Source organism: Fringilla coelebs (assembly GCF_963513975.1).
Source record: "Fringilla coelebs genome assembly, chromosome: 13".
In the NCBI taxonomy this organism is placed as follows: Eukaryota; Metazoa; Chordata; class Aves; order Passeriformes; family Fringillidae; genus Fringilla; species Fringilla coelebs.
The window spans coordinates 11682494-11825305 of record NC_140039.1 but is presented as its reverse complement, the minus strand read 5'-3'; the positions used below and the strand labels follow the sequence as shown (position 1 = coordinate 11825305).

The following is a 142812-nucleotide window of genomic DNA, read 5'->3' as shown; positions in this document are numbered from 1 at the left end:
GTAGGGATGGGAAGCTCTAGAAATTACACATCACCTAGAAAAATGACCAGAAGAAATGGGAGTCTCTGTGCAAGCTGGCTCATGGGGAAAAGTGAGTCCATCACTCTTGCTTCCTTACACTCACCATATTCAAAATCACTGATGTGGTGAACTGACCCTGATAGATGTCAGGTGCCCACCAAAGCTGCTCTACCACTCCCCTTCTCAGCTGGTGAGGGGAGAGAAAATATAATGAAGACCCAAGGGTCAAGATAAGGACAGGGAGATATCACTCACAACTCCTGTCATGGGCAAAATAGACTCATATTGGGGAAATTAATTTAATTTAATCATTTAAACCTTGGGATCCTGTGCTCAATAATTTACTCTCACCTTGAAAGGGAGCTTGTGAGTCAGACCAGTAGGCCCTAAAGCTAAGGAGCCAGTATTCTTTTAAGTCACTTTTCTGATCCAACAAAGAAAGAAGAAATGGCTATAGAACAGAGGATACGGAGAGCCTTGTTTTGGGCAAGATGAAACAGGAAAGCCTTATGAATATGATTGCCTGGCAAAAGATTTTGAGAATATGGAAACTATAAGTGAGATTGAAATGAAAGCAAGCTTTGAGATACCTTAGTTACTGAACAACAGGAAAACAATGGTGTGGCTGGCTGAAGGTAATCCCCTTTGATGAAACGACACCCTCTGCTTGCAGACAGGTCCAAGGGTCAGAGCAGACCCTACTGGCTTGGCAGAAGGGGTCCAAAGAGTAGTTTTAAGGGTTTAAAATGTAACACAGTGTGGTGATGTAATGATTCTTATAGGCTGTATGTAAATGCTGTAGGATTTGTATCTTGGACTAGATTGGTTAGTGAGAATTAGAATATTCAGCACAGAAGAAGATTTATTGTAATGGGAACCTCTCTCTCTTATCCTCTTTTACTCTTTACCTCTTTTACTCTCTCATCCTCTTTACCAGGCTCTTGCCTTCTCTCTCTTTTTCCCACTCTCTTTCCCTCTCTCAGGCCTGCTCCAGCTGTGGCTGGCAGATCCCAGCAGGGCCCTGTGCAATAAACCCCAAGTTCCATGACCTGGCTTCAGAGATCTCTCGTCTCCGTCCTACCCCCAATGCTCCTACGGCCTTGCCTTTCTCTGGCTCATCTGAATGATTAGAAAGTGCTGCAAAACATCTCTGCAAAGGCGAGAGGAATCCAGCCTGCCCTCAGCCTGTAGGGAGATCAGTCCAGCCTGCACGCCGCAGCCCGGCCGTGGCTGGGTTAATGTGACAATCCATTTCTGACAGCGTGTCAATACAGAGCAATTTAGGAGTGCATGACAAATGGACCTGAGGTAAGAGGCAATTTCTGCGCTCTGCTGGGCACACGAACAGGGACAGCGAGGCCACAGTCCCAGAGCACACCAAGCTGAGCCTGCTGTGCTGGCACCTCAGCATCCCTCACCAGAGAGGAGGGTGGCACAGGGCAGCAGCGGGACACCTGCTGAGGGACACTGCCTTGAGACAGCAGCAAAGAGCTGAGGGTAGCATCCCATAATGGTTTTGTTAACTGGGGAGTATTTGAGTGTGCAAAGTAACAAACTGGCTGAAACAGAGCAGATAGACTTAAACATCCAGATAATGATAAGGCAGAAGCTCAGCCTCGGTCCGTGCCACCCTGCATGGTGGAAACCATGGACAGGGAACCACTGGCTGAGCCTCGCCAAGCTGGAGAGGGGCAAGCAGGGGGTGCAGACAACCCAAAAACCTGATTCCAAAAAGTCATTTCTTCTCTTAAGCCAGACTCTGAGCATGCCCCGATGGGAACCCAAGCACTAACACCATGCTGCTGCCCTTCTACCATGTCCTCAAGGAGCACACTTCACACTGGTGCATCTCCCCATGCAGGGGCTAAGAGAGGCCATGGGAACTATCAGGGAGGTGCAGAGGGTGCTGTGGGACAGGAATTTGAAGGCATTGGCATCTCTAAAGGCTGACCTGCCCTCCTTCCCTCTCTGCCACAGCACAGCTTGCAGGGAGGACACTCATTTGCCTCTTGCCCACATGGTGGCCACCAGCAGCCATCTCGGAGTGCTGCCTCCCTGCCGTGAAAGCACATTGGCACAAACAGCAGGGCTGGCTTGGAAAAGCAGAGGGTGAGCCCAATCCAAGCAAATCTGTTTGCAAATGCAGAGTGCAGCAGCAACGTGCTGGCAGTGCTTATCCAGCATGATGGGCTGAGGGACACTCCCACCACACTAAAAGCATCTCAGTCTGTCATTATTAAAGCAGAAAACACAACAGATGCAGCCTGTGCCTCCAAGTCCAAGCTTTTGCTCCCTTAAAACCCAGGATGTTGCCCTCTGAAGAGTTGATCCAGATCACTCACTCACCTAGAGAGGCCAGAAGCGCTGCCTCCTCTGAAAGAGTCAGGAGAAATCACACTTGCTGCCTATTTTTTGGATGGAACAACTTTAAACCAGGCTGAGCTTCCCACCCATGCCACACACAAACTCTGGAGGGTGCCAAGAATGGTAATGCAGAAGTCAAAAAAAGGAAGAGCAGATAGAGAGGGGAAATATAACATTGTTGTAACTCTGCCAGAGCAACATGCTGGTTTAAACCTATCCTTGGACATATTTTTATGTGGGCATCATGGGATACAGCCAGGGAGGCAGGGTTTGAGGTTGGATCCTTTTTGTGTGGTTGCATTAAGACTAAGATTCCCACTTTATTCTGATTTAATAAGCTAGTTAAAGCATGTTAACAAAATTAAAAACCATTATTAAAGGCAGATGTACTGGTGTACAAATAGCTAAGCATCAGCTCTGACTTTAGATGATCCACAGCTTCAGTGTATGCTTCTAATAACCAGCTGTCACTTACCAGAGATGTGGTAACTCTTATTAAATCCTAAATGGGCATATGAATGTTACATTTAAAGTAGTATTTTCCCCTCCTCACTTCTATCTTTTCCCACAGGCAACTGAGCCAGCTCACAAATTTCCTGCATCATTTTTTCCCTTCATTAATGGGATGCATGTTGAGATCGGAAGGGCCAAATGGTGACCTGTCTTTTTGTTTTTACATGCATTTGGAAAATCCATATGACACTCTGTGTGTCAAAAGAGTCCTAACACATCCCAGATGCCTCAGCACTAATTGCACTTTTTCTGCTTGAAGCCACCAATGTCCCCTGAGAAGCCATTCAGCCACAAGCCCAGCCTGTCCAGCACTGCCATTTTCCTGAACAGCTTTGCAGTAACAGGCTGGTGTGCCCAGCTCTTGGAGGAGCCACCACCACCAGCCCAGCACAAACACCTCCTTCAAGCCAAACTGCATGCTCAGGGGATCTGGAAACCAGGGCACTGTTGGGCTTGTGAGAAGCAAAATCTGTTTCTAGGGTGGGAGTAGGGGAGAAGGGTTAAGAGAGAAAAACAATCTCACTTGCAAGGTTCCAATAGGACTACAGTAGAACTGCCAACAAATTGACAGGGCTTGAAATCAGGACAACACTTTTACCATCCACTGGTTTTTACATCTTTTGCTTTTTAACTGAGAAAAATGCAATCAAGAGTGCAGGAGTCAGTGCCTTCCAGCGCTGTGGTCTCTACAGGATGCCATCCTCTGCCCAGGGGTCAGACACATGCCCCAGGCAGGAGGTGATGCCAGAGGGCTCCACCACACTGGAAAGCTTTGCCTTGGCCCTTTTGGCATGAGAAGGATCTGGCACTCTCCTTTGACTCTGTTTTTTCTGACACCAGCAGAGGAAGGCAAGGCTTTGGACACACCACCAAAGACCATCTATGAATATGTCTCTGTAACAGAAACAGACTTTCCTTGCCCCCCACAGACTGCCTGCCCCTGGCAATGGTCACTGCTGCCCTGGGAAGCAGAGGAGTGCATCAGGGCAATCTCTCTCCTCCAGGTGCTGCTATCAGCCATAAACACAGGATGTTTGTGGTCTAAACCTTTCCATCCTTATATCTGAAGGTCCTGTACATTGTGCTATCAATCATTCAGAGAAATATTAAACTGCTGGAGAGCTGACGATATCATTTGCTATGTTCATTCCCCCGAGGATCAAGTGTCTCAGCCAGAGCAGGAGCAGAGTCCAAATGTGGAGCCTCCTCTATCCCTGATCTCATTACAGCCCTGCTGCTTCCACAAACCCCTTTTCCCTTCAGGTCTCTCTTCCCACAGCATTGACCACAGCTCATAAATTAATAAGTGCATGCATTTTTTAAAATCAGGTTTGTGGCGAGCAGATGTTGAAGATGAAGTGGAGGGGAGAAGGGGGAAGAAAACAAAAACCAACACATGCAAACAATTCAAACACTGTGAAATGTTTAACAACATGTAAGTCCTTCAAAGCCACAAACCCCTTGGTCCCTATCCCTGGCTGGATTCACTAATAGATTTGCTGCAGTGCCAGTGTGGAAGGCAGGGGTGCACAAGGACCCAGAACCCTGTTTTTTGCCTCCAATTATGTGCCAAGTTAAAACTCAGGGAAAAAAATAAAAACAACCAACCTAATCCACAGTCATTCTTTAATCCTGTGCAGCTTATTAAAAGCAAGAAGACAAGATAATCCACCCAGACTGGTAAATTGGAGGCTGCTCATTCCCTCTCCAGTAGAAGTCAGCTCATTTTTTTTCCTGAGGATCCCAAGAGGCTCAAGTCCAGAGACACTGACAATACGCTACAGAAAGGAAAAAAAAAATTAAAGAGGGAGGTAATTATGGAAAAGGTTCAGAGGAAAACATTTCTGTAGTGCTGCTGAGGCTGAGCAGGAGCTGTCCATGCAGCAGGAGATGCTGGCTCCCCATTCCTGGTCATCAGAGCATCCCACAGGAAAGGCAGAGCTGTGAGCAGAGCTGTTCAAGGGATGGGCAGCTCCAGGGATTGGGCACCAACAGCCTGAGCTACAAGAAAGGCTGAAGGAGACAAAAGAGACTGCCTCTCCTGCTCTGCAGCCAAAGAGGTCAAGGCTGGCCAGGTCACACAGAGGGAAAGACTAAGGGGAGACCTTGATGTGGGGCCCTCACTCAGCACTTACACTGTCATCTCTCTCTCTGTCAGGTTCCTTTAGGCCAAGGATGGGGGCAGTTCAGAGGGACAAACACACTCAGTGGGACACGGCAGACCTGCAGGGCATGACCCTGGTGCTGGAGAGGTGGCAAAAACCAGGAGGAGCAACAAACCTCGTGGAGCAAAAGTACCAGTGTGGCTGTTTCCCTCAGGAAAGGGGGGAAAGAGGAGGTGTAAAGTCAGCACTGCCTTCACAAATGTGATGGATGAAGATGTATGACAGGATGGAAGAAGATCATTTTGGGCCACCACCGCATTAGACAAAAAAATAGAAGTACCTCCATTGGAAGAGTGCTGAAAGTTTGAATGGACAATGAGATTTCTGTTAACATTATTAATAAAAACAGATAAACTATGAAAAATGCCCTTTCTAGGAGACTAACTACCAGAATCAACCTAAAAATGCAACAGTAAAAGTTTGCACATCCTAGCTGCAACAGTTCAAGACTTGAACACCAACTGTAGATGCATCACCAAGACATGAATGTGATTTAGACTCAGTATTGGTGAATGATAAAAACAGAGTGGAAGAGATGGAACTGGAAAATAGCCTTGGACAGACTGATTTATTTAAAACTCATGTCTCATTTTGACTTATTCTAAACAGAACAGACAGAAAAGAGCAGAGCACTGCCTAAAGGTTCCTGGTTTCAAAAGGGCAAACCTAGCCTTGCCTATAAAAGGTAGGCTCAAATGTCTTTGAAGCAAAGGCAAAATTCCCTGGGGACTTCACCCCAAACCCCAAAAAATAGTGAAGGAGTAAATCCTGTGTGGCTCCTAACTTGCTGGAATGAGTAGAGCAGTGCAGATAAAAGGAATAAAAAGAGAGCAAAAAAAAGGGAAATGATTCATCAGCAAAGAGAAAAATTTAGGGGCTGAAAATAGAAGAGATGGAGTGGGAAATGCCAAATGTCAAAGGAGTTAGACCTGAGGAAGGATATTAAATAGTGAAAGGTTCTCTGGTCATACAAACACAAAGGTAATAAAGACAGAACAAGCAGTGCTGTGATTCAGTCTGTGGGAAGAGAGTTCACAGGAAATCCAGGTGAGGTCCCAAGACTAAGTGAATTCTGCTCAGTATCTCTGGACAGTGACAATAATTACAAGCATATGAACTTAGCTGGGTGACTGATACAGAAAATGTACTTACCACAGCTGAGAGAGAAGTGAATATCTAAGATCTTCCTGTGATCAAGCCACAAGGCCAGGTGTCTCACAACCCAAATTCCTGGAGGAACTATTCCATGAAACAGACGGATTTGGAGCAAGGGCTTCAATAAATTCATCAGTAAGGAGGTGAGGAACATAAAATGAAATACCTGTAAGTAAAAAGGATGAAAAAGCAATCTGAGCATTGTCACCCATGGCCATGTGCAAGGGAGGGAGCAAAAACTGGGCAGGGCAAAAACATGGGGGATGCCAGGCTATCCCATTTGGGATGGTTTTTATTTTTATCTCACTTTTTTGTGTTACTAACTGACCTTCCAGATAAAGGAAAATACACATTTTAGAGAACCATTTAATGCAGGACCATGATGGGAAGTGATTTGTTGTGATAAAGAGGAAGAGGTTTATCCCAGGCAGAGTAGGATTTGATGGAGGCATAGCTGGGGACAAGGAGGGAAGAGTACAGCTTGCATGGAGTTTGACAGTGGAGCTCCCTGCAGAGTGGTCTCAGGACTTGCCCTGGTCAACAATATCCCTAATGAGTCCTTCTTAATTAAACTAGCCTATGAGAAGCAGGAGAAACCAGGGAAGACAATATGGATATCACACTGGAAGCACAGCTTGAGCATAGCTCAATCCCTGAAGCAAACCATGTAGTTTTCAGGAATTTCTGCTGCAAATGGGGAATTCATAAGTTGAAAATGACTGAAGAGAAAAGGACTTTGGTTGAAAGAGTCAGTTACAGGCTGATTAGTGGGATAAAGCCACCAAGCAAGTCAATTTGATCCTAACATGTACGCAGGGGAAGATTTCCAGCAGAGGAGGGCATCTCCCAATTCACAAATTAAACTGGTCAGCCACACTCAAAAGCAGCAACAGCCTCCAAGAAATGCTGTCAGGATAACCAGTGGATGGAAAAATGGCCCAAGAAGACTGGGGACATGAATTTTTTATTTATCGGGCTGAAGGAGATGTGATTTCTGTCTCCATCCTAACTGTAGTCAGTAAACACGGGAAAAAGCAGTGGTGGTAGAAGGATGACGAGTACTAAAAATATGTCAGCTAGAAACATGTCTAAGCTCAAAATTATGCCTCACTAGAGCAGGGAGGCAGCTGGGGCAAACAATGAAAAAAACAAGGAGGAAGTTTTTTTAAGATGGCTCCGGCTAGGAGTATGAAAGGGATTTTATGAGGTGGTTCCCAGCTGGGAATTTAGCCAAGGTACTGGGGTTAACACACCCACTACTCTGAAAAGTACCAAGGGATTTTCAGCAACCCAAAATTGCCAAGACCTTGGTTTTAAATCTCCACTGCTGAAAAGCAACTATTTATTCAGCACAGTTCCACTTGAGCAACTATGTGAAATGCTGCTCTAAGACTCTCAAAAGTCTCCCAGGGAGCAGGCAAAAAAAATAGATATATTCTGTCTGGAGCTGATTCTGTTTCCACACTTCTGTCCCTCTCATCCTGCTTCACCACTAACAGGATTTGCATCAGAGCAGCCCAGCTCTCAGAGCCAGGCAGCTCCCAGCCCCTCTCCCCGAGCCTGTCACACTGTGGAGACATCACCTTTGGACGCCTGAGCATGAGAAGGCAGGGTCCAGGGCAGCCAGGGGGGACACTGGCCACACAACAAACACCTCTGTGCCCCTCCTGGCAAGCACAGAATGAGTTCAGGCATCACAGGGTATTGTACAGTTTAGACATGTCCAAGCAATTCCAGCTAGGAGCAGATGCTTTCAGAGCCATGCAAGACTTTCTTAATAACACAGGCTTACCTGGCTGAAAGAAAACTGACCCATCTCCAGCCTAAGCCAAATGAGAAGATACCGGCAGTCTCCATGGTTCCCAGGCAGCAAAGAGCTCATTTTTACAGGCACCATGTCTTCATGCAGAGAGGAACAGCCCCTGTTTGGGACATCCAGGTGTTCCAATGCCTGCATATAATTTTTTATTAGCTCAGTGCACTGTGTTTTCTTGCAACAACCACCAGACTCTGCAAAAAATGACTGTTCAGTCAGTGCTCCCTGGTTTTGGGGGAGTAATTTTGGGTTTTAAAACCTTGTCTCTTCCTTTACTCCCTATTATTTATGCTGAATGATACAGGTGACAGACTCCACATCACAGCCCAGACATGACCCAGGGAGCACCACAAGTCCTGCCCTGCCAGCAGTGACCAGCACGCACAGCCCGGTGTGGAAATGCCAAAGCACCACAAAAGAGCAAACCTGAGCAGACTAAATCCTCCTCCAGCTGCTTGTTGTTCATCCCTTGCTGCTCAGTTTGGCAGCAGGGCTGAGCCAAGAGGGAAGCCCAGATGCTGGGGATGGGGCAGCAGGCAGAAGGGTGCTCTGCAGTGGGCTCTTCTCCCCACAGGTGCTCCCGAGCAGAGAGGTGGATGGAAGCAGATGGAGTGGTTGACACACAGAGGTTTAGCATTGAAACCTCCCACTCCTCTGAGCCTGTAGCTTGGTACAAGAGTGGCAGGGCAGTCCCCAGCACTGTGACTTCTAAGGTTGCCAACAAGATGAGGTACAGTTGACACTTACCTGTCCTGCACCTTGTCCCAAGGAAGGGATAGGTAAGTATCAACTTTCACCCTCCTCAGCCTTGGGAGGCTGTCTGAAGCCTAAATCACAACAGAGAAGGGCCAAGCAAACTGCATGGGATGCTGGGAGAGACGTGCCCAGTGCTGATCTGTCCCACCCCACAGCCAGCCCTGCCTTTGCACTTCACACTGGTGAAACCAGGCTGCCACTGCCACACCACACACCCCACACACCCCAGACACTGCCTGGCACCTGTCCCCCCCTCGGAGAAGGGCCAGGAGGGGCCCAGGCTGCCCAGTCCCCAGTGGTCCCTCTCTGGCTGCCCCCTGCACAGGCACACTCCCCTCTTCCCCTGCCCTTCCCCGCTTGTTGCACGAAGGGCGCGTTTGACCTCAATCTGTCTGCTCGGATTAGAGTCCAGAGCTGTTCCCCTCTGCTGAGCACAGAGCCCCAGCAGGGCTGGGAGGCCACATCTGCCACGGTGGGTTATTCCAGAGGGGCTCAGCCAGGGCTGCCACCGTCACAGGGGGTGGGGACCCGGGGTGAGAAGGGGCAGTGCTGGCTGCACCCTGCCACAGCCCCAGCTCCAGCTGCTCTGGGGACAGGCACCACCCCACCGAGCTCAGCTCACCCTGAGATGTGGAGGAGAAGCAGAAAGGGTTAAGTGGTGAAGGAGAAGTGGGGAATTCTTGTTATCATGGAGTGGAGATGGTTGCATAAGCTGAGCTCCAGCTGTAGGGATATGGATCCTTTGGGTTTGCAGTGTTTCTTTGGAGTACTCCAGAGATGCTCACAAATAAAAGCAAATAAAGGTGAGTATAGAAAATGCAGCAGGGCACAGTCTTTGGCCCAAGGCAAGTGACTCAGCAGGACTCAAAACAGCTGCACTCTACAACCTGTTCCCAAAAGCAGAGTGACCTCACTCAAACTCCTCTCTGGGAGGTGTTGCTGCCCATGACATCCCAAAAAAGTGCCTGGTCAGGAGACAGGCTCCCCCAGGAAGCCCCTTTAACTTCACTGCATCCTGTCTCATGCCACAAGCACCTCCTGCTCTGGCTGAAATCCAGTTCCACACCAAAGACGTATCCAAAGGAAGGACTGGAGAGAGGCAGCAAAGTGCAGAAAGGACCAGAGGGAGGAAGGAAGGTGCCTTCCACCACCAAATGGACAAAAAGGACAGAGATATTTGCACAAGAAGGTGACTGGTCAGTCTGGGAAGAAGCAGGAGGGTGACAGCAACTGTAACAGTCCTCATGTGCACACAGCCCAGTAAACTGGTCAGGAGGGAAGGGCAGCAAGCCCTGGAGGCTTCCTCTGTGTTGGTTGAGGATGACAGGCCAAGTCTGACAGCTCTATGTGCTGTCACCATCTATTGTGTTGCGTTCCCTGAAGGACAGCAGGGCCAGCACAGTGCTCAGAGCCCTAGCAAGGGCTCTTCCAGACAGCCTGGCACAGCCACAAACTGTCCCCAGCTGCACACACCTCTTCAGATCACGCCTCTCTCCTCTCTTTCTCTTAGGAACACCAACAGACATGTTTCCCCCTGTTCAGAGGATGGGGTCTGTGGCAGCTCCCAACCCATCACAGCCATTTCTGACCTCCTCAAAACCAGCCCTTCAGGAGGGACCATCATGTCCAGTGCCAGAGTGGTCAATGCCCTGGGGACACGAAGTTTCACTGCAGAGTGGAGGTTGCAGCCCATTGTAGTGCACCCGTGTGCTGCACCACAGCAGCTGGTTACACAGTGCTGGGACTGAACAGCAGTCTCACACCCCTGACCATGCCAGAACCGCTGGCAGTGGGGTTCATTCTACTTACTCTGCAGAGCAGGGTCAGCTGAGAAATGTAGATTTAGCTTGTGAAATGTCTCAAAACCTCAGATACTCAAGTTAGACACTTCCAGCCCAGTTCTCCCCAAAGGGCAGAAGAGGTATCAGTGCTGCAGGAGAAGCTCTGCTAAGTCTTAGTTGTTTTGTCCATGCCCAGAACTTCCAAGATTTTGTCCCATCCAGTGGCAAGGACATATCACAAACCCACAAGCTGTGGCTAGGATGCACTTATCGCACAGAGGGTGCCTTCCTGCATTCCTCCTTCATTTTATCTTGCTCTGTCATCGCCCTGTTTGGAGTCACTGCCCATCAGACACGTTGCTGATAGAGCCGAGGTGAAAATCCAAAGGAAACCCCAGCTGAAGAAATGATGGGTCCAAAAGGGTTGGGACAATCCACACTCCACCCATTCTCTGCTCACCTCCAAGGGGAGAAGCCACCAAATGCTCTGGAGTTACAGTTCTGCAGGCAGAAAGTGCCACCCTGGGAGTGCACAGCTCCGCTGCTGCCTGGCCTGTCTGCTCTGTCCCTGCAGCCTCTGAAGCTCAGCCAGCAGCTGGGGCGCGTGGTGACACGATGGTGACATGACAGAGCCCTGGCTGCAGCTTCCTGCTGGAGGCCAGCCTGGCTGCTGTGTCCTGGGGCATCAGCAGCGAGGAGACTGGCACGTCCCTGCAGCTGCCCTGATGGCTGGCCTGGCTGTGCTTTCCTTCCTCTGCTCCCTTGACCCTGCCCAGCCCACAACCCACGAGCCAAAAGGTTCCCCTTATTTCAGCCCAGTGACACAGAAAAACAGCCGTCAGGATGGGGGGAAGGAGTCAGATGCCAGCATGGAGAAATCCTCCAAGTCAGACGCACAAACAAACCCAAATCACCGCTTCTCATGGATGTCACAATAAGTAGCACAAACTGTAGCTGCAGGAAAAAAATCCAATAGACACCAATTAAATGCATGACTTGACTGCCTCTGCCATGGCAGCCAGTGGTGGCTTGCTGGTGGCAGCAAAGTATCACTGGTCACTGCTGACACTGCTGAGCTGCTGCCTCTCCCAAGGGATGCCAAGGACGGTCAGTCTCACCGGTGTGACACATCCCTGTGTACCAGCTGGCTTATTGCCAACTAAACCATGAAGTCACTTATGTCCTGCCTTAAAAACAGGGGACTGTCACTCTGCCATGACCCCAAATGTCCCTGGAGTATTAGCAGTGGATGAACCCAATGGCAAAAGAAAAATCTCTTTTGGATTGTCCAGAATCTGGGGTAGAACATATGAGGGCATGCCTGCTGTTACTCAGCAGGATGCTACAGACAGGGCCAGCCCAGCAAAGGTCCTGCCACACTCCTTGGCTTGACAGAGAAGGGGATCATGACAGAGCTATCTGGAGCAGCTGCTGGGTTGCAATGCGGGACAGCCAAGAGAAAAGCCACAGCCCATCCGTGAGTCACAGCTTTTCCCTGCCTACCCACAGTGATGCTGCCATCTGCTTTAGACATCCCAAAGACAACTCTGGTGTGATAGCCACAACAGCACAGTGCTGTGCCAGGCAGCCTGGCCACAGCATTCCCAGCCACAGGCACTTCCAAAAACCAGCCCTCCTGGTGCTGGCAATCAGGCATCGGGCATCACTGCAGCTACCCTGGGCATCTGCACCACTCTGCACCTGGTGCTCTTCTTAGGGGTCCCTGGGCCCCATGGCACGGGTGTCTTCTCCCCTGCAACCTCTGCTTGCCCTCCACACTGCACCCCTGGACAGGAGCATTCGATAAATCAGAGCCACATCTGCAAGGAACACACATCCCTCCCTTATTTAATCTGCAGCCACTAGAGGGTAATCCAGTCCTCCAAGTTAGATCAGCTCTTGCTTTGATACTCTGGGCTGCAGGTAAGTGCCTGAACCCCAGCAACTAATTACCAGGTGCCTTTCAACAGCTCCTGCCTCAATTAGCATCCGTGCCTCCATGGCCAGTCAGAGAGGCCTTCTGGCTACCCTGAGCCCCACAGTCTGGAGGAGGCACCCTGAGCCAGTGCCACACACTCAGGTGCAGTTGAGGCTTTCCTCCAGCTGGCTGCTGCCCCTCCTCCAAGCTGATTAAGAAGAGTACAAGATAATAACACAAATAAAGAAATAGCATTTTAAAAACCCACCATAACCCTGAAATCTTCATTAATTATGAATTTTGCATGGCAACTGTTACTAAGAGAGTCTCCTCTGAAACTGATGTTCAAAGAACTTCATATCAAATCTTCAAACAGTTGAGAAGGTTCAAGCTACAAAGTCGAAACATCTGTTGCTTTCCATGCATTTTTCAATGGGGAGATCAGAGAGGAGGAAAAAAGTGTACAAAATAATCCTGGTTCTGCTCTATTATTTAAATACAATGACGGTCTATGATATACACTCTGTGCAGAGAGAGAGAAATAAAAAATGAAGTCAGAGTGTTATATAGTTCTACCTACTGGAGCCAAAAATATAATATACTTCAATTTGCTTTAAATTTAGCCCTTCTGGGAAATGCTGTATTAACAGCCCTTGGGGATGAAGACTAAAATAAGAAAAGAAGGGCAACTTCTCCAGCAGAAACAATGAACTGACAGCCCCATCCCTCCTCCCTGTGCCATGCAAAGCCTGGCTGTAATGAGAAAGTTTGGAGTCAAGACTATGGGATGCACCTCCCAATGACATAAATGCCACCTCTCTTCATCCCTGCAGCCAGCAGGGAACAAGCAGAAAGGATTGTCCTCCCTGCCTGTGGGAAGCACCAAACAGGCAGGACCATCTCCTGAATCAGCCTGCAAAACATACTCCCTGCACTCAGCCTTTTGCCCTAAGGGCAGGCAGAAATCAAGAAACTGCTGCCTCTTCACACCTGATCAGTTCCATCTAGTGAGGTCTTCACTAGACCCAGCTGTGGCATTTTTCAAACTTTTCAGTTGAGAAAAAAATAGCATCATTTTAGCCCAAACCAAACCTTTCAAGCAACAAAAAAATAAGCAGCTTTCCCAATTTTTTTCCAAGACTTTGCAAAATATTTGGTGTCACACAGGATCGATGTTGCTTTCAGTATAACATTGACATTTTTTGGTTGAACAGTGAGAGGAAATTTCTAACAACATTTGGATTGAAGACCTCAATCCAACACTCAGCACAGCAGCCTCTCACCACGGTACCCTCGGGAACCTGACCCAGAGGTCCCTGCACTTGTGGTGTTTCCACAGCCTTCCCTGGAGCCCTGAGCATTGCTGCATCATAGGACTGATCCCTGAGGAGAGAGCCTTTCTTTAAATGGAAAAACTGATGTCAGTTTTCAGACCATGTGCTTTTGGGGAATGCTGCTCCCCTGAGAGTTAAGGCTGGAAGAAACCTGGTCTGCCACAGGTAGGTTCATCCAATGCCAAGAATCAGGATCAATTAACAAACTTCAAGTGAAGAGCTGGACATCAAGGATATCTGTAAGATGAGGCTGGGAACAGCTTCCTGGCCCACTGCACCAGGTCCCTGTTGTCACAGACACCGTGATATATTATCCTCTAATAAACATAAAGCTCAAAGCTTTGGTTCAAATCCTCCAAAAATGAAGGTGGAATGGGGCGTGAGAGAGAAACTGAGTGGCTCCCAGAAGCCTTGTGAAGCAGATATTCATGTCCAAACCCTCCTCCTGCCTCAGACCCACCAAAACTTTCCTCAAGACAGTCTTCTACTACCGCGGCAAAGGTGAGAGCTTCTCACACTCATCCCTTCCAGTAGAAAGGTGTCAAACCCCTCCAAAGAGGCTTTTTCAGCCCCCAGAACCTTCTTTCAGCCTCTGATCATTTGGAGGCAGCTGAGAAATTTATCTGCTGCGTGTTCCATGTGGGCAGGGATGAATTCTCAAATGCTGCTCCTGAAGGCATGTAAAATGTCCTAGTGGCAGCCACACTGAGCTCCTGGCCATCCTTTGCTTTCTGTGTAATTTGTCATTTCAATTTGGGCCCCAACAGTTCAACAGCCCTTGAGGCTTGGATGGGTCAGAAAGATCAGAACAAGAGGAAGAATGTGGAATTAACATTTTCAAAGAGCTCTGTTCCAGCAGCTTTCCCAGCTCCATCTCATCCAGACCCACCTGGGCCCCCAGGCAGCTCCTGCCCTGTGAATCCCATCAGGTTTTGCTGGGTCCTGCCTGTGCAGCCAGCCAGGAGCAGTCAGAAGTGAAGGCTGAAGCCAGTGCAGAAATTCCCTCCTCCCCAGGCAGTGCATTTCAATTACCACAGCACGGGCTTCCAAGGATTTATCAAACTGGGCCTATGAAGAAAGGACAGTGACAAAGTAATAAAGATGGAGAGTGAAGGGAAGGAGTGAGGAGATCGACCAGCTCCTGGTGCATGTGTTGTAAGCAAACCCCTGGCTCTAAGGTGCCCCTCCATCATGGGAGGCCTCAGGGCACATCCAGCTGTGAGACTGCATGATCTGGATGGAAAGCTGATAACTCTGAGGTACAAAGGTGCTTGATCACCCATTTTGTCCAAGGCTATTTCCCTCACTGCTGAAACTTCAGGCATCTCAAAAAACTAAAGAGTGCAGGGGGAAGTTGGAGATAACTGAGTCCTGGATTCAGATGTCCTTCCAAATACAGCATCTGTGAACAATCTGGTCTCCACCTCTCTGCTGAGCAGGACCAGTAGAAAAGGGATTATACTGCAACAAGGAAGGAAAAGAAAGCCTACTGAGTAAAGGAAGTGCTGTTGCACATTGCTGCTGATGAGTGCAAACATTCCATTGTTCCTGAAAAAGGAGTTAGGGGAATATCACACCACAGTTTAGGATGAGGAGAACACTGATGCATTAGGCAGGTTCAGCATGAGGTCTTGCCTGATACTAAATCACATGAAAATTGGGATGCCAGGCAACATGAAACACACCAACACCTGGCTCTTTGGGAGTTCTTCTGCTCTACCCAGTTCTTCACACCAAAGATCCTTCTTTTTAACTCCATCCCTGACTGTAACACTAACTCCCAACTAGGGCTGTCTTCCCATACATCCTGATATTAAAAATGACCACAGGTTCCTCCCCACAACGGTGTCCTGTCCTTCTCTCTTTCTTTCAAAGGGACCTCACAAATCTTGGCCACTGTAACAACATAGTACTGGGATTAACTACAAACACCTCCTCCCTCTGGCAGAAAAAAACATCTTTACCCTGACAGTGCTATTTTCCTTGTTCGGTAGGAAAACTGGTAGGAACAGTGCTCCAAGTTTTGTTTTCTCAGTTCAGGCCCTGCCCTTCATCCATCCCTTGCAAACTACACTGCCTCTGGAAACAGACAACCTGCAGTGATCACCCAGACAGGATCTGTAACCCCAAATGAGCACCAAACTACAGAAAGGGCTGAACTTGTTGGCTCTGCCTCCATCCTACCTCTCCAACACTTACGTGATCCAGGAGCATTAATCCAAGAAATGTATCCATAAATCCTTCTCTCTGTCTCCTCCCTAACACAAACACCTCTCTACATCATGTATTTCCAGCTGGTAATTCTGGAGTAGCATGCTCAGATGCCCAAACCAGTAACACATGTTGAGCCAGCCCATGGCACGTGCAGTCCTTCCACTCCAGCCCCATTCTGGCCTGAAGTCCTGTCCCTCGACAGGACACCAGCTGAGGGCCACCTTTCCACCAGGTGGGACACGTGCCCAACCTTCCAGTTCACAGCATGGGGAGTTTCCCCTGCTAAATCAGCACCCTGATCTGGGAGATGGTGCAGGGTGGTAAAAATCATACAACCAGCCCTTCAGAAAATTAAAAATAATTATCCAGCCTATTAATTTACCCCTGTGATTTCCCATCACAGTTAAACCCCTCTGGCCATCGTCTGGAGCTCGAGAAGACATCAGACCCCTCTTCCTTGCCTATTATTTACTCTCCACTCGCTGCTTTTCTTCTGCCCCAGTGACTCCACTGTTCACACATCCCTGCTCTGCCTTTAACCCCGTTTTCATTTAGGGTCTGATTAACTCTTGCTGCTGAAGGTTTTCACCATCAAAAGGCTTTGTTTCCATGGTAACTCCTGGGGGGGATTATTCAAACCAATGGGTCCAGCTAGCACAGGGTCAGCAGGATGGAGGAAGCCCCAGGGATGCTCAAGTCCTGCTCCCCAGTGGTGACAGTGCCTCCTCCCACCACCAATTACTGCAGAGGAGAGCTGAAATCCCGCTGCCCCCTTTAACTCTCTCTGTGTTAGCACTGGCTCACGGACATTTTTTTCCTTCCTTTTTTTTTGTGCCATGTGTCACTAATTTTACTCATTTTCTGAGTTTGTCTAGAATAGTAAAAGATTTGATTAGAGTGTTCCCGGTTTTAATTGTAATTAGGACAGTCATTGTACGAGCTATAAAAGGAAATTGGGCTACTGCTGAGTGGAAGAGCCCCTGAGAGAATAGGAGCTGCGAAGGAAGAATTTCGTTCATAAAAAAGGAAAAAAAAAACTGTTTGAGGAAGAAATAAAACTCCAGCTCAGGATAGTGTGACAGCCAAAGTGGCCCAGGCATCTGGGACCATAATCAAAGCACATGTCCTGGGGATTTCAGTGCTGCTTGTGAGTGGTTCCTTCCCCACTGCAACTTTCTGTACGACCTTGGGCCAAGCAGCTCTGCCCTCATGCCTCAGTTTCCCCACAGGGACTCATCTGCGTGGTCTGTGAGCTATTGACTTATTTTACAGTGTGCATTGTGATCCCCTGTGAAATGGAAGAGGCAACCATTGAAATAACCCATCCAGCTCCCCTCCCTTACCAGCAGACACCTTGCTGGAGGTGCTGAGGGACAGCACCTGGAGCAAGGGGACAGGAGATGCCCCTGGCTGTCATCCAGGTCCCAAGGATGGACACTGGACATATCTGCTTTTTTCCAGCAGAGGGAGAAAAAGGCCCATTGAAGCCCATTGGAACGGGGTTACTGCTGGGAAGAGCCCCCAGGAACAGCACATGCAGTGTCACATCAGTCCCCACTGAAAAGCACCCAGGGAAGTGTAACTCCCCCACACACAGAGAGCATCACCCCAGGGTTTGCCAGCCCGGGGTGACCTTGCAGGCCACCTGTGCCAGAAACGGGGTGGTGAACCACCAAAGCATCGAGGAGCAGAGAAACAGGCAAGGTGCCCGCGGCGATGTTTCTCAGCTGATTTCACTCTATGGAAAAATTGTTCCTGACAGTCACGGCCAAGATTCCCAGCGGTCATGGTCTCCAGAGTGGTCACTGCACCCCACTGCCACCCCCTCTAAAGGGGGACCCTCTGGAAAAGGGGCAGCTGGCAGTGCCCAGAGCCATGTCACCTGCCCTCTGTCCCATGGCTCTGCAGGGGGGCAGATTGCTGAGCCTGAGCTGTCAATCTGGTGCAAAAAAACTTGAGACAAATCAATTTTCCCCCTTCCCCCTGTTCTAATTCCACCAGGGGAGACAGTCTTTTTCCTGAAGCAATAATTTGCCTCAGTTAAAAAAAACCCCACACAGTGGTGCTCTGCTCATGGCACATTAATGTGTATCAGCCATCGCCTGCCACCTCCTAATGATCCCACCTCCGATCCGTGCCCAAAACTGTGGGCTTTTTACCATTACATTTAAAGCAAAGAACAAACATAAACCAGTTGCCTCCCAGCATGGCTGTGATTTTCATTAGTCCAGGCAGGGAGAGAAAGGGGTTGCTGCTCTGCTCAGCCCTTACTGCCTTCAAAATTTATGGATTTTCTTTTTTTTTTTTTTTTTCTCTTCCTAGCAGCTCAGAAGAAACTTAATCATCACCTCTGAGGGGGAAGAAACCCCCCGTTGTATCGTTCAACTTGCAGGGTCACATGATGCTGCTCTGGCCTTTCCTATGCAATGTCTGAAGACAGCACATGGCCTGGCACTTGCAGCCTATGTTAATGCTCCAGCTGGGTTTTAATTTATATTCTATTCTGTTCTATTAATATACATAGTTATCAAATTTATATATACATTTAGATTACAGACTATGGATTACATATATATATATCTCGTGTGTGAGAAATAAAGCTTCTCTCCCATGGAAAGTGGCTGCTTGAGGACCTGGCAGATCCCTTTCCTGCAGGATTACAGAGCTCAGGGGACAGTGAGGGACAGCCAATTAGCCCAGCTAACTGCTGCCTTCATTTGTGGGTCTCTGGGCCATGGGGCAGCAGCATAAGGACCAGGACTGCTCTGGGTGATGGTGCAGAAGAGGAAGGGCAGGTGCAGGTAGCCACTGCTGGAATTTGGGTTTGGTGGGCAAGGCAGCTGTTCCTACTGACCTTTAGGCTAAACCTGAAGAAGAGGATGAATCTATAGTAATTTGTAACGACTCTGGGTTTCTGAGCACAGCAGCAGTGACACCAGAAGCAAACACACACTGAGGGACATCAGTGACGGGTCAAAGAGGTGTTGAACCTGCAAGCCAAGCACTCATTTCTTTTTGGAGCAAAGCTCATGAAAGGCAGGAGGAGCTTTACTGACTGGCACTGGCCACAGCTGTGCCTAGGGAGATGAGCGTGTCCCTGTGCTGCACACTGCAGGTCCCCATGTCCCACCACCACAGCTGAGGTGACACGTGGCAGTGAACACGCAGCTCTGCAGGAGCAGAGCCACCATCTGCATGTCCTGGGCCCTCACTGCATGTGTAAGGATTATACAGGGACCCAAAGGTAGCACAGCATCACCTCCCAGGGCAGGAGGACAAGGAGGTGCCCAGGGAAAGCACAAAACCCCGGTGCTGGTGAGGGGATGGAGGTTTTTGTACAAAGAGCCTGAGATGCGACCTTCAGACCCCACCCAGGTGCCCTGGGATGTGCCACTCACCTGGCGGCCAAGTTTGGACGAGATGATGGTGAGGAGGTTTCCAAGAGCCCCAGGTCAGCCAGGGAGGCCAGGGGAGGGCTGCCTCCACCTCCAAAGCCCAGGCAGCTCCAGACACAGGAGGCTGCTGCAGATTTGCTGGATTAGCACCGTCCCAGGCGGCAGCGGTGGATGTTATTGCTGGAAGGTTCACATCTTATCATTTAATCAAATAAAGTGCATTTGTGGATTACACCATCATTTGCAGGCCATGATAATCTTTTTCTGGTTAGCTCTGCTCTAGGACTGAGGAGGCAAACAAAGACATTTGTAGCTGTTGTTGGAGGCCCTGGCTTCCTGCCAGAAGCTCTTACTCCTTGGGAAAACTGGTGCAATTTGTATTGAAGAACACCCTGGTGATGGTGAAATACTAGATATTTATTTATTTACTTACTTATTTATTAGGTCAACCAGGAGGTTTTAAAGTTTTTAAAATAATAGAACAATTTTTAAAATAAAAATCCTGCTTGCAAAGGGCTCAGAGTAAAGCACCAAGGTGCAGCAACGTCTCTTCAGGGAGAGACCCTCATCTCAATGGCTTGAAAAAAGCAATGAAAGCCCCACTATATGTTGGACTGACACCTTATTTAAACACAGTTTCTGTACCCTCCACAGTGCTCACCTGTTTGATGCTCAACTGCCACTTGGCTCCCACGTGGCCATGAGGATGGTGTTTGGTGCAGCACAAAACAGGGGAAGAGGAAGGTCTTCTTCCCACTGCCCTCAATTAAATCCTCCCAGAAACCTGATCAAAATTTGGTTAAAATGTGGCTTTCTTAAGTATTTGACAGGCTGGTAAAAGAAAACTTTATTTTTTTAAGATAGGAAAACAAGATCAAAACAATCTTTGTTTTATTGACGCTATGGCAAAAATAGTGGATGTTTAATACCTGCCGATGCTGTTCTTGCTGGAGAGAAGGAAAGCTGCAAGAGAAAACATGAAAAACATCCAGTTTATACACACACTAAATGCAGAAAAATATGTGTTCAGCATCCAGGATACAATCAGCCCTGCCAGCCAATGCCTCAGAAGACTGGCCCCAGGGTAGGAAGAGGCTAAGGAAACAATAAAAAACCAAAAAAGCAGCCTAATTTGTGTGACTTTGGTCTGTGTGTTGGGCTCCTGCTGAGGAGTCTTGGCCCTGACCCAACACCCCAGGGATTCACCCCCTCCTCTCTAGGAATGTCTTGCCACCCCTGCCAGCCACCGACCTCGCTGAGGAAGGTCCCCATGTGAGGAGGTGACCAGCTGCTGCCCTGGGTTTCCTCTCCTGGTGCTTCACTTTGGGACCCTGCAGAGAGTACAATGCAGTTTGGAGGTACTCAGAGTTACAGGGTGACACAGCTTTAAAGACGAGGATCAGGAGCTAGAAAAGATGAGGAGCTGGAAAAAAAGATGTCCCTGCAGCGTGCAGAGCCTGCAGGGACACGACTGCAGCATCACCTCAACACCACGTACTGCCTCCCAAGCACTTGTGCTGTCACTCCATTATGGCCCATGGGAGGAAGGGCCAGGATGTCCAAGGGGTAGAAGTGAAGCTGCCCCAGCCCTGGTTGGTTCCCATGGACCTCAGTGAGTGGCAGAGGAGTCAGGCAGGTATCTACCTCTCTGTGCTTGCAGCGTGGCAGGCTCAGCTCCTCTGCGTCTGATCAGCAGCTTTGAGCAGTTTGAAAGGTGATGAGTAAAATCAAACTGTTTAAAGCAATTTAACATGAGCCACTCAGGAAAGGGGCTGATGGGGAAGCCACGCTGTGAGGGTCTGGAGCTCCTTTGGTGAGTATTAATAACCACACCTCAGGACCCCCACACCCATACATGCACTGCATTGCTGGCACATCATGATGCTATTTTGCATCACATCCTCCTGGCACAGCCATGAATTTGCCCACTGCTCCCACAGCTGCCTGCTCCATGCACCCACATCACCCCCAAAAACACAGGCAAAACACCAGCTTTAGCAAAAATGTTTAATCTCTCCTTGATGCATGTGTTTATTTACAAGTACTAAATCTGAAGAACATTAAAATAGGAAATAGCAGGATATTTACACGATCAAAGGGCGCTTGACCAGCCACGCTGGCCTGTTGCTTCAAGTCTGAAACAATCACAGAAAGGGAATCAGGACTCCGGAGTGTGATTCTTTTTATTCCCCATTTAATTTTCTAACTCTATGAGAATTCTCTGCCTCTCGCCAGGTCCAACTTGGGTTTCCCCCTGCTTCCTTAAAGGACAGCTTGTTGTGCACTTTGGTCAGGAGCGGGTGAGCCAGTGGGGTCCCCCACCTGTCCCCCTGCTCCCCATCCCCAGGCTGGGCCAGGGACAGCTCTGGGTGGGACATGGGGCTCCTGCTAGGGGGGACACTGCCAGGCTGCACTGCACATTTTTTAACCCCAAACTGAAGCGAAAGGCAACGAGAGCAGGGAGGGACCCCCTTGCTCGCAGTGGTGGGGGTTCAACCTGCATGGCCCAGCTGCCTCTGGTGGGGGCCAGAGCAGGAGTGCCCAGAAATGCAGGCTCACAACAGGGGGTGCTTCTCCATCCCACCCCATTCTGGGGCACGGGCTGCACCAGCAGGAAGAGGAGTCTTGTGGATGCTTCCCAGCTTCTCCACACCTTTTCCCCTTCCGAGGCAGGGTCTGACAGGGCCAGTTCTGACCCCACCGGGCCGGTCAAGGGGGGTGGGCAGCTGCCTGGCACAATTAAGGACGCTGGGCATCATGCGAAAGGCAAAGGTAGCACCAAGAAGCGCCAGAGGCTGCGGGCAGCACTGCAGGGCCCACCTCACTGACCAGCACCCTCCCTGTTAGGGGCAGCAAGGGCACCCCCGAGCAGTGGGGAGCTGCAGGGGAATCCTTCAGTGGAGCAAACCACAGACACCCCAAAGCTCTCCAGGAGGAAGCCAACGGGAACTCATCCCAAGGATCACACTACGGGCAGTCAGCATCACCAGGGGGCTGGAAGAGCCAGGTGAGAGCACAAGGGGAGCCCAGAAAGCAGAGCCACACCATAGCACTGCCAGCCTGCCCAGCATGACCTGCCCAGGAGCCTCTCTGCTGCCCAAATCCATCTCAGACACAGCATGGCCACAAAACTCATCTGTCCCTCCAGGCTGTCTGAGGGAGCACCCACAGCATTGGTGCTGGGAAAGCTACAGGTTAATGGACCTCAGCAACTAACAGTGCTTCCAGCCCTCCGTGTCAAAAGGGAAATTTTCAGGGAGGTGTCCTTAGAAATACATCTCCATCCCCTCCACAAAACCCATTTGCTTGGCTGCCCCAACAGCAACCAAAGCTCCCCAGGACACTCTTACCAGTGCAACAGGCAGAACCCACAGCAGTCCTGGACAGAGACCCCACAGCCATCGCTCCCCTTCCATCGCACCGCAGCGATCACCGACGCATTGCCACCATCCTCCAGGGCACTTCCAGGACCTCCACCAGCACCACGTGGCCAGCAATGCCACAAGGAAGAAGTTTTGCACCAAAGGGAGCTGCAGGCACCCCTCTACCCCATCAGAGCAGCAGTGAATCCTACAAAGGGACCCCCGGAGGGTTCTGTCCCACCAGAGCACCCAGAGAGATGCTGGCAGCCAGCAGTGGCCCCAGCACAGGGCACACAGCTGTCCTTTAAGGCTCTCCAAGTACCACATTTGAGATGTGAACCCTAAAGTCTTTCTTTTTGCTGTTTCTTTTTTTGTTTTTTCTTTTGGACGAGAAAGTGGCAAAATCATTTCAAATTAAAAAAAAAATAGGTAACAGGTCTAAACAAACCTCTAATATTCAATACTCGCAGTTTCTTTGTTTTATGGGTTTTTTTCTTCTGTTTCTTAAAAAGATCAACTCAGACTAAAATCTAGCACAGTCATGCAACAGCCCACAGCTCTCAGAAATCCAGCGACAGCTCAGGGTTCGTAGGTTTGGGAAACAATTATAAATTCTTTTTCAAACAGTTTTGCTGTTGTGGTTGGATTCTTTTGTCATCTTTTTTTTTTTCTTTTCTTTTTTTTTTAATCAGCATCTTCTCTCCTTTCCCTCCTTATTAAAACAAAACAAAACCGAACAAAATTACAACATAATGAGAGATGTGCAGGCTTCAAACGGTTGTTCTGCATGGTGGGAAAGGCTTGGAAGTTCCTTCCACACCATTTGGTATCCTTTTTAAATTTTATTTCTTTTTTTGCAGTGGTTGTTTGTTTTGTTTTAACTGGCTGTGTAAATTCATCTCATTTTTATATTGGTTCAATTCTCCTTCAGTTAACTATACAGCACCCCACTGGGGCACGAGAATTAGATTGTAACCACATATATATATATACACACTTTTATTTTTTTTTTTTAATTAAAAACTTCATTATTTCTCCCTCTCCCCCCCTTAACTTGCAATTTAAGGGAATGGACAGAAATCAGCTGGGCTTCTCTCCACTTGGATTTCGACAGCCATCCGCTCCTGGCAGAGTGTGGCCCCACGTGCTGTGGCCTGGGCAGTGACAGGAGCTCTCAGTACAGAAAAGGAAAGGGTTTTGCTCTGTTTTTTTGGAAGTTTTTGGTCACCTGCTGCCATTCAGGGCAGCATTCAGCACCTTTTCATCTCTGGAAAGCACAAACCCATAAGGAACTGACATTTCCAAGGGGGAAGCTGAGGGAGAGACCTCAGGTCTCCAGCGAAGCCCCGTCAGGGCAGAGGCAGCGGAGGGGAGACGGGGTGACAGCAAGGAGAGAAAGGGGGAGAAAGAAGGAAAAGACAGAGAAAGAAAGGTCAGCCTTGGGTGGAAGGTCCTGCACACATTTGGGCTCCCCAGGAAGAGCAGGAGACAGCCCCATGGCAGCCAGAATCCCAGTCCCTGCATGGGCTGGGAACCCAGTGGGGTTTGCCAGGGGGATCCCAGTCAGGAGTGCAGAGGAGCTGCCTCTCCTTTCACTGGGGATCTGGTCTCTTCCCCTGCATCAGCACAAAAACGTGATGGGCAAAAATAAACGTAAAGGGGCTTTGTTAAGGCGGCTCCAGTGCCAAAGAATCTGACACAAAAAGCCAGGCTGGCTCTCCATCAACCCTCCTGACAGCCCCAAAGGCCCCACAGCCATCCTCCACCCCGCAGCATCCCAGGACAGGCAGGAGCAGGCAGCACTGCCCAGACCACCCCACGGCCACCGAACCGGGAAAACAAGGACAAGCTCAACAAAACACCAACCATCCCTCAGCAATCACCCAGGAAAAGAAAAACCAGCCTTGGGATCTCCCTTCCTCTCTGATTTTGACCTCCAGAACCACTCAGCAGCATTAAAATAACAGCATCTATCCAGCTAACAAAACTCCCAACTTTTTTTTCTTCAATTTTTTTTTTTTCGCACTAAACAACATTCAAATAAAACATGGCACAGGACATATTTTAGAAATATCAAAGCTCCCTTTCCTGCCCACCCCTAAAGCCCCAACCCCAAATCTCCCCAGCATCAGTCCTTTAGCTTATCTCTTAAAATCGTTTTTGTTAGTTTGTTGCAAAAAATTCAGAATATTTTTTCCCCTCCCATTTTTTTGTTATAATTTTTTTCCCTTTAAATTAAAAATTTTGTTTGTCTCGTGTAAATTGTGCAAATATAGCAGTTAACACTAGTGGCAGAAGGCCAGAGAGAGAGAGAGAGAAGGGGGCACAGACAGAAAAAGAGAGAGGAGGAGGAGGAGAGGGGGTGGACAGCTGGGGGGAAGGAAGGGAGAGAAAGTCAAGTACAGTAAAAATAGGAGCCCACCCACCCTCCCTTCACCAAAGTAACAACAACATCCAAACGCCTTCCTAGGAAGCCCCGCGGTCCCGACCCTCCTCCCGTGCGGGCTCGGGGGCTCTGCCCAGGCGAGGGGCGCCCAGCAGGTCCGTGGGGCAGGCCAGCCCCCTCTCCTCCGCCCGCATGGCCTCTCTGCAAGGTCCCTGCTGCCTCCCGCCGGGGCTGGGGCGTTCTCTGGGGGTCAGGGAGTTGCATGGACGCTGCTGCTGCTGCTGCTGCCGCCGTCGGGTTCGTGGTTCGTTCCGCTAAGCGCGAGGTTTCTCCGTGTGTCCGTGGGGAGCGTGCGGAGGCGCGGCCGGTCCCAGCCCCAAAGTCTTGTGCCCACGGCTGCCGCTGGCCGGTCCTTCCTCCCTCCCTCCCTCTGTCCATCCGTCCATCTGTCCGTCCGTCCGTCCTGCCGCCCGCTGCCGGACGTTGGCACCGCCGCCGCCTTCTCAGCTGCTTAAGGCCATTGTGTCGATCGCCTGCTCCAGCTTACTCCGCAGTCGCTGCCTCCGGGCCTGCTCGTCCTTCTCCAACGCAGCTAAAATCTGGGGAGAGAGGGGAGAAGAGAAGTGAGGAGGTGCCCTCCTGGCCAAAGCGGCTTGTTGTGGCCCACTGGCTCTTTGAGGGCGTCAGGACACGGGGATGTGGCGCCATGGGAAGTGTTCTTGTGCCCCAACAGGGCCAAAGGAAGTGCAAGGTGAAAGACAGCACTGTGAGTGGTGCCATCCATAAAGCGAGCCCACCAGAGCCCCAAAGGGTCTGCAGTGACACCAGGCACCTGCCTGACACTAACGAGGAGCCAACTTGCACATGGGAAATGAAGAAAACACAGTCAAATGGAGGGTGAACCCCAAATCCAAGCCAACAACACCTTCCCACCACGACCACGCCTGTGACTTCAACAGTCCTGTAACGCCTTAGGGAAGCAGGGGCTGTGTTTCAGAGACCACAATCAAACCATGAACTGCTTCCACATGCACAAAAACACCAAATTCACAAGGCTTCAGCTGCTACCAGTTTTAAAACCTGTCTCATTTCATCCCAACTGGGGTGCAATGGGGTGTTGGAACTGGACATCAGACAGGTGCATCAGCAAAGCCTGGGAGCCCCCAGTCCTGTTGAAGGGGTGCACCCACAGACACCTGAGAATGACTTTCCTCCCTTGAAATCCTTCTCTAAACAAGCTGCTAATAAGAATGACAGACTGCAGGCTGGAGCGACAGTCCCCTGCCCTGGGCTACATGTGACCGTGCCCCCAGGGCTGGGGAAGGACTAGCAGCAGCAGGAACATAGAGGATGAGACTCAGAGAAGGGAAAAGGGAGTAACAAAGTGTAAAACAAAGGGGCAGTTGCCCTCCCAGCAGCCAGGAGTCTCGTCTCAGTAACATCATGCCAGCAGAGCAGAAAACCTGATTTAAAGAAACAAACCTGACAGAAATCTCATCTCCTCGGGTGAGCTAGTTGAGAGAGCAAATTTTTTGCAATTATATATCAAGGCATCCGTCAAAGGGGACTTGATTAACCATTTCATTGGCTGCATAATTGGAAACCAACTGTTGTATAATTAATAGACTTACTAGGAGGCAGGCAAAGTCCATCAGGAGCCCTACAGGTAACTTCTTAATGGGGAATCAGCTCCCTTTGATTAAGAGCTGCTGCAGTGCTGGCAAGTTGTTGAGAGGCAGGCAGAGCATGCTGAGGAGCATCCACCACACTGCCACAACCAGCCTCTGGCCATCAGGAGACTGGGTCTCCCCCCAGGCTGTTTTGGGGCAGGACCAGGCTGGCCCCTGTCTCCTGGGGCAGCAAGAGATGCCTGATGGGGAGTCTCCCCCCAAAAGAGAAGGGAAAGCTACACCTGGGCACTGGTGTCAGCTCCCGAGGAGGGGGAACATCCCCAGCATCAGCTGGCATATCTGATTTACCTCCCCTGGCAGCAACATCCCTGGGCAGCAGCTGGACTGGGAAGAACTCATAGATTCTGCCACAAACCTGCTACCGGGAACACTCCCCCCCATCCATCTCCACAGATGCTCTCAGCCCTCATTATACACACAGAGTGAAATACCTGTAGTGACACACAGAAATCAAAACCACACATGCCTGAAAGGTGCCTGAGCTGGAACCAAATGAGATTGGCCAGAGAAGTGAAGGGAAGCCTATTCCCCCTAGCTGCCTCCTCTGCCTCTCCCAACCAGACAGAGGTACATCCTGGAATGCTGAGGTGCCAAATGATTCCCAAACTGTCCATGCATTTATTTACTCCTCTCTTATCTCAGCCTTATGGAAACAATGCAGTCAAAGGAAACCTGTGCTGAGTGTAGAGACACCCAGGTTTGTCACCTGCTATAAGGAGCCAGGACCACTGATTACCAAGATGCAAGTACCCAAATGAAAATTAATTATGATTTTCATTCACAGCCAATGACAGCATATTATTGCACTGAACAACAGGAAAAATTATTCTCTCCCATTTTGCATCAAAGAGGGTGCAATCGGGCTGCATATAATTGTGCTTAATGATGAAAACAAACAAAGGGAACAGCTGTGATTTATTAATCCCATTACAAATAATAAAAGAAGTTCCTGAGAGCTGTGAACACACTTGTGATGCTCAGAGAGCAGGCAACAGCAAGACACTCAACAGATGTCAGGCTGCTGTCAGCAGGCAAGAAGAGGACCTGTGCCCCTAAAGAGCAGCTCATTAGTGCCATGGGTTCATCTCACATGGTCCCCTCCATCTCTTGCCCAGGACTTGGAGGATTTATTTAAGGATTGTGGGAATTTTAGCCTGGAGGAAATGAGCACTGGGTGATGGCTCAGGCATGATAGCTGGACCACAGCAAATCTAGATCTTCCAGACTGCTCCACTTTCACTCTCATGGTTGTCACACAGCTGTGTGCAAACTGTAAAACCCCAGAACCCCTTCATGGCCAACCCATGACCCAGAGCAACAGGGATCTCTGGAATGTGCCATCCAAAACTATCTAAGGACTGGCATAGAGGTCCCACCAGCATGGTCATCAGCACATGGCCATCAGCTGCATGGTGAGCACCACACAGCATCTTCCCAAGAACCAGGAAAGCCAGGATCTCCTCTTCCCTCCTGTAAAGCACTGAGTTCCATAGGATATTGGCCACCATGGTCCCAGTGCTGACCTTAAACCCAGGAGCCAGGTCTGCCACAACTTGCCCATGGACCCCCTAAATTCACCCCTCAAAGTGGCACTGGGAGAAGTCTCTTTGGATTGCTGCATGGAACAACAGGCATTCCATTTCCTCTCCTGGCTCTGAGTGGGAAGATGTTCTGGCACTCTGTCACTTAAATTAGCCACCATTCAAATATAGTCATCAACCCCTTTATTGGGACAATAAAACCTGTACTATCATGCTATGTGTATAGACCTATATTTTACTGTAGTTACATATTTTATTGCTTTAATAAGATGTAAGCTGTGGATTTGAGCAGAGTTTTGAGAAATTAATTTGTATAAATTACAACAGAGGAGTTCTTAACCGTCTTTACTGACATTCACAAAACAAGCACTGGAGAGAGCACCACATCCTCTAAGATCCCTGGGGAGAGGAGCCAAACACCACCTGTACAGTCCCACAGCATTGGTACCACCATGGTGCAGGATTAGTGGCAGTGCATAGGAGAAGCACGCTGAGATAGTGCTGGGAACTCTGCAGCCTCGTGGAGCTCATGTGCCAAATATGTAGAAAAATAGGTGTTTCCCACATTACTCACTGCAAAAAAATATGAGGAATGAGCACTGCCCACTCCAGCTCCTGGCTTCATGCCTCCCAAACCTTTCCTTCTCCAGCAGCTCAAGGACAGACATGGAATATGTTACTATTCCACATTTCACAGTGTGTTTTTCTACAGGAAAAAGCAGGGGACTGCAGAAACAAGGACAAAAGGACTCAAGTGGCAGCTCAGGCCTGGCTCTGCCTCACCACACCTTACCTCATCCTTGTACTTGGTGATGTAGGAGTAGATCTCGTGCAGGGCACTCATGCTGTTGAACTGGCTGAGGTGTAACCGTGACTGCTCCGCCAGGTACGCGCTCATGTCCTGGTCACTGATCGCTGGCATTTTAGCTATATCTGCATAATATCTGCCAGGGAGGAACAGAGGAGCGGGTCAGAAACAGGGACAGGCAGGAAGGGATGGGTCCCCGCCACAATGATCACAGAGAGCAGCCACTGGAAAGGCAAGTGAAGAGCATCTTTCCTCCAAGCAGTGACATACAATCACCCATCTAAACACTGCTCACTAAGAGGTCTCTGAGCACCCCACGGAGCAGTCAGCACTGTTAAGAATGTGGTCCTGATGGAGCAGCACCCAGCTGCTCCAATTCTGCTCACCATGCTGGGAAGACAAGCAATCTTGCTCTAAGGGATTTTCTGCCCTCTCCTAAACTACACATTTTTTTGTCCTTCCCATCCCATTGGCATGTTTTTCCACCAAACTACGTGCACCAGGGCCCTCCACACCTGCAGTAGCACACAAGGTTTTGCTACTACTCTCCTAAGGTCATCATGTCCCTAAAGCCAACAATGCCCCTTTGCATTCAATTAAATACTTGGGTTGTGAACACACGACAAGGTGACATCCTGCCCCTGCAGCAATACACGTGCTGTGGTAGTGGAAAAACAGAATATCCAACAGGATGTTGATCACAACCTTGAGAGGACAAAGCTGCAGTATCCCATTACAGCAGGAGAGTTACACCAAGCAGACACACCAGTGGACTGGCTGCTGAAGATTTTTGAAAACCAGGGTTGTGTCCACAGGCCTCGTTTTGAAAGAAACCCCACACACAGCAAACAAGCTCTGGCTGCTCCCAGGGAGCATTTCCACCTGGAAATTACCAGCATCTCCACCTGGAAATACAGAGTGCCAGCCTCTCTCAGGTTTGCTCTGCTCCTCATGACTCCCCACTCGGTAAAGTTTCTGGTACAGTGATTAGCATCACTTAGCTGAACGCCCAGATAGAACACTGCTGAAGCACTTGGATGGGAGCAGATGGCAGTAAGACCACTTGAGCAGATGAATATGAGGATCCTCTCCATCCCACTGCACTGAACTCAACTAGTGATAAACTACTTGGGCAGTTTTTACAAAGAGGCTCATTCATACCCAGAAAAAGATGCAAGAGAATTTCTGGAGGCTGCCAGGAGAGCAGTGGTCTGAGGTGAGGGCCTCTGACTAAGCCAGGCATCTCCTACACCCCTAGAAAGATCTCACACCCCAGAGTGACATCTCCTAAAGCAGCAGTTTCTTGCTCCAGGTGTTATCATGACATACAGGATGGGAAGGAACCATCATTTTTCAATACAAGTGTGCATGGCTCACATGGACAAGATTCCAGTCGCACCATCCCTTTCCAGAGGACACCTGTGACCCTAGCAGCAGACCCCTTGGGTTTCTCCAGTTTTCCCTCTTCCTAAGCCCTTCCCTATGCTATTCCTGCCTCAGATTGGCAGGATGCCCTTTTTTCAGCTGGTGCCTGAGCCACAGCAGCAGACAGACCTGCTGTTGGGACTGGCAGTCCCACTCAGCCACCCCCACACCACTCCCATCCCTCCTCTGCAAAGCTTTGTGACTATAACTGTGCCAAAGCCAGAAATGCTGATTATGCCATAAATCCCTGCAGCAGAGGAACAGTAGTAGACATAGTCACCCCCTGCTCAGGACATCTCTGCCCCCTGCTCATCTGCCTCTGGGACCATGCTGGAGGTAAGCAATGGCAGGAACATCTGTCATCACTGAGATCTCCCACCTCCTCCCCAGGGATGCAGAATGTCTAGACCAATGTTTAACTCTGAAATGGTTTTATACCTTTTTTCTTCCAGGCACATACACAGAGGTGAATATTTCTGTCATAGAGATGGCAAGGTCAGAGAAATTCACCTTATGAAGCTTGTGATGTTCCTATGGGACCCCACTCCAAAGCCCCATCCAGCCCCATGCAAAGAACTTCCTCCTATTACAATGCAGCTCATCTCTCAGCTCAGGCATCATATTTCAGGGGCACCTTTCCTTCTGATCCAAGCCCTACCTTCCTCAAGGGAAGACACTTGTCTTTGTACTTGCCTGCAAAACAGCAAGCATGCCAATGGTGCAACAAAAATATCTGTGTACAAACGAGTACCCGAGGATGATTTAGGCTACAAAGTTCTACCCTTACAAACAAGAGAATATGACATTTACTGTTGTCTGGACATCCTTCATTTAGTTCATTCTGTATTTGGCCAAGATGCTGAAAAAGGGCCCTCAGTTAAGAAAAAAGCATCATGTTTAGCCCAGCACATCATCACCAAGGAAAAGTTGCAACATCAACCTGAAATCTGCCATTTTTAAAGTTTCATGAAGTTGCACTTTACAAGACGGCAACATTTTAACCGTAGCTCTATTAGGAGGGCTTCGAAGGACATCTCCTAGGTTTCTCTCCCAAAGGGATAAAGCTAAACACAGCATTATGCCTGAGTGCATCAATTTGCAATCAGTCTCATTCAAACCCTGAACCTTTAACACTACATTAATTCAGCAGGACAGAGGGACATCTCTCCTCAGCTAACAGGGAAGGTGGAAGGTGTTGGAAGGTGTCAGGGGACCTGCTCTGCTCCCTGCTCCTCAGCATGGAGACTGCAGCCTGGGCACTGGGAAATGATAATTTTCAAGCATTTCAGCAAAACCTGCATGTATTGTTGTGATACAAAAAAAAGCACTTCTCTACTCTAAGGCTGAGTTCTCCCTGCTCTTCAAAAGCAATCAAGCGAGGTGTTAGTAATTCCCTAGTACAGACCAAGTTTTTACAACAGAAAACATCAGACAACCTAATAGTGAAGGTTGCTTTTAGCACCCCCTAAGCGAGTCATAAACAGCTCTTTAAAACAGTCATTGCAAACTCATTCTAGGAGACAATCATGAGAAAGCATCACCCCCCAAACAAGAGGACCACCTTCTTCGAGCGTTAGTGCAGTCCTGCTTCAGTCACCTACCAAGAGGAGCCCTCCCAGCAACCCACATCCCCACATCCATGAGCATCCACTGCAAGTCCCCCAGGAGAAGCAAGGAGCTATTGCCAAGTCTACTCACCTTTCTACCCAGCTCTTGTAGTTGGGGATGTCCTTGGCATACAGTAGTTTGTTGGAGGGAGAGTCCTTTCCTAGCTTGTGCTCAGAAGTTGAGCAGGAGTCCATGAATGTCTGAGCCACCACAGATAGGCAGGCATCAGTAATACTGTTCTTGTGAATGTCGAACACAAACTGGGGGTTCTTAATCACATTCACCCAAAAACGTAGAGGTAGACTGAGGGACAAAGGAAACAGGAGTCAGCACCTGAACCCCACCCTGCAGGGCAGCTGGCATATACATGCATCTCCAGTTGTGGAGAAGGAGCTTCCCATGACCCAGAATTGGCAGGTTGCTTTTTCCAGCATTCCAGGGATGCAAAAACCCTGGGTAAATGGCCACTCCCCCCTGCCCACCCCAAAAAGGCAGCAGTTATCCATGAAGAGATTCCTCAGCACTGCCAACATCCCCAAAGGCAAACCAGGGCAGTGCAGATCTGTGGTTTCTCCAAGGATCCACTCTCCCTGAAAAGTCCTTGCTGAGCCCGTGGGTCAAACAGATATGGTCCCTTTCTCTGACATTAATAATGCCTTCGAAGGTGCTGCGTGGCATTTCACACATCCCCCGTGGCAGAGGAGGGAGATAGCTGGACTCCTCAAGGGGCTCATTAGTGCATTTAACAGCAGAGGAAAATTTAGGTGGCCTCAGATGCTGGAAATAAAGCTCTCAGCTGTAGAGACAGCAGGTCTCCTGGCGAGCCACCGACTGTTTGTTTGCTGCATACTGACACACACATGCCACCCTCCATGGCTCCGCTTCCCACTCCTGCTGCCCTTCTCCTCTCCCAGGAGCACCTCAGAGCCTCCCCCTTCAGAAATCCTCCTCAGTCTGTCATCCCCCAGCACCTACATTCGGTGAATGCTTTTATCTTAAAGAAAACACACTTTGTTCCCCAGGACTTTCCTAATGAGGGTACTGGGTGCATGTACATATTTCATTTGTGAAGGGAATGGCCTGGAGAAATTAGCTCCACATGTCGAATTAGCGCCCAGAGATAAGCACAGGCATTAGTATGCAAGAGCCTGCATGCCCAGCCCCTGAAGAGTGGGGCTTTTTTCCTCCTTTGCCTTTCACTCCTTCTTTTAATATAGGAAGCTGAGTTATAAATCAGTTCCAAGCACTTCCACGCTCTCACATCTCCATTTAAAAATGTTTCTTTTCCTGCCCTGCTAATTGCAAACAGTTACTGAACTACACAAAAGCGATTTGGCTGCCATTTAACAAATGCCAGACACGGGGAACATACGTACCCGTCTCCAGTCACAGTAAAATCAGAGAGATGAAATCAGTGAGGCAGCAGAAATGAAAAATGCCAAAGGGGGCTGAGGAGCAGCACCTGCCGGAGCCCCAGCACAGCGCCCAGCAGTGCCACAGGCTGCCCCACCCCAGCGGTTAGCAGAGCAGGGCTGGCTCTGCCGGCAAGGGCGGGGAGGATGTGCACACAACTGACTTTGGGCACGGCTGAGCGACTGCAGGGAGTGTGGAAACACCTTCAGGACAGCAGAGATGAGAATTGGGGCTGGCATCCCTGGAGGAGCCCGGAGGATGGAGAGGCCAAGGTGAGATGGGAACAGAGAGCTCAGCGACTGCAGCCATCAGGGGGAGCGTGGTGCTTGGGATCTGGGGAAGGGCTGAGGGAGCACTGCATTCCTGGGATTTTTTCTGCTAAGGAAGGCATGCAAGGGATTTACCCACACCCGAAATACAGAGATATGGGCCTCTCTCGTCCTGGATCATTTCCAGGTTCGTATTTCTGCTCCCTGCGGGAGGGCTTGGAAGCTGTGATGTTGTTAGCCCACCCCCCAGCCCACTGTCCTTCTCCATTACCAGTTACTCTTCCAGGTGTGCCTGACATCATAATCATTGATCTGATGCTTATCAGCTTGTTCATCCAGGAAATCAAACATGTATTTGATAGCGAGGGGCAGTGCACTCCCACGGTGAGCTGTGCTAAAGATGGTCTCAAACAGGTCATCCACAAATTTCTGCAGGGTGCCCTGGGGAGGAGAAAGAGAAAAGGGCTGCTCAGCAACACCCTGGGCCAGCAGAGAGGTGGGTCTTTAACTAACAGTCAGCCTCTAACCAATTTCACTTCTGTTCCTACACCTGAAAGAGCAGCACAGTACAGTCTGTGTAACCCTGCTGGTTCTCAGTGGTTTATACTGGGAAACAGACACTGCAGTAATGAGGTATCTCCTTCACTGTATGATCTGGCATGCTAAAAGCATACTAAGAAAAACACCATACAAAACAAAAAAGTGTTGGTATATGCTGAGGGAAGTGGAACATGCTGCAGTGCCAAATGCCTGGGGTAATCACCCTTCCCACATCACCTGTTCTGCAGTTTTATCCCAAACACCAAAGAGGCACCTATCCCAGGGCATCTCTGCTTTGCAGACCAGCAGCTGCTCAAGGATACAGGGAATAGTAAAAACACCAAAAGGTGCAAAGAGCAAACAGGAAAATCCACTCAGGGGATATTCGCCGTAGTTTCAACACACAAACCCTTCACCTCCAGCTCAGAAAAGAGACCAGGTGAGGACCTCTTCCTGTGCTAGCGCAGGAGGCTAACAGAAGAGCAGTGCTTACCACTTTTGGACAACCCAAATCACTACCCATCCCCACCCAGAATTCCAAAGCCAGGCACCAGCTCTGTGTCTCTGGGCCATACCTTGGTGGCCAGCAGACGGGTCAGGTAGATCTCAGAGACCATCTTGCTGCCGCGGTCGCCCTCGCGCTGGTCCATGTGGTCGTGGTTTTTCACCAGGTGCCAGAGCTTTGTGCCGCTCTCCAGGTCGGGGGTGATCATGGGGGTCCGCGAGCGCAGGCTGTCGGGGCTGCTGGCTGTCCTCAGCATGCTCTCTGCAAGCACAGGGGATGCTCCTGTCCTGCCACCTCTGCCTCACCACCAGCCCCAACATCCCCCTTCCCTCCACAGGAGCTTTGGGACTCAGCCTCTGCAGCCACCATGAGCTGGGAGCTCTGCTGTGACCATCCTCACAGCCTGCTGGGCCACATGCAAGCCTGGCTGATGTGCAGGGGCCAGGACAACCATGGAAGGAACTCTGCAAATCCTGTCCTGCTCCCAGCACACAAGTGCCAGGATCACAGATGCTTCCTGTGCCACACTGAGCTGATCACACTATTCCCTTCCAAACCAAGGCTGAAGTACACCTGCCAGTACATTCGTGGGAGTCTTCAACTCTGCTCTTTTAAGTGCTAAGTGCCTCTGTGCTTATTTTAATTAGATTTCAGGGGAATAAAAGGGAAAGGATCCCTTAACAGCAGCCATCTAACATTTGCCTTTTTCCCCTGAGTCCAACACTCTGCAAAGAAAGATGGCTCTGAGGGCACCTGCTCCCTCTCCAACACTAGAATAAGTAGCATCGTGCAGGAGAGCTGGGAGTTTGGAGGACTTTGTCCACATGCGTTACAGTTCTAGTAACTTGCCCTGTGCTTTGGTCCACATGCCCAGCCCAGTGCCACCTCCCCAGCCAGCCCAGAGGAGGATGCCCATGTGCACTCACCATATCTGCTGAGGGACTTGGTGAAGGTGGAGGAGTTGGAGATGTTGTATGCTGAGTTCTGCTTGGGCACCAGGGCCACCGAGGAGCCGTCCGTCACCTGCGGGCAGAAATGGGCTGAGCAGGCTGCCACACCAGAGAGGCACAGGGGGAACAGCCCCAGCTGTTCACAGGGGAGAAACCAGCCCCAGAGGGATGCAGTGGCACTGCCACCACCCCAGGGACATCATCTCCAGCAAAGGAGCCTGACATATCTCTGTGACAGCTGGGGGAAGGGGAAGAACAGGAACACACCAGAAAGTTCAGCATGAAAATGGCAGAGTAAGGTCAGAATGGAAAACAGCCTCTATGAACCCTGGAAATATCCCATTTGAAAGGACCACAAACATGAGATGCAGGCAGGAGAGTGAGTGCAGACCTCCTGGCCATGGCCCTGGAGAGCTGAGCCCAGGCCCTGACCAAGCTGAGGAGGGAGAAAAGATGCTCAAGCTCAAAGCAGCTGGTGACTGCTCCATGCTCTCCATCATGGACAGCCTTACCTGGTAGTGGGCCAGGGTGTTCAGCCTCTTCCAGTCATTGTCAATCTTTGTGGTGACATCTTCATCCTGCAGTATGATGCGGGCCATCCTGCCCTGCCGCCACTCTGCCCCCAAGAGGGAGAAGGACTCGTGGTTAGTGGATAATGGGAGCACAAAGATAAGGCAAGGGTAGAGCAGCCCCAAGGCATCAAGTTAAGAGGCCTCCCCCCCATCTCTGAGCCCCAGGGCTGATGGCTATCAGTGTGCTGGACAAATCCAAGTACTCAGGGAAAGACAGCATCAGTTTGACCCTGGTGACTGTTACCTTTGCTTCTCTCCATTCCCCTGTCCACCCTTTAAGAACAGGACTATTAACACTGCTCTCAACTATTGCTGGCCTCCTTGGATCTCAAGACACCTCAAGCCTGCAATTCAGACCCCAGAAGATCAAAGGGGGCTCTCCTCCCCACCTCCTCCTCTGGCAGGATCCACACACTGGTGTCAGGGCTCCCCACACACAGTCAGAGCCACCAGCATGGCAAAGGACTGAACAAGCACAAATGTGCTTCTGTAGCATCTGTTGATTTTCCTGCCCTGCTCAGATTTATTGGCACTTCTGCTCATAGCCACATCCCTGCTCCCCACAGGGAAGTGCTTGGCCTCTCTCTTACCCAGGTCCATGTCTCCAGCTTTGGGTCGCTGGGAATAGGGCACGCCCTTGTAGACAGCGTCCAGCAGCTTCTCCTTCACCTGCGTGATGGTGTCGCAGTTCAGCACCTTGACAGGGATCTCTGGGGCATTCTCATTCTCGGGGTTCACACAGTTGAGGGTCTGCATAGGGTCAGAAAGGGTCAAGTGAGAGGCTGTGACACACTGGCTGCAAAGGCAGGTCCAAGGACACAAGGCTACAGCTGTCTACAGGCCGTGTCTTCTCACCTCCTGAGCAGCTGTGGAGTTGTAGCCACATGGCACATTCTTGCTCCCCCTTCCCCACCTCTCCCTGCCATTCTCAAATCTCCAATTCCCAGCAGGGAAGCACAGAGTCAGTGAAGGAATCCTGGGACACCAAACTATGCCCAGTGCACCAAAGGCTGTTGATAACAAGCAATGCCCAGGCACACTCCAATCCCCTCCCAAACCATCCCTGTGGAGCTGCAGGTGAAGAACCAGCTGCAGGCTCAGCCAGGGAAAGGGTCTGGCTTATCATTTAGCTGGACAGAGGACATGGCTCAGAAGAAAGAGGAGAAGTGTCTCTCCATCTCCTGCAGTAACCTCAAAGCTCTAACTTTGATCCCCACCAAACATGAGCTCCATATAGCACAAGCTCAACAGCATCTCTCACCCAAACCTGCCATTGCCAGGAGTTTGCTTGGAAAGATATGGAACAGGATTCAGTTCATGTTTGGCTTCCTTGGGCCCATGGCAAGAGAAAACCTTACCAAGGAAAGGCCCTGTTTCTAACCTTGTCTGAGATGGGCCCCACTCAGACAGGGTGAGAGGCACTCCAGGAATGCTGAAGAGAACAACAGACAAAATTCTCTCTAAAAGTATTTTGTGTGCCTCCAAGATCTTGCAAATAGCTGGACCTGGCAGCCCTGGACAGCAGCAGTACCACTGAGGCTTCTGCTTGCACTAACCAGCATTTTGTAGTCAATCTGCTGCCGGATGAGCTTGTCCTCACTGAGGGAGTAGCGAGCCTCTCCTGTGATGGCATCAATGGGTCCCTTCTCCATCTGCTGCTTGATGGCACAGTAGAGCATGAAGAGTGGTTCCCCAGCACATTCCTGTGTGACAGGGGGACAGAGGAGAGGAGAGAGAGGAGTTAGAAGGTGCCAGGCACCAGCTTTGCCTTTCAAGAACCACCACCATGTCAGAAGTCTCCTGTGGGCCTGCAGCATCAATTCCCACATATGGCACTATAAAAAGTCTTCATCCCTTGCTCAAGACTGCAAGGAGCAAGGTCCATGGTAAAATTCATCTTGTGAAGGAGCTCACTCTCTCCTTCCAAAGCCACTGGAAGTTGTTTGTCTATCAACCTCAGATACCCAGGGCTTCCAGACACTTCTGGGTGAATTCTGCTCATTCTGCAAACCAAAGATGAGCTAAAAATGGTAAATTCAGGTCTACTAAAGAGCAGCTTGAATCTGGGGACCTTGAGTATGGGATACAGCCTGTCTTTTGAGCTGCTCCAGACAAGAGAAGCACCTGAGGACTGGAAAAGTCACACTGCAGTGGGACAGCCTGGGGGCTCTTGGCCAGATATCACAATGCAGTTCTGGCACCTGCCAGGACCCCAGTCTCACATGAGAGAAGGTCAAAGGAGGTTTCTCCAAATGACAGCTGGGTACAGCCTGCCAGACCCACTGGAAAGGAAAAGCAAGGGAGCAACCCACAGACAACCCTACCCTGAGTCTCCAGGTGATGGAGGGGACCAGGCAATGAGGTTTCCTTTAGTTAAACCATTTGCCACTTATGCATCTCCACTGCCAGAGCCAGCTTTAGCTACCAGACAGAGCCACACCAGCATCTATCTTAGACATGTGAGGAGGGAACTGGAGCAGGCACTTCCCTCTAAAACATGCTGGATGCTGGATTCAGAAACACTAAAGGACCTGCCAGGGATGGAATCACCAACCAGCCTGGAGCCAGGATTTGGCATAGCGAGACTGGGAGTGGACACCCGTTCATAACCCAGGGCCCAAACACGTCCCCTGAGCTGCATCCCAATGAGCCCTTGCAGATACAGGCATTAGCCCTAAGGGAGAAAAAAGGGAACAGAGAGGATGCAGAGAAGTCCCAGCAGATTTTACCCCACTAGCCCTCATCCCTCCCTCCCGGCCGCCTCACAAATAAATTGTACTTTGGTGCAAAGTGCGGCTGCTCTCCCTGTCACCATATGCTGTTAGCATCTCGTTAGCATCTGCGGTAATTAAAGAGACAGCTGCTAACGAGCAGGAACAGGCATACATCATCCCCAGACCTTCCGACAACATGCCTGTCTTTGAAATTATGTTTCATTTGCAAACTTGGCTTCATTAAGTCAGCTTGGAAAAGTGAGAGACCCAAGTGGGTGCTAGGCTGCACATCACCGGCTGCCTGCAAGGCGAGGGTGGCTGCAGAGCGGTGAGAGCCCAGGGGTCCCAGGGCATCCCAAGCCTACCCCTCTGCTTCTGGTGGAAGGACTTAAATTCCCCTTTTTAGGTTCCTTGCAAAAACTCCTTGTGAAAATTCCATGTCTGTGGAAGTGGTATGGATGGAGGATGGCTTGGAGCTTCCATCTGCCATGGTTGCTACAGTCTCAGCCCACAGCTTTCACCTCTCCAGTAAGGCATGGCTGCTGCCCCCACATCTGCAGCTCTGCACCCACCTTAGGGGTTCACACCGAGAGAGGTGGGCTCAGTCTTTCCTACACTGGCTTCTCTGTCTGTTCCTAGTGTGGATGCTACCCTTAAAATGGAGCACCACACTCCCAGCCTCACTGTCCCCACTGGCTTTTGAAGACCAGGGCCAAGGTGCTGCTGTGGGTCACAGCTCACTGGGACAATGCAGATGAGGATGGTTTAGGGATCGTCTTTGACAGAGACCAACAAAATGAACAGGGTGCTGGGCAGTTCGCCTGAGATGAACTCCATCAGGTGAAATACAGAAGGAGACCACTGAGATGTGGGCAGGGGATTGCTCAGGTTAATGAAGGGCAGCCTGCTCCCCAAATGTGACTGTGCCCACCCTGCCAGCCCTCATGCAGTTTGCCCACTGCTGGGGACCTGACTGAGGGGAGCTCTGGGGGCTCTCCATGTGAGCCGAGCTGGAGGAGGGCAGCTGCAGGCACCCTGTGCATGCCCGTGTTGATATGTTGGGAGCAGGCTGAGACAAGCCAGCTAATTCCCAAACTGTATTACTGACTAGATCTAGCTCATCAGGCACCTAATATTGTGCATTTTTCAGCACTTGTCTCGATTTATCCATCTCCCTTTCCCTGAGGTGTCTCATTAAGAGTCTGATAAATGCTACTGCAGGGTCCTCCCGAAAGCACCAGCCCTCGCTGGCTCCCCACGCTGCTGGCCCTGGGCATGAGGGGCTGTCCTGTGCCTGTCCCCATCCCTCACCCCAGTGTATCTTGCTCTGCTCAGGGCAGGTTTGCTGAGAGCTGATCCAGTAGCTGGGCACGTGGCTGTCTGCCTCATTTACATGCACAATTACAGCAGTTTGGGGCACTTTCCCTGCTGGCAAGCTGTCTGTTGTGATACTCTCCATCTACTCCACAGCCTTCTCCTGCTGTTGCTGCCACCTGTGATCCTCACTGTCCAGAAACAGGTGAGAACAGCCTCATGGGTCTCCTCTGGTGGGACCAACCTAGAAGAGGGCATGAGCACCTCCTCAAGTCTCTTCCAGTTTAACTCAAGTGACTCAAGAAGAGGAGTTTCAACCACTTCCCGAGGAGATGAATCCCAGCATAACAAATTTCACAGCCAGCAAGTTCATCCAGGCCCTCTGTGTATGTTTCTCTTGTCATGGTGCCCCTAGATCAGACCTTTCTCCTGCTGCTACCACTCAGACACTGGAGGTGTTTTCCCATCTCTAAGTCATGGTGTAGCCAAGGACTTTTTTATAAAGAGGCATTGCCCTAGTTCCACCATCCCCACACCTCTCACCTGCTACTCCTTATCCTCAGACCTCCTTATCCTCCACAACTGGTAATGTGCCCACAAACCTCTCTGAAGGGGGTCAAGGACAGATGCAGAACATTGCTGGTGCATGAGCTAATTCAAAGTAGCTTCTGAACGTGGCCCAGTCCAGCCAGGGACAGGTCAAGGATGTCAGGTCACACACACAAATACAATGTCCCCAAACCCTGCGCTGCACTTAGCTCAGTCAAAGCATAATCCTGTTCACTTCAAGGAGCCTTGGAGGAGTTTATCCACAAGGAGAGCTACTCCTGCCTGTTCCACCAAGTTCACAGAGCCCAAAGAGCCTTCTGCCAGTGTTCCACTCAATCCCACTGGGCACTGCTGATGCAAAAGGGCCCTGCTGGACAACGCCCTGGCACAAAGGGACAGTGGGAGGTTTGACATCTCCCTATGACCAGCACAGCTCTTCACCTCTCCCCCCCGACAAGCAATCTCCAGCATGCTAGATAGATTTTTATAGATATGGGCTATTCCTCAACAGAGGCAAAAAGCCAAGTGCATGTAAGTGATATTATAAATCACCTCTCGTTGCTGATCACTTGAGTTCTGCTGAGACTCCTGCTCGCTCTCATCTCTTGGCTGGAAATAGTTCAAACCCTCTTTATCTTAATGAGGGATGAAATCCCACAAAAACAGCAGTGTGCCACCCAGTCTCACTGCACCAACACCAGGCAGGATCCCAAGAAACAGCCCTGCTGCCTGATAAACCAGCAGCAGGATCGCAGGGATCGTTCACCCATCAGAGTCACCCCAAAGCTGCAGCAGGACTGAGCCTGGGGTCCATGCACTGGAGCTGCTGCTGTGTAATCTGCATGGAAACTGGTGCAGCTGTAGCAGGTGGAAGCACTGGTGCTGATGGAATAAATGTTCTCCGTATGGGTAGATGCACCAGTGGTAAAAACAGAACTTACACTGTGGTGTCCTCTACTCCTACCCCAATGAAATTGGAAACAGGTGAATAAAAGCTAAAAGGCTCTGCAGCCTCATGCAGGTGCAGTTCAGAGCTCTGTCCCTGGCTGTCAACAAGCCCTTCAAGGCATCCATCCCCACCAGGGCACCTTTGTCAGGGGAAGCAGCAGCAGAACTGGAGATGCCTGCAGGATTCCCCTACCACAGAACCTCAGTGTTGGAGAAATGAAGGAAAAGCAGCAGCATTACAGGAAGAGTGCAACTCATCAAACTACAACTCAAAGAGGCAGAAACAGCCCCAATCACAGCCATGCCTACAGAAGAATCAGCTCTCAGGGCTTTTTCCTCCTGAGTTACACAAGCAAAGGCAAGAAGAGAGGAATGGGGACCACTCCAAGACTCAACTGAGTTGCTTCAGATTTATCTTTCCTCAGGGCACCATTGTTAAAATCTCAAACCCACTATGCATTAAGCAATCCCGATCTGGATTTCATTTTCCAATCTCAGCTATTTCCCAAAAAAGGAGACCAGAATCACATCTCAGAAAACCAGGATGAAAACAGAGATCTGGGAAGCAATCTCTGCTCTGGGAGGGAGCAGCAATGCTCAGGACCATGTCAGCCTGGGCTTTGGGTAGCATGCTGCTTGGCCCAGTGAGGCAGGAACCACCCCCCTGTCCACATGGGATTGCCATCCCTTCCCAAACTCACCTTCAGAAACTTGTACAGCAGAAAGGTGAACCAATTTGTCAGCATCTTCTCTGCCACTGACTCCGTTCTGTAGGGAAGGTAGAGAGCAAAGCCATCAGCAGAGAATATTAAAGGTCTCTGATCTCACCCATTGCCACCTCACCCTTAGACTATAGCTAAATGATTTTTGGCTCTAAAAGGCTTCGTCTGGAAAGGAGGCTCAAAGCAAGGTGCACAAGCAGGCAGCACAAGCTCTGCTGGAAAGCCTGCCCATCAGCTGCCCCCCAGGAGAGCAAAGCAAATTGGTCTCCAGCGTATTTGGAGAACTGCAACAAGCTCAACCTCATCCCACTGGGAGTCTCACCAGGGGATGAGAAGCTTTCTGCTTCTCCCTGGTACCTTCTACTTCAATGAACTTTGTTTCTTCTATGATGTCCCATCGGAAGCAGGCAGCTCTCTCCACAGGAGGACTGGATGAGGCACCTAAGCCAAGTACAATATCCCCAAACGTACCTCAAGCTCCCCAGATAAAGCACAACCTGAAAGAAGGGCTGAGGCTGCAGGCAAAGACAGATCTAGCTGGAAGCCCCCTTCCCCACCTGGGAGCTGCTGTTGCCTGCTGGTCCTGCAGTGCACTCAGCCCTGATGCAGGCCACCAGTACTGGTGATGTGGGACTCCCCTGCAACCCCTGAAGCAGCCCTTGATCTCTAAAGCATCAAAGTCCCATAGTAGAGCAAGAGGACAATGACCACCACCAGTCCAGTAGTACCTGGCCTTGGTTAAAGCCACAATCAGATTTAGGTCTGGAAACCTTGACCCAAATATGTTTTTGATCAAATTTATCCTCACTACTAATTCAGCTGAAAACAAGGGTATTAAAGAAGGAGGGAGTAAGAGCAGCAGTTGGAAACTTAACCTGTTTTCCATGTACTTTTGGAGCACAGACACTGTGCCAGGTTTGGAATTTAACCCCTCCCTGCCTGCATGGTGAAGTTTAGGGTTGCTGTGTGTCTCCTTGGAGTGGGGTGGTAATGTAGGAGTTTGCAAGTGTACACTGCTGCACCCACTTGCTCCAAAAGAAATTTAAAAATGGAGCTGTGCCTCTCAGCTTTTGGATATAGAATTAAAGGAGGCAGCCAAAGCTGCCTTGAGAAAACCTATATATTGCCTCTAGTTTCCTAAAGCACATTTCCAATCCAGATTCCAAAGCAGCATAACAGGGAAGGTCCAGGGAGTTGCCTGTGTCTGCTGGAGACCATGCACAAAAGGGAGAGCAGGCTCCTTCAGCATGGGTGTGAAACGTGTGAATAGAAAGAGGGACCTCATGGAGCAGGTACTGCAGCCAGGATGGGCCACACCAGCAGAGAGAGGGACATGGAGGCTTGGAGGGAGCTGAGGGTGACCAGACCCCGGTGGACCCTGCAGCCGTACAGGTGCAGCTAACATGCCTGTCTCTGCCCCACACCTTATCTCTCTGCCCTAAGATTAAAACTCCCCTTAACATGTCCATTATTTTTAACACGGTCTTCACTCCTAAAATCTTCAGCTTATCCACCCATTAATTATCAGATCAGCCACTTGCAAATGCAGATGGTCCTGAAAGCACAAGCAATACTAATAACCTCAGGGACATGGCTGCATTCCTCTTGCCCCAGGGAAACAAATACAAATGGTTGACTCAAGAAACAAAATCCAGAAAGAACCAAAATGTTAGAGCCACCAGAAGGAGTCCCACTGCCCAAATCCATGCACTGCCCAACTGCAATGCCATGCTCAGCAGATGGGCCAGGAGCAGTTCCCAAAGACCAGATGGCTGGGGCAGAAAATCCACTTTCCCAGAGTTTATTCAAGCTGACTCAGTGTCATATGGTCCCTCCCAAGGTTTTCTCTTGTGCTAATGGGGCTTAGCCCTTTTTGTCCTCCCTGGAATCGCACAGCCTTCCTTAAACCATTTGAGGACAGCATTACTTGAGCCTTCAGGGAAGGGAAGGCTTCATGCCCCCACCAGGAAAGAATAATCCACCACAGGGAACAAAAAAGGGAGAAGGGACATGGAGAGAAAGCCAAGGGAGAAGTGGACTGCAGCTATTCAGCAGACATCCTCCCTGGCCCTAGAAAGGATCTGACAAGCCCATAATGCTTATCTGAAGTGCCACCACTCAGACTCTGGAGGATGTTTGTCTTTATCCATGATAGAGCCAGATGCCACAGCAATGGGGGGATTATCCAACAACCAAATAAATAAATAACAGCTCTCCCCAGTAAGATCAATGCTAATCCAGTTGCCCTGGGCAGTAAGCACACTCTCACACCCAAGGCTAATCAAACAGATAGAGAAACACAGCTCTCTGCACCATGGCTTCAAGAACAGTGTCTCTTTGTTAAATATCACTCAGGGAGGCACAAGTAAGGCGCTGGCCAGGGGACTTATCCCTGTCCTAACTGCAATGGCCCTCGAGCTCTGTGGCTGGGGACTGGCAGTCTTTGGGCACTGGTGCAGCCTGGGCTCTGCCCCTGTGCTGCTGCCATGGCTCAGTCACTGCTGCTGCCAGCCTCCTCATGATGCCTTTTATTTATATTTTATTGATTTACTTCAGGAGCTGGAAATGCATTCTAAATATTTCAGTGAAACCTGGTGTTATGGAGGAACGACTGGAAGAGAAGAGCCTAAGAATGCAGTCAGAGAGAGGGATGGACAGCCATCATCTGGACAACACACCCCCTCTGACACATGCTAATGAGATGCTTTGAGACATTAAGGGCACCTTTGTAATGTGATAAATGAAGCAGAGAGAGTAAGAAAGCAACATGTCTAATGAGGTGGGGAACCTGGATGAAACTGGGACCAGTCCCATTTGGGTCTTCTCCAGATGTTTCCCCAGGGCCAAGCATACAACACCTGACAGACTTTGTCCAGTCTGGCCATGCCGTGAACATCAGTTTATCTTTGAAAGATGCCCTGGGTTTCTAGAGCCTTTCTGGTGATGTGCCAGCCCTGTGCCTCTCAGCCATCCCTACATCTCTTCCAAAGGCTGGTGGCACCAGGCTGCTGGATGTCACGATGGGAGGCACCGCATGGCGTGCAAAGGGAGAAGATGGCACGGAGGAGGGCCTCGAGCTGAACCAGTGGAGCTTATTAATAGTTTTTGTTCAGGACTTGGTGTATCTTTCAATATTCATCAGCCCGTGATGAAGGAGAGCTCAGAGCTATCGTTAAATATTGATGGGGCAGGCAGACTCACGGCAGGGCTTGGCAGGCTGCCTCCTGCTCGCACTTCCCCCGGCCCGGCGAGACTCCCAGCTTGCAGAGATCTGAGCAACTTTCCCAGGAAAACCCCCATGTGACTGGCAAGGCAGGTAAGCCCTGAGGAGACAGCAGGGAAGGGAGGGCTCCTGCCTGCTGCCAGCCCATGCAGGCACCCACACAGCCACCAGGCAAGGTAAGAGCTGCCCCACATGCCAAGTGATGTGGGGGACCACCTGGTCACCTTCCCTTCTCCAGGTGACCTACAGCAACACACCACAGTGCCTGACACCAGCATGTACCGCACCTGCACCACCTGAACAGCTGGCAAGCACCTTGCTGTCTCCTTCCAAGGCAGCATGAGCCCACACAGGCCAAACTGGACTGAGAACATCCCACGGGTGCTCCTGAGTTGGCTGGGGCCAGGTAGTCCCACATCCCTCTCATACTTGCACACAGACAAGCAAGGAAATACTTGACCACAGAGTCAGTGCTCTCACTGCCACAGCCAACACCAAAGCCATCGCTGGTGGCATCCCCAAAGGACACAGCTCATGTCACTGTGCTCAGAAGTGCCTGAGCACTGTCCCACAGCTCCAGCCTCTCAGGGGGACACTCACCTCCGCAAAAGCAGCTTGGGGTGGTTCTTGCTCTCCAAGTTCTTCTCAATAAGGTCGGACAGGAGCTGTTTCAGCACCCCTGTGGCATACTCCATCTCGCCCTGCAGCGCTGTCATGATGAGCGAGGCCACGTTGCCGCGGTCCCGCATGGAGAAGCTCCGCTGGGCCTCCAGAGTACGGATGAAGGTCAGCAAGAAGTGCTTCTTGTTCAGGAGCTGACCAAAGAGGGTCAAGGACTTCTCCACATTAGCCTGGACCTGCAAGGATAGAGCAAAGCTGAGAGACAGGAAGGATAGGGATGATAGTGATGAGAAGGTGGCTGGACTGAATCACACCCTGAACTCACTCTCAATCCCACAAAACGAAATCATGAAAAAGGGTCAAAAAGCAGCTGGACTAGGTCTACCCCTACTACCAAACTTCCCCTTTGGTGATCAGTCTCAGTTTCTCCACAAGAGTTATCTAGTTTGTAAAATCCCAGCATCAGGTTAACACAGTCTGAAGGCATCAATGTATATATATGTCTGTATAGACACAGCCTTCCACACAAAGACTCTCTCCCACTTGTGTGCAGACACATAAACACACTTCCCTCCCACAAACAAACACTTCTTCTCTCCCAAGCACACACACAAATTATCATTTTCAATTTCAGCTAACAAGCAGTTCAATTCCCACCCAAGTCACTGCAACATGTGCTCTGGGTATTACACAGAAAGCAAATAAAGCCACAAGCCCGAGCTCCACCTGCAGCAAACCCGCCTGGTTTGTGGGGATGGATTTCAGATAGGGAAATAATAGCAGAAATCTGTCTCTGTCCCCCTGCAGACACACCCCAAAAAAGTCCCTGTACTCATGAGACATTTGAAGCTGTATTTCTGGCTGTATTTGGCCACGTAGCACCCAGCAGGGATTGGGCTTGGATGCTTTCACACCTGCATTGCCATCAGCAGCCCAGCTCTGGCCAGCCCTGACCACATTTGTTATCAGAAATGAATATTTTTACAACACTACAATTTCCCACTAGAAAAGATGGTTTCCTCTGAATAAAAGCCTTCCTGTGATAAAACATCAGGTTTTTCTTTAATTCCCCCCCTTGTCTTCCTGATTGGGAGAATAAGCATTAAATTTCGCTTCATGTCGGTATTTGGAGACAAAACAACCCTTTTCATTTCAAAACACCAACTCAAAATGAAGAACAGAGTTTTGACACATCAAATCATTTCACTTCAATCAAAACTTTGTATTGGTGCTCTTCAGTTCAGTGAAATTCCTCACAGTTGTAACTTCCCTCTCCAAAATACTCTTTACCGCTGGACAAAAACCCTGCTTCCCAACAAGTCCTTGTCTTGATCATTAGCAGAAATATATGAACAATACTGAGTTAAATATTTAATTAGGCTTAAATTCTCATAAAGCAGCCAGCCTGCCCCTAAACCCTGCAGAGGAAGGGAGCTGGTACCGGTGCTCACTGTGGATTAGCATGTGCGTGAGCAAGCTTCCTTCCGTCACTTGCAATAGCTAATGTTACACTCTGAGTAAAGAGACAAATAAAAGCAAACCTGATTAAATTATATGAAGCTTACACAACTCTAGTTGCTTTATTTAATCTCTTTTGGGGATTTTTTTTCCCCTTCGCAAATTTAACCCCTTGCTTCCCAGGCCAGGCTGAGCTGGTGTGCTCTCAGGCAGGATGTTTTGGGTTAGGAGCTGGAAATGGACAAAGTCTACCCAGCCTGCCACAGCAAATGCAAAATTCCTCCTCTGATACCCTTTTTGATACCCTTTCCACTTTTCCTCTTTAGGGAAATTCTTTAAGAGCAAGAGCAGAGGTGAGAGAAGAGCCAGGCATCTGCACAGACAGGAAGGGCTGTGCCCCAGGGAGACCTACACGCCTGCTTTGGCTCTGAGCATCCGGAAACCTGAGCTGCAAGGGGAAATCCATGGAAACAGGGTCCCCACCACCCTCCAGAGCTGGGATTAGGGGCTGGGGAAACAGAGCAGGCAGAGGGCCAGGGCCCACGCTGTAGCCATGCTGGCGTACAACACCAGCACGTGCACTTGCAGTTGGTAAGAGCTTGTTGTGTTGTAATTAGTGACCGTGCATCTTGCACCAGGGCCAATTACTTCTCCTAAATACATTGTGAAGCCCACGTCGACATTAATTACTGTGCTGGGTCAGCAGTGAGGGGAAGCGAAGGTCACCCCCCTCCTTCCTCTTGTAATCAAGAGTGGCCTCAGCAGCCCAGCACACGAGAGGCAATTGCTATGCAATTGCATGCACTAAATTATACTGAGGTGGGGAGGACAGAAGAAGAGAAGGAGCTGGTTTGGGGAGCAGAGGAAGGATGCCAAGCATGGGTTCTGCATGGGGAAATGGAGCCAAGCAAGCAGGCGATGTCAGACAACCCTGCTAAAAACAAGCGACCAGTCAGGCATCAAATAAACCCAATTGAATAAAGCAAGTGCTGTAGAAAATGACAGCAGCAATGATATTAATATAAATATTGATATTAATGTCAGAGAACGCAGTAACCATTTGGCAGCCAGTCCACTTCCACGCCGGCTGCCACGTGGAGAGATGCACCACGCCGGGCCAGCATCCAAGCAAAGCATCTCTCCAGCCCAGGGGCACAGGGGCTCGTGCAGGGGACTGTGCAGGGGCACATCCCCAATGTGAAACACTACAGAGACAGACAGACAGACAGACCCACACCTCCATCTCTTTCAGCACAGGGTGGTCCTCTATCCCCGGGAAGAGAACCCGCATGGCGTAGGTGCGGTAATCCAGAAAGGGGATGCCAGCCCCATCCAGGTCGTTGGTCAGCTCGTTGATGTCTGTCTGCAGCTCAGCAAAGGCTAGGGAAGGAAAAGCAGAATTAAACAGCACATCCTGGAGTCTCAGCACACAGCGTTGGCACTCAGCCCCTCATCACACCCCCAGCACCACACGGGTGGACCCTCCCCAAGGCATGAATATTCTCAGCATTCCTCTTCCTGGCAGGCTGTGATTGCTGTCCCCATCTCACAGATGGAGAAATTGAGCTGCAGAGTGTGGGGATGACATCCCTGGAATAAATGAAGTGGCAGATTTGGGAACAGAACTGCCAGGTCCCAGGGGGGTCAAATCCCCCCTGCCCAGCACTTGCAGCCTCCCAGGGATGCTGGGGGCAGGGAGGAACAGCAAGGTTTGAACAAAAACAGAGCTTCTTGGGGAAAATGTTAGCCTAAATCACAAGATTGCCCTCATTTCTTTTTGACCTAAATACTACTTGAGAGAAGAGCTTGAACACACCCACCCCAGAACCTCCCGATCCCAGCAGAGGCAGCTGTGACTCTCAGGGGAACATGATCCAGGGGGGTCCTGAACCTTTAATTGCACCTACAGGGAAAAGCTGATGGGAGAAGAGTCCTGGAAATGCACTAGGGAAGGGGGTTGGGGTGGGGGGAGAAAACCCTCAGAAAAATCAAATTAACAGCACTTTAAAGGGAGCTGAAAGCCAGGCAGAGGACTGCAGGCTCGTCAGCCTGATGAGAAAAAACAAACCGTCAGCTTGAAAGGCGTGCTATCTTATCTGTAACTAGTGGGACTAGAAAAGAGAAAAGGCAGGGAAGAGATTGTGCCTTTTAATTAAAAGCAGATCCTTTTATCTGCCAGCTGTGGAAGACAAGACACCATCCCCTCCACCAGCTCCCTCCCCTCTCCCTGTCACCAGTGCCATCCACAGGCATGTGGAGGGATGGGGACTTGGGGGAGCAAAGGTTTGTCTTTCTTTCCCCTTTTTATTATCTTGTTTTCAGTGCCTGCTTCATTCACAGTGTCCGGGCTGCTTGTGGCTGTGGCTGGCAGGGTCGGGGCCTCTGGAGCCAGCTCAGGGGGATAATGGGCAATTAGGTTTTATCAGCAGTATCATACAAGGAATTCTGTCCAATTTCACAGCTTCTGTCTGTCACATAATGAGAGATCCACTGCCCACTCACAGGAAGCCTTCGCTACCCTGCTTGCTCTCTTTTCTCCCACTTGGAGAAATGGAGAAGAACTTCTTAACTGGAAAAATCACCAAATCCCACCTAAAATTCACTGCCACTGACAAAGCAGTTCTGCCCATTCCCATTCCCTCTCTGAAAGGCAGTAAGGAAAGGGTTGGAGCAGTAAGAAACACCCAAAGACCCCCGTGCCGATGACAAAGGGATCCCTCACCCTCTTTGCACTCCAGGGCCACCCGGGACTCCAGGTTGTCCATCTGCAGCTGGAGACGTTTCAGGGTGCGGTCAGCATCCCGGGACTTGCGCTTGTAGGCGATGAGGACGATGATGATGATGAGGAGGAGCAGGCCGCCGCCGCCGCCGATGCCGATGATGGCGGGCAGGGTGAGCAGGCTGTCCGAGTAGATCTGCAGCGTCCCCGGCGAGAACTCGAACCCTCCAGCCTTGATCTGCACCACAGCAGGGCAAAAAATGAGCCCTGCTGTCAGGGAATGTGTGCCACAGGGAGCCCTCCCTGCTGGGAACTGGGGCGTGACTCCCAGCCCAGGGCAAACGGCACGGCAGGGGCTGGTGGGGAGCAGTGCGCGGCGCTTCAATGGCATGCAGCGCACACACCGCCGGTGCACGTGGAGCAGGCAGAGTTTGATGTCTCATTCAGACAACATTACAGTAACAGATGGGATGTAAAGCGAGTTTCCCCACGGATGGGGAGCCTGGGGAGGACTGTGCTGGGTCCCTTTTAAGATGGCAGAGTCCTGGAGCGCGAGCACTGCTGCACTACAACCCCACAAACAAAGGACCCTGCCTTGCAGCATGTGCCAGCACCGAGGGGGAGAGGCGGCAATCCTCCCTGTCTTGCATCCAGCGCCAGCCGGGGCACAGTAACACCAAGCTGAGTGTGGGGGAGGGTGACAAAGTATTTGGTCCTACCAAACATGTAATTAGGAAGAGGGATGCCTAAGGAGCAGGATGATGACTCCTGTGGAACGCTCTCACACATACACCTATTATCTGGTCCTCACTCAAGGACGAGCACACAGCAGGGCTGGTGCTGGCATAAAGACTGACATTCTGAGACACATGAGGCACAAGGAGCAAAGGCACCAGTGTCAGCACTTACTGTGACTTTGTGCTGGCCAGTGAGGTTGGGGGACTCGCAGAGGAGCTGTGTCTCAGAGACCGTGAGGGTGCAGGGAGTGTCTCCGATCAGCACCGTGTAGTTGAGGCGGGAGTTACCAGCAGCTGGTGGGAGCAAGTTCCTGCCCTTTGAGGGAACAAGGAATGAGACTGTCAGCTCTCATGCAATGGGGAATGTTTAAAAAAAACCCAACACACAGCAAAATCTTTGCTCCAGGAGAGACAAAATGCCACCTCCACCGAGGGACATGCCCCTACCTCTGTCCCCAGGTGCAAACTCTTTACCTTGAGGATGAGGGGAGAGCTGGGCTTCAGCTCCAGCATCCCTGTGGGGCTGAGTGGCTCAAAGACAGGGTCTGGGTAGTAGACGAAATTGGTGGTGTTGATGATCAGCAGGGCCTGGACGTTATCCATGACAAAGCCGATCTCATCTGGGCGGTCGCCAAGCTCCGGAGGGCTCCGCACAGGGTTGTCAATGGAGGGAGCGTAGCACACCATGGTGGTGTCATTGTAGACAGTGCAGTTCTGCAGGAGGCATGGAACGAGGTCAGACCCAGTCCCAACAGTGTGGGCAGGATCAGACCCCACAAGGATCTCCTGAAAGCAGCGGCTCTGGACACAGGGTTCAGCTTTGGAATCTCCTGTTCTGTTCTACCAACAGGCATCACATCCCACCCCAGGGCAGAGACGGACTCCTGTCTGCAATGGATGTGCAAGGGGTGGCAAGCTGAAAATGGGCTATATATCCTATAGATGTCCCACAAACCTCCCACCAGTTTTGAATGCTGAGGTCTCAACCCTCTCCTGAAAGCATCTTGCTGGAGGCTCTGCAGAGAGATTGGCAGCCCCTGGACTTCAACCCCTCCAGGCCATCACACCTGAAGGGCAAAGGGTGCACTTTCTGCCCTGCATTGCACACAGACAGCATCCCTCCTCTTTGTGCTCTACCCCCAGCCCCAGCCAGCACCACTTACATTCTCCCTTTCAGAGCTGCAGTACTTGGCCCGGATCCTGGGCTCTTTGATGGTGGCCAGGTTGGTGCCAGTCACAGTCAGCAACGTCCCACCACTAGAGACATGGAGACAGTGGGTTAGGAAAGGCAGCTTGGCACTGGATCCCCAGTTCTAGGAAGGAATCAGCCATCATGTCCAGCCAGATCCCACCTGCCCCAGCCTGGGTGAGGCACCATGCCTCAGGTACCTCTTATCCCACCCATATGTTGCTCCCTGGCAGAACTTGGCATGCACCAATGTCAAATCATTTCAGCTGACCCAAGGGCCAGCTAGAGATATAAAACCTGGTGATTAACACTGACATCCCGCCCTGTGTGCAGGTTTAGGGTCTGAAGATGGTTCCCAAGCTAAAGTCAACGAAGCATTCACAACAGGAAAGCATCCCAAGAAGTAAAAGCTCCTCTCTGCCACCCCTTCTCCACCACAGAGGCAATGGGTGACAGGAGAGGCTGAACTCTGCCAGGTTTTCTCCATGACTTGGTGTTAAAAGCCCCGTGCTCCCAGACACCTTGGCCATGCCTCTGGGGAGCTTGCTCCTCATCAACAGCCTGGGGAAGGTTTCCCTTGGCACTAGCTCTTAATGGATTCCTTCGCCTCCTCTCCAGCCAATTGAAGCCTTTTAGAAAAATATGTAAACATTTCAAAAAATCCCCCGATGGGAAATATTTTAATTTTATTTGCCGCCACCAAATGTCAAGCTGAAATTAAGCAGATCCAAAGCACTCTCTGCTCTTGCCCCCTGCCAGGCTGAGCACTGTAGGCCAGGAGTTAGCAGGGCCCTGGTGCCAAGCCATTGCTCACACTCCTCTTGCCACATCTCTGGAGTGCAGCCTGGCAGTTATCACAGCACTGAGATGTGCCCATCAGGAGCAGGAAACCCATATGGGAAACAGTCCCCCGTGCATGCCACAAGCTCCCTGCAGTTCACCTGTTGATGCTCCATTCAGGATCAATCTTCTGGATGGTGGGGTCCTCTGTGTAGTTGTACTTCACCTCTGGGTTGCTCAGCTCTGCCCGGTTGATGTTGATGAGGATGGGGGAGCCGCCGGGGGTGTGCCCTGGGGGGGTCCTGCACCGAATCTCACGGGCGCTTCTCCTGCGGCAGAAACACACAACCTGTCAGTGCCCGGGCAGGAGGGAGGCCAGGGCAGCCAGGGAGCCCCCTGCCCCAGCCCCTCTCCCCTTCTGAAACAGCTGGGGGGTGAAGAGAGAAAGGAGGGAAAAAAGAAAAAACAAAAAGCCAAGAAATGAAACAAAAGGCAGCCGGGAAAGACTGAGCAGCTCCTGAGCGTTCCCATCGTGCGGCGGCTGCAAACAGCAGCGATTAGGGCTGATAACCAGTAATTACCGCAGGAAAATATTTAAAGAGCCGCTCCATTATCATCCCTAATCTAAAAATTATCCACTTCATGCCTCAGGGCTTTGTGCTTTTAGAGAAAAATCTCTGTTCTTAGGGCTCTTCCTGCAGCCTCTGACACACAGAGGTTTCAAGAGGAGACACCTTTGGCCACTCAGGGGGTTTGGCTCCCATGGTCTCTCCTGGCTTCCTAGCCCAGGCTTTTGGCTGCTGCTCTGTCTGGGGGTCCCACTGCCTTCAAAGGTGCCTGTTGCCCACCCTCCACCACCCTCTGTGCCCCTCACCATGAAAAAGCACAGGGCCGTCCCCCGATGGTCACGGAGACGTTGCTGCCGGCGTTGAGGTGGGTGCCTTCGATGGCGATCCAGGTGCCACCAGAGAGAGGGCCCCGGGCTGGGACAACACGGGAGAAAGTGGGCGTCTGTCAAAGGAAAAGGGCATCCCTGGAGTCAGATAGGCTGGGAGCTGAAACCCACATCCCCTAACAGCTTCAACCAGGTGACAGGGCCACAGAGCAGAGGGACCTGTGAGACAGCAGCAGTACTGAAGCCTGGCAGTGGAAGCAGAGCAGTGGCAGCCTTGGAGAAATTCAATCATCATGACTCAATGCCTGACCAGAGACTCCCCCGCCTCCCCCTCAGGAAAATGATGGTAAATTTTCCAACTCAGCCAGAAAACCACCCAAAACCACCCAGCAACGCCTCCCTTTCAAGGTGACAGACCTGTCCCCAGCACAGGGCTTACCACAAAGGTGAAGGTCTTGGGGGATATGGCCCGGTAGTTGGGCGTGCAGTCACGGATGCACACTTCTACCCGCGCCTCATGCACCTTGCTCTGGCTAGCATTTCCAATTTCACACACAATCCTAAGAGAGTAGAGTAAGAAACTCTCAGTGTCCTGGCACCAAGACACTCCCTGTGCAAAGCAAAGGTCTCAGGTGCCAGCAGATCCATGAGAAACCAAGGTGGTGGCAATTGACAGTGCCAGCCCTCAGAGAAGCTTCCCCAAACCCTCTGGGCTCTTCCCAGAGCAACCACAACCAGCAGGTACTTCCCTCCCAGCTCAGCCCAGTCAGCTCTGTTTCTTTTGCAGCCACGGGCAGTATTTGAGCACCATCACTGCTGTCCTAACCCTCCTGAGGTGCCGTGGAGCACACCCAGCCCTCGGCAGGCACTTACTGCTCGGCGCTGATGTACTCGCTCTCGATGGGGATGCACGCCACCTTGCCCACTCGGACACCCGAGCGAACATCCTCAAACTTCAGGCCCAGGTTCTCGCCAGTGATGGTCAGACGGGTCCCTCCTTGTTTGGGGCCAGTCTCAGGGAACAGCTAGGAGAGAGCATGGTCTGTCACCAGGATGCAGAGCCACAGGGACACCTCACTCGGGCAGGCTGCAGCCCGGGCAGCTGCAGGATGTGTGTTACAGCAGCAAGGAGCAGACAGGTGATGAGAAATGCCAGCACATCTGTAAGCTGCCTATAGAGCAGGAAAGACTTCCCCAGTGACAGCTGTATCCACAAAATCCCCCCAGGAACAAGCCAGGAGACATGAGATGTGTCCAAGCAGAGGGCTGGCATAGGGACACCCTCCTGCAGGCACATCCACCTCCTAGGTGACAAGGACACAAGAGTTGAAGGAGACAGGGCAGCTTCAGCCATGGCTCCAGCTGAGCCAGCAAGGAAGCCCCTGGCTGTGGCTGGCTTTTGGCCAGGTCCCAGGTGCCCAGGGATGAGATTCCCATGTCCAAGATGTCCTCAAAGGAGAAAGCATCTCCGACAGGTCCCTGCAGAGGTGAAATGGCAAGTGGGGGAAAATGCATTGCTCTTCCCCAGCAAACCCTTTGCTGAGGCCAGTTGGGAAGGGAGGGGACCTCAGCACAGCACCACGCCTCATTTACCAGGATGATGCCCAATAAAGCAGACAGGTGTGGCCTGACAGACAGTGGCAGAATGAGGGATGAACAGAGGTGTGGGCCCTGTTCCAAGGTGTGTGGGGATGCTGCCTCTAACCAGGCAATTACAGGCAGTTTTACATCAGTGACTGCTGGCCCCGAGGTCAAGCGCCCACCTGCAGCACTAACTGGGATGAATGGCAGAGCTGCATGCCCTGACTGGGCCAGGGACACAGCTGGGTCCCCAGTCACACAAAGACACAGCAGAGGAGAAGGCGGCAGGAGAAGGAGAGGCTGAGTCAGTCCAGGAAGAAATCACACCCTGACCCAGGGGAAGGGATGGTTCTGTTGCAGGTGATGGCCTCCTCTGCTCTCCTGGCTGAGAGCAGCCTCTCCTCCCCTCTAGCACCTCTGCTTGCACTAAGCCCAGCTCCTGGACAGGTTTAAGTCACGACCAAGTGCATGTAAGCTCTTTCCATTCTTGGCAAAGCTGGGCAGTTGTAGCCCTGGAGCCTGAGCCAGGTGGACCCTCCTCCTCCTCCTCGTCGTGAAGGGCTCATTGCCAAACATCATCTCCACAGCAAGGAAAAGCAGATGAGCTGAGGGTGGGAAATATGCAGCAGTGGACACTGTCCACATCATCAACCCTGATGGACTGCATGGAGCCAGGAGCTGTTTTTGCACAGTCCCACTACAGCCATTGCCTCTGGGGTTAACTTCTGCCCTCTGGATTCACACTGGGCTGGTGACCTTCAGCACACAGGAACTCCCACAGGAGCACCCAGTCCCCTTCCACACAGGCATCCTGCAGGACGTGTCCCAGGCCAGCATCAGAGCTCGAACTGGTGCCTGAACCCTGGGTCATGCCGAGGCAGTCACAGCTCACTATTTACACAGCAACAAAACCCTCAGGGGCTGTGGGGAACCACTGTTTGCCTAAACCTTGTTCAGCCCCTGCCCAAGTCTGGGATTGGAGCTTGTTCTAGCAGCTGCAGACAGCAGCATGTTGGGTCTTCCCCTTCAGAAAGCTGTGGCAGGGTGGCTGGCAGAAGTGGCTGTTTGTTTGGTGTTTCTAAATGAGTGTTAAAAGCTGCTCCTGCGTGTTCCAGCCTCCTCCTCCGCAGCAAAGCTGACAAGGGCCACGTGCTCGGGGAGGAAGGAGCCCAGGAATGAAGTGACACTGTTGGCCCCCCAGCAGAGGGAGGTCACAGCTAAACAAGGTGTGTGGGAGGGGGGAGCTGCCAAGGAGAGCAATAGCTGCTCAACCCCCCTTTTCCCCTCTCCACCGCCGGACCCCTGGCCCCAACAAACAATGCTGCTTTTCTCCTAATTGGTTTCACAGGGTCCTTTTACATCAACAAGCAACCAGCTCCAGCGGGTACAAGCAGCTGTCTTGCTCTCAGCTCCGGTGCAGAGGCCAAGGGGAACCCCCTTCCCAAGGGAAAGGATGTCACTCTGAGGGTCACAGTGAGCACTAGGCAAGACACCACAGAGGTTTGGAAGGGGCTTGTCCCCACCACTGAGCAACGGGCAAATGATTCAAGGATGAAGAATCATGGTCACCTCCCAGCCCAGCCCCACCACCCATGAAGACACCTGCACTCTGGTGAGCTGGCCAGGAAGGAGCTTCCACCTCCTCATGAAACCACTGTAGATTCTTCTCCCCCATCAGCCTATGCTGCCCTTTTTACACTAGGCTTTTCTGTGGACCCCTTGCAAGCATGCCCACAGCCCAGGTGTGGGACTGGGGTAGTGGGAGGCAACAGGCAGGCTACAGGAGCAGCATTGCACCAACAACCACTGCACATCCACACCAACTGCCACCTCCCAGGGCAATGACACAGAGCAGTGCCAAGGTCAAGCCCACCTGCTAACAGATCTGTTCCTGCAACACCTGCAATTACTGTAAAATCTCATAATGATTCAGGGTGGAAGAGCTGTTACCATCAGCTCTGGACCAACTGTTGTGACCAGGCACCATCAGCTGCTGGGAAGCTGCTGTGAGCGGGGTGTGTGTAAATGCCTGCAGCCTTGGCCACCTGAACACAAGAGGACCAGGGCACAGCCTACAGCGAGGCCATGACCTGCCCCACAGCATTCTCCACTCCCACCATCCCCAGGGGTCTGGATTTGGGAAGTTAGCCTGATCACAGTGGGAAGCTGACAGGGAGCCCTGCAGCTCTGCACACAAGGGCAAACTTCCATGTAGGGATGCAGACTGAGGTTCAATCCCACTTTTTCAGGAATGGATCCCTTCTCCTGCCAGCACTTTACCAGCCCCAGGCAACTCTGCAGGCAGTACTTCTTGCAGGCAGGGATGTGCCCAGCAGGGCTGTTCCCCTCTCCCTCCACATGGCTGGCACCCAGCACACTGCAGGGCCCATCCGTGTGAGAGGCAGGCAGCACGCACTGGGAAAAGCCAAGACTCATTTCCAGCCTCCATCAGATAAGGCACTGAAACCCAAACAGATCAGATCCTGTGCTAAGACTCCAGTAATTAACACCTTCGAGGCCCAGCCAGCCTGGGTTAGCAGAAGGTATCCAGCTGAAATACCCACCAGTCCCTCCTTGTGAACCTGGATCCCAGCCCAACAGGCATGTGAATATTAATATACACAATCTGAAAAGCGAAGGTCATAAAAGCTGTCAGGGAAATGGGATGATGATGATGAACTACTGGCCCCAGTGCACATGGCAAGAGAAGCAACCTAGAGCTTCCCTGGATCCCTCAGTCATGCGCAGGAAGAGTTGGAATTTTGGAAATGAGCCAGAAAGCCCAGTGCAGGGGGGTGGTAGAGAGAGGATTTTAGCCTTGGAAATGAAACTGGTGACAAAAATCACTCAACTACTAAACACTGAGTAGATCTGGCTGCTGTGAGCTGCCCGGAGAGCCCCATCCCCATCTCCATATCCCATCAGGGTCCCTCGGCACAGGGTGTGGCACATACCTTGGTGACCCTGGGGCCGGCGCAGGGTGTGGCACATACCTTGGTGATCTTGGGGTCGGTGCAGCGGCTGCTGCCGCTGCTGGCGTGCATCCAGCTGCTCTCGTAGGCCAGGCAGTGCTGGCGCAGCGAGCAGCGCCGCTCCGACACGCACCAGCCGCACTCGAAGCGCGGGTCGGCCTTGAGGCACAGCCCGCAGCTCTCCCGCAGCGCCGAGCACTTGTACAGGTGGGCTGCAAGGGCGGGAGGAGGGCAGGGTCAGCACGGCCCCCCAGCCCACGGGAAAAGGATTCGGGGGAAAAAAGGCACCTGGTCTTGGCCCTTCCCACCAGCTCCCAGCGGGACAAATCCCCACAGGCTGGAGGCAGCAGCACCCTGGACTCAACACCAAAGTAGAGTGCCTCCCAAAGCTTCTTGGGAAAAGCCCCTTGTGTAAAAACCCACCAAAGCGTGGTGCAAACTATGGTCAGAGCCAGGGCGGGCTGGAGGCTGAGGGGGCCCTGGGCCAGGTCCCATCCCATCCCTCACTCACCCTGGATGTTCTGGGGGTTGTCAATGACAAAGTTCCCATTCCAGACCACAGACAAGTTGACGGGCAGGTCACTGATGTCATTCCCTTCGTAGGAATACTGCAGGAGGAAACAGAAGAAGGCAGAGCCTGTTAATTATTGAGACAAATGTCCTAGTGGTGAGGGACACAGAGAGACATACAATCCCATTACATGGATGCCTCCCATCAGCCCAGAGGAGAGGGATGGGGTCCTGGCTGGGACTTGCTGGTTAGGGACAAACAGGTCTGACAGCCACTCATCAAAGCATCAGTCACAGCACATGAAACCAGTGGGCTGGACTGACAAAAAAAGATCAAGCAGCAGAACAGAGGGTTTGTAAATAGACCCAAAGCCCATCAACTCAAAGGTCTGAAGCCGCTGCTGCTGGAAGAGGAAGAAACAGATGGTGCCTCTGCAGCACAGATGTACTTCTCCCCACAAGGCTCTTGAGCTCTTCCCCATGTCCTCCCCACTCCAGGGAAGCTCAGTTGAACATCTGGGATTATGATCATCACTAGTTAAGCTTGGGGAGGACAGGCTGGGCACATCACAGGACTGGATTCAGTAGACTCACCCCCTACAGCTAGTGGGAGGATGTCCCTCACAGTCCCCTCCAGCCCCATCGCCCATAACAAAAGGACAAAGCTGTGGCCAAATGGCTCTGGGTGGGACAGAGCTGAGGACCACTCTACTGCCACATCAGCCCTCAGAAACATCTCAGGAGAGAGCACTCCTCCCCTCCACACCCCCAGGTGCCTCACTCCCAGCTCCACACTGTGCTTGGACATTGGCTGCTCTCCATTTCAGGACTGGAACTACCACCCTGAGTTTCCATGTAGGAAGGTGACACCAGGGAATCCTGCCCCCCCAGCTTTAGGGGACCAAAACTCAGGCCCTTGGACCTGCTGCTGTCCAGACAAATCCACCTCCATTTCTCCTTCTAGCCTGGCCAGCACCTTCTCCCCACCCAGACCCCTCTCCCCTGCCTCAACATCTGAGTCCCAGCCCCAGCAGCACCATCAGTATTCCCTGCAAAGCCCCTGCATGCAGACAGAGAGGTTTAATCGATACAGAGGCAGGAAGGCATTTGGAACCATCCCTGACAGCTAATGACCTCCTTCGGCAAGAAATTCCCCGCTCCTCGCCTGAGAAAATGACAGGCGTGTCAGGAGAGATTAAATGAATGATTCATGGCTTGCTGGAGTTTGTTAGAGAGCAGTGGATGCACCGGCACTGGTTCACCCACAGCCCTGCCACCACCTCCAGCCCGTCCCAGTGTCACCTTTCACAGCCCCAGGCTGTTCCAAGGGGAGGTGGCCTCAGCATCTCCTCCAGCCCTGCCTCAGCTGCTGCCCCACACAGGACCCTCTGCAGAGGGTCTGTTCTACTCGACCCCTCCACAAGGGGTGGCCCATGAAGGAGGCCAGCTGGAAAACAGCACTGCAGTGTTCTCACCTGACCATCAAAGCTGTGCTGAGTCTCTCCCCCAGACAGGCAGCATCACCAGCCATGGCATCAAAATGGGGCACACGCCCAGTGTGAGACCTGGCTATGGCAACACACCCCTCCCTCAGCACTACAGGCTGCCAATGAGAGCCAAGCCTTGTCCTCCACTACAGCCTTTTCTTGGTGATCCCTTGTCCATGAGCCCCCCACCCAAATGCAGGGTGGAGGACCGCAAAATGCAGCCCTCCCCAGGGAGGAAGGCTGCTGCTGCTCAGCTGCACACAGCAGCTGTCAGACATAACACAGCCAAGAGCTGCACCACCATCTCCTCTCTACAGGCAGAGCCCCATCACCCCCAACACAACCCCTGGACATGGCACCTCTTGTTGTGTTTGCTCAGACAGCTTTCACCACATCCCCACCTTGCACCATCCACCACCAGAGCCTCTCAGCAACATCCCTGTTACCAGGCCTGGGAAGATGAAGCCAGAGCTCCACTAGCAGTCCAGATCTGTTCACCTTGCCCTACCCTACTCCCACCCAAGGATATCCTCAACAGAACCTCATCAAGGAGCTGGCCAGACCCACAGCAGTGAGCAGAGCCCATTCCCTGGCAGCAGGAGGGAGCACATGCTGGGGAGGGTGGTGGCAGCGCCGGAGCAGAATTTAGCTGTGACGAGCCACGTGGCAGCATAAGTGAAATTGGCATTTTCAATTTGTACTCTGACATGTCTCATTTGGGGCCCTGGCATCTCGGGAAGGCATCCAGCCTGCAGCTGTCCAAAACATTTATTTGCATCTCTCTGCCCCGGCTGCTTTTGGAAATTAGTTCTTCTGGGAGGTGGGTTGGAGGAAGAAGAATAGGGGGAGAGGGAGGGAGAACATTAACTCTTCATGCACCGGTGCTGACACAGGAAGGGCCAACTGCATGAGAGACTGTCTCTCTCTGGGAAAGGACAGTGCTGAGGATGCTGACTTTGCTGTGGCAGGGAGGTGGAGCAGACAGCGGGAAGCAGCAGGAGCACAGGACTGTGTGAAGGGAAGTGGCAGACCAGGAGCTGTTGTCTCAGCTGGTGTTCAAGATGTGGGATCACTAAGGGAACATGGATATCAATGAAAAATGTGTCCTCTGCATCTGCATGACTGTCAACAGCCTCTAACCTGCCCTGCAGAGACAGCAGTGGGTCTGTGGCTTGGATACTGTTCCTGGTCCCTGTGGAACACTGGAGCTGGAGTCAGGACTTGGCTGTGCACAGGCAGGAGCTGCAGCTGCAGGGGCCCCAGGCTTGGCCTCCTGGGACTTGGAGATCCATCAGATCTAATTTCCAAAACGTCTTGTATTTTGAAAGGTGTTTCCAAAAGGCCTCCTCACAATAGCCCTTGTCATACTGTAAACACAAAAGTGGCCTCTCCACCCACTGGTACAGCCATAGCCAGGGAGGCAACAGCATCCAAGTAAAGCAGCAGCCCCCTTCCAGTCCTGAAGGCCTCACAACTGGTGGGGATCAGGCAGGGGGTGCTTACCAATCTGTCCATCCTATGGGAACCAAAAAAGAGCTCACAGACAGCCAACAGGTTCCATCACACTGGTTCCTCCCTGTTCAGAGCTAACATGGTGTTAAACACCCATTAAACATTTAACTGTTATTAACCTCCCAGTTAATCAATCCCGGTGGCTGGCAGCAGACTGGGATGAGCAGCAGGAGAGTAAGCCAGGATGGGTGTGAGTGGGGGGATGCACCTACCCAGGCAGTCCTGATGTCAGACCATCTTTCACTCTACAGAGGGGCCCAGGACCCCCAGCTGTGCCAAAGGATGATTTGGCTTGGAAACTGCTGTGAGGACAAGCTATGGGAAAGGGATGTGTGCTCTGGGAGCAAAAAGCAACAGGCACAGCCTGAGAGCAAACCAACAGTGCCCAAAAGTGATGTGCTCTGATGCAGCACAGCCACCAGAAGGGGATGGGAGAAAAGATGTCATCAAGTGAGTCAGCAACTGAGATGAGAACTGCCTGGCTCCTTACCTAACCCAGCCAGTCTCCCTGTCCTTCCCTGAAGAGCTTACAAGGCAAATGTGGAAGAGACGACAGAGGATGTTTCAGCCCCACCCACCTGGATGCTAGTCTTCCCAGCAAGGTCTCCTTCTGCAGAGATGAAGTTGAGGCAAGAGAACTCCTCACTAAGCCTTTCCCAAGGCTCTTTAACCAAAACTTATCTCAGGCATCTTCCCAAATAACAACCACCGACCTCACGTTCTTTTCACATCTCTGATTCTCACATCTACCCTGCCCCCATGCAGGGAATGCCACCAGCCCTGCACACAACAAGGGCTGTGGCTGTCACCTGCTGTGGAAGTCCCATTTTTGATTCCAGGAAGCCCGCTGCTCACACACCCACCAGCTAGCAGCAACAGGCACTGAGAGCTTCCCAGCTTCCCCTGGGATGAGGGATTCAGCACTCTGAGAAGGTGCCTCCAGAGAACCACACAGGAGACACAGCTGCAGCTAGCAGGAAACACCCCAAATCTGTGGGCAGATCGCAGTGAGATGCACTTCAGGATGCTCCTGCCAACTGGATGAGGCACTAGCCCTTCCCATGCCAGAGGAGGCAGGGCAGCCCCACAGCCATCACACCCTTTCCACAGGGCAGCCATCCCACTTCAGCCACAACCTGCCAAACCCATCCCTGGGGAAGGCAGCAGAGGGGCTGCTCCTCTGCAAGCAAACCCACACATCCAAATTTCCTGTGCAGCCCCCCTCACTTCCACATGCACCATCCCCCTGGGCTGCATTTCTGGAGGAGAGCTTGGGCTGCAGCTGTGTCCTATTTTTCTGTAGTTGATGACCTCAACTCCTTCCCCGCACTACAGGGACGGCAATAATGTACATCGCGTCTCGCCAGGGCTCAACTGCAATTCATCATTATTTTATCTGCTGGAATTTAATTGGATCCTATCAAACTCTCCTGATACTCCCTTTTCACTTTAAACACTGCTGCAGGAAAGATAAATGTAGGCACCGCTAGGATGGAGAGCGCGGCTTTGTTGGCGAAAGGAGCTGGGGCTGTGGGCTCCAATCCTGCTTCCCTCTCCATGGCTGGTTAATTAGAGATACATATAGTGGAGGTGTGCAGTGCTCAGAACAGGGCATGTGTGTATGATTTATGTTCCTCTATAAATATACCCTGGGCCGAGTAAAACACCGTCATCCGCACAACAGCGCAACCTGACAGTAACGCTCAGCCTCTGGTTCTGCATCTCCTTTTTCTCTTTTCACACAGATCTCCTCCTTTCCTCCCCAGTCACACACAAGCTTCTTCACCTGGATTCCTCTTGCCTCAAATCCAGCATGGTATGACAACCTGAGACCCTGCGAATATGTCAGAGCAACACCCAGGTTCTCCAGCAACCAAAAAATACCCAGAAAACATAAATCTGAGAGGTCTTATTTCACTCCCCAGCACTCCCACTGGGGTACCACACACGTGCCCACCCTGCCAGCCCAGCTTGCTCTGCACCCACACCACTTCATCCCAGCAATAATTCTCACTCCAGGGTGAACATCCCAACCCGAGTCTTGCCAGTGGCAGGAACCTCCACAGCCACGGCAGAAACAGTGGGCAAGGTGGGCTCTCCATGCCGGGGCACTGGTCAGAAAATAACCAAAAAGGAGCCAGGGAGGTGGCACAGCTGCTCGTCAGCACGTGGGGCTTTGGTTAAAAAGAAAGGGAAATAACTGAGGCATGATGCTTAATTTAAAGTGCTGAGACAACGAGCTCATGAAAAGGAGATCAGGGGTTCTTCCTATTTATACATTTAAAGGGAAACAGCAGCTCTGGGGCTATTTCAGCCTTAAGAGGAACATTTTAGAGAGAAAAAGCCAAAGCCTTGACAGTGAGAAACACCTGTAGCCATTTTGCAAAGGACAAAACTAAATCAGATCAAGTCCAACGTTACAGGCATTAGTACAGATTTGGGACTGTGGCACTTTTCAACTGCAAAACTGTTCCATTTCTGCAGCAATCAGGAGGATGAACTCTGTGGAGGGATGTCAGATGGGAAAGAATAGGCAAAGGCAAGGATATTTGGAGAATGAATCTCAGTGACATCAACCTTATGCGTTAAGACAGGTGACTGTTTCTCCATCCTCTGCTGCAAAAAGAGCCTGGAAAAGTCTGCCTCCAGAAGATTAAAAGCAATCAATTCTCAAAAATTAGTTTATTGGCAAAGATCTTCATTTTCTTAGTTAGGCTTGTCTTTCCTCTTTGCACCTTTACAATATATGTGGAAAACCATTAGGATTGTTTTCCTCTTGAAGAGCAGAAAGAGACCAAAGTGAGGAGGCAGAAAATGTTTTTTCAGCTTGGTTTATGGCCTGGGATGCTGGGGAATACCAGAGCTGGTCTCCCTCGAGTTTGCCAAAGATCTATTGGGTGTTTCAAACGATGTTTATAGTCAACACTCAGACCTTAATGAATGGACTGCTGAATATTTAACCAAGATGTCCTTTCTTCAAAGTGCTAACAAGTCATTGGAGTTTGACAAGCACTAAAACAAAAGACAAAGAGTTTTAAGGGGCTTGACTTATTATGCCTTTCATTCACCAGTGATTCAGGAAAGCATCCCTTATTCCACAGAATATTTAACCTCTTGTTTAGATCCCAGTGTGTACTTAAATGCCTTTTGGCATCCATCCTTCACTTGTTGGCTAGGAAGATGTCATTCTTTTCCTATTTCTCCACTCGCCAGTGCTCTCCACACCAAAATCCTAACCCAAAGGATGAAGTGCAATGGAAGAAGCTGTAAGGCCATGGCTGGGAGAGCCTGAAGCACTATCAAGCAGCCAGATGGACTGCAAAAAGGCATGAAGGAGACAAACACCACACAAGTGTGAATCTGAATCCCCCACACCATAATGCAGCCTGGCTCATTGCCCTCAAACATTAAAGCAGGCGAGCAGACCCTGAAAGCAAAGCAGCTTCTTTCAATTCAAAACTCTGTTTCTCTCTTTGTGAAGCCACCTTGCACCCAAAAGCCACATCTCCTGCCCCAGAGTGCAGCCCATGGAGCTGCTGCTACCTGTTCCCCATGCACCTCACAACACCACACACATGCCCTTCTAACAATTTGTGCTGTTTTCACAGCATGCCTGACAATTTCCAGGTCAAACATCCACCACTGTCAGCCCAGGAAAAGGTGCTGGTTCCAGCTGTCCTATCCCTCTGGAGAAGAGCTGCAGAGGCCATGCAACCCTGGCAGCCACGGCATCCCTTGGGAAACGCAGGGAATGCATTGTGCTTCAGACTCTCCGCCCTGCTTGACAAGTTGAAACACAGTGGGGAGAAATGAGTCCACATCCTCCAGAGCCTCTCTGCAAGCTCCACCTCCATTATGTAAAGGCTCCCCTCTGGCTCAGGCACCTCTCCCCAGCACCCCCAGGAGCCATCAGGCTGCTGCTGTCAGCACTGTGCAGCCGCTGCACTTCCCTACAGGGAGCATCCTGCAGCACACGTGTCCCGGACTGCTTTGGAATAAACTCAGCCAAACCCCACACTAGAGAACTGGGCAGGAGGCAGCTGCCAGCTCCAGGCAGAGGAGAGCTGGCAGGAGGCTGGACTGGCTGCACAGCATCCCCCAGGACTGCTGCCCAGGGCAGGAGGTAACGGCTCAGGATGCTCCTCCTGTCCTCTCTGCAGCCCTGGGATCAGTGGAGGAGGGAGGGAGCCAGTGCTCATCTTCAGTGGTTTCTAAATGTCACTTGTGCCACCAAAGAGAGCAGGGATCAGCACTGGTGTTAGGCTGCAAATGAGCTTTCACAGTAGGAGAGATGAAAAACAAATTTTAAAAGGATTAAACGGCAGAGCAAAGGGAGGGGCTGGCTGCATCTGGATGAGGGCAGGTCGGTGTAGAGCACAGCAGGCAGCTGAGGAGCTGAGCAAGGGCAGCTCCCAGTGGGGCTATTAGCACCCAGAGTGGCTTTGTGCATGGGCCTAGTGCTCAGCAAGAGGCACACACACAGCTCACCCAGGGCTGCTGAACCCCCTCCCACTTAAGGGCTAAAGTGCCTGGAGAGGGCAGAGATGCCTGTAGGAGAGAGCTGAAGTGACAGGGGGCAAGGACACAGAGGCAGGGAGCGGTGCAGGGAGATAGGGTGGAGGGCAGGCAGGGGAAGGAGGCAGCTGCTGGTCAGATCATGGATGGAATCGGGGATGGACAGAGGCTGCAGGGGAGGAGGGGAAGCGCTTGCAGGGCTGGCAGGCACAGCTGCATGTGGAGGGCTCCATGTGTGCAATGGGACACAGAGGTGTTACCTCCTTCCCACCTGTAAAATGGGACAGCTTGGTGTTGGGGGGCTCCAGCACATCCGGGCCCAGCTGGCTCCAGTCCAGGCAACTTTCTTCAGCTTTGCAAACCCAATTTCCTTGGAAGTGCTCCCTAAAGCCTGGTGGCTTCAGCACTGATCCTGTCTGGAACAACCCCAAGCAGCCTCCCAAATGCACCTGGCGGTAGTGGCAGGGAGCCCCCCTCACACCCCACAAGCAACACAAACCCTGTCACCTGCCACGAGAGAGCAAAACCACCCCTGCAACGAGCTGGGGTGTTCCTGGGGCAGGCAGGAAGGGGCAGCACACAGACAGGGCCCAGAGCAAGGAGAGCTGGTGCCCCACTCACCGAGGTGTTCTGGCACTGGATGCTGGTGCTGTTGAAGCGCAGGGCGGTGACGCGCGTGGTGCTGCCGGGGATGTGGAAGATGCACTCGTAGTTGCGCTGCCCCGACTGCGGCTGGGGCAGGTTCTTGGCCGTCAGGGTGATGGGCTTCACCACGCCCACGGGGATGTAGATCTGGGTGGAAGGCAGGATCTGAGGGCAGTCCTGCAAGGGGAACAAGAAGCAGATGATGAGACAGGAACACTCCCCCAGGACCCCTGTGACCCTCTCCTGGCTGGCAGGCTTGGCAATGCACTGCAAAAACACTACCCTGAGCACATGCTTGAGAAAATCCTCATGTGCAGCAACCCCAAACCAGCATCTGCTCTGCCCAAAGTCCTGAAGACAGGAAAGAAGAGCACTAAGGAATCTGGTGGCAGAGCAGTAGAGTGTTTTCTATAGCTCAGGTTGATTTAGGTGGGAGGTGTGGAGAGGATCCATTTCTGGAATCTGTTACCTGCCAATGGAACAACATGATCTTGGGCCAGCTGGTAACAACATGGACTTCAATGGCACCATTGCAGCCAGTAGGTTTCAGAGTCTCACTGGACTGTGCATTGTCAAGCTACCTGCTCAGCCCTCCTGCTTCCCTTACAGCCTCCATCCCCCTTCCTTCATAAGCAGACAGAAAAGCCTTTTCCCTCTTTGATACAGCAATGTGCTCCTGCAGTGTGGCAGAGAACCTGCTCTGCAGCAAATTTTGCTGCTGCTGCTTCTATTTGCACCAGCTGGAAGCAGGGTCACCCCACCCAGCCCTGCTGCAGGCTGCCCAGCACACAGTGACTCCAGCCAGGGGATGCTGCTGAGTCTGAGCTGGAGAGGAAAGCACCTCCCTGCCAGCCCCAGGGGAAGAAGACATTGGGAGGGCAAAGCACTCCACTTTTAATAGCCACGGGCTCCCAGCTGCTCCAGGGGAGCTGGTGACTCTTGTGTACAAAGCACAGGGGAGCAGGAGGGAGCAAAAATAAATGAACTCGGGCAGCAAAACAGCTCTGCAGCCCTGGCGGGTAACACTTCTGCAACAACAGCCTGATGCAATCCCACACCGACTTTGCTGAGCTGGGCAGAGGTCTCACACCTACAGCAGCTACTCCTGGGAGTGTTGGCTTGAAATAACATTGAGAGGGAATAACGTGTGAGCTGCTTTAGAAACAGAAACGCAGTGGACACAGCCATTCCACTGCTGTCCCAAAGCCTCCGATGGTCACAGTGTGGTGGCAGGGGCAGCTCTGGCCCCAAGGCCACCCGCAGCCATGTGTGACCAAGGCTGCCCAGCTGCCTCCTGCCATCCTGCAGCAAGCCAGGCTGAGCCTTGCAAAGTGCCAGGCTTTAGCTCAGCCAGTATGATTAATTAACTTTCAAACAATGCAAAGAAAAAAAAAAGAAATTGTTTCATTTAGCGAATCTTGACAGAGAAACCCAACCACTTTTACTCTTTGGGTTTTCTGTTCTTCACAAGACTGTATTCCCCAAAAGCACAATTTTCAAGCGGAGAAAGTATTTATCTCCAAAACACACTAAACAAAATAAAAGCTGAGAGGAAGAGTAGTGTTAGCCCCAAAGCAGAGATGGCAACAGGGCTGGGGCAGTCTGGGGACACTGGGCACTGCTCTGTCACCTCCCTGCTCTGTATCATGGCTGCCACTCTGCACAGCGGGGCTTCAGTTTACCCCACTTCCAGAACCAGCTCAACTTACAGTGGGGACACACTTCATCCCTGTTGCCATTTCCATGGAGTGTCCCCATGACTGCATGGTGGTGTTCCCCTAGCAGTTCCCAGCTTGGAAGTGCTGTCAGAGCAAGCAGCCCCTGCCTGCTTGATCTCCTCCACATTTCAGAGGGACCCCATGGGTGGCACACTCACACTTGGCAGATATTAACTCCTGCCTCACTCTCCAACACTCCTATCTCCTTTTTCAGTAATTATTGCTGCAGCCCAGCTGGGGTGGTGGGTAAGTCCATGCCCCCAGGCTGGGCTCACCATGGATGTGTGCAGGCATGGCTAGGGAGCACAGCAGGCACGGGTATCCTTCTCCCCACACAGGCAGGGGGGGCTCATTCTGCTCATTCCCAGTTTGAGCCCAATCCCCCCATGATGTCACACGCTCCACATCTGCCAGCAGAAGTGTCTCATCCAGCAAAAATGTCAGCCTGTGCCCAAACAGGAAGCACCTGGTGCTGGTGGGCGCCCAGGGTGCCCGGAGGGGTGGGGGTACAAGGACAACTCATTTCCCCTATGAGCAAGTCCAACCACTGACACAACTCGGTCTGGCACTGCCCAGGGCTTCCACCCCTTGGGAATGCTCTGCACAGCCCACAGAGCTCTGTGTCCTGCCAAAAACAGCCCCTCCCTCCCAGCAGAGCCCCAGGCTGCAGGAGGGGGCAGCTATGAAGGCATGGGATAAGCAGAAAGGCAAGGCCCCAGCTCACACAAATTCCCAATCACTCATCAGATTTTCTCCATTAAAACCTTTTTCCTAGCTGGATGAGAACATGTCATGGATATCCAGGTTTGTCTGGAGAGGTGAGAGCTTTAGAATCACACTGCAAATGCTGCCATTTGGGTTTCTGTGGCAGCTCCCAGCTCCAGCTGCAAGGCTGTGCATCAGCAGAGATAGGATGAAGGCAGTCTGGGACTGGGCCTGACCCCAGCTTTGAGGTTCCTTCACAAAGTCCTCAGCCATTCCCAGTGATGGGGAATGAAGAACAAACACAAGCTGAACCTACCTAATCTGAACCAACACGCTTGTTCCCCACAGTCCAGGAGCCTTTCACCCTCCATAGCAGCTCTGCATCAGCAGGGGCTGTCTCAGAGGAGCAGCCTTATGGGATGGGATGCTCCAATGTCATCACTGACCACCCTTTGGCCACCACTGCACACCACGAGTGGAAAAAAATGAACAGCAGCCTGTGCTGCTTTATCACCTCTTCCCCAGCCCTGCATCCCCCCAGCCAAGCCACAGAGGAGGGCAATCTCAGAGCCAAGGCTTTAAAACTACCACAGCCAGAGGACAAGGACATCCTGACTGCTGTCACCGTTTCCAGGCACATTTTTGTGAGTGCTGGCTCCTACCCTTGCCCATTCCAGCCCTGCCACCCCCAGAAATCCAGACAAGCATTCCTGGCATGCCCAGGACAGAGTGCCATGGATCACTCTGTTTTCCTACAAAACAACCACTTTCCCACCCAGGAACTTGTGGTGACCTACCCATGGGAAGGAGCAGAGACAGTTTCCCTCTGTCCCTGCATTTCCTGACCAATGCCCACCACACTCCAGCCAACACAGACAGACCAAATCCTGCTTAAAATAATCTTCCTGCAGAGAGGATGGGGCTGGATGTCTACCATTAACTGGTCTGGTGGTGCCATGGGACTGGCACCAAGCCCCCCCACCCACCACACCACCCTGCTGGGACCAGGATGGCCAGGGATGGGGACAGGATGTCTCATCCCAGCCTGGTCACAGAGCCCACAGCTGCAGCTGCTCTGAGGGTGCCTCACCACCCCTGCTGGGAACTGCTGAGGCCACACCAATGTGCAAACAGGCTGAACCAGGCCATCCAAACCTCAAACCAGGCACTGGTCCATTTCCCAGTGAGGCCAAAAGGTCTGCTGGGGGACACCCTGTGTCACACTGGGCAGTGACACAAGTTCCTGAGCAGCCAGCCCGTGGGAGAGCTGCACACACCCCAAGGGCACCACGGCTGTGGGGTACAGCCAGAGGCTTTGGGGTTCACCTGGCAGGGAGGGGGGCAGATCCCATGGCCTCACTGAGGGGAATGGGCAGATGAGAGCTGCTGTGTTCCAGTGGTCTGGACACCACGTGCTGCATTTGCAGAAGCAATGCCAGGGCTGGCTGGCTGGCTGGAAGTGTGACCTCAGGAGCAGGCTTCTGGGATGCCTGAGATAGGCAGATTGCTCACTGGATTTCTTCACAGCACAAGCTAGGAGAAAACAGCTTTTTCCAACTTTCTCAGGTCAGTAAATTCCCCTGGAGGCAGCAGGACCCTTCCCACTGGGGCCATGTACAGTCATTGGGAAACCCAGATGAGTTAATTGGAGCCCCCTTCCAGAACAGGGACAGAGTTTCCTTCCCGTAACTCTCCCTTCAGGATCCAAATCAGTATTTACTCCAGAGCCAGCAGTGGCTTGCCAGACCTCCATACCCAAGCCAAGCAGCCACCACAGGCTGGGGACAGCAGGATGTCCTGCAAACACCCTGCTGATGGCAGCTCTCCCCAGTGGTGGCACGGATGCTGCACAGGATGAGCCCCCATGAAAGAACATGATCCTTAGCAAAGCAGTTGAGATGAAGAAGGCGTGAGGTGCAGCAAAACACTTTGTTTTACAGATTTCAACCTTCCCCTCTCCAAAAACAAGTTGTTCTGCAATGACAGTTCGAGCTTGCTCCCTTCACAAACATCAAAGGAAAACGCTTTAGCATCTCTGCCTTTGTTTTTCCTTTCATTCAGCCTAAAGTGCTCCGGGCTTCAGCCGACTTCCCAAGCTGCCTCTCCTCAGCCACACAGCCTCTCCCCACCAGCAAGCACATGGTTCCATCAGCATTTCCCTTTCCTCCCTCACTGCTCCTCAGGTAGTCCCAGCGCCCCAGCAGAGGCAGTGGGAATGGTTTCTGAAGGAGTTTGCTTTCTTCCAATTGCTTTCTTCTAACCCCTTCCCCAGAGGGCAGGGGACCCTGACAGGAGCAGTTTCACACTCTTACCTCAGAGAGCTTGACACGCCCCTCCAGGAAAGAGCAGTCAGCGGCGTTGTGGGTGCAGATGTGGCGGTACTTGCACCAGTGGCAGGGGAAGGAGCCGTTCACGCAGGACAGGCAGCTGCAGAGGGAGAGAAGTGGGCACTGTTAGGGCAGCATCAAGGCAGAGTGCACAGGGACATTTCTTGGGATGCCTCAGCAGGACAGCATCCCTGGGTGATCCTGTACCTCGGGGTGGAAAGGATCCCTTATCCAGGGGCACGGGCCATGCACTGGGAGGGAGATGCCTGCAGAACCTGAACCCCCAGGCTTTGCTCATGGCAGGGTGGGGGATATGGTCTTTCAGGCACTGCAGGATTTGTGTTCTAGCTGAAGAGGCCACGTTCCCTCTTCCTCTTGGCAGGCTGACCCTGACCACCCCACTGCAGCAGGAGCTGAGCCCCAGACTTTGGGAGCTTTATTTGGGTTCACTGAAAGGCGATTTGAGCAAGAGGCAGCAGAACAAGGGCCCTGCACCACAGGGGAACAGGGGAGAAAGGGCCAGATTAATGCATGCTCATTGAGAGGAAAATTATAACTGGCGAAAGGTTGGGTCAGATTAACATTTCAGGACTGTAGGGCCTTTCAGGCACTCACAATAGGTTGTGTGTGACCCCCTCCCTCAGCCCCCTCAGCCCCAGCCACGCCTGCGTTGTGCCTGTGGCTTCCACCCCTCCTCAGCCCCAGACACTTCCATCTCCCCGCCCCAGCCTCCTCTCAGGGCTCTTTGTGCACAGGGATCATTCCTGCTCCCCTCTCCCTGTCTTTTCTGGGGCTGTGTTCAGGACCCAAGGATGCCAGGAGCCCCCATGCTCTGCTTTCCATTCCTCTTAGCAATGAAACCAGCCCCAGGGACCTGATGGCTCTCCCCAAAGCAGGAGGGGACACACAGAGTCCCACAGCCATTCACAGGGAGTGGCACCTCGACAGCCTGGTTAGCTCCCCTTGCTAACCCCCTCCCTGGCATCCCTGTTGGCATCCCACAGCTGAGGGAGGCTTTTGGGGTTTCTCCCCTGTGAGGAGGGAAGGGGCTGAGCCCTCCCTGCCGTGCTGTTTTTGGGGGCAGAGCAGACAGGTCCCACATTTTGTACATGAGCCTCCACAGGGCGGGTCTGCATCAGGCATGTCTGTGCAGCCCAAGCTGTTCTCCCCAGGAGGAGATGGGAGAGCTGCTGAGGCATAGGCTAAAAGGCAGTAAAAATAATCAGCCTGGCTTAAAAAAAAAAAAAAAAAAGAAAGAAAAAGAAAAAAAGAAGAAAAGAAAAAAGCAGCAGCACTAGTTTTCACCCTAGAAGGCTCATACCTGCTCCTCACTGATCCGAGCATCAAAAGGATCAGGCCCAAAGCAATTATATTTAAACAAAGACAGGCTCTTTCCCTGAACACAGCTCTGGCAGGAGGCAGGCAGCCCTGCCCAGCCCAATCCTCCTCCTAATCACAGCTACCTCTCTGCCTCAACCCCTGGGAAACGACAGGAAAACACAGCATCACCCTGTGAGGCAGCAGAAAGACAATCTTCCTGGAGAAGATATCCTTGGTGGCAAAGCCTGGCATGCCAAATCCCTCGCCCTCCAGCAGAATTGTCACTTTGGAGGTGTGGGGACCTGAGGGGGCCACAGGGTGAGGGCAGCCCAGGGTGCAAAGACACACCCAAGGCTTTGCAGGAGCAGGTCCCCCTGCCTGCCCTGGGGTTTCACACACCATTACATATACAGCAAGAGCTTCCCAAATCCATGCACACACACTAAGGAAATATTTAATTAAGCTGCTTGCAAAGGGGGCTGGAAGTCATTTCCATGTTTCGCTCACATTTTCACTTCCAAATGAACAGCCCTTTTAGCTTTACCCACAAATATGCTAATTGAGATGCTCCTTATGCAAATATATGCAATTTTATTTCAGCTGCAGAGATTCAACTTAAAAGCAGAGCCCTGGCCTCCTATCTCTGGTTGCTTTGATGGAGGGAGGTGCAGAGGGTGGGGGAAATAGGGAACACAAAGGCAAAGGACAGTCCTGCCCTCCTGCTGAGGGCTCAGGCAGGACCAGTGGACAGATAAACCCAGGATATGGAGGGGCAGGACAGGGAACACACAGATTAATCCTCATGGGAGTAGCTCAGCCCCAGTGAGGTCACATAAGAGAGAAGCACAAGCAGCCAAAAGCCACATGCTGGGACCCAACTATCAAGCTGCAGCACAACCTCCCATGAATGGCCCCCATCACCCTCCAAAGAAGAGATTTTCCAGTCCCCTGGTCCTTCAGGGTCTGCAAAAAGACTCCCCAGTCCTTTCCACCACCTCACAAGGCATCTCAAAGCAGCTGGGTGAAGTTCCTGATGCAGCACTGCCCCAGGCACCCCAGCCCCAACAGCTGCAGCTCCACTTGCAGCTCTTCAGGGCCAAAGCCAAATCTTGGCTATTTCAAGACCCTCCTAATCTGAGGATCTCCTTTGCCATTTAATTATTGCAGGTCCCAGCTGGTCTCCTGGTCTCCCTTTGTCAAAGGACCTCAGGTTATCCTCCACATACGCACTGAGGTGCACGGTTCCCCCTTCCTAATCTGGCCCTCCCAGCTGCTTCTAAGCTAGCTGAGCCATTCCTAAAGCCCCATCCTCAGTGATGGTTTCCACACTCTCCCTTCTGCCACAAGGACATCAAATGCCACTGTGAGAGCACTCCCCACACACACCTTGCTCTGCAGGACTTCTGCTGCATTTAGAGCCAGTCCAGGGCAAGGTGGTGAGTAAGTCAGCACCTGGGTGCCAGTGACGTGGTGAAACACTGCCCACAGCCTGCCTCGGTCCTGCTGGCCTCAGCACGGCTGTTTGACCACCACAGCAGCCTGCAAGGCTGCCCAAGGGCCGGGAGAGGAGCTGAGGCAGGGATCCCTGGCTGTGGGTCAGGCTGGGCAGCACGGCTGGGGCTGTGTCCCAGGGTGTCCCTGTGGCACTGCTGTGCTCCTGGCACGGGAGCAGGCTGCTCGGCAGCACGGTGCCATCTGTGCCGTCTCTCTCCTTCCCACGGTCAGGCACTCTTCCCTCATCACTTCTTGCCTAAGAGGCTTTCATCACTGCTGGTAATTAGAGGGAGGCTCTCCTTCATGTGTTGAAGTGTTCCGCCTCCCCAAAGCGTGCCAGCAGAGCAAGAAGCCCAGTGCGGCACCGAGGGTGGGGGTGCAGCTGATATGGACCCACAGCTTGTTCCCCATCTGCCTCCTCCCCAGCCCTGCCAGGGGCCAGGGAGATGAAGCCCAGGCAAGGCGGGGAAAGGGGGCCAAACCCACTGGCAGTGCCCTCCTTGCCTTCTGATGACCTCGTGAGAGAGGCGTGGCACCAGCCTCAGAGCAGCATTTCAGGGTCACTCTGTGCCAAGTGCCCCATCCCAAAAGTCCAGGCTCACTGCTGGCCTGAAGCCTCCCCCAGCCAGGGCAGGCATCCTTGCAGGCAACAAAGCAGCTCTGCTCAACTCTGAGTGCCCCAGGGCCAAAGGCAGAGCCTCTCCACAGCCCCTGTGCTTGCCCACATCTCACCCCACAGCTGGGCCAAAAACTCCCCTCCACTCCCATAAATGATCCCAAACTTGGCAATGCCGTGCTGGGAAAGGGCTGCAGAGAAGCAGAGGTGCAGGCAGGGCAGAAGGACAGCAAAGACCAGGGTGGGTACAGAGCCAAAAGCATCACTGCAGGATGAGCCCAGACACAGGGGTAGCTTCAGGGACTGACTCCTCCCTGAGTGTGCAGGCACCCTCAGTGACCATGGAGAGGTTGCAGCTGTCTCCACACATGACCCAAAGCAAAGCTGTAGCTGATGGGAAGTGTGGAGAGCCAGCAGTGCTGGATCCAGACTCCTCACTCGCTCTCCTTCCTGCATTGCCAGCCCCAGGCATGCCACGATGCCACGTGCCCAAAGGAGCCCAGAGCTCTTCATCACACTGAACAGCGGGGGCAGAAAACAAAACCAGCATCCACAGGAGTGAGATAAGCCTGAGCAGCAAACAGGATGGGACAGGAGGTGTGAGCTCTGCAGGCACACACACACACACCAAGGCTATTTCCATGGCACAGCACGTCCCTGAAGGAAGGAAGGACATGGAGTGAAGTGCAGGGAGGAGGAACAGGGGGAAGTTGAATGGCACCAAGAGCAGAGCAGGGGAGGTCCATTAAGAAGGGAAATTATAAACACAGTGTTGATGAAAACAGCATCTGTACAGGCACAGCACAGCCGCCTGCGAGCCCCCTGACTGTTCCTCAGATCTCCTCTTGGCAGGAGGATGCATCCTTAGTGAATACTCAGCTCCAGCACAGCCTGCATCTGGAGCAGCAGCTGTCAGGGCTGAGGGGCTGAACTGCAGTGCTTTGGGCTTTATATCCATCTCTCTACCCTAGGGAGAAGGGGAAATCCCGAAGAGCAGTGGAACCAGGTGCTCAGTGTCCCCCCAGCCCTACAGAGACCCACAGGCAGCTTCCTCACTGGTACCCAGGAAAGGCATGGGGGGGAGTCAGCTCTGGCCTCCCTCCATTCCTGCCCATCTCAATCCATTTCTACCCTTTCTTCCACACCAACCCAATTCTTTTTCCATCCCTGCCAACTTTTGTCAAGGTCCTTACTCTCAGGGTGGTCCACAGCACCCACCATCACACTGGAGGATGTAGAATTATGCCCTGGGTTTTAAGAGAATTCTCTTGAAAGACACTCAGCTGCCTCCCCTTACTGAAGCATAAGACCAGGCTGTACCAGCCCTCCTCATTCACAACTCACGTGATGTAAACCAGGGTATCCTGAGCTGTCTCTGGGGCCATCCTACAGGATTTTCCACCTGCCCCAGCTCAGGAACACACAGGGATCTGCTACCACCACACCACTCAGCCACAAAAAATTAGACACACTCAGTCAACTGTTTGCAGCCATCTGTCCATGCCTTTGAAAAGAAAGCATCTGTAAACATCTGGGAACAAGCAGCAGTGGGCCAGCAGAGAAGCAGCCACTCCATGTGTGGGCAGAAAGAAAAGCTGCAGAGAGGAGCCCAGTGGCACAAGGGTGCCTTGGCCACCAGAACAGCCCAGCCCTGCCTTACCAGCACAACTCTGCTGCTCCCAGCCCTTGGGACATGCTTTAAAATCCCATTTACTTAATGGAGGCTTACAGGGAAAGCCTGACCTGTAGGATAGAGACACAGCAGAGTCACATCTCTCCAGCCTGGAGGAGTTAGAGCCATTTGGCATGTCTGCCCTTGCCCTAGCATCAGAGAAATTCAGCACCCTGCAGCTGATGGGTCATGGTGTCTCAGCTGTCACTACCTACATTGAGGCACAACCACAAGGCTGGTAGCATCATGGCCACCTCCTGGACCGGAGACAGGTTTCCAGGATGCTTGGATTCCCTCCTGGAATCAGACTTGCTGATATGACTTTCCCCCTTTCCCTGTGCCACACCTGGATTTTTGCTTCCACACTGCAGTGGCAGGACATGCCGGTGATGAGCTGAGCACGTTGGTGCTTGAAAAACCAGCAACTCTGCAAAACCTGCCCACAGAATTGAAGGAAGCACCAAAGGCTCTCATCTTCTACCCCATCCCACTCCACTTGCCAGCTCCCTTCCCACAGCCACACACTCCAAAAAGCCAAACCACAACAGGATTTATGAAACAGAGTTTCCAGAGGAGAAATCCAGCAAGGAAACATGGAAACAGTGGGAAGAATAAATACATCTTGCTATTCCCTGGAATCGCTCACTAGCTCTCTGTGAGGATTCCCTACTCCCCCACCTCGCCAGCAAGCTCTGCCAGAGGCAGGCAGGGAGCCTGGTGTTACATCTTTATCTTAAAAGGGGACTCATTTCCCCACAAAAGCTTTGAAGAAGGCGTTTAACTCTGACAAAGACGACCTCAACATCTGCCTGTGCACGCGCTGGACTCGGTGATTCATTACAGGATCAAAGGTGCCGAGCGCCTTCAAATGCTGCACTTGATCAGTGTCCCATGGGAAACCCCCACAGGAACCCACCCTGTCCCTCACACGGGGGTTTCCATCTCATCCTGCACTGCAGGAGCCAGAGCCTGTCCCCAGGAGCTGCAGACAAGCCTGTGGGCAGCCCTGCTCCTCTACTCCCTCAGCCACCCAGATCCCCCTTTGCAAGGGCCCCGTTTCCCTGCATGAAACCCTTGGTTTCCTCTCCTCTGTTAGACCCATATCCCACAGCTCAGGCAGAAGCATCCCCTGCCCAACATCCCAGCCTTTAGGATGCCCAAAGGACAGCACTGCCTGAAAACACATGCCAGAGCCCCTCAGGAGCCCTGAGTACATAAAGCTGGGACCTCTAGAAGATTCCCAGGTAACTCCTGGAAAGGAATGACGCCCCAGAGAGGATGCAAATTCCAGACCAGGGCTCCCAGGGACCCTGCACAAAGTATCCCAGGAGCCACTGGTGCTGGTCTGTGATGGGAATTGTTCCATCCCACAGGCATAAAGCCCTGCATTAACAGATGGGACAGCTTTGGAGCTCTACCTGGCAGGCACCCCCTCTGCTCAGAACATCACAGCCAAACATACAGGCAGCACAGCCCCCTCTGCACCCTCCTCTCCTGTAGGAGTGATCAGATGCATCTTCCCTCCTGCAACCCCTCCCTTGACCAGGCAGGCTCCAGCAGCCCTTGAAAATGCATGGAAAGAAGACCAGCCAAGGTGGTGGGAAACAAGAGGGCCAGGATGCTCACACAGCAGCATGACCAGCCCCACAGCCCACGTTTTGCTGATGCCTTTCCAGACGTCTGCTGAAACTAAGAAGGGTCAGACTCTCCCTGGTGCACATGGTGGAGCTGCATTGCCTCCTCTTGGAGCTACCCCAGCTGACATCAGCAAAGAGCTGCCTCACTAGCCTCCCATCTCTCCACAACCATCTGAAAAATCTCACTCAAACACTTTGTCCTCAGCTGAGAAATTATTTGCCATGCAGAACTCTGCCTTCCAACCTAAGCAAAGCCATCCAAATATAAAAAGAAAACAACACACAGTGATCAGAGATCTCCACAGGAAAAACATTAGCCTCGTGGAAAAGCACGCTGTTCCTAATACAGAATTTATCAGGCTGACGTATAGATTTTCCTGCACAAAATATGAAACCTGGATCTGAAAGACTATTAACTCCAGAGAGATCCATTAAAGATGCCTGTCTGCAAATGGTATTTAAAAGTATTGCATCATCCCAGGAGGTATTGTCATGCTCTTTGGCTACGATTCGACTGCAGGTCACATAGTTAAAACTACCTCCAAACCCTAAAACTCTCGATGTCAAAAAAATAATAATGTTCACCAGCTCAGAACATGGACTTTTCTATCAGCTTCAACTGGAGCCATAAATATTAATGCATCCATAATTAGCCTTTTTAAATAATGCATCCAAAATTAAACATCAACGTAGTAATAAATCAGTCAGGCTCTTTGTTGTAGGTTTGTTTCAGGGGGGGTAGGGGTTTTTTCCCTTCCTGTGTCAGGCACATAAAATAAATGCCAATTCCCTCATCCCCTCTTCCCACCCGACCACTGATTGGACCCAATCTGATGCCATTTGTACTTAAAAGTCGTCTTTCTTTCATTTACAAAAATAAAAGCCATATCTGTTTTTTGATTTGCAAAATACTGTCATGCAGCCAGCCCGAGCCAAAGCTGAGCTAATGTTATTGAAACCACAGGATGTGAAGGGAGACAAAGCTCATCTCAGAGTCAAGGTGAGGGAGAAAGTCAAGTTTGCAAAGTCTCTCCTCCCTCACCAGCACAGCACTCCCAGGAGGAGCCCAGTTCCCTGTGCAAAGAGCAGGAGGAAAGGAATCCCTGTGATGCAGAAACTTTGCAGGGGCTCTCCTCTGACACATCCCTCCTGGAGCCCGCTCTGGGTGGGTTCCCAGCCAGGGCACCTGCAGCTCACCTGCTCTTCCCTGAGCAAAGTGGAAACTCTGAACAGGCTTTGGAGGAGTGAACTTCAGCAGAGCCCACAAGCCAGGCTCAACACTTGCAAAAAGACATCCAAAAGAGATCACTTGGCATTTGCTTGTCTATAATTACTGATCAGCCAGAGCTCCACCATCCATGGCAAGCTTCTGGCAGAGAAATGAAATCTCTTGCATTCTTGAGCTCCAAATTCTTTGCCCAAACACACCCCAGCATGAGCTCTGACGGTCCTACAGCAAAGCACAGCCATCCCCCACTGCTCAAGAACAGTGTCTGCAGCTCCTCAGCAGGAGCTGTGGTTTGAGACTTTAGACACCTTGCTTAGACAGCACATCAATAATCCACACCTCCTCTATTTTATCAAACGCATATCTCAAGCTGTCTAAAAACCCTTACAGGAGTAGATTTCACGGCAGCCTGACAAGAAAGCAAATTCACAATTACTTCCAGTTAGGAAATTCTTGGGTAAACGCCCCAGGACATGTGGCATGTTCCATCCCATGTTGCTGTAACTTTCCAGCTCCCTTTCCAGCAAGCCTGGGAAGCAGGTACCGTGGCAGGAAAGCACAGGCTTCTCCTCTTGCACTGCCAAGCCACTCCTATTAACTGTTTCCAGGAATAACAAGGCACTTGGCGTTTTCAGTCACATGGATTGGTTTCTACAGTCTGCAGTGCAGTAAACTCATTTTTTCTTCCAAAATTTTGCCAAACCCAAAGCCCTGTTTTTACGTGAGGTTCTGTCCTGACACTCCATGTTCCCACACACCCAAACCGACTGTGGGTGCTCTGGTCTCTGTCCCAGTCTACACAGGCAAAAGGAGGAGGTTTCTCACTGTAAACACCACTGTACTCAACTGCTCTTTCCTCTTGCAACATCAGCACCCACAAAGCTGAGAACTCTCTCTCCCAGTCTCAGACCATCCCACCAATCTGTTCCTGGAGCCCTCCCACAAAGCCCAGGCCACTTACGACTGATGGACGCTGCAGTTGTAGAAAACAAAATCCACGGAGGCAAATTTCTTCCCTGTCTCCTTTGATTTCAGGTACAGCTTCACCACTCGCTTGTCCCCTGCAAGAGACCCAGGCAAAAAAAGACATCAGAAGGGACACAGTGCATGGCCCAGCATTCAGTGCAAGGCTTGTGATGGGCTGGAGGGAGCTGGGCAGCACCACTCAGTCCAGTTAATTAACAAAATCCTCTAAGTGTGGCAATAAAAGGAGAGTGTTCATCCAACCCATTCAGACACCTAAGGGGCCAGCAGAGCCCAAGTATAGCTCTGAGCCCCTACAGCTAAACACAACCAGCTGGCATGGAGACTGGGGCCTTAGGTTATACTGGGTATGCTGAAGGAGTGTTTAATAGTTTTGGGGTCAGGAAAATGTCTTAGACCTCTTGGCCACATCTACCCAGAAATGGTTCACAGATGGAAATAGGGCCAGGGTGACCAGGAGGGGTCAGCAAGTAAAATCACAAAGTGGATTGGGTTGGAAGGGACCTTAAGGATTATCTAGTTCCAAGCCCACTGCCTCAGGCTGCATCCAAGCAGCTGTGGCCATGGCTTGGAGGAGATTAAGAAATCAGCCTCCCATGAGCAGCAATTCCTTCTCCTCCTATATCCCGAGAACCCAAGCTGGGTTCAGAGTCCAAGACTGGGATCACTGTCACGGGAGGACTGTCCCCCTCCCCCTGTGCCTGTGGGGTAACACATGGGACATTTGTCTCAGGCTCTCCTCCACGCTGGGGCACAAGCTCACCGCGGCCCCTGGTGATGGGGATGACATCCTTGGCAGAGGGAGAGCTGCAGTAGATCTTCCCATCCTCAATGCGGCTCTCTGACTCGGTGAAGTCTTCAAAGGAGCAGTTGACTCCTGCTGAGAGGTCTGGGACATTCCAGGCCTGCAGGACCAGCTAGGGAGGAGAGGCAAGAGCATCAACACAGCAAACTAGGAAAATAGGCTCCTCTGTGTCTGCTATGGGTAAGTCTAGCCAACAGAAAAGACCAGGGGTGGCAATCCCTCCTCTGCCACCCACTCATGGCGAGGAGACCTGCTCTGGGCTTTTGCAAGGGAGCCCCATCCATGCACCTCCCTGCTCAAGCAAGGAGCACAGGTTTAAATGGGTTAAGAGCTGGAATGACTCACAGCCTCTGTCCTCTGCCCTTGGCACACCACAAGCCACTATGCCTCAGCTCTCTAGAGAGAACAAGAACAGCATCAGGGCTGAAGTATGTTGCACAGAAAGGCAGAAAGGCACCCACTCCAGCAGAGGCAAGGAGGGGAAGAATCCACCTCTCCCTTCACAAAGTCATCCCCAGGGTCAGCAGTTCTCACTTTACAAAACGCTTGCCTTATTTCTAATTTGAATTTTTCACAGCTTCCAGCCATTAGTTCTTGTTATGCTTTTCCTTGATAGATTAAAAAGCCCTTTAGTCCCTGATATTTGCTCCTTGTAAAGGCACTTATACTCTGTAATCAAGTCACCTCTTAATCTTCTTTTTGATAAGCTAAGCAGATTGAGCTCTGGAAGTCTCTCACTGCAAGGCATTTTCTCCAGCCTTCAACTCATTTACATGATGTTTACGGGAGTTTTTCAGTCCCTCCCTTTGAAAGCTGCACTCCAGCCCAAGCAGAGCATCCCTGTGTCATCCACCCCAGACCTCTGTGCAGCATCCTGCCATCAGTATGGAGATAATTACCCCAGGAGTGAAAACACTGCCCAGCTCCTGGCTCCATCCCTGGCAGCATCAAGAGTCTGCAGTGAGGGCTCAGCCCCAGCACCACGTTCCAGGACACCAGGTGAACCTCCATCCATGGTTAACTTTAGACTGGGACATACCAAACCCCAGTTTCTCTGCTAAACAGCCCCACTCAAACCCAACCGCTCTGAAGGAACTTCACCCACACCACCCCCCAGTCCCAGCACCCCAGCAGATCCCATCTGCAGCCCTATCACATTTATCTCCACATTACCAAAGAACATTTACCCCTGCAGAAGTGCTTTCCAAACTGTTTCCATCCAGTGACAATTCCCTCTGATGAGAACTTTTTGAGATCTGTCACGGAGCCAGTTCTTAATCCACTTAACACGTGCTTTATCAATATTGTATAATGCTAATTTATAATCAGAACGCTGTGTTGTACCAAGTCAAAAGCGTTGTAGGAGCCTAAAGACATCACATCCCCACAGTCCCTCTTCTAATTCAAGTCATAAATTCACCAAAGAGCAAAATGGGGTTTGTCAGACACAAATGTTGACTGGCATAAATTATATTCCCATCCTTAAATCATTATCAGGTGTATTCTCAACCTGTTCTTTTTCTTTTCTTCTTATAATTCTGAAGTAAAACAAAACAGTCTCTGGCTATTTGGTCCTTTATGCATCTGAGAGAAAAAATAAGCACCTTTTCTGTTTCTGGGGCTTTTCTCAACATTCCATTATTTATTACAAAGTCATATTATTACATACATCCCCAGGGCACTGAACTCCTTGGCCAACTTCTTTAGGATCCCTGAGTGCCAGATATCTAGACCTTGCAGTTTATTACTAGTATATGCTGTTTCTTTTTCTCTTCATGGTGTTAATGGCCTGAAAAATACTTCAGGGAAGTGCCTCATCGTTTCTGCCTGCACAGAGAGAGAGCAGCAAGTTGAGCATCAAAGTCTCATCCCAAAATATCTACTGCAGGCTGGAGTCAGAGACAGGCTATTGAACTGGAGCTAGATCGCTGGCCTACGAACGGCATTTCTGATGGTCATGCTTTATTATGGAGAAATATTTATTGCTCAGTTATGTCACTTCTGAATAATCATCACCTGGTTTACTATCTCCATCAATATGGAGCCAACGGCCCACCCTCATCAGCGCCTTGCACTTTGCTCCGCTATGTCTCAGACCTCTCTTCCCCTTTTTCCCTACTCACGGTACAGTCATCAGCTATTTTTAATCGCTTCCTCCGCGGCCTTTGCCTCCAGAGGGCCGGGAGGTGGCTGGGAGGAGCGTGAGGGAGCAGAGGTGCCTTACCGGGACCTCGGACATGGTGACCGAGATGTTCCTGGGCTGCACGGTGAGCTGCACGCACTGCCGCAGCTCCGAGGCGAAGCGCTGCGGCTCGTCCGCCCGCTCGCACCGGTCCTTGCGGGAGCAGCTGCGGGGAGGAAAGCACCGTGGTGAGGAGGAGAGTCCCCTGGGCTCCTGCAGGGCCTGGGGCTGGCCCCCTGGCAAACAGACCCTTTCGATAAAAACAAGACAAGCCCCCAGACTAAAGTGATTTCAGCTTTTATGATAAGAAGAAAGGCCTAAAGCGAGGGGGACCGCGGGCCGAGCAGGAGCGTTCCCATCCAGGATGCTGCAGCGCCGGTGCTTTTTTCAATCCCCGATGTCCCAGATGGAGCAGCACGGCTTCAGTGGGTCAGGAGCCCCTTTTTATCCTGTTTTTTGTCCCTTTAGATTGGTTTAGTTTTGTATCCTTCATTTGCATGAAGGTTGAAGGTGCTGCGTTGGCCCATTACAGTTCTGTCCAGGCTGGCTCGTTTTGCTTGGGGGTGCTGCACTTTACTTAGGTGTGTTATGGTACATTGAGTACCCCGTTTCTTATAACTAGCCTTTTAACCCCTTTTACAATATAATAACCAAACTAACAGTACATGCTTAACGACCTATCAACTATTTTACAACAGTTTCTAACCTTTTTAACACTTTGGCATGGAAATGAGACCTCGCATGACCGAGGCTCGTACCAGAGCTCTGCTCTCCCCTTACACTTCAGGAGTATTTTATATTCAGTTTTTTTATTGGCACAAGAATGCTAGACCCAAGACCCATGGGCAGGATGAGCAAGCCCTGGCAGCAGCTTCACCATGCATGGAGGCCCCTCAGCACAGCCTGGGCACCACAGGAGGGGATGACTGACCCCCTTGGACCGTTCCATCTCTCAGCATTTTGGGGCTTAAGTCCAGGAGGCATGCCCCCGAGGGGACCAGCAGTGGGGATGGACACAGTGGGTCACTGGCAGAGCTGCAGGGACAATCCTGTGTACTCACATGTTGTGGAGGACACACCAGCCGCAGTGGGGGTCCCGGGAGCCCAGGCACAGCTCACAGCTCTCGTACTGCTCACAGCTCTCCACCGGCACGCGCGTCACCTGTGGGGAGCAGGCACGGAGTGAAGGGGCTCAGGCTGCTCTGCCCACACCCTGGCATGGCAGAGACACAGCCAGCACAGGCTCGCCCTGGCCTGTTAGTGGGAAGGCAGGAGAGGGAGCAGGCTGAGCCCCTTGCCATCACCAACTCCACTCCCAGGCCCAGGCAGCACGTTTGCAGGCAACACTCCCACCCCAGAGAGACTTTTACTCCAAAAAAGTTCCTTTCATTGTTGTACCTTAGCAGTATTTGAGAGGGGCTGGGCTAACTCAGCTCCACATGGTCTCCCAGCGCCAGCCAGGCACCCCATGGCTGCTGCAGCCCTGCTCTGAAAGGGTTACCAATCCTTTATTAATTGCTCCTCCAGATTTGATTAAAATCCCCTCATTCTCCAAGCCCTTCGAGCTCTGTTACAACTGTTCATTTAATTACTTTCCACCAGCACTCTGATAACACCGAGCGTACTAGGGAAGAGAGTGGGCTTTATTAAGGAGAGGGGAGGAGAAGAGGGAGGGGGTGCAGGAAGGGGGTTCCTGCTTGCCTGCCACAAGGAATCTGCAACACCAAGCAGCTGCCCATGCCTGTGCCTCAGTTTCCCCACTGATCCCATGGGGTGGCACTCACTCAATTAAAATTACAAACTTCTCTACTGAAGGCTAAACCTGGGGTGTTCTCCCTCCAAACAGCACAGCAGAGTACAGGCTCAGCATGATGTCCACAGGGCTGGGATTGGCTGGCCAGCCACTCCCCCCAGGGTGGTGAGGACACCTGTACTGTCCCCCTTTGTTTGTCCCTGACATTGCTGGTGGTGGCAGAGGGTACCTCCCTGGCAGACCCTGCACAGACAAGTGCCAGGTCCCAGAAACTGTGGTGGTCCCTGGAGGAGGTCCCCAGTCCAGGTCAATGCAATTGCCCTCTTGGCATCCACTTCTCCAGTATCTGCCCCACAGAGGGGAAGCTCAGCTGAGCAAGCTCTGGGACAGAAACAGCCAGGGATGGAAGCACAGCCCAGGGCAGCTGCATGGAGGAGCCCAAAAGCAGGTTCTGCCCCACCTGGAAAACTGCATGTTTCCTGCGGCAGAGCAGAAACCAGAAACAGCCACTGGGAGGATGGGGAAAAGAACTCTGCTGTCCCCTCAGGACTGTCTAGACAAACCTACATTCCTGCTCCATCTCCTTTCCCCTCCCAAGCCCTCGGGCTGGTGGCCAGGAGACTGTGAGGCTCCCAGCTCTGCTTGCAGTCCCACTCACACACACACACACACACACACACCCCTGGCTGGGCAGAGGAGCAGAGATGCTGGGAGACACAGGCACAGCACACCCCAGCACGGCCACCCTGTGTCACCCACCAGGCCTGGTGTGCTGACACCAGATCCAGAGAGTGTCACCACCATGACAGGAACCCGCTTCAGTCCCTCCAATTCACCCATGGAGGGATGAACTCACACCAGCAGCCCTCCCACAGGTCATGGGGACACTAAGACAACCCAGACTTCCTATCATGCACCCATCTGATGCCAGGATGACAGTACCAGATCCACATTGGGTCTGTACCTCCAGTTCACTCAGCACAAGCAGAGCCAGGGACCAAGGGGTGCACACCAGCAGTCTGGGGGTGCACCAGCCCTATGTCCTCTCTGCTCTGTCATGCAAAAGCAGCTGCTCCAGAGGACAAAAAGCTGTTTGGAGCAATGAGCTCCCGCTGACCTGCAAAACCCTTGCTCAGGAGGGGGTGGCCAAAACAGGGAGGAGGTTTATGGCCAGCCACTCACAGCAAGGAAGGGTCAGGAAGCCCTTGGTCCCCAGGGACCATGGGAATTTCAAGCAGCTGCTGCTAACAATTAAAGCCTCAGGACAGTGTTTCTGCAGGGAGAAGCAGGGAGGAGCTGCCCCAGGGTCCCTAGGCAGCTCCAATCCCAGAAAGCAAAGGGCAGCCCCCCCTAGAGATCTGCCCAAAAGGCTTCCCAGCACACAGGACTGCAGACTAGGGCTGCAGTGTGGGCTGCCAAGTCAGGAGAGCAGAGGACTGCTGACCCCTCCTCTTACCTGTTTCTCAGTCATGGCATAGATGTGCTGGCGGTCAGGGCTCAGCACCAGGTCTCGCAGGATGGAGCTGCCTTCGTGGGCCACAACATTCTCATACTGCAGAGCTTGGTGCTTCCTCTCAGCTGGCAAGTCCACCAGGATCTGTGGGAAGAGCAAGGGGGGATGAGCATGATCCTTCACACACCTCAGGCCCACCCAGGATGGGTGATGCAGAATGTGCCCCTTTAGGGACACCGCCCCTCCATCCCACACCAACGTGGTGATCCACAGCCCCTGCAGCACAGCAAAGTATCAGCTGCTCTGCAAGCATCCCAACTCTTTCCAGAAGACCAAACTGCAATGCCTCCCTTGCTTTCCTACATTTATGTGGTGCATTTGCACCACCTTCATGCTGATGGCATTCATCTCCCTCCAGGGAAGGAGGACACATCCCTGGCTCTCACATTGCACATCACTATGTGCTGCTGCTCAGCCCCAAAGCCCCTCCAAGCTGTAGCATGGAGCAGATGAGTCCCCAGCTTGCAGCAAAGCATCACACCCTGCCCTGCCCCAGTGGTGCTGAGAGCAGCTGAGCTCACACAGCACACGGCCCGAGCCCTGCCAGGCTGGACACTGCACGCACAGGCTCTGCTCCCGTCCCCCCATCCATCACAGGAAACACTTGGACTCGTCACCGGGGAAGTCAAGAGGGTCTCAAGGAAGTTGGAGGTCAACAGAGGTTCAAAGAGTGCCTTTGTTCCCTGTGCAGGACCATTGTGAAGGCTTTAATCTCCTTGTGGCTCACAATTACGTTAAAGCTCTTCCTAAGCACGAAGGTTCCTGCTGTCCTGGTGATCAGCTCATGGGGAGGCACCGTGAGGCTGCAGGCACACACCACACAGGGCTAAACCAGCTCTGCCACTGGCATACCCTGCGTGGCACCTCCACCAGCCAGAAGTGCTTTGTGCTCATGCCATTACTTGTGATACCCCCAGATTCGGGCATGGGACAGCCTCAAGTGGGACAGTGCCAGAGAAATGCTCAGGGGATGGGATGGGATGGGATGGGGATGGGGGCCACACCAGCCGTACATTCTGCAAAAATCCCAGTGGTAGACAGTGAAGCATCATGCCCAGCAAGATGGAGCAAACTCTACCTGTGATTATCTCCACGCTGCTGCTGGCACACACAGAGACCTGGTCCAGCATCCCCATCTGCAGGACTCAGGATCCCCCACAGGAGAGGGGCAAACTGGCTGCTTGGAAGCACCACCCCCCCAAATGCATCTCACAACCCCACCCTGATTATCAAACCCACTCCCGCAGCCCAGCACATCCACGGCCACCCCTCGTGCCCCCACAGCAGACACCTCAGCAGCCTGGCCACCTTGCCTGCTCCTGCAGTAAATTGCTGCCAGCATTTGCACAGCTCCCAATCAGGAGGACAGGGGCTGGGAAAGCAGGATCCCGGTGTGCAGCTGATTAGCATGGAAATATATGCGGCTCACAAACAAACCGGGCCCGTTTAATTAGAGCGGCGCCTTTGATTCACTGCCAGCCTCCTGCATGCACCAGCCCCGGATTATTTTTAGGCAGTTTTACAAAACAAATGTATTTAATTAAGAAAGAGACCCCTGAGCAACCAGAGAGAGATGAGTCCTGCATAGCAGTGAGCAAAGGGGCTGCCCCCTCCCCAGGGATGTGACAACTGGGCTTGCAGGGCCAGGCTAACTCTTGGGAGCTCACAGCATAGCCAAAACCCCCCTGTACCTCCTTCCACAGGACTGAAGAGCCTTTGCCATAACCTAAAAAATTGTCCTGGTATTCCCACCACCTTCTCAGCATCCTTAGCTAGAGCCCTGCACAGACTCTGCTCCCCAAAGCCTCGCCCTTGGTACCACTGTATGCTGGGGAACCCAGGGGTGCTAAAGCCTCTGCCTGCCTTTCTAGCAGGGCTATCTTTCTGCCCAGGTCCAGGACCATGTTTGTCCCTGCTCCAAACAGATCAGAGGAGGCCAAGCCCCAGACTCCATAGCACAGGACCATATGGCACCCCTGCCCATCAGTGTCCCTTGCTCTGTGGTACCTAGCATCACCCCCAGAGCACAACCCTGCCTCCTCACATCTCCTCACAAGTTGCTCCCCTCCCAGTGCTCAGTTTCTCCCCTGCAAAGTCCTTCCCAAGCCAGCTCTCTGGAGGAGAGTAACAGGGAGCAGCACCCCTTCCACTCCCCAGCAAGGCACCATGTCCCCACCCCACTATGGCAAAGTGACAAACACACCTTTCCAATCCTTTTATGGGCTGCAGTTGTGGCACAGAATAATCGATACAGTTTCACCCTGGTTCTAAAATAGATCTATGGCTGCATGTCGCGCTGGCAGTAATTTTTAACTAGCGGGGTAATTTCCCCATTACATTATTGCACTGTGCAGTGCTGGGAAAGAGAAAGAGATGGATTAAAAAAACAACAGACATGAAGCACTTCCAGTTAATTTGAGGCTCCAGGAAGAACCTAAAAATATTCTCAGTAGTCAAACGGGGCTGGAACCCAGCCTGACACACGTCAGGATGTTCTGGTGGGGCCATGCACACACAAAAACCCCTCTCTCTAGAACCTCTCCCCCTGTTAAGGAAAATCTGTAGGTGTGTTTGGGAATCAGGAAAATGAAATTTGCAAGAGTTGGTAATCAAGATGTTTTCTGGTTGGCCAAAGTGCAGGGCAGAGAGGGAGGCTGTGAGTTAGCTCCTGGTAGGAAAATGCATCCTAACACTCCTTTCCAGGACGAGGAGATCATAGAATCACAGAAGTGTTTGGGTGGAAGGAAGCTTATAGTTCATCTAGTTCTAACACCTCTGTTCCAATTCCCTGCTTCCATATACCATGTTGCTCAAAGCCCCCTCCAACATGGCTTGAACACTCCTGGGGATGGGGCATCCACAACTTCCATCAGCAACCTGTGTGAGCAGACAGACCCCAGACTCCCCCATGCCAAGCAGGACCCAACTGCCCAAAGAACGTACTGCTGTGCAGACAGAGGTGGAAATCCAGCATCAGGGCCCTTCCAGCAGGGTTAGCCCAGGATGAACACACCCATCCTGGCCAGAAGGATAAGGATGGGCTCTTTGGACTATAGCACAGTAGAGCAAGACAAGGAATACACAAGGAATGCACAAGGAGCCTCTCATCTCTTACAGACACTATAAGGGGCTGCTTTCCTCCCCCTCCCTGCACCCAGGGTAGCCGGGAGCAGGGAAAGGGGGAGAGGATGCAGTTTAATCAGAGCAGACCCCCTCAGAAACACTCTCCTTCCTGCCCACCCTGGCTGCCTTCCCACCCAGGGGAAAAGACATTTACCATAAATAAATAAATAAATAAACATATTAACCTTTCTCCTCATCCTGACGCTGATATAATTACCCAATACTAATAATTACTCACACTAATTTCTTGCTCAGGATTCCTGCCCTCACTCCTGCCTGCCTCAGGCTGGCTTCAGGCAGCAACTCAGTGGTGGTGCCTCCTCCCAGGAGCTGCAGGGGCCCCAAGGGGCGGCCAGCTCCCAGGGCTGTACTGAGGCACAGGAGCAGGAGTGAGGGTCTTGAAGGGCTGCTGCCTTTTTCAGCACATGGGGAGGGCCAGAGGCATGAAATGATAAACTCCCTGCTTGGGTGAGTTATCTCAAAGCAGCCCAGGGGCTGCTCTGCCAGAAACCCATGTGCACACCCTCCCCACTCAAACAACGAGCCCACCCCCATGGAGCCAGCTCCCAGAATAACTTCACTCTTCACAAGGGGTTTAAGAGCTGCCCCCCAGAAGCTGAGAATCCTGTCAAAGGAAGGATGAGGAAAGGATGGGGGGCAATGCCCGACCCCTGGCAACCCTGGTGTAATGAGTGACTGCACAATGCACCCCCCAGCTGGGCAAATGCACAGTTCTCTCCCAAGAGACCCAGAGATGGTTCCTGGGGATGGCTTTGTCTTGGCTGGAGAAAGGAGCTGCCATCCCATACAAGGCTTTGGGGAAGACAAGCACATCATCTTGCTAAGAAACAGCTCCTTCTATGGCAGCATGCCCCCTCCCAGGCAAGGTGCCCTTCAGGCTTGTCCAGGAAAGGAGGCACTTCCCCAGAGCCATAACCACTGCTGATCAGCCAACTGCCGGGAGAAACATCTCCCAACACCCTTACAGCACCAGCAATGGGCACGAGGCAGAGAGGAGCCAGCATTTGGAAAGACAGGCAATGAGAGGAACATGGGGCAGCAGCACCATGGCAGCCACCCAGCACTGGCAGCAGGTCCAGAGGAGGACAGGGCTTTACAGCTCAGCCTGGGCCAGGGACACCAGGTGGAGAGGGAGGAAGCACAGCTGGAGAGGGAAGGCAGCTGCAGACATGCCAAGGCTGCTTTTGGATTTAACACATGCCGGCAGAGGTCTGTGCAGGGTCTGGGAGGTGTTTGGGTGGGCCACTGGCTCCTCAGAGGAGCAAACCCACATTTTTGGGGGCCCACAGAGATGGTCCCCAAGTGACTCAGTCTCACAAGGGACACCCCTAAGCCCAGCAGCAGGAAGAGGGGGCTCTGCACTGCCCCACAGCCAGTCTTCCCATGCACCCTCCCAGCCCAGCCCCACATCTCCCCACCTCCAGGCTCTCCAGGCTCCATCCTGGGTCCCCAGCGGTCCCCCCAGCCCCCTCCTCCGGGCAGGAGAAGTGCTCAGTCAGGCTTTGTACTCTTATCTGTGCGGGGCTGTGATTAATTCGCAGCGGCTGGCAGCAGCTACAAGAGGAGGGCGCTTTTGCCCGCCTGCCACACTTCAAAGGCAGGGACTTATCTGCCTGAAACACACTCGGCAGCCTTTTCACGGGAGCCCTTTCCAGTTCCACGGGGCTCGCTCGGTACTGACAGGCAAGGCGAAAGAAAGGCTTATTTATGGGAGTGCATTTCAAAGCCTCCCCTCTTCCCTCTCAACGCACGCCGAGGGAAGCACAGAGTTCCCCAGCCCCAGCCATCTCCACTGGGGCCAGAGATTAAACAGGCAGGGACAAGACACGGCTGTGAGGAGAGGATGCTGGAAAGAGGACCCTGCACTACCTGGGCCCATGTCCTGGTCCCCTGCTGCCCTGTCATCTTACCAGTGAGCAGCTCTGTAGCACATGGCTGAGTTGGGAGGAGGAAGATGCTTTGTCATGGGTGGAGGGCAGAGTGCAGCCCCAGGAGTGAAACCTTCCCCTCCCAAGGCCATTGGTGCTTGCAGCTCAGGCACCATGGAAGCCCCAGGCTCCCACACCCAAATCAGCAGGTGCCAATGTCCCCTCCCTGAGAGCAGGGCCGTGTGAACACCCCCAGAATTCTGCTTTGATTTTGGCACCATCCACCCAAAAGGCATAAGATAGGCCAAATAGAACCAGAAGAGGAGTGTGTCCCGGCAGAGGTGCCCCTGCAAGCCATGGGGCCACCTCCCAGAGGCAACAGAGGGCCTGTGCAGCCTGGCCACACCGGGGCAGAGGTGGCAGCTGCTGCACAGCATCACACAACACCACGCTGACAGCCCTACAGCAGGAAAAGCACATCCCATGTCCAGCCAGGGGGGCTCGTGGGGAAAGGGATGGCCCTGGGGGGGTCAGTCTGCAAAGCCCCCCTTAGCACATGGCCTGGGTTCACCCCAAGGCAGTAAGAATGTGGGGACAGGGACACCAGCTGCCCCTCCACATGCCTTTCCCCAGGACAAGCAGCTGCTACACACACGCCCTTCTCCAGTTTCCAAAGGAAGGGAAAGGGTTTAAATTAAATTTCTGGATCAGCTGCTCCAAGGAGACACACTCCCTTTTTCCTTTCACCCAGAAAGGTGCAGCAAAAGGCAGGGACAGGAGCAGCTGCAGGGCCGTGGCATCATCTATCCCATGGACACAGCCTTGGGAACTGGGTACTGCTGGGGAAGGGGACACTGGCATGCTGGGGGCCAAGAGCAGGGAGGTCAAGGCAGTGGCTCCTGCTCCCTCCCACTGTTCTTCAGGTTACCAAACCTTGGTGGCCAGGGGGGCGAGGATTTGCCTCTGGCTTTGCTCAGAGAAACAGGAAATGGCCATTATGAGTGCCCCAGCCTCACTTCACCAGGGCTAACCCTTACAGTGCCCTCACTCTTCACCAGGGCTAACCCTTACAGTGCCCCAATCCTTCACCAGGGCTAACCCTTACAGTGCCCTCACCCTTCACCAGGGCTAACCCTTACAGTGCCCCAATCCTTCACCAGGGCTAACCCTTACAGTGCCCCAATCCTTCACCAGGGCTAACCCTTACAGTGCCCTCACCCTTCACCAGGGCTAACCCTTACAGTGCCCCAATCCTTCACCAGGGCTAACCCTGCGGCTGCTCTGTGCCACAGGGCAGGAGCCAGACACCAGAGGAAGGGTACAGACAGCCAGCAGCAGGGCCACAGGCAGGGCTGAGGGGATGCATCTTGCAGGGACTTGTCTCAGGGCTGATGACAGGATGGGCCCCACAGAAACATCCCAGCTATGCAGGGCAGGCTGGCAGCCGACACCCCGGCTCCCACCGCCCCCCAGCCGGCTGCCAGCCCCTTCCCTGCCATCCCAGCAGCTGCCTGCACAGGAATGCACCAGGATCAGACACACACCTCCTGCCAGACAGGCAGGCAGCTGCTCGGATCTGGCAGAGCTGGGTTCTGTCCTCTCCACCTCCCCCGCAGGAGAAGGTTTCACACAGGGCTGGGATGCTCCTGCCTCATCACTGACCTGCCTGATTCCATTCAGTGAAACCCATTCACTGGATAAAGATGAGTACAAGCCAGGCTTCTGTCCTGGGCCCAACATCACCCTGAGTTGGAGAATATTGGGACTTTAATCATATTGGTACAATCAAGCAAAAAACAAGGAGATACTTAATCTAAATCCATGCTCAAATGCTCAGCAACACATCCATCACCTCACCAGCACTGGCAGATGTGACACAGGTTCACCAGCTGGTTTCAAAGCACGTGTTACTGCCAACGTGTCATCCCCAGGCAGGATCCTGAGTTCAGCCATGGGGCCTGAGGACAGACACACTCACTGCACCTCTCTGGGAGGTGGGGTGGGAACTGGTGAAGCACTGGAGTTTGCCAGGAAAGAGAAGAGAGAAGGAGGCAGGGCAGCAACCCTGCCCAGCAGGCCCCCAAAACACAGCAACACCTTCCCCAGAACTCTCAACCACCTTTTCCTTTCATTTAAACTCATTTCCATCTTTCCCTCTTGTTCAGCCACCCACACAAGTGGTGCTCCACCATGCTAAGTGGGCTCAGCAGAGCCAGTTACACCAGCACCAGCCCACACAGCACAGGACTGACCAGCCCCATCTGCAAACCCTCCCAAAATCTCTCCTGACCAGGTCTGCCAGCATTGCTCCATCAGATGGGAAGTACAGCCCAACACACTGTTCCAGCAATTTTGACAGAATTAAGACAATGTCAGAAAAATCCTTCCCATCTCTCTGTACCAAAACTGAACTGCTGGAAAGAGGGAGCAAGTGCCAGGATAATGGACAGGGGAAGCACCTTTGGCAGAGTCAAACCAGGGTGGGGAGGGACTGATGGATGGTGAAGTCACAATGAAGTGGCAGGAGGAATTACCCAGTGTGTGATGGGTTAAGCAGTTGCCCCACTTTCATCCCAAATAAAGCCCCAGGTGCCATCCTCATCCCTGCCAGCCCCACAGCAGCTCCAGCAGTCTTGAGCCATTGATTTCTCAGCTTTGCCCTTCAAAACCCTCTTGGCTCAGAGCCCAGTGCATATTGTCTAGTCACTCAGGAGCAAAATATCTCTATTATTATTGCAATTATTTCCCAATCAGCGTGGCTCAGGGCTGAGGCAGTCAGAGGGGGCCCCCAACAAGCAAATCAATGGGCAGGCACTGCCCTGGGGCTTCCAGGGACCAGGCAGGAGGCACTGGCAGCTGCTGAGTGGCACAAGGGAAGGGGGATGGGGGACCCCAGGGACCCCTCCATGTGATGCTATGACCTGGCAAGGTGGCAGTCTTTGTTGACCCTCAGCCAAGCAACAGTGATGCAACTTCACCTCTGCACAGAGCCTGCAGCCACCAGCCCTGCACGATCTGCATGCTGGGCTCTGCCCCTGAGGCCAAAGAGAACTGACAGCAATTCCAGGGTGTCCCTGGGGCAGCATGGCAGCTGCCAGGGCATCAGCTCCCCGGGGAGGGAGCGACAGAGGTCTCAAAACTGCCTCCAGCACAGTGCCTGTGCCCATTCCAGCAGAAAATATCCTGTGAAACCCCAGCACCACCCCTCACCAAAGAAATGTCCCTTGCAAGGGAGAAGAGCACAGGCAGGTAAAACAATCCTGCTTTTTCTCAAGCCTTGGGAAGAAAGGAGGGAGCTCTGGAGGCAGGAAAGCCCAGTAACAGATGGAGAAGGAATTTTAGCCTTGCAAAATGGAAGGTAAGGGCAGGAAGAGTACAAAGCAAAATGCAACAGGGATCTCCTCTCTGCATCCCACTGTTCTTCTCCATGCAAAAATAAAGCCCTGGGTGACAGCAGCGAAGGGCAGAGCACATCACAGAAATACTGGATTATTTTTTCTCCTGTTCATTAATTACTGTAGGCATCCCAAGAGTCCCAGCAGGCCCCAGGCATGAAAGGCATGAATGAAGCCAAGGCAATGTGTCACCCTCCCAGCTCCCACAGGACTCACACTGCACATGACCAGCCTGGGGCAAGTTAATACCTAAACCTCCCAGAGAAGGCCCTGGGGAGAAAGCTCTCACCTGAAGGACACAATACTGAGCTTTCAAGACAAAAGCCACCTCTTCCACTGCCTAGGCGCTGGCTCCTCCAGAGATCACATGGGGACCAGCCCAAACCCTTGGCTACTGGTTCCCCTTGACACACACCCCATCACAGCAAGCAGAGCAGACCCAGAGCCACCAGCCCCAGCCTCTCCATTGCTTAGAATTTCCTATTTATTCTGCAAATCCAAATTATTTAGCTCTTAATGATGCTGCTCAGCTCAACAGGGCAGCATAAACCTTCTTCCCTGAGCTTCTGCCCACATATGCAACCAGACCAAGATAACCCCAACATGAATGCCAAAGGCTTGTCCCACCACCCTCACCATCCTGCCCACCTGGGACATGGAGCAATGATCAGGCAAAGTCTTTGCCTGTGGCCAGGGGCTCAAAGCCTTGCTCCCTGAGAACAGGAATGGGGACCACCCCATTTCCAGGGAAGAAAGGCAGGGAGGGGTAGCAGACCTTCACCAGGGACATGTCAGGGAGGAAGTATCAGCTCCCAGGGCTGCAGCACAGCTGGAGATCAGCTGGATCCCTCCTCCCTTCTCGGCTCCAGGAAAATAGCTGTTTCCTTCCTGGTCCCTAAACAACACAGCAGCGAGAGAGGAGCTGCCTGAGGACTAGGCAGGGGCTTTGGCCTTGCAAACAGAGGAGCCAGTGGCAGGAAAAGCCCACAGAGTGGGGGCTGTAGAGGGGCATACCCCAAGGGGGAATCTGTTCCTGGTACTCCCCCTGGTCAGCTGCCCTCCCACCCCACACACAGATCCAGCAGCAGTCAAGCCCAGTTTCAGTGGGGCTGCCTGCACAGGCACAATGGTTCATGTCTGGATTTACCCATCCATCAGACTCCAGTACCTTCTGCACCCCCATCTCAGCCTCCCACTCATTCAGCTCCAACCACATAAGTGCACCAGCCGCTATTTCCACGGCATGAGAGCCAAAAGCCATTTCCTGCAGCAAGGGAACTATAACAGGAACAAAATCCACTGCACATTCACCTCCACACAGGGAGAAGGACAACACCGATGGCACGGCGGGTTCAGCTTCACCCATTTAACATCAGCTTTGATCCCTTCCTAGCCATCAGTCCTCTTTTTACTGCAGCTCTGGGCTGTCCTGGTGTTTTATCTCCATGGACAAATCACACCAGACTGCCCAGGAGGAGCTGATAAGCAATAAACAATCAGGGTCTAAATATCGCAGGGCACAGTGACATTAAATATTAAGAGCCAGCACAGGCAGTACGACTGGGCATGCAGAGTCTCTTACAGATTCAATGACAAAGTCATGCATTACCTGATGGACTCCATGAGAATGAAGCCCATGTCATCAGGAGAAGACAGAAAGTTACAGACACACTTTTTTTTAACCTTTTGTGATCAACAGTGCCACGGTCAAAACTCCAGGTCCTGCCTTTCCTCATAAAACAGTCCCTGCTCCAAACACAAACACTTTCAAGATTAGAGGAGAAATCCTCCAACATTCCATGGCCAGTGATCCTGGTGATAACAGCCAGCTAAGCCTGGCTTCACACTGAGCACACCAGAGTGCCTGCAAATATTTTGCTTGAAATAGATTTAGACCCACTCATTCGCTCCAGCTTGGGCTCTTGATGCTAAATTCCCTGATCTTCCTTTTAAATGTTTTAAAAATTTCATTTAAATTTAAAATTCATGTTTTCATCTTTCCGTGTTCATGTTTTAAAATTTCATTCCCATATCTAAACTCCTCCTACACCATTTCCAATGCAGAGAGCCACATCCCTGGCTACACTAGACCTTTCTATACATTTCCAAAAAGCCAAGGGAAAGCTATGGGGCCATGGCTCCCCATCATGCAGAACCCAGAGCAAAGAAAACCACTTGTCTGGAGTGGGCTCCCTGTTCAAAACCAGGATGGAAATTAGACCCTTCAGTCTGTGCATCAGAGCAATTTCGAAGGAGAGATTGAGAAGATTTAAATATAGAGATTGCTTTCCCTAAGGATGCTGCTGAAGATATTTAAGAGCTCAGGTTTTACACAGCGTGGATTTCCTTTGAAACCAATGCAGAACTCCCTGCCCTGCTTCTGCAGGCAGCAATCCCTTCTGCAGGCTCCCAGGGAGCACAGGGTCCTGCTGGCCAACACAGAGCTCATGACTGACCACAAGGGTGGGGTGGCCACAATTTACCCAGGGGGGTAAAATGGGGTGCAGAGGGCCTGGAGTCCACCCTGAGCTTTCCAGGTGTGATAGTACCCAGCCACAAATCATTGTGACCTCAGCTCTTGCAGATCCATGCAATGGGACATGAAGAGCCTGACTGTCTCCTCAACAAATTCCTCCTGGAAATGCAGGGCTGCTCTCTGAAAGCTCGTCTTTTGCTAGGACCAGACCAAACCACATGCCACATTCAAAACAAAGTTCTCAGAAGATCTTCAAGGAACACCTACCACCCCCTCCACTATTCCCAGTGCTTACAGGGGACGTCAAGTGGAGCTGCTACCCACCAGGACTTGCAGCACCTTGGCCATGGAGCATTCCCACACAGGAATGCAGCTGACACTTGGCAGCCTGGAGGGAGCTGGGCCAGGGTCAAGGCTAGCTGGATCTTACCAGCCTGGTGCTGAAGGGAACAGAGATGGGGACAGGCAGAAGCATAAACAGCTTTATCCCAAGATGCAACCCTGGCAGACACCCATCACATGCCTGAATATCTGTAAAGGGAGGCCAAGGGGTGGGAAATGATGTTAATTAAAGTTTTAATTACTGTAACCAAACGAGTAGTATAATTACTTTATTCTCACAGAGACTTCAAACTGATTAAGGACCACGTGCACAATCTTCGGCTTGATGCGGTTTTTAATTAAACGTGCCGTCGAAGATGGTGAGGGCTGGGCAGGACCGTGGCTCAGCCCTTCCTGCACCTCTGGGGACCTCATGTGAGCAGGGAGCCCAGGCTGGCAGAGGCACGTGGGTCAGCAGCAGCCAGTGCCAAAGGCAGCTGCTCTGGGAAAGACTGAAGCTGTGAGGTGCACACTGGCGTCCTGCAGGAATAGCTCCTCTCTTATATATCAGCCCTCAGTTTCACATTCCCCCAAAACATCTACCTCTACAAACACTTCCAAAACAGCCCCACATGGGCACTGAAAATATTAATAAACTGGTGCTGCCAACTGGAGGGAATGATTAAAAAACAATTTTGCGAAGGTATCCTTTTCAAATAATAATAATACTAAAAGACAAAGCAGTAGAAATTAAATTCCCAGTCCCCTACCTCAAATAAATAGTATCAGAATTTGAAATGAGACATAATTACCCCGGCAAGGTTAAAGCCGCTAATGCACACGGAATACAGAATCACCATCCATCATAATCATATCTCATATCACAGCCATTATTTATAATTAGGAGGCACAGTTTAAAAAACACATAAAGACGCCCATGCAATGCAGTAATTCTTCTGTTATTGCTCCTGGAGGGCCAATCCTGCTCCGATTTGTGGAGTCCAGGATCAAGCAAAAGTAATTCCCTAAAAGTCATTCCCAAAAATCTCCTCTCATGGAAGGGGAGCCCACCTCAGCCCTCCCACAAGCCATGCTGGCAGCAGTAGGGCACATCCAGGCCGCACTCCCAGCCATTTCAAACCCAAGTGAGCTCACAAAGCATCCAGACATGAATTTACAATTTTTTTCCCCAAATGTCAGTGCAGGAAGAGCGGAGCTGAGCAGACAGTAGAGCCACAGCCTGGCTCAGCAAGCCAGGGACAGGCACGCCTGGTGGGCTTTTCCTGGGCTTTCTCCTCAGCTGGGTGGTTGGGGTTTTTTTACCTATTTTCAAAACCACAGAACGAGTTATAGCAAGAGCTGGAAAAACCAAAAGCCAACCCCAGAGCTGCTGAAAGCTGCCCTCCTTTGAAGCATGGGCTTTGCAGTCTGCCCCCATGACCCAGGGAAATATTAGCAAGCTTCCGGTGAAGCAGGAGGAAATTACGCTTAATATATTCTGGGGAAGTCCACAGCCAGCAGTGCCTGAGCAGCAGAGCCTGGCTCTAGAGGGACCTGCCTCCAAATCCCCTCTCCTGCCAGCAAGGAGGAGCAGGCAGCCCGCAGCCCTGCAGGGACGTGCAGCAGCTCCTTTGCACACACGGGCGCTGAGCAAAGCCTGACACAGAAAAGCACAAAGCCCTGGCTCAGAAAAGCACAAACCCACGGCCATGGTGGGGTATGCAGCTGGTTCTGAGCCCCAGGAGTCTGGGAGAAGTGGATTTACACCCTTTGATGACAGAATAGAAAGCAATAGTGGAGATGGTGTCCTGGGGACATAGAGCTGTGATGGCAGAGGTGACAGCAAAAGCCCAGGTATAAGGCCAGAGGAATGAAAGATGCATGAGCATATCTGTGTAAATCTAAGGTACAGTGTGTTTGTGGATGGAAAAGCAAGCTGGGATAAGGACAGGGAAGAGCTGAGGCACAAATCTCAGGCTCAAGCAGCCCCAAGAAGGAGATCAACCCTCAGCAAGCCAAAGGCAGCTCGCCCCACCAGTCTCATGACTCTTACTCACAGCAGAGCTGCACTTTCTCAGAAATTTCATTAAGCCATAAAATAAGGAAAAAAAATAAAAAAGGAAGGGAAAAAAAAAAAAAGCCAGCTTGCAGATGCACATACAAACACACACCCCCCCAGAACTCAGGAAACACTTTTCAAATTTAAGTTGCCATAAAGAGAGAAAACTTCAGCAAAGTTTCCAGCCCAGGTCCCATTACTGGGGGTGCTGTGCTCCTGCAGCACAAGAGGATAACAGGCACAAGACAGTAACAAGGAATAGTTGGAAGGAGGACACCACCAGAAAGAGGGGCTCTGGGCAAAGCAGCACTGCCCCACTGCCACCATGAAATGGGGGGCATGAGCCTTTTGGCATTCAGACCCTGTGCCCACCTGGCCATCAGCTCTCTGGGGCAGGTTGTCTTCTTGCATGGTGGGTACCAGCCTGTGTACGTAATCGTGAGTGAGGACTGACCTCCAGGGCTGCACACAGGGGACCTAGGGCACCTGCTGGGCCTACCCTGAGCATTTTCCAGCTCCTCCTCTATTTCAGACAGTCACTGTACCACCCAGCATGCCCAGGACCTGCAGGCTTGCAGGAATCAGCACGTTTGGGGAAGACCACTTTGGGAATGCCAGAGAGGGGATACTCCCCACAAGACTATGGAGGAGGAATACTGCAAAGTCAAAGGGGAGTGGGTCATCCCCCTGCAGCCAGCGCTTCCCTGAGTGCTGAAATGGTCACCAGCAGCTCACCAGGCTCTGTCTGACATCCTTCAGCCATTTCAGCCCCGACAGCACACACCAGAAGCACTTTTAACATCAGCTTGAGTTTACCTCAAGCAAAAGGAACAGGGAGAGGAGGAGGTGCTTTGCAGGCTTGGGCAGAGGATCGCTATTTGCCCGTCCAAATGCTGAAAACTAATCCCCCTTTCCCCCTTTTTATCCCATTGAAAACTTGACAGAACCTCCTAGCGCTTTGCAGTTGAAATTGGCAGGTCTTAAATTAATTGACTGCAATTTTACACAACAACATGTTTAGCTGTGAGCTGGCCAGCAGCCCGCTTGGCTCGCCACCGCTCCCCAGACACTTTTCAAGCAACCTCCAAAACTTCATAACACATCGAAGGCAAGGCGAGCAGGCTGCCAACGTGACCCTCTCCCTGCCAAAAGCCAGCCCTGCCTCTCCTCGCCCCCACCCCGACCCTGCTCAGCTCCTCCGGTGTTTTCCCCCGCTCTCGTTAATGGCTCGTTAAATTATTCTTGTCATCTCCGAGGATTTTTGCTCCTCCAAATGCTGAGGAGCACGGGGCGGGCTGGGTTACAGGCCCGCTGCTTTACCATGGAAACGGCAGCCATGGGACCAATGCGCGCAACAGGAGTGAGAAAAGTCAGGGTGGTTTTTTTATTTCAATCCACCCTGACGCATTCCTGTTCTCCTTCTGCTTAATACCCCGAAAGGCAAAACCCAAAGCAAAGGATGGTGATGCAGTGGCAGGTTTGTGATGTCCCCATCCAGGACTGACTCCTTGGGGTAATGCAATAAATACACAACCCCAGTGCACGGGAACAAGAAGAGCCTGCAACCCACCTCCCACTCACCCAAAAAACCACCATGCTCCTCTCAGGGGAGGGTCTGGGGGGGCCCCATGCTTCATGTGCAGCCTGCTGCAACTGAGCCCCCAGAATTAAGGCCCTGGCTTGAGGTCTCCAAGCTTTCTGCCAGCTCCCACGAGATACTGCTGCTGCCTCGGCCAAGCCCCCAGTGATGAGTCAGCCCCAGCCCCAGTGTGATCCCATCCCCAGCGCCGGGCGCCTTTCCAGGGCATGGCCGCAGCAGGAAAGGCGCGCTCTGACCGCGCTGCTGGGTCCAGAGCCGCGGGAGGAGAGGGGAGGATTGCTCCGGCTCTGCCGAGCACTTGGGTCGAGCAGCTGATGCTCTGCGAAAGCCAAACTGGGGGTGGGTTGTTTGTGTGATTTCATTGCTTGAACAAACAGAAACATCCTGTATGTGATTAAGAGCCTTTATGAAAAACACACCAGCGCTGAACCCCACAGCTGGGACCAAAGGTATGGCTGTGGCTGGAAGGCAGCACGCAGCGGGGTTCGGCTTCTCCGGGGCGAGCAGAGCTCCCTGGCAGGCTCACACAGCCACAGCACCTCAGGGATGTTTCACAGCATGCACAGAAACAGACATCCCCACTAGGAAATCACCTCCCCCATAAAATGTCAGCTTTGCCAGGCCAACTCCCCAAGCTCTAGGGAGCAAGAGGCACAGCAGGGTTACTGACAGCCCACAAGCCGCAGGCGATGGCTGCTCCGGGAGAGGCAGCCAAGACTCTAACTTCACTCTGAAGCTTTCATTCTTTCCTTTATCACCTTCTGCCCCAGGATATCAAAGTACTCCACATGTCTCAGGGTTGCTCCTCCTTTTGGCTGCAGGCATCACCACCCACGGCTGGCACAGAGCAGAACTGGGAAATGTAGGAAGGAGAAGGGAACTGACCACAATCCACCACCGCCTCCCTTCCCCCCGCCCCGCCCCAAAAAAGGGAGAACTCCAACTGCTGCCAAAAACCAGGACTTGCCTGGACTTGTGCAGCCATCACCTCCACAGCCCCTGCCCTCCACTCCAACAGAGCTGCCTCGAGGGAGCCACGCCAGGAAAACACATGCTTTTGTTTAAGGAGCACAGGCTGAGCAGGAAAAAAAAGCACTTAAACATTACACACTCACACACCAAAAAAAAAAAGAAAAGAAAATTGAAGTTTTGTAGTTGTTTCTTTTCGGCAAGGTTGAAAATAGGGTAAGGCTTTTGTTTTGCTGGGAGGCTTTAAAAAAAATTGTATTTTATCTAAACCATCCTTGAAACATTCTTGACATTTATTACCAGAAACTTTTCCTCCAATTAATTGCCTCTATACAACTATCATTTTCCTGATGAAAAACAACACCAGAAACTCGCAAGCTATTTAAAAAACGTTCGCTCTCTCTGTTTCTCCCTGGTGTCGAGCATAAACAGAATTTGGGAGGTTAGAGGGGTCAAAAACAACAGCTTTGACTCAACAGCCTTGACCAGTGTGAGCTGCCACGCATGGCAGGGACACTGAGGGCAAGACTTGGAGCTCAGTATATTCTGCAAAAATACCTCTGGTCCTCAGATATGAGGTGTCACCCCTGGCTCAACTCAGAAATGCACAGTGGGCCAAATCTCAGCTGAAAAATCATGTACCTGGAGATCTGGGCTGGGTTTCTAGCCAAGGCTCTCACAGCACAGTGGTGAGGGTGCTCAGAAGTGTGACAGCACGTGGAAGGAGGAACCAAAGACAAGCAGAGGTGAGTGGGATTCTTCCATCCAGCCACCCAGGCAGATAAGGTCTTGGGGAGTACCAGAGCTGTTTGGATGCTCTTTATCACCTTCATTTCCAAAATAAAGCCCAGTCTCCTTTCAGTATCCCAGGTGAGCAGGCAATGGGGAAGGACAACCTCAACTGCATGAGGTCTGGAAGGATGAGGCTGCAGAAGGGAAGGCAAGTTGTGATGCTGGACTCCATGAAAGGTGGGACACAGATGGGCTCCATCTCTGGGATAAGTGGCCAAAGAGCAGGGGGACGTGCTCAAGGCACGCCAAGCAGCACATCCAGCAGGGATCACAGGTGGTAGGTGCCAACCCAGGCTGTGCCAGCCCTGCCACAGCCTCCAGCCAGAAATGCTGATGCTGCCATACAACCAAGTTACCACAATTTAAGGAGCACACCTGCAGATGGGCAGCAGCATCACATCCCACATGGCGTGCCCATAGCCACCAAGGTGAACCACACTTTGAAGCTTGAGCAAGCACATTTACCCTCCCCATTCCCTGCTCCTCCATCTCCACGCCAAAGGCAGCAATTTTTTGCCCTCTTTTAAAATAAGAAGCCACTGGAGGAAGAAGCCACAGCTCACATCCTGCATTGAAGCTGACTCATCCCCCTGGGAGTGCCCAGGAATCTCATTCCCAGGTTATGTGCTCCAGCCACAGGCTCACACTTTCCCACCAGCAGATTCAAGGAGGGAAGGACAGGCAGGAAGGAAACCCCCAGCTGAGACAGGGAGTGTTTATCTCACCTACTGGAAACACATCTTTAATTTTGAGCCTTGAGCACAAAAACAAGATCCCTTGAGGCTCATAAACATCCCTGAAAGCAAAGGAGAGCAACATAGTAATCCTGGAGAAATAAAGGGAGAATTGAGTTTGGGAAGTTCCCATCCCTCACAGAGGGGGGGATCAGCTGGCAGGAGCCATGCATGCAAGGTGCAGTTTTCAATGGTTTGGGTCTTTTTAAAGGACTTTACTTAGTCTTTCAAGAAACTACCACAAGCATCCCCCTCCCCCAGGAAACCAGGGCTGGTGGCAGTAAGCCCAACCCGACCCAGTGTTTCCATCCAGGGGGCAGAGGCTGCTCCCCTCCCTCTGCCAAGGAAGCTGCCAGTACCAGATGCCTCCAAGGTCCCACATCCCAGCATCCGCGCCAGGGATGCTGAGCATTTCTGTGTGGCTGTCACCAAGACACCCACTTTCCTTAACTAATTACAGATGCAGTCACCCTGGCCAAGACACAAACCTATTTCTGGAAACTTTCAAAGAAAAATAAATACATATGTAGAAAGAGAGAGACACACATGCGTGCACACATCAAACTGCATCATATTTTCCTCCATTAATTTTTTCAGTTGCATTCTGCTCAACAACTACCAATTAATTTTTGACCACTGCTAACGAAAAGCAAAAAGTCAGGGGAATCAGAGAACAGCCAGGCACTGACCCAGCCTCCAAGATCAGCAGGACTGCAAACTGCCCTGCAGACCTCAACCTGCCCACAAGCCCCTCTGCTGAGCCCCAAATCCATCCTCAGAAGGATTTGGCTGTCTTTCAGTAAAAATTTACTTTTAAGTCCTGCTTGGGAGGAGCACCAGCAGTGACATGAGTTTGGTGGAGCTCAGGTTTGGATTGGGGCTGCTGCTGGGAGGGCTGGGAAGATGCAAAGACTGCCGGTGAGAAAAGCCCTGCTGGATACATATGGATACTATGTCCTTCAGGGTGGGAAATGCGACAAGGGGTTCTCCAAGGAAGTGACATCAGTGTGTCTCCAACTCCCTCCTCCCTGAGCTCCACTGAAGACTGCCACACCAAAATCTCATGTACATTTAACATTGTCCCTTCACCTGTCACTAGTCCAGCTCCCACTCGCACAGCTCCAGAGGTCCATCATGTCCAGCAAGGACTACAAGTTGTCCCTAAAAAGGCAAGGGAACCCCTTACCTTGGGAACTGCCTGTCCATGGAGCAGCATGACCAGCATTAAGCCTCCAGCTACAGCAGCACCAGGTTTGCTCTGCGGATGCCGGCACATAATTAAGATCTACAGGGCTCTGTCAATCAAGGGGAGAAAGAAACAGCAGGGAACCCTCTCCTGGGACACAGCAGAAGCCCACACATTGCTGGTGCCAGGATGCCCAAGGGATGCTGGTGGGATGGCACAAATCCAATCCATCCCTGGAGCAAGCAGCCAGTCTCTCCACCCTCCAAACTGCCTCTTCTCACCTGCTTTTATGAACTGTAAACCCCCTAAAGCCAAGCCTGTGCTGGCCCAGTGCAGCATAATTCCTAATTCTTGTTCTAAAGGGAACAGCCTCTTAACAGCCCATGGGATACTGCAATGCAGGGTGGCCCTGGAGGGAAGCACCAGCACTGCATGATTGGGAGATGGGGTGCTACAGGGTTTGAGGCTTCAATCTGGCCCACTAAGGAGGCAGGGGGCAAAAAACCTTTCCAGGGCTCCAAACACAAGGAGGAAAAGACCAAGGAAAACAGAGGCTGCAGAGGACAAGTCCCCTCCTGCTCCAAAACATTCTCATCAACCCTTCCCTTCAGGCCAAACCACAGAGCTTGAACCCACCAGCTCCCAGCTCACACTGCAGCAGCATCAGGCAGCAGCATGGGAAAGCTGCACCACAAGAGCACACACAGCCTGGAGAGCAGCGGGACAACCCCCCTCTTTTACCCTGGAGCACCAACCTTTCCCAGTCTGTTCCCAAGGAGGGAGTGCCCAGCAGGGTGGAGCAGCATCCCCACCACTCCAGAGCCACGCACAGCCACGCTAGTGAACAAATTGCTTCATTAAATGTCATCGCATTAAGCCAGTTTCATGAATTTAACATTGTCCCCGGACTATTGTTTGCCTGAAAATTAAATTATGGCAACATTTGTTGTTTCAACGATTCTGCTTGTCAGGGACAGGGCTGGAGGAGGAGATGCAGGCACAGGCAGGGGATTCAACTTCAGCAGTCGGGCTCCTGTGGACATGTGTCTTCAGTGAAGATGGACAACACAGCCACAGCTTCCTTCACGGGGGTGGGAGAAGGGAAGAATCAAGCCCACATGTTGTTTCAACAAAAGCCAACCATGCCAGATGTGAAGACATGAGCCAAGCTGCCTGGAAAGGGAAACTAACTCTGTTTTGGTTCAAATAAAAGCTCTGATCAGCTCCAGCAGCCACTGGCCAGCACAGAAAAGCATCACCCCATATCTCTCAAGGCACCACGGACCCTGGCTACCTCCACACAAGGAGCTCAGGTTGGCAGTCCAGGGCTTTTTGATCTTTCCAGATTACAAAGCTTTGCCGCATACAGGAACACTCTGAGAAATTTCTCATTTATTCTTCCTTTTCCCTAGAGCAGCTCCTCTCTGCAGTATCAGAAACAAAGGTGACAACCTTTCGCTTTGTAAAGAAAACCACCAAATGAAGCGGACTATAAATAGCACCCAAAACTGACCTGCATCCCCAGCCAAGGGGAATGAAATGAAGACAAGTGAACGAACAGCTTCAAGGTCAGAGAGACTTTTTTATTTCCCCTTCATTCAAGGACTGGTAATTTTTATCCATGCAGGAGAGCAATCCAAAATACATCATTAGGGTTGTAGCTAATAAAAACCACGCCGGCTTTTTTCAGCCCGGCGTTGTTTCCTTTGCCCATACAGGGATTATGGTGGGAGGGAGCTCCTTCCCCCAGCACCTGCCCTACCAGCAGAACCCATCCTTGCATCCCTCTCCTTGCATCCCAGGGCTGAGCACCCCGGTCATGCCAGATCTGTCCCAGCACAAAGCTACCAAACAATGCTGCCCTCAAGAGCACAAAGCGTGGACAAATTAAAGCACTATCACATTATCCTGCCTTTCTCTGCCAGACTGTAGGGATGCTCCCCACTACTTCAGCCCATTCTCCGTCTGCAGAGAGCTGGCTTGTCACACAGCACTGCCTCTCTTCCCTCTCTCCAGCTGCTAAATGGCATTAAAAGAACTAAGCATCCATTAAATAAAACTTTCCCACTTGCTTCCCATGTAGACAATTGCTCTCACTGCCACGGGGAGGTTTCGTGCTGGCAGCTGGTCCATGGGTACACAAAGAGCAGGGAGGTGCCAGGATCAGCTCTGGTAGCACAGGTCATCCAGGGAAAGAACCAGAGAGAAACAGGGATGTTGTCCCAGGGGTGTGCACCCTCGCCACCACGCAGCACCCACCCCAGCTCCTCTATTCCTATTTCATCCCACAATGCCAACCCCATGGGGCACCTTTCTGCTGCCTTCCCCATCAGCACCAGCCTGCCATTAGCATCCTTTCTCCTGATCCGCTTCAGGAAAGCTTGTAATTAATTAACCAGGGCAGGGGTCAAGAGACCAAACAGCAGCTCTTCCATGCAGCCTGGGACTGACACCATCCCCACCTGGACTTGGAGACAAATGACCACCCATGTATCAAAGTCTCAGAGATGGATTACGGGATCCAGCAGCCACTAAGGGGCAGCTGGAGTCCACATCCTGCATCCCCAAGTGCCATACCACACCTTCACCTCTTGCTCTTGATCTATGATGGATTTTCCTCCCAGCCCAGAAGGGAAAAGCAGGGAGGTCAGCTCATGGGGATGTCTAACCTTCCCCACAATCATTCTACCTGAGTCTCTACCTGAGGCAGGACTGGAACATGCAGAGACCCAGACTACACTGGAGCTGCCTGAATTCCTGCTAAGCACACTCCTCCCTCCTCCAGCAGGCCACGGGCTGAGGGCAAATTCCTCAGGCACCATTAAATCTGGGTTAATGGGCCTGCACAAAGGGGAAGCAGGACACCAGCACTGCCCCTTCTCACCAGGCATACCGACAGTCCCTGCCTCCCAAACTGCTGCCTTCCAGATGAGCCAAGCCATCCTCCCTTGCTGCCTTTGGTGGGAGGCAGGGGCCTTTCTCCCACCTGAAAAGCCAAAATTAGTCAGTGTTTGTGAAAGTTAGCCAGTGAATAGGCACAATGGCTCCAACAGGAGGAATCCAACAGAGCTGGGCCCTCCCAGCTCATTTCCATTTTAATGGGGTGGCTTTTCCCCCTGCCCCTCCCTTTGGGGCCACCACAGAGGTCCCCAGCAGGAGGCACAGTCCAAAGCAAGAGTCGTGCTCCTGCTCCTCCCAGCAGAATAGATGTCACAGACAGGGGCCACAGCCCTGCATTCAGCAGCAGAGAGGTGCAGAAGAAAATGCTCAGCACTTCATGCTTCAGCAACCCAACCAACCAGCTAGGAGGGAAAACCCACTGGCACAGCATGCCCCCAGCCAGCCAACACACCCCTTTTCCTAATAACAGCACCCCACGAGCATAACCCAAACATTTATGGGGGCCCAGCACCCCCATCAAGGACCGCAAAGATCGCTCATGTGCCTTGTTATCCCAGCACTGCAAAGCCATGGCCACCAATGCCTTACACAGCCCTGCAACAACAGGGGCAGGAGCAGCGAGGCACACGGCCACAAACCCCCACAGGCTCTTGCTTTTTCTTTTCCCAGCCTTATTTCCACAATACTTCCAGGGTGGCAGCCCCTGCCAGGCACAGGATGGTCTGCAGGGACCAGCTGTGAAGATGATGCTGCCATGTTTTGCCAGCACACCCAGCAGGGCAGCACTGACTTGTCCCAAGAGGCTGCCAAGTGGTGTTTTGCCCCCAAACCCCTTTACAGAGCAATTACAGAAGCCAGGTTTACACCTGGTAGCCCTTTGGAAGACACAGGTCTTTGGGATCCACCTCCATCCCTGAGCCTCCTCTGGCCCTCACAAAGCGCTGCTGCCCAAAAGTCACCTTGCCTGACAGGGGTGAAGTGCAGCAGGCGCCGTGCCGCCGTAGGGGCTGATGGATGGGGCGAGGCACAGGAGCGGGCTGATGGATGGGGGCGAGGCACACGGCTGCCTGCGGGCGCCCGGCGCCAGGCACAGGCCAGACGTGCACCGTCAGCGCTTTCGGCAGCGAAGGTTGGAGTAGGGCTGGCTGCTGCTGCTGCTGCTGCCTCCCGCCTGGCCAGGAGCCAGAATCCCAGGCCTCGCTCACCTGCCGCCTTTGCACTGAGAGCAGAGCAGATGGGGAGAAAGAAGAGAGAGTTGTGGCGTGTGAGTCAAAAAGCCTGGGGGCACGGAGGGTGGGGGAAGCAGACTTCGAGGGCAGTGAGTCCCCTGACATCTCCTCTCTTTTCCCAAGGCTGTATGAGGATGCAGGAGCATCGCTTGGAATGCCAGGAGCCTGGAAATGTTCATCCCCATCCATCCCGCACAAGGCAGGAGCAGGAACCCCAGCGGCATTCCCCTCCAGGAGTCACCCCAGGACGAAGCTGGCAGCTGCCTGGAGCCACGGCCTCGCCGCCCCGGCAGATCCCAGAGGCCAGCGGTTCACGATGAATTTCTAATTGTTTCCTCCAACAATGAGACATCCTGTTCAGAGCCGGGCGGCGCAACAAAGCCCAGCGCCGGCGCGCGGGGCCCCTTCCTGCCGAGCAGCCGTGGGGCGATGCCGAGCGCTCCCTGCCACGAGCAAGGGGACGGGAAGGCTCCGCCGCCCCCTCCCCACCACCCCATCCACTTAACACGCCTGCTCTCCAGCCTCCACCTTGATTAAAACAGCTTAACGACTCCAGCGAGAGCTCTCGAGGGGGCGGGGAGCCGCCAAGAGGTATTTGATGGATTCACTTTGGCAACCGTCGGCTACCTTGTCATGCCAATAAAATTATTGCCATTGATTGGGGAGAGGCGTGGGCGCATGCTCCGAGGAGCGCATCTCCCTCACGGGGCCGAGCACCGGCACCCACGGGGGCTGTGAGCGTGTGGGGAGGGGGCTGTGGGTCTCCAGAGCATGGGGTGGGGATGGAGCAGGAGAGGGCACAGGGAAGAGGCAGGAGGAACAAAAGGCCCTTGTGTCGGGCAGCCAGCTGGGAAGAGGCAGCAGCACAGGCAGGAGAGCATTTCCAGGGGCTGCGCAGGGGTCAGTGCCTGGGGGAGTCCTCAAGGGTCATGGGCTGACACTGACAGGGCCAGGGCAGGGTTCATGCCCCAAATGTGTCCTGTATCCCCACACACACCCCAAAAGCAAAGCCAGCCAAGGCACAGGCAGTAAGTAGGGTAGCCAGCAGCAGGGTCACGAGGCGGGCCAAGCCTTCCCGCGCACTCCGGGAGCCGGATTTCACGCGCGAGACACAAAGGGCCCCTTTGCAGCCAGAGCTGCTTCCCCTGAGCACTAAGCAGAGGGTGATGCCAAAGGATTTGTGGGGACAGGGATGGGCAGGGTGGGCAGGGAGCCTGATGGCTTCTCCTCCCAGCTCACGTGGACCATGATCAGGTCATACATCATACCCAGAATGCCAGCATATGGGAGATTTTGTAATAGAAGGGAGCCAGCAGGCAACAGGGAAATCCCAAAAAGGCCCTGGTCAGCAACTCCCTCTCCCCACAGCACCTATTTTCTGCCCAGACACACCAAGGGTTGTGAACACACTGAGGTATCCTTAATTCAAAGCTTTTAGAAAAGGAGAGTGTCTCCATAGGTTGCCAAATCTGCTCCCCCAAAGCACCATCATCTCCCTGCCCACAGGACAGGGAGCTGCAGGGAGCCCCTCAGCCTCTCCAGGCTAAGAGAGGAGCACCATGTCCTGCTGTTAGGGATGGGGATAACCCACTTAGTGTGGAGAGTTTCTTATTAGTAGTATTATTAGTATTATTATTATTATAATCAAAGAAGTGAAATCAAAGCAGCCAGACATTGGCCCAGTTCAGCTGTGCTTTCTGTGGGAGAGAATAAACAAGCCGTGGCAAGAGCAAGCCCCAGGGGGGGAGCAGATTCCCAAGGGAGACACGATGCGTTCATGCCCAAGGCCAGCCAGTTCCAGGACAGAACAGGGAGCTACAGGGATTGCAGTGGTGACAGGGGAGAGAGATAATCCTCAAAAATGAGAGCTCAGCTGGCTGCAAGGGATGTGCAGTCCAAGGCTACCCTGGCTGGGAAGCACTGGCTGCACTGTCCTGTGACTACACCTGCCTTAGGGATCTCCAGCACCTGGATCCCCCCTGGTGCTGGGTATCTCCTGTAGGGCTGTGGCAGGAGGGGCAGCTCACAGCCTCCCTGTTCCACAGCAGCCGGGCACAGCTGTGGGCAGGGAGCCACCGGCTACTTTGAGAGAGGAACTCAGCTCATCCCCCCAAAAATAACCAGACAGCACCCAAAACTGGGTCAACCCACAAGGGCTACACTGAGCTCAGCAGAGCCCCAAGGCAGTGCTGTGTTTGCATAACGAGGAGCAGATGGCAGTGAAGGAGGGCAGCCGGGTCTGTACTGCACCTCCCAGAATGTCCCACTGCTCCAGCTCCCAGCCGCCAGCCCAGCACGGGGCAGTTACTGGGAGGGGTTGGCACCATCTTCAACACACCCCCTTCAGTATCACCCTTCTTCCCTCTCTCCATACAACACTTCAAGCACACCCAAAATCAAGTCTTTGGCATACCCGGCTCAAGAGCTGACATGGGTGCAGTGTCAAACGTGCCTTTCCTGCACATGACTGACTGAGCACTCCCACTGCAACCATACACAGTTTCCTATCCACCCAAAAAATACAAAAGACAACCTGGGAAAATTATAACTGCCCAATAAAAACATTGCCAATTGAGGACAGGTGGTTTCCAGGAAAAACCCAAGCATTAGCACACAAGCTTCATTTCCTTTTCAAAAACATCCCCTGATATGAGCTGCAGCATGCTCATATCTCACGTCCCCATGTCACTTCCCCATCCACAGCACTCTCAGACCATAGGGTGCAAGGCCAGGTCCCTGCCAGGTCAGGAGCACAGAGGAAGTGGTTCAGTGCCAGCTCCAGCAGTGTTGGAACCCATCCCTGCATTGTTCACCTGGGCATGGCTGGAATTCCCCGAGTGCCCCAGTCCCATGACTGCTGGCACGAAGGACAGCGAGCACGCGGGACCAAGGGCTTTCCAAGCCTGGCCTCTCCACATAACTTGGGATCAGCCAAAGATAACTGCCTGCCCAGTAATGCTGCAGGACAAGCTGACACTGGGCTGCCACGGGTTCTGCTGCTGCTGCAACTCGCTCAGCATCCCAGGGATTGTGACCTCCATCCCCCTGGTGCCTCCACATCCCAGCCCACAGCCCCTGACCCACAGACAGTTTTGCAAATCTGACATTGCCTGCAAGATCCTTCCACCCCCCCAAAGTTGGGGTCTCCCTGCAGCTGTGGTGGCAGCAGGTGTTGCCCAACACCCTGCCCTCCCGACAGCAACTGTTGGTGGCAGGGCTGGGGAGAGGCTGCAGGGCAGCCACTGGCTCGTGTGGCTTTTTGGGGGGACAAAGGGAGGCTCTGTCTGCACGCAACAGCCTGGACAAATGCTGGGCATGGGAGCTGCCATCCAAGGAAAAGCCAGACGCAGCAGTGACTCTGGCCTGACCTTACCCCGGCCCAGATGGCGAGATCGGTGCCCCTCAGCAGAGCAGCATCCATTACAGGGCTCCTGGGGGTGGGGAGGGAGGCCCCCAGCTGTCAGTGCAGCCCTTCCTCTCCCAGACGAGATGCCAGGGCTTCTGCAAAGGGCAGGGGGGACAGCAGGCTGCACCAAGCCTGGGGTGGGTGTTTGCCAAGGGGACGGTGGGAAGCACCAACAGTTTAAAAGCAGAGGGATCGCAACCACGGCTGAAGGTTGCACCCTCCCACACACATCCTCTCTGCCTGGAGGAGCCACCTTGGCTACACTCTGCTGAACCCCTGCCAGGTATCGCATCCGCTGGCCGGGGACACGCTGGTTCCACTCAAAGACAGGTCAGCAGCCCCTCCTCGCCCTCCCCTGCCTCCGGCCCTGCAGCCAGGCAGCAGGATCAGGTAGCTGCTGAGGCAGCGCTTTGCCAGGCAGCCCCTGCCGCAGGAGGGCTGGGCTGCCCACCTCAAGGTCACTGCAGGGACAAGGAGAGCACCTCGTGGTGCAGGACTTGGAGCCTGCAAAGTGCTCCCGTGCTGCCATGAGAGAGCTCTGCAACACCAGGGGACCTGGGGGCTCCAGGCAGGGTAAGCCTATAAACCTACCTAGCATTCCAGCACTGGGACAGGACTGAGAGCCACCTCTTGAGTCTCATCAGCTCCATGTCCTCATGCCCTGCAGGGCCAGAGAGCCACACCAGCTCTTTGGGGCACCAAGTTCAAAACTAGGAAAAGCAAAGCTTGAGAAAGCCCTGCAGGGAGGGAGGACACTCAAACCACACCTGAGCATCAAGTTCTAGCTGCAGTCATGGCTGTGGCACGCAGCCCACACACCAACCAGCCACCCGCACTAGTTGACCTCTTCCAAATGGCTCTGAAGGTGCAAAGGCCAGGGGAAAAATTAAAAAAAATAATGAAGAAAAAAAGAAAAAGAAGAAAAATCCAATTTGCCATCTAAAAACCAACTACAAGCCACTCTAGGTAACTGAGGAACCAGAGGTGCAACACTGTCCCTGTGGCTTTTTGAACCTTCCTTCCACATACTCCTCCCTTCCCATCACCATCTAAAAGCTCCCATCTGGAGCCCAGCAGCAGGAGAAGCCTGCAGCAACATGACACCAGTCCCCCTGGATCCCTCATTGATCCGGAAGGGAGGACGAGCTGCCTCCACCCCGACAGCCCTGCTGCCGCCGTGAGCCCTCCAAGGACTGCAGAAAGACAAGCAGAAGGTGTGGGGCTAGAGAGGACCCCTCCATCATGCCCCCCACCCCAACATGTGCTGCCCATGCCCCAAAAACGCTGCTAATAGGCAGGGGCACAAGCAGGTCTGTCAGGGATCATGGGGAAACAGGGGCAACTAGGACATATGGGGACTACACAACAGCATCCTTCTCCAGATTCCTGCCAGGGAAACCACCCTGCCTCCTGCAGGGCACCCTGGCTGCACAAATCAGGAGATGTAGCAAAAATGCAGAATGCTGCGCCCAAAACAGAGTGCTGAAGCACCTTACAAGTTACAGAGAGATGGGCCAAACCCCTCAGCCATGCTCTGGTCCGTAGCAGGGACCCTACCAGGACCTCCACATGGCCTCTCCCTGGCTGAGGATGTGTTAATGGAAGCTATGTTTACACAGGGCATGTACAGCTGTAATTACAGGCATGATGTTATGATAACAGGAAATCCGTGCCCTGTGGAGATGCAGGCAGAGAAAGGCACGCATGGAGCTATTTGCTAATTGCCACAAGCAGCCTTTTGTGCCCAGGCAGGGTGCAGGAAGTGAAGGCTCCCCCTCGCCGGGCTGGAGCCATCAGCACCCCCTCTGCCCACCCTGCCCAGCTCAATGACAAGGCCAGATGGACAGAGGATCCAGATGGACAGAGCCTGACTCGTGGCAGCTCCAGGGCAAGCCCACCTGCCCCAAGACATGACAGGGTGGGTTCTGAACAACCATCAGCGAGGACTCACCTTCCTTATCATAACCCTTCCAAAAGGGCGGAGGTTTTGTAAATTCAGTTGACAGAGAGAAGCAAGGGGTAATTGCCCCTCACTGGCCCTTTGCACATTACCCCAAATATATCAAGTCACCCTGTTACGGAGGCCCAGCCCAACCAGTACCCCACAAAAGGCCAGTCAGGTCATCCCTCCCCATCAGCACCACTGAGGGCTTTCCTACCTTTTTGATCTTCCCGCTCCGCGTGCCTGCAAAGACAACAGTTTGTCCTCTGTAGTCATAGGCAGCCACCGAGGTCATGCCATCCTCCTTATCCACAAACAGAGGGGTCCCCTCGATGGTGACAGTCCCTCCCAGGGGCTGGTTAAAGTCCTGGCCACAGAAGTTGTCGTCGATCTGCAGCGGCTGTTGGAAGAAAGCAGAGGAGAGGTGAGCTTTTTGCCAATGCCTCAACACGTTGGACCTCACAGATGGCAATCAGCCATCTCCTACCTTCACCCTCCAGCTACAGCACCTTTGGCAGCCTCCTACTGCAGCCATCCCAACCCACCAGCCAAGGGAAGGCGTGAGTTGCCATTTCCCTAACATTGCCTACACACTGAACTGATGTAAGGCACTTGGGACAGATGCACTGCATGCAGGCCCTCTCCACATTTGAACAGGCTCTGCAGACCAAGACCAAGGCTCTCTGTCCTCTGCATCCTACAGAGCAGCACTTAGAGACAGAGCAGGAGCCAGTGGAGCATCCCTGCTCCCCCCTCCATCGCTGCCAGTGCCATCTCAGACACGTGGGATGCCAGCACAAGCTCCCTAGCACACACACATTCCTCTCCTCCTCATCCCAGCACTAGCTTCAAAAAAAAAGCCAGCCTGGCAGAGCGGCAGGAGGGGCTGAATCCTGCACCCCAGCCTTCCCCCAAAGAAAAAACACTTCCCAGACAAGGCCATGCCAAGGCAAACAAGTCAGGGCTCCTGGAAGAGCTTCTCTTCACATAGCAAAGCCTCCAGCAAACACACTACCCACCTGCCAGCCCTGTTCCTCCTCCCGCAGGAACGTCTTCGGGAAATCCCCACATTTTTTCCATGCTGCCTTGCCCCAGACAAGGCGCCTGGCTCAGCCAGCTGCCTCCTCAGTTCAGATCAAACCCACAGATCTGGAGAAGCTTCTGCAAGCTTTACCCATGCCTGGGGAAAGGCAGAAGCAGGGCTGCACTGGCCTCTGTCCACTCTCAGGGTTGTGAGAGCATGGACTTCCTTCAAGGACAGTGCAATGATGGGCAAGGCAAAGGGATGCCCCCTGAGAAACCTGAGATGCAGGCAGGGGAGTGGGACCAGGACCAGATCCACAGCATTCACCCCTACCTTGAGCATCCTAACCTGACCTGCTGAGCAGAACAACAGACCCTGGCCACAGCTGTCTGGCCTGGGGGGCACACGGGCCTCCCAGTGTTCCCACACGAGGCAACAGCCTCACGTGGTCACACAGCACCAGCAAAATCCCCGTTCTGTCCCAGGCAGTGGAGGGCTTTGCCAAATCCCCAAGGGTGGCAGCGAGCCTGGATGCAGGAGGGTAAAGTGGCAAGGCAGGCATGGCTGACAGGGAGACAGCCTGCTCCGGTCACGGGATTCTTCTGCTTCACAAGGCTCCTTATATAATTTTGAATTTAAAGGGGAGAGAGGTTTTTTGGCAAGCAGCAGGCTCCAAATGCATGCCAGTCCCCAAGGGGTTTTAAATCCATACCGCATGTGCACAGAGCATATGGGAAAATGCCGAGCTCCCAAGCTCCACGTACGCAAGGGCAGTGCAGAGCTCTGTAATTCCCACTCATCTCTGCCTGGGAAGTGAGGATCAGCCCAGACCAGCTCCCACCAACAGACACCAATGTGGGGGGGAGAGAACACAGCACTTTTCTGTGCCCCAGCACAATACACTTGCAGCTTCAATGGCATTGACCTCCCACAGCCGTGGCAAGGCTGCTCGCCCTCCTCGCCATGCCACCATTCCAGCTCCAGGGCCAGTGGTGCCAATCCCTGCAGTTCCTGCAGCTCCCAATCCCTGCAGTTCCTGCAGCAGGAACTCAGTGCTGTGTCAGCCTTCCAAAAGGGAAGGACCAGTCACACTCAGGCCACCAGACACTCCGAGGATGCTGGGCTGCCCCCTCAGTTACTCGAACTTCTGGTTTTGGGTGTTGAGTTAATGTACAAAGATCAACTCCCTTCCCCGCCTGACTGTTGCTCACCCTTCCCTGAACCAGGGGAACTCTTACAGTCATGACAGACGCGGGGATCCCCAAAACAGGAACATGGGGCACTGCACATCTCTGCAAACACGAGATAAAGTGGGAAGGGAAATCACAAGCTCTCCACTCATCCTCTGAATGTCAGCATTGCCCTCTCCTATCCATTGGCCAACACACACACTAAGCATGCTCCTCTGCATTACGAGAAAAGGAATTTTAAAACAGCAGATCCTAGAAAATTATCTTCCTAATCACAGACTGAGATGCGAGCAATGCTCCAGCCGATACACAGCTCCCATCCAAATACCTGGGATTTCTCAGCTGCTTTGCTGGGGAAAAGATTCTGTCCCCCACAGCCCAAATAAATCCCAGCACCTCCCACCCAGCCATCTGCAGTAGCAGAAGGGTTCAGGGCAATGCTGCAAAGGTATTCAAGCCCTGGCACCCCTGGGTGCAGGTTCTGTTCTCCCTGAGCTCAATCTGCATCTTCCCCAACCGCGCGGCTGCTGAATATGCAAGAGGAGAGATGTTTATGGTGTTTACTGCTCTCTGCTTTGTCTCAACATACTCTCTGGGAAATGACAAATACAGCTGCGCCCTGGGACCGAGGAACTCCCGCCGCCGCCATGCCGACACCACCTCGATAAATAATTACGCCGACAATTAGCTCATTAACAGCAAACTGCCTCGTTAGGGAAGCGCGGGCGGCACAGAGGTCGGGCCAAGGGCGGCAGTGCCGGGGTTATGGAACCCACCGACATCCCTGGCAGATGCGGGCTGGGGGAGAGGCAAGGCAGGATGGACAGAGGGGGACAGTGTGCCCCAGCCGGTGCTGGCAGGGACAGACCACGGCCAGTGACCTTGCAGGGTTTGAGCCTGCGGATGCTGGGATCTGCAAGAGACACTGGGATCGGCAGGAGGCATCGGGATCTGCCCACTCTTGCATTTGCATGGGGTTTTTGCAGGTCAGTCTATTGCAAGGGGGGTTTGGGGTTTTTTTTTAATTATTTTTATCTTTTGTTCTTATTTCCATGCTTTTCTTTGGCACTCCTCTCAGTTTCCCCTGGCTCAGACACCCCAGGGTAGCTATCTGCACAGCACAGCAGTCTTTTCTCTCCCAGCACTATTTTTTCCTCCCCAAAACAGGGTCAGGAAATTGGAATTTCCTGGGGAAAGGGACCTGAAGGAGAGGGAAAGCAGGCCCACAGCACCCAGCGAGCAGGAGCGGGTGTCTCCTGATATGCCTTGTCTCATTGCCTCTCTTCAAGCCCACTTACGAAAGCAATGAGGGAGCAGACAGCACGACAAGGCTCGCATCACTCAGCATTATTAATTAGCCAGTAATTCGCCAGTTAACACCATTACAGGCTCACCCCATTCTCCCTGTGCACCTCCAGGGGCTGTGATGGAGGATGTGGAGGGATGCAAAGAGCCAGGGAGGCTGGTACTAAGCGCCAGGCTGGGATGCCAGGCTTTTTGTGCATTAATCGCTGCTCAGGAGTAATCCGAGTGTGGTACAGTTTGTTACCACCTGCATTTCTCTGGCTGCCCCGGAAAGGATTTGGCTTATCCTGGCCCCACTTTCAGCCAGTTTGTCACCAGCCATTGTCCTGAGCCAGCAAGCTGGGCAGCAAGCCTTACTGAGGAGTCAGAACTCATTTTCTCCCTGGGGTAGCCCAGGGAAAGCTGATGCCACATCCCCCTGGCTCCAGGCACTGGCTCTGCCCACACTGCCAGCCCAGGAGTCAAGGGCTCCAGGAACTCTAAATAACTCCCTGCTGCAACATCTGCACTCCAGCTCCAGCCCACTGCCCTTTCCCAGCCCTGGTACACCAGCCCTTGTACACCAGCCCTTGCTCCCCCCACTCTGGGGACAGGAGCACTGGGCAGATGTGCTGAGCACATCTGGCCCCAGACACAAAGACATCCCAGCCTTGCGCTGCACAGGGGAAGAAAAGAGCCTGGCTACACAACACCAAACCCCTCTGAGTGAAACCTGGGAGCAGCAAAGACTCTGGAGAGGTTCAGGGGCAATTTAGGAAGTGGGGCTGGCACAGGGAAATGGCCTGGGTGCTTCCACAAGGTGCCTCTGCTGCATTTGGAAGTCCATGCTCAGGTCTGAGTGCACTAGTGTGAGGAGTCTCCCCACACAGCCAGCTCCTTTCCCCTTCCCCCTTTCAGATCACAGGATCCCAGAAGGAGGGTGAGAGAAATGGGAAGCAGGAATTCACTCTACTCACCAGCACTGGAGAGGAATCACTAACATCTCCTGAGCTATCTGCCAAGCCTGGTAGCCTCTCCTCCCAGCTCCAGCACCAGCTCTGGAGACTCAGAGCTACCCTGAAGCACTGGGGATGAGTGTCTATTGGCCCTGCACTGTTTGAGATCTGGGAGTGCAGTGCTGACAAAACCTCCCCCAGCATGGGCCAGCCTCAGCCCCTCACTGCCACGAAGGAGCACAGCAAGAGAGCTCCCTGCACATTTCCATATGGATGGGGTGTAAATCCCAAGCAACCACTGACTTGAGCAATTACATTTTGCCTCCTTATAAATCAAAAAACCAGCATGTCCTTTATTTTCTGGCCACTCCTCACCACCAAGAGATGGTGACCCACCATGACTGCCATGACCCACTCCAGAGGTGGGTTTATTTTATTAGGGGCACAGAAATTCCTGCCAGAAAGAGGCTACATACTTCCAGTGGCCTGGTTTGTCCTGTGCTCAACACAGCAAGGAGCTGAGGGCTTGACTTATGATCCAGTCATGTCCTGCCCCACTCTGCCTGGCAGCTGGAGAAGGACTGGGACAGAAAACACCACCTGGTTCCCCTGGAGGAGGGTGTCACTCCCCAGCCCAACTCACACACAAGCAGGAGCCTCCCCATCACGGCACACATCCTTCCACCCCACAAGAGCCATATCTGCAGGACCCAGAGAGTACCTTGAGATCCACTTACTCCCAGGGGCTGGCCACCAGGCAGCAATCCTAGGACCAGAGTTTAAAACCATCCCTGGAGTACAGGAGGCCAGAGCAGCCTCCCCAGACCCCGGGGATGTGGGGCACGGGGAGAGGCACACCAGGAGTGCAGGAGGCAGCACTGAGCAGCGAGCTGCTCCACACCAGAGCCAGCAGCTGCACGGCCCAACAGGCAGCCGTGTAACGATTTCATCATTTTCCAGCAAAATTGAATTAGTTCAAAGCCAAAATCTGATTTGTGAGCCCAGCGCTCTTGACAGCAAACCCTTTACTTTGTCAGGCAGCTGTTAGCTGTCTCCTTCAGAGCAGCAGTGAGGACGGTGGGAGAGAGGGCAGGGCTGCTCCACAGGGACCCCCCTGCCTACCTGCGCCCAAAGCTCTGCTTGAGCACGTCTGGGGGCTTGCTGATGGGTGCTGAACACCAACAAGCTGGGCTGGGGGAGGTGGGTGATAGCAGGTGAGTCAGGATCTCCACCAGACCTTCCCAAACACACACACCAGCAGCCCCAGTCTGCCTCAGCCCCATATCTGACCCTACTCGGGGACTATCCAACCCATGACCTCTCCATCACCTGGAGTTGTAGCCTCCAGCAACTACTAGTGGTTTGTAACATTGCCCAGGAAAGAATGCAGTAACAGTAACAGTTAAATGAGGAAACAAACCCAAGGGCCAAGCTGGGAGGTCTCCTGCCCACCTGGACTCAGAGGTCCCACACTGAGCAGCCCAGATGCCAGCAGGGAGCAGAGGCACCCAGGTGAGAACCAGGCAGGAAAACACCTCTCTGGGGACAGAGGGGAGTGCTCCCTCAGCTGGGAATCACTGTTCCAGGATAGCAGCACTCCCCTCCTGCACCTCTGGATGACAGTTTGCACTGGTCACTCCCAAAAGCCACCTCACTGACAGTGCCTTTTGCCCTCCCAGCACCCCATGGAGAGGATGTGGTCCCTTCATGATAAACATCTGACCAACTTCTGCTGGGACGACCAGCCTCTCCACCTCCCTCCATCAGGTCTGTGCTCCCTGTCCTGCACATCCTGCTGCTTCCAACACTTTCTGCTTGGACACTGCCAAGCCCCAGGTGAAAAAACACCCACAAACCCATCTGCAAGGGACTCCACAGCAGAGCTGCAGCAGATGGCCTGAGCATACCACCCTCCCAGCCCCAACTCACTGGCACTGCCTATATCCACAGGGAAAACACAGCTCAGGTCAAATCACTGGGGAAGGTCCAGCTAGAGAACACCACCAGAAACCAGAGACAGTCTGGCTTGAGTAAAGACAGGTGGGAACTCACCGAGTTGATGCAGCCCAGCTCCTTATTCAAGAGCCAGGGCAGGGAGAGTTTCCCTTCCCCTCTGTAGCATGACTGGATACGCTCTTTGATCTTATCCTTGATCTTCTTCAACGTGAAGAGGCAGAGCACAGACTCCTTGGGAGGCTTAACCCTATTTTTCTGGCCCTGGGAGAAGATGGTGAAGAGGATATCCTCCTGCTCTGAGATGCCCAGGTACTTGGCCAAAGCCTTGCCAGGCTTGGTCAGGTAGGCGTCCTGGATCAGCCGGTACTCGATGCCGTCCTGCACGCAGCCAATGGGGAATTCCACATAGGAGTAGAACTTGGGGTCATCCACACACAGGCGGACGATCTTGGAGGTGAAAAACTGCTCCCCAGTGGAGTCGGGAGAGGTCAGCTGGGTGTCCAGCTGCAGGGTCAGGTAGTAAACAAACTGCTCGCTGCTGAAGCTGTAGATGTAGTAGATGTCAAAGGTGGGGAACTTGGAGAGCGTATCCGAGGGGATTTTGAGCTGCGAGGAGACAAACTCATCCTGGTAGACAAAGCCAAACATCTCCGCGTTCTCCTCGTTGGCCATCAGCTTGCGGCTGGAGAGAGTGGGGAAGTACTCTGACTTCCCATCAATGGGCGTCCCAATGAAGAGCTTGTTCTGCCCGTTCAGCACCTCGATGATGACGCCGGACATGGTGCCCGACTCGTTGACGCTGGAGAGGTAGTGCTCCTTGCGGTGGTGGGGCTCACCCAACTTGAAGAGGTCGTCCAGCCGCAGGAACTGGCAAATCCCCTGGGAGGCACTGCCGCAGGCAATCAGCCGATTCCCCGAGTAGTCCACCAGCAGCAGTTTGTTCACGTTGTTGGTGGTGACCAGCCCGTGTGGGCAGGACTGGACGCTGGGCGGAGGGTAACACTTCTCATTGTCCTCCACGGGCCCCGTCACGTGGGTCCGCAGGAGTGTGAGGTTATTGGAGAGCTTGTAGATCCGATTGACAGCCCCCACATAGACCTCCCCAGTTTTGTTATGGACCACCAAGTGTGTCAAGCTCCAGTCTGTAACCGGGAAAGTCCTAAAGGGAGATTTGGGGCTGCCTTCTGCCAGCGGTAGCGAGGTGCTCCCCAAGAGCAGCAAGGTCCAAATGTGGATGGACAAGTGGTGCTTGAGCCAAAGGAGCCACATTGCAGCAGCCTCACATCCAGCCAAGGCCATGCCCAAACCCAGCCACAAAATAAATAGAAACAAACCCAAACTAAAGGGATGGGGGAGGGAGGAGGAGCTAATGGGAAACACTCTCCTCTGCTTCGTCTGTGCTCAGCATTCAGGGCATCATGGGCGTGGCCAGTCCAGTCAACCCTAGAGGGAGAAAGATAAGAAAAGTGGGGTTAGGAGGCTTTCCTGCAGTCTCAAGCATGTTCCACCCCACCCAGAAGACTCCACTGCTTCACATTTTTCTAGCAGGCAGAAGAGACCCTGACCTGCTGCCCCAATCCCATTCCATGGCGGTGCTGGGAATGGATGCAAAATCCCAGTTAGCAGCAAGCACAGCCCAAGCCCCTACACAGAGGGGGATCTCAAAAGCACCTTTTAAAGAAGTTGAGAGAGCCAAGAGCTCTGGCATGTTGCCCGCTACCCTGCCACCTGCCTGCCAGGAGGGTCATGGGCAGGAGGGGTTGGAGGGAGCACGCGGGCATGGCAAGGACAAGCCTGTCCTTCTGGCATTTCTGTGCATTAGGAAACACAGGTCCAGACACAAGACAGTTGGTTTGAGAGGCTCCAGGGGGACAAGGGGGCACACGCAGGGGGGATGGGATGCTCTGCCTGCTGCTGTGCCACAGCTGGGGCTCACCAACAGGGAGCAGCAAAGCAGTGGGGAGCCAGCCAAGTACCCCACACCAGGGGGACCTTTGCATCCCGGCAGCAGGGAGGAGATGGCCACAGGAAAGCAATGCACAGGTCTGTTCTGTTCAGCAGCCCCTCCATTATACCCCATCCCTGTCTCCTCCATCCACCCTCCCCACACAGGCACAAGCACCCCTAGACTAACCTGGGGTTGTGTAAACCCCCCTGCCAGCACACAGCCCTCCCACCATCACACTCCACCACTATCCATCCACCCCAGGTGGGACCAAGGTCCATGGCTGGGGCACCAGCTCAGTTTCCCAGCCAATGCAGATAAGCTGCTCCAGAAGGGAGTAGAGGAGAAGGAGAACCTCTCCCTCTCACCTTATCATCCATCTCTGACTCAGCCCAGGATAACCTCCAAGAGGATCCCTAGCAGGGAGTGGTGCAGGTAGCAAATATGGCCCGCGGTGACTGGCAGCTCTGCCAGATCCCAGCTCTGGCGAGGCAGGGTGTCAGAGGGCAGCCAGCTGCCATATCAGCAGGGCTGAATGGTGCTCCAGCCTCAGCATCCTGCCCTTGGCAGGGCTGTGGGACCCACCAGCTAGGCCACATGCAAACCTTGGGGGGCTGCATCATCCCTGAGCCAGCACTGAGCCATATGGCTAACCCAAGCTTCCCTCCCAAGCCACAGAGCCCAGCTGGGAGAGAGCTAAGGAAAGGGAGAAACTTCTTTCCCCCTTCTCCAACTCCCAGCACACACAAGACTCCCCTCTCCTTTTTCAGGGCAAGCCCAGCCCGGGCCACCCCTGCAGCCCTGACAGCTCCCCTGAGCCTCAGACACGTTGGGCAAAGCTTCTGCATCACTTCCAAACCCTCTCTGCACATCTGCCTCTGCCCACAATGCTCCTCAGCCTGCTGTCTTCAGCTTCCCAACACATCCACCTCCAAGGCAACAGTCTCAAGGGACATTGGGACAACGGCACATGAGCAGCACTGAGACCAAATCCAGATGCCACAAAGCTCCATGGGTGTGGAAGCAACCAAAACAACACCCTGGAAATCATCCCCATGGTCCAAATCACCTTTTCCAACACTGGGAGCCTCCCAGCAAAGAATAGGTAGTGACAACACTGTCAGGTCAAGGGCACTCTCAGAAGACAGTCACACTGCTCGGAATCTCCATTTTTCTGAGCTTGTTGGTGAGAGAATAAGGACAAGCACCCCAGATCAGAGCTTATTAACCCCAAACCACATTGATGTGGGACCGAGTGGCACTGTGAGTACAAACACACTGGTTAGCCCAGAAAGCCACAGCCCAGCAGCTGCAGGCATTGGGGTTTCCTGAAGGAAACCAGGAAGTGGTTTCCCACCCCAAGAAACTGGCACAGCTGTCACCACGACACTGCTCTCATGAGGCTGAGCCCCCAGGAACAGCACAGTGGCTGCCTGGCAAGGAGACCAGCACCAACAGCAAATTCATGTGTCAGTGATGTGCCAAGGAGAGAAGGAATGGGGAAGATGGGGAAGGTGACAGTGGGAGATTGGTGCAGCACGGGGATGCCAACCAGACCATCTCCTGCCAGGATGAGAGAGCACGACAGGGAACTTGCTTTCTTGGTGCATTTCTATGATTCATTGCTTCTATTTCAGGAAGTGGGTGAGAGAACTAGAGGTCGAGCTGCTGCCACAAACCAGGGCTAGAAAGCCCAACAGGAGATTCCCAAATTAACGTAGGGAACTGCAAATCAGAAGTTGGAACGAGAGCAAAGTGAGGCAGAGCTGGGGCAAGCTGAGAGATGACACTCTGCAGAGCTCCTCAGAGATTTCTGCTCCTAAATATACTGCAGCAGCAACATCTCGTCCTAGTGACCTGACACCAGTGGTGGTTTTGTCCAGTCCTGCTTAAAACCATCAGCAACGATTAATAAAAATAAAACAGCACAAATGGTTAGCTTGTCTGCTTTCTTTGGAATTCAGTGATATGGGTTCCTGAACTTTGGACTGAACTAAAGCAGGGCTCAAGCCCACCACAGTGCAGGCAGCCCTGCACTCAGCCTGGGTGCCAGCACAGCCCCTGCTCCCTGCCTGTGGGAGCAGCAGCCAAAGGGCATTTCCCTGCTGTCACACAGCCTCCAAGTGCCACGGAGCGGTCACAGTGCAGCTGAGGCAGGGCAGCTCCTCCACTGGCACACTCTCTAAACCACAGGGCACCCAAACCCCTGGGGCTGCAGTCAAGCAGCACCCTGCCCTGGGGTCACCCAGTCCAGGGCCACCTTATGACTGCCACCACCCGGAAGCAAGACCTGCACCACAAACACATCCAGTGCAGTCCAAAGGCGTGGAAAACCCTGGGCAGATACCCTGGAGCTGAGCCCTGCCCTGAAACAGGCAGCAATAAAATAATTCACCCCAGCCTGGCTGCATGCATGCCAGCTGGGGTGTAGGACCACAAATGCAGCTGGCAGTGCTGCTGGGCAGCAAGAGATGCAGCACAGAGCATCTGCAGCACTGAGCATCCCCAGGGCTCACCCCACAGAGGGGCCACACCGCCAGCCAGACAGCACCACAGGCTTGTGTTTTGATTTCCATTTGCACACACACACACATAATATATGTATATACACACACATATATTTATAGAAGGAAACCAGCCATCAGAAACAAAGCCAGCGCAAGAGCCAAATCCTCCCCAGTCCCCTTCATCCCCCCCTGGAAAGGACATTTGCTCACAGTTTCACCTCAAAGTGGCCACACTGGGATTGTTGCAGCCACTTCAAGACTTGGATGGGGGTCACCCACCTCAGCAGGGCCAACACTCACAGATCCCAGCTCCTTCCAATGAGACTTTCAGCAGCAAGCAATGGACATGCCCCAGAGATGCCAGTGCCCCCCTTCCTGGCTGCTGGAGAGGTGGCAAGGGGCAGCAGCACTCATCCTCCCCAAGGCTGAGAGATCCCTGGTCCTGCAATATGCCCAAAAACCTGTGTTTGGGATGGGAGGTCACACTTTGGGAAAACAATCATCACTTTTGATAGCACAAAGCAAGAGTACTGGGATGGAAAAACTAACCTTAAAAGGCAAAGACTGGACAGAGAGTTAAGGACCACCTCTCCACTCATCCAGGCAGCAAGTCCAAGAGTCAGCACTAGCCTACAAAGCAGCAGCCCTCAGGGGAGCACCCACAGACAGGGTTTAAACATGCAGACAAGCACAGAGGTGCAGATCTGGCACTCACAGACCTGCCTGCCATCCCTGCTTTTCCATCAACATGACCCCAGCAGATTCTCTCCCAGCAAAACACCCCAAGAGCTTTATAGCCTTGCACTTTAGCAAGGGAGGTTGGAGGAGAGAAGGTGTGGGATTGAAAATCCCCAAATAAAACAAATAACAAAAAAAAAAAAAAAAAAAAAAAAAAAATCCCCAAATAACAAAAGGGGAAATTGCATCTAAAGGGCCTCTACCTGTAATCCCTCCAAGCCACTCGCTGCTCTCAGCAATAAGACACAGTCAAGAAGGGACCAGCTACAAGCTGTCAGTAATTAGCAAAGGGGAGAGGGGGGAGATTATCCAGGGGAGAAAAAAGCCTTCAGGCCACAGGAGAGGCAGCCTCGCCCTAGAGCTGCTGTATTTTTAGGTTCATCTGCCTGGGAAAAGCCTTGCAATGAGGAAAGGCTGGTGGTGGTAAAAATTCGAGCTGCACTACATATGCAATTGCTGCAACAGGCTAAACTTTAACTCCTTCTTTCACTGCATGCAGTCATTGAAAACTATTTGGCTGGGGTCCCTCCCTAGCCAATGAGTTAAATCATTAAAAACCTTACCCCTTGCTCAAACCACACCCTGATGAAATCAATGGCAGGCTCTGAAGCTGCCCCAGTCTCCATTACTATCACCCAATCAAGAATATCTTCAGTTTCTTCCCAGGCTCCTGCCATCCCCCCCAGGTAGGGGCTGAGGACTCCATCTGCCATCCACCCCAGCTTCCACTCCTGCCCTGCAAGGATCTTCTGGGCAAAGAATTCAGCCTCTTTTGTTCTGACAAACATGACAAGGAGAAACAGCCGTCTACTGCCCAAGGGCTCATGAAGCTTGACCCTCAGCAAAAAGGAGCATAAAAGAACAAGCAGTGAGGAAATTAAATAGCATTTCTCAAGTGCACAATTCCCCTTCTCTGGTCCTCTGCAAGAAGTCATGTCACGCCAAGAACAGCCTGAACTCCAGAACAGCTCTGGAGCCACTACGTGCACTCACCACCGAGAGAGTGCAGGCTGCTCTGCAGAGAGCCCTTCCAACAAGGGCTCACAAGCATTTCCGAGATGGAAACCCAGGCTCCCACAACCACAGTGTCCCAAGGCAGGGAGGCACATGAGGACAGCCTCAGCAGCCCTTCCAGGAAACTGGGCATGGACCGAGACCTTACACATTTCCCAAATCCATACACCAGAAGTGAGAGTTGGTGGCTGTGCTTTGCCTTATTCCCACAACTCACCTGGGTATCACAGTCCATACAGGGACTGCAAGGGCTGCTGAGGGGCTTTCTGTTTGCAGCCCATGTGCTGGATCTGCTCTTCCCAGGAGGAAAGTGCCCCCCACCTTCCCTTGTGCTCCCTGCAGCCGAGAGAGGAGTACACAGACCTGGATTGATGCCTGGAATGGAGACCAGTGCACAGCCCGTGGGTAACCATCCACACAGGACACAGCCTGCTGCTTCCCATCCTCCTTCAGGAAGTTTGTCCATCAGTTCCTCCAACCCCTCTGTGCCTCTCATCATCCGCAGACCCCAACCCAAGGCACCAGGACAGCAGCCATGGGATGACTGTGGCTTCCTACCATCAACACCCGGGTCAACTCAAGGCTCCAAACACCAGCCTGATGTAAATTTTGTCACCTCGGTCAGGACCAATTAGTAACATCTTGCCCCCATCTTAAGAGCAAAGTAGTACAGACCAAATTCTCTGAAGGCCACCTCCCCCCAGCTTTGGCTTTGGCCCACACACTCCCAGACTCTGATTCTCACAACCCATCAGTCCACTGCCCCACAAAAATGTCCCAAAAACCAGCCCTGCTACAGAGGTCACCTTGGTCCACCTGGACCTGCAGAGGCCCAGAAGGTCACCCATAAGGAAGGTCTCTAAACAGCAGAGAAGCCCAACAAGAGACCCTCTGGCCATCAGCATCCTTCCCTTGTCTGATCTCGTTCCCTGGGGAATAACACATCACTCCTCACTCCCCAGCCTGCTGCTCCACATCCCTCACTGGGCCAGGGCAGTCACAAACACATGTCATGATCTTACCCTCCCCAAATCAATGCCCCTCTTCCAGCCCAGCTCTCCAAGCTGCATTTTCACCTCTCTGTCACAAGCGCTTTCCCCAAATCCCAGAGGGAATCTGGAAACATCCTTCTTTGCAATGGAGTACTGCCACAGGAGGATTCCTGGCTGCTGGATCCCCTCTACTCCAGGAAAGGGAGGTCATTTTGGGGTTGGTTTAATGCCAGCTAAGCTGAAATTCCCATGCTTCTGCCTGGCCCCTTGCTGACACCAGCACTTGTGCTGTCCTGTGGCAAGCCAAGCACGACTGCCATCACATTAGTTCTGATTAAAACAACCACAAAACTTCTCCAAATGAGTTTTCCCAAGCCATGTGTTCTTCTCCTTCCCCTATCATCCTTCCATCCTTCCCCCTCTGCTGTTTCAGTTATGCTGCCCCAAGAACCACAGCTGGAAACGGTTCAGGTCCCGGCTCTGCTTCCTCTGCGGAGTTTCCAGCTCAGCATAGCCCCATGTTTTATTTTCTGAAGGTGAAGCTGATCCAGGAAAAGCGAGACATCCAGAGAGAGAGCAGAGCCTCACCTAGCAATGGGACAGGCAGAGACAGGAAGAGGAAAACCCCAAAAGTCTCCCCACAGCAACACCACCACAGGGGAAACTGTTCTGAGAGTCCAAAAGAAGCTTCGTTCACAGCACCATGGGCAAAGAGCATCTGATGTTAACAGGGAGGTGCCACAGCAGCGGCTGTGCCAGCACTCTGCCTTTCTATGGGCAGTGCCAACACAGCACACCCCACCCAATGTCCCACAGCAAGGGGGTCGCATCCACCAGACCTGGGCAGAGCGCACTTCAAAGCGTGGGTGCAGCCATGAGCTGCTGGCTGGGAGGGAGAGCAGAGCAAGGCTTCTCCTCTTCCTGCAGAGCCCAGCTGCAGCCCCAAGCCATGTTAGACACAGGCAACACCTTGCTACTATGGCCTGATGCCATGCATGAGGAGCTGAGATTCCAACAGGCATCAGCATCATGGACCGGCTCCTTCAGTGCAAACCCGAGAGGAGGCAGCTGCTCGCCTGTGCCGGGAGGGCTGCCCAAGCACCTCTGCCAAAATCCCACTTTCCGCTAATGAAAGCGGCTGGACGGCAGCTCCAGCAAGTGCCACCACCCCCACGGAAGGCCAGGGAGCCATACAAGGCACAGCCAGCGGGCCAGGGGATCCTGCTGTGCTGGGACTACACGCTCCCCAGCGCCGTGGCATCCCTCCCTCCCAGCCCTCTCCCGCGCAGAGCGGGACCTCTCCCGCATGTGCCAGCGCCCCACGGGCCCCTCGGCCGCGCTGATCGGGAACAACCGCGGGAGCCGTGGAAGCCGGGGCCGCTGTCAGCGTCATGGGGCTCGGCAGCGGCTCTCCTTCGGAAACGCGCTGCTTTCCTGCCTTCCTCCTCCCCCATTTCTTCCCGATGACATCAGCCTGAAAAACAGGTTCTTGACTTCAGCAGGGCTCATCGGGCCGATTCTGGTCCCGGCAGAGAGGGGAGAGCCGCCCCTTGACTCCAGAAAGGAAACAGCCATCCAGGAGCCGGACACGGAGATAAGCAGCAGCGGGCAGGCAGGGACCCTGCCAGCATGCCAACACTTGTAGGAATAAAAACCATGGAGAAGCAGACGGGGGTGGAGGGAATGCGACGCTGGGGAACAGACATAAATGTTTTACAGAGGCCGTGGCAGCTGGAAGCTGGGGCTTATGCCCCGGCTCTGACACTGCTCTGCTACAGGGCAGCCAGATCTACTCAGTGCAAAAGTCAAATCCCAGGGCAGACTCACATCGAACTCCAGCTCCCAGAGCCCAACAGCAAGCCCTCAGGCTGGCCAAAATGACAATGCAGGACTTAACACTATGCAGCAAAGCCCTCCGAGGGCCACAAAGCTGGACACGGACCAGCAGGGAACACGATCCTGCGAAACATCCTGCCCACCAGCCAAGCTCCAAGATTATTTTTAAACTCCTCCTAAAATATTTTTGGGTTTTCCTCTTCCCCTGTTGAAACTAACAGTCTGCACAGGAAGAGCGAAGCAAACGCCCGTACACAAAGCCCGGCCGCATGCACAAAGCAAACAACTTAGTGCCATTATAATCACCTGCGATGTTATCGGCAGCTCTGACGGGGTCGGCATTGGCAGGAGGAAATGTGGTTTTTACATCGTGCCGCTTGAAACGAGTGTGACCATCCTTCCTCCCCCCTGCCCCTCAGCAGCACCCGCTCATGCCAACCCTGGTGAAGTGGGGGAACAGCCCGTGGATGTGGGGCTGCACACACAGGAAATTTCTCCCCCTAGTACAGGAATTTGCGTCTTCTCTTGCCAGGAATTTAGTCCTATGAGAGAGCCTGAATATTTTGACAAACAGTTGTTTAAGTAAACACATAAAGCAAAGGGACTCACGGTGCTCCTACAATGACACCAAGACTTGCCTGGATGGGAAGGTGAATCTGCAAAGGATCAGGCCCCCGACATTGACACTACCCCAGAGGTGCTCAGAGCATCCAAGCTTCCCAATAATTTTGGGAAACCATCCCCACTCCCAACCCTTCACATGCCAGACTGCATCTCTGCTCCACCAAACTCCCAAGAAAACATGAAGAGTCCCTCAACATTTATCAGTTCAAAACACATGTGCAATTAGCAGGATTTTTTTTTCCTCCCTCCAGTATAATTATACATGTTTTAATGCAATTACCACCCCTGTATTTTGTACATTACACAGTAGGCAACCCAAGGAAGAGAGACGCTTTTATTTTTCTTGGCTTTGCCTTCCTGCAAATAATACTATGTTGCAAAATAACTCCGGAAGAAGGGCTTATCTTTACCAGAAAAGAGGGAGAGAAGAAAAAAAACGGGAAGAGGGAAGGAGAAATCTCACAAAGAGAAAGCAGGGATTGCAGTGTCCCTCCACGCTGCCCTCACCCTCCAGTCCCTACAAAAACCTATACCTGGGAAGCGTCCCTGATACCACGGACAGGACTCAGCAGCAGCCTCAGCCCTTTGCCATCGCCGACAGAAAGGAAAACTGAACCAAGAGAACGGTCCTGGTTACTCAAGCTGGGGTCATTAGCCGGATTAAAGCTCCGAGCTCCGGCCAGCAGCACGGAGAGCAAAGTGCAGCTAAACTGCCCAAATTGGATTAGCAGTGCTCCCGGGTCTCTGTGCCAATTTGGCTGGCAGATTGTGGGATGCTCAGGATGAGGAGGTGGGCAGCGAGCCCCAGGGCTGATCTCCAGGCTGCCGGTGGGGAGGAGAGATGAGGAAGAGATGGTCCCTGCACAGCATGTCCCCCAGTGCCACACAGCCTGTCTCTGGCACCCATAGCATGTTCTCACCCCGGGCACTTTCTCCAGCAAAATCCCTCACAATCTCAGCTCAAGGAGCAAAGAGGATATCACACCCTGGCTCACACCAGGCCCTGAGCTGACCCCAGAAATGAAAAATCTCCTCTGTGCTTCAGGCAACTCACGAGGGTCTCTGGCCCCAGGCACAGGCCAGCACAGCTGGGCACAGGGTAGAGGTGAATTTGGCTCTCATTACACTGAGACACCATGGGGACAGAGGAATCACCCAAAATAGTCCATCTTGCACCATGCAAGGCAACTCCAGAGAAGAAAGGAGCAAAAGTGTTTATGGAATGTGAGCCTGATGACCTGGATGTGGAGTTTTCTTCCAGACTCAAACCTCTCGGCACACCAGCAACAAAGAGGAGGCGTTCCAAGCCTTGGCTAAAGGGAAAATAAACTTTGAGATGTTTTTCATTCAGGTTTTTAAATGGTGGCTTCCACCTGGAACAAGGGCTGGAGGCAGCCACAGGGTGCTCAGGGAAGCAAGGCAAACAAGGACACCCTCCTGTGTCTGGCCACGCTCTGACAAATCCATGGGAAGGTGTGGGCTTGGATACAGTACACGGCGAGTGTAGGGCAGAAGAGCCAGGACTAACCATGCCTGGTACTGAAACCACCAAAACTTATTTATTGTCTGCAGCTTTTCATCTCCATGAGGCACAAGATGTTTGCTCAAAGCTTAGCAGGCAGACCATGTTGGGGTATCTACACCCCAGGCTGCACTGTGGGGAAGGCTAAGAGGGGCATGGATGAGGCTGTGGGTCAGGGATGGTGTCAGAGCACATATTCTCACCAAGTACCACGTATCTGTAGTGGGATGCTCCCCAGAGCACTGCATGGAACACTTCCCAGGTACAGCCAGAGAAGAAGCAGGTTATCTCCAGTCTAAAGCCAAACCAGCCACCTCACCAGTGGACGGTGGCAAACACTTGCTCCTCCTCATTTTGCAAGAAGCTATGGCACTCAGCACCTGGCTGGGAAAAGGGGCCCCAATCCAAACTCAGGAAAGTTAAGTGGTACATGCTGAACCAAGCTCTAGATCACTCATAATTCCTGGCCTTTGGGTCTTCCTCTACACACATGGCACATCGCCGAGCCATTCACTGGTCAAACCCTGGCCAGGAACCCTCTAATCACTAGATTTTTCCACATAGCACACAAATTTGAAAGAGACATTAATAGATCAGAGACAACAACAATCTAAGTTCTGAATGCATGCATTCTACCAGTTCAGATCAATGAAAAATTTAAGCTTGCAGGCAGTGAGGATGGCATTGTGGGCATTGGGGTGACCCATGCCCACCCTCCTGTCACTGCACAGAGACATGGCAGCGCCTCTGCTTTCCTGGCTCTTTCAAGGCTCCCCTTCCATTGAGCCAGAGGTACCAAAAACCATGACTGACTCCTCACGGAGGACACAAATGACCAAGGCACCAGAACACCCTACACAGAAAGGCAATAACAAAGCCCAACAAAGCTGCCGGGGACTCAGCAGAAGCCCGGCGCGGGTAATGCTCCCCCGGTTGGAGGAGCCGGTGTCGCCAGCCGGCAGCGCCGGTCTCTGCTGCTCGGGAATCGCCGGCTCAGGGCTGGCTCCGGCTCTCGCGGCGGTGAGTGCTGCAGCCAGCAGCAAGGCAGGCAGCAACAAAGGCCCTGACCCACACTCAGCCTAGAGAATAAACACATCCGAGCTCCCTTCATTAAGTCCGATCCCAGGGCCAGATCCTTCGCTTTGTTCGGCAGAAGTCAAACGCGGCGAACCCACGGAAATAACCGGCCCGGCGTGACACCGGCACGCAGGGAGCAGGGCAGGGGCAGCCCCGGCTGCTGCCGTGGAGGAGGGGAGGCAGCCCTGCCAGCACGCAGCAGCGCCGCTTTATTACCCTTTCCATTTCGGCTGCGCAAAGCCCCGCTGAAGCACGCTCCCCGGGAGCCGCCGGCATGGCCCTCGGCCCCGTCTCCAGCGGAGTTCAGAGGAGTTTGTTTATCTCTCGCAGTGCTCTGCCTCGCTCGGGGAAAGGGCTTTGTGTGACGGAGCACAAGGGCTCTGCTCCGCAGCTCCGTGCGCAGCCCGAGCGTGCACGAAGGCAGATGCCTGCGCTCTGCTCCAAATCTGACGCTTCTCTTAAAAAAAAAAAAGCCAACAGGGCAAAACTCTCCCCGACGCCGCTATCACCATGCTAACAAAAGCAACGTCGCCAAAACTTTAATCTTCAGGGTAGCAGCTGCAGAAAGCCCAGCCACCCGAGGGAGCAGGAGCCAGGCAGCCCCCGGCGCTGCCTCCCCGCAGCCCCTCGAGAGCAGCGAGCGCATCCAGGCTTGTCTCTCTCGGAGGAGCGGCAGCGGCAGCCAAAGCCACGGGCGGATGGGGAGCACCAGATCACACGCATGATCGGGTATTTTGAATCCAAACTTCCTTACCAGCCTTCCTTACAGCCCCGTGTCGCCACACCGCTGCCGGCACCGGCATCCACTGGCACCAGCAGATCACTCGGCAGCGAGCGGGAAGAAGAAAAAAACCTTCCCTCCTTGCAGCCACTTAAGAAATTATCCATGCATCCTCCCAGAGGCATCTGCCCCACTGCTTTTCCTTGGCTTCTCCACCTTTCCGCCCTGTTCGGTCACCAGTGTCTTAAGAGAGAGACATCGAGTCACTCATTTTACCCACTGAGTATATACAAAAGACCCTGGGATTGTTCAGGAAGCAATTAGCCGCTGTTCAGAGGAAAATGGTGTTTTCAAATGGATAACCTTTGATGTAGTCAATAGCCTCAGCTCCTCTTTTTTTTTTTTTTTCCTTTCTTTTTAATTCTTGCAGCCGCACACGAAAGAAAATAAAAAATAAAAAATTTAAAAAAGAAATCCGGCAAAAGACTGATAATTCCCCCCGACACAGCTCTCGCTCAGCAAAAAAGGATTTTCTCACAAGCTGGAGGAAAAGCAGCTTCGGGAGGCGGCTCATCTGCCCAACTTTTCTCCCCTCCGTGTCCCGGAGCACACGAGAAGGATCATGAATATTCATCCCCCCCGTTAGCAGGTTCTGCTTTTGTTTTGTCCTCCCCAAGCAGAAGCCAGGGGGGAGCTAACAAGTGAGGTTAATGCCTGTCTTTTCTCTCCCATCCGTCTCCTCTTTAACCAGTGACCTTCATGTTAAGCCCTGTTTACACACCAGCCCCCCTCCCCTGGCTCCCCCTACCCCGGCGCTCGGCCAGAGGCAGAAGGAAGAATGTTCCCCCAAGGAAGACAAGGGAGGAGAAGGCGATTGCGGGATTCCGGGATTTATTTCAGCATGCCACAGAGATTTTGCAAATCCCTCCCCGATCGCACGCCGGAGCCGCCGCGCGTGTTCGCTGGGCAGGAATGGAAAGGGGCTAAGGGACCCCGAGCGCGCAGCCGGCTTTATTCGCCACCTTCCACGTTCACACCGGCGGCGGGAGGCGCGCACCGGCGCAGCCCCGCACACAGGTACCGCAGCCTCCCACGCCTCGCTCGGAGGTGCCCGGCGCTGCGCTGCCAAACTACAGCGCGATCACAATAGTAACGACCATAACGAGGGCGACGGCAGCCATCTCACCCTATCCCATCCCATCCTATCCCATCCCGCAGGGCGCCCACGGCACCTCCCCGCCGGCGGCTGGGGAACGGGGAGCGCGGAGGGAACGGCGGCGCTGTGGGCTCCAGGACGAGCCCAGCCCGGATGCCGCTCACCGCGCCCCGGCGGGATGCGGGATGTAAAGCGGCGAGAATACGTGAATGGATACGGGATAGCACAATGCGGGGATGGCAGCGGGGACACGGGGCAGTGCGGACACGGCGATGACAGCGAGGATGTGGGGCAGCAGGATGCGGGGATGGCAGCGGGGACGCAGGGCAGGGCAGATCCGTGATCCAAGGCGGCCAGCACGGAAGGGCTGAGCCCGGTTCACGTCCCCAGCAGTGCCGGACCCGGCTGGGCAGCGGGGCTGGGGGCAGCGAACGCCGCCGAGAGCCGGGGCGGGAGGGTGCAGCGGGGAGAGAGGGGAGGAGGAAGGCGGCCAAGCCCCGCCGCTACACCGGGTAGGGAGGCACCGCTGGCACCGGCTCCCCGCGGGAGCGCCCCGGCCCGAGCAGCTCCGCGATGGGAGGCGGCCCTCAGCCCGTCCAGCCCGTACCTGCCCGATCCCCGGCACACACCGCTACGAGACCCACGCGGGGCGTGCGGCGGATAAAGAAAGAGGCTCGGTCCCGGCGCGGTTTTGTCCCCCCGCGGGAGGCGGCTCCCGGAGCCGCGGGGCGCAATGCGGGCTGGTCCCGGCGGCAGCAGCGCGGCGCCGGCCCTGCCCGGCCCAGCCCTGCCCGGCCGCCGCGGCCCCTCCGCGCCCCCCGACGGGGCCGCCGTGCCCTGCCCGGGCCAGCCCCGCGCCGTCGCCGCGGTGGCAATAAAGCCAAATATTTTAGAGGAGCGATAAATCCCAATCCGCATTATTTTTAGCGAACCGACCGATCGGGCTCATCGCGCCGCGCCCGAAAGTTGCAGCCGGGTTACTCACGGCTCCGGTCCCCGCTCGCCTCCGCCGTGCCAGCCATAATTGCATTCCACACCAAGCCGCCCGCCGGGCCGCCGCCGCCTTCTCCGCCGCCACTGCCTCCTTCTCCTCCGTCCCCTCCTCCTCCGCGCCCGCCTCCCCCCGCCGCCGTCGCCGCCGCCCGGGGCTCCGCGCCCGCCTCGCTCTCGCCGCCGCCGCTGCCCCGCATGAATGGGACGGGGCGCGGGGCCCCGACGGAACGCCGCCCGCCGCGCGCGCCCCCGCCGCGCGCACGCGCGCACGCCCCGCACCGGCGGCGCGAGGGAAGAGCCCGGGGAGGCGGGGGCGCGCCCGCGGGTCCGCCTGCAGGGGGCGCCCTAGGCGGGGAAGGGGCGGGGCGGGGAGAGGTGGGCGGGGAGACGAGGGCGTGGCCGCCCCGCCCCTCCCGCCCTTAAAGGGGCCATGCCACGGGAGGCGCCTCGCTAAGAGCGGTCACGGAGCGGAGGCGAGCGCGGGGGCTGCGGGGCAAGGATCGGACCGCACCCACCTGAGCATCGCCCGCCGCTCTCCTGCACCCCACGGCAGGACTTCGGTCCCCAGGGCTGTCCGTTCAGCATCTTCCCACTGGCATCGCATCCAGTCTGCCTAAAATTAAAATTACAAAAGGGGAGAAAAAAAAAAAAACATTAAAACATTTTAATTGCAGGTCTGAAGTGGTTGTTTGCCTTTTTTTAAGCACACTCGGTATTACCCACTCTTGTAACCTTCCCCTACTTTTCCCTCTCACCATGCCAGCCACAGAGTCCCTTCCTCACAGTGCAGGAGACAGCAGTGCCACCGTGGCACCCTGCCTCTGCCCTGCCCTGTTTGGTTAGGCCCTAATGAAATGCTCCATCATCTTTCCAAAGAAGGGACCTTTGTAAAAATCAGCAGGAATAAATAGAGTGTTTATCATGGGGACCTCCACAGATTTCAGAAGAGACCTTTGAGATGGAAATGACAGGAGGGGATCTTTCTAGACCTCCCCATTAGGAGATGGAGCTGTAAATGGTTCTGGTTCACTGGGACCCCACCATTTGCTGCAGGACAGGGGCAGTCGGTGCAAGGTGGCTTGTTCAGCCAGGTTTTCCTGGCTGCAACCAGCCAGACCTTTATCCCCACCAGCTCTCAGCGCAGGGACACTTTGTCCTTTTGACACTTTGTCCTTTACACTCCGTGGGAGTCTGGGAGCTGCCCCATCTGAAGGAAGGTGTGTGCTCACCTCGTGCAGGCACACGTGTGGACGTCCTCTGCAAGATCCCAGCAGGTGTGTGTGTGTCCACAGGAGCTCCTCGCCCTCTCTGACAGGAGGAACTGTATTCCAAAGCTGTGGAGAGCAGCACAGGGCACTTTGGGAGAGGACATAAAAGGAGAGCACAAGGCACAGATGAATCTCAAGCACCAGAACAGAGAAGAAAATGGACCTTCAGAGGTTCCAGTGAGAATAGGGACAAAATGGAGGAGAAAAAGGGTGACTTGGTTGAGTTAAACAGCAGAGCTGCACTCCCCTCAGCACCCTCAGCATCTCAATGCTCACACCTCAGTCAGAGCCCACATGAAAGCCAAGATAATGTCCCTGCAACTTAGACAACAAGGTTTTCTTATTTATCTCCCCATCCCACCCTCACCAGCATCCATTTCCAGGAGGCCAGAGGAGCTGAGAACAGCCCTGTTCCCCCAGGGCACAGCATCGGTGGCTGCCATTCTCCCACCTCTTGTTTGTGCAGGGACACACATGGGGCCAGACATAAAAGCTTTCCAGACAGAGGAGACATCATCGAGCTCTGCCGGCAGGGAAGTGGCTGGATTTGGATCACTTCGCCCAGACTGAAAGAAACACTTCTCCTTTTTTTTTTTTCCCCTTCCTCCATGAGACTAAATTTAGTGAATACCTTTCACATTAAAAACTTGTCAGGTATTCACATCCAAAGAGGCTGCTGCTCCTGTCTCTCAGGGGAGTTACCGAGACAGCAAAACCTCTTAAACGAATAAAAAAGAAGGGAGACACATTCAGGCAATCTCCCACTGCTGCTTTTAAGTCCACTCTCTCCCAGGGCTGCTGCCGGGGCACCTCGGTCCCACGGCTGCCATCTCCTGCCACAGAGGCAAAAAGAGAGGGATGCGTTCTCCCTGCCCAGAGCAGGACCGAGTGATGCAGCAGCCCTGCCCCCGGGCCGGTGCTGCCATTCCCGTGGGCCCTGGCACGGGAAACTGGAGCGATTTATTTCTGCTGCAAGACGTATTTGTCCACACACACCCAGTGACAAGGGGAGCCAAGGTGGTGGAGCTGAGAACAGAGCGGGCACCTGGCTGAGAGTGCTCCTTGCTGATGCACCGAGGAGGGCCCAGCCCTGAGAGGAGGGAAGAAAAGAAAACAGAAAGGAAATCCAAGAACCACCCGTGCCCAGCAAGGGTCAGGAGGGAGCTGGCAGGGGACATCCCGGCTTTGTGTCGGCTGGGAAACAGCCTCGGGCTCCAGCGACCCGCCGAGCTCCCACGGCCGCTCGGTGGCTCGTCGGACACCGCGCCCGGGGGCACCGGGACACGCTTGTCACTCACACGGCTTCCCCCGCGTCGGGGCACCTCACCCCCGCAGACTGACTCTCGTTATCTCGGAAGCTCGGCCTTTTATCCTGCCTCCCAGGGGGCTGCTGTGCTCATCCACAGCCTCCCTGCCCATCCTCACCCCGCGGGCTGACAGCCCGGCCGTGCCCCGAGGGACCGGCGGGAGCGGCACCGAAAAGCGCTCCCGGCTCGGCAGGGCGCTGCGAGGGACGGCTGGGGCCGAGAGTGGTTCAGAGGGATGGCTGGGGCCGAGAGTGGTTCAGAGGGATGGCTGGGGCCGAGAGTGGTTCCGAGGGATGGCTGGGGACGAGGGTGGTTCAGAGGGATGGCTGGGGACGAGAGTGGTTCAGAGGGATGGCTGGGGACGAGAGTGGTTCAGAGGGATGGCTGGGTGCTGAGGATGGTTCAGAGGGATGGCTGGGGACTGAGGATGGTTCAGAGGGATGGCTGGGGGCTGAGGATGGTTCAGAGGCAGCTGGACTCAAACCCAGCAGCGAGGGCCAAGGCGCTCACCCCGCTCCTGCTCCTTGCGCTAAACTCACCGGTTCTTACCCAACTCCGGCCAGAATTGCATCGAGACACGAACGGCTCTTGGGGTGCATGGGGCACTATGCGTCAGCAGAGAGACTGAGGGGCACCTTGTTCTCTAAAAGCAGCCTGAGAACTGCTTTGTCAAAACCAGAAACTAGCTGGGAGAGGATTAAGGCACTGGAGAGAGCCCAAAGAGATGGGGAAGCTTTTCTACTCTGCTCTCCCAGTCTGAGTGGTGAGGGACCAAAAATAATCAGAAAAATTCACAGTTTTTCTTCTGTTTGCAGTTTTTGATTGCTAAAAAATTCTGCTAAAAGGCAGAGTTCTGCACAGTGCAGGAGTCAAGACCGTGTCACTTCCCTTGGTTATCACCCACAGGTAGAAAAATTTTCAGAAAATGAACCCCCAAGAAACTGCGACCCCAGTTTAAACCCCCTGCACTGAACACAGAGGGATGAAAGAAACTCAGTGGCCTCAGCCCAAAGGTTTTTAGGCTGTGAAATCTGACTGGCCCCGAGAACAGTCTGGAATCCAAATGTGGGCTTTGGGGACCTTCCCAGCCAGACTCTGCAGCTCTGCCCAAATGGTCCCAGGCTATGCCCCTGATGGGCGTGGGCACCAGGAGGGATCCACTCTGCCCAGATGGCAGCAGTGGGCTTTTTCCCTCCTCCCACCCTCACAGATGTCTTTGCTAATCCAGCCTCAGGAGCAGAAAGGCTGAGCAGCCAGGCTGGGGAGCAGCACTGGGCCTGACCAGAGGGTTTGTCAAAGTTTTCCAGGAGGCATCAGCAGCTCTTTAAGCTCCTTGACAGCCAGGATAACAAACTGTGTCTGTGGACCTCTGGGGATCCAGGGTGGAATTAAGATGGGTAATGAATAGAGCCATTTTTCAGGGGATTGCAGCTGCATAAAGGGCAGTGGGCTAAAGGTGCTGGAGAGGCACACGTGGCAGGGACACAGGGTGGCACAGGGGCTGTCACCAGGGTGGCAGCATTCCTTCACTCCTGGCTCTGCCTGGAAAGGAAGGCACTTTGCTGTCTGCCAGAACAGCTTTCATCCTCTGCCTGCTGCTCCAGGCCCCTCCAGATCACTGTGTCCACAAAGATGCAAGCAGCCCCTTTGTCCAGCCCACCACGCTCACGTTCCTGGGAATTTGCTGGCAGAGGCCTTGCCAGGCTGGCAGCACCACTGCTCATTTCAGCAAGAAGAGGATCGTCTTGAAGGGGATCAGGAGAAAGGCGAGGCTGGGAATATCCTCATTTTCTCAGCCTGTCACTGGCAGCGATGCATGCCTTGATTTGGGAAGAGCTTTGATGGGCTGGGTGCTGGGAGCTGCGGGTGTGGGAGAGGCTCTGGGGGCTCCTGCCAGGTCTGTGATGGGAAATTGGTCTGGACATCAGTGCCAGCACATGGGAGCCAGGGAAGGACACACAGCCACAGTGGGGGGAGACAGACACCCGGTGGGATGGCTCTGCTCTTCCCAAAGCTGATCCCCCAGCTCCCAAAGGACCTGCCCGTCCATGACGGCTGTGTATCCACCAGCCACAAATCATGCATGCACCAGCCCATCCCCGGGGGCCAGGGAGGTCCTGCAGAGATCCCCTCTGGCCATACCTGCTCCAGCTGAGCTCCTTCCCAGCTCCTTCATCCCTCAGCCCTGTGACTCATGACGGTGCTTAATTAGCAGGATGCCTGATGCAGACACCTGTCAACTCCTCCGAGACAACCAGCATTTCACGTTGGCTGCCCCGGGGCTGTTCGGCAGGAACAGCTCGCTCTCCTATTGATATTCGTTCATCTCAGCCTATTTTCCAAGCCGTCAAGCTGCCATCTCAACCCTCCCAGGCCCGGCAGTGCTGGGGAAAGCAGCCTGATGTCCCTCAGCTCCTAGACTTTGATCCCACCTCAGCAGCCCCTCAGGAGGGCTGGAACCACTTTGTGTTTCCCCTGGCAGCACAACATCCGTGCACCAAGCACAGACTTTGAGTCAGGGCAATGTTGAGGACAGGGAAAATGTCACTGCCCCATTCCCCAAGTCCACAAAGTCTCCAAGATGCACTACCACGGAGTCCTCCCCTGCTCTGCCACAGCCCCCTGTGCTGCTCTTTATTCCCACCTGCTCCATACCCTTCCTGCCAGGGTCAGCTGAGGACCTTTTCCATGGAGCAGATTCACCTCCTCCCTCACTCTTAGGATCATGTGTCACTGTCCACTTCCCAAAGGCTTTCTGGTCCTCCACCAGTGCAGGGAGCACAGATTCTGAGCTGAGCATGTGTGGGCACAAGGGAAGGCTGCAGCAGCCTTAGAACATCCCCCCTGCATTTCATCCAGGGGGAGAAGGCAAAAAATGGCACTATCAAAATCAGATGATGCATCAGTCAGACAAAACTTCAGGCTGGAGCTCCCTCCACTCCTAGGTGCCAGGCTCCATTTCTAGGATGGTTGTTTTGCCCATGATTCAAGTCATGGAAAGATCAACACCAAATCCTCTGGTGGCTCAAAAATTCACCTCTGTCACATGGAACAAGTGGGTGGCCATGAGACATCAAGGAGTCCCTTCCCTTTCTCGAGTACCCATGTAAAATTAAAATGGACAAGGAAGAAG

The 142812-nt window shown here is 53.0% G+C and overlaps 1 protein-coding gene across 3 annotated transcripts; it reads right to left on the bottom strand.

The window, feature by feature from the left end:
• Positions 1-25241: 25241 nt before the first annotated feature.
• PLXNA1 (plexin A1) lies at positions 25242-137221 on the bottom strand. 3 transcript variants are annotated; one of them, XM_084214212.1, is made up of 32 exons: positions 137097-137221; positions 122076-123422; positions 115787-115969; positions 87491-87631; positions 85343-85443; positions 84324-84447; positions 82058-82211; positions 81272-81371; positions 72329-72443; positions 67570-67770; positions 59436-59532; positions 58946-59136; positions 55245-55396; positions 54811-54931; positions 54351-54487; positions 53638-53805; positions 52671-52764; positions 51982-52221; positions 51680-51823; positions 50774-51008; positions 49289-49431; positions 46573-46829; positions 42729-42795; positions 38059-38205; positions 37093-37252; positions 36443-36546; positions 35907-36003; positions 35051-35241; positions 34207-34376; positions 32344-32556; positions 29206-29356; positions 25242-25779 (listed from the first exon to the last, which is right to left on the bottom strand). In XM_084214212.1, the coding sequence occupies exons 2-32, from the start codon at positions 123276-123278 to the stop codon at positions 25684-25686; spliced, it is 5697 nt and encodes a 1898-aa protein (XP_084070338.1). In that variant the 5' UTR covers positions 123279-123422; positions 137097-137221; the 3' UTR covers positions 25242-25683. The 3 variants fall into 3 exon arrangements, with proteins under 3 accessions (XP_084070338.1, XP_084070340.1, XP_084070339.1); XM_084214214.1 differs by having other exon boundaries at positions 137048-137134; XM_084214213.1 differs by lacking the exon at positions 137097-137221 and adding an exon at positions 134989-135084.
• Between the last annotated feature and the right edge of the window lie 5591 nt (positions 137222-142812).

Excerpts from the sequence above, each read along its gene's own strand:
- PLXNA1 (XM_084214212.1), bottom strand. The coding sequence starts at position 123,278 with ATGGCCTTGGCTGGATGTGAGGCTGCTGCAATGTGGCTCCTTTGGCTC. Across the intron at positions 53,806-54,350 it reads CGGCCCTGTGCTTTTTCATG|GAGAAGCGCCCGTGAGATTC; the intron begins GTGAGGGGCACA and ends TTTCTGCCGCAG. Across the intron at positions 36,004-36,442 it reads ACACCCTGGCCCACTACCAG|GTGACGGACGGCTCCTCGGT; the intron begins GTAAGGCTGTCC and ends TTCTGCCCGCAG.